Raw genomic sequence first — 131,126 nt, 5'->3', positions numbered from 1 at the left:
GAACAAGGAGCATCACATGTTAAACTGTGAGTCTCAATTCTTATAACAAAGTAACTGTTCACATTTGGATTGAAACCAACACTGAATACCGTCTTATGACCACAACACAAAGAATATGGACAGCGATCTCTCGTGGGAAACTCCATGTAATCTCCTGTAGTAGGATTCCAGAGGCAAAGAACCTTGCGTTGAAACTCTTTGCAATAAGTTAGACATAGTAGTCCATCACAAGAATTCCAAGCTTCGAAATCACCAGTATAACTATGTATATCAGGCATCGTAGAATTAACTTCCACGACTTTGTGAGATTCACCATAGTCTACAGAGGAAACCATGAAGCCCTCTGTAATATGCTTTGATCTAGCCTGGTAACTAACATCTGGGATGTATCTACTTAGAAGTTTAGGGCGCTTCTTTGTGCAATTCATAACAAAAGAATCTGTGAGTTTGTCTAGCCATGGTTTAGAAACGCACCTTAAAATCACAATAGACTTTATTGGAATTCTTGATAGGATATCAAAGAGGATATCGCTTGGAAAGTTGAGGAGATCATCCATTATTTGAAGAGTGCCGCTGTCGCAGTAGAAAAGGGTCTCTAATAATAAAAAGCCTTGAGCACGTATGGAAGTTCACCGGTTTCCTGAAAAATTACAAGTGTATGGCTTTATTTGTTTGGGTTTGGCATCTTGTTCAGTAGTTCAAAGTATGTGAACTTCTTTCTGTACTATGAGACTAGGTTTGGATCCTACACACAAATATCTAAAATTTCTATTTCTATTTTTTTATTTTTTTATTTTTTTAGAGATTAAAATTTCCAAATTCCCGACATAGTAAAAACCGGAAATTCTCACCTAGATATTTTCGAGAAATCCTCTGTTTATTTCGTGCCGATAGTTGGTTACTTGGTTTAATAAAAGTCTAAAAACAAAGAACCCAAATAAAAGGTCAGAACTCAGGATGGAGGTGTGTAGGGGAGTGATATCCTCATAAAGTTATCATGCACGCGTGGAGCATAAGCGATCTCAGGACATCGACCTCCAAGACCGACCTGTGAGCAGCTCCCTTGTGAACACACATGTGCGCAGCATAAGCGAACTCAGGACATCAACCTCCAAGACCGACCTGTGAGCAGCTCCCTTGTGAACACACATGTGCGAAAGATAAGCGAACTTCGGGACATCGACCTCCAAGATCGATCGTGAGCGGCTCATTTCGTGTAGGGTGCGAACAAAGATGTCTCCGATGCGACGCATGGCCGAGACAACGCCGGGATAAGATCACCACCGGGGTAATCATTACCAAAATCTTACTTATACTTCCCACCACCGAAATAGGCGACCGCGCCAACTCCCCAATCAGCACATGACTTATAATATAACCCGCCCAACACTTATTCACGATCTCCACCTTACACGTGTGCAAGAGACACACGTGTCCCCCGGATTGACATTTCCTCAAGCCTATAAATACCACCTATTTAAACTACGTCGGACCTGATTCCTCTCTCCCCTAGAAAGAAAAACCAAAAAAAGGATACGTAGGCAGCTCGCTCATAAGCGAACTCGGTCCCTCCAGAAAATCTCAACCCTCTTCCCTCTCCCATCGCAAACACTAAGGAAAACCAAAACACTCCTTTACATTGGCGCCGTCTGTGGTTTCTATTACTTGAGAAATCACGTTTCCCTAACTCAAAAATCTACAATTCTCAAGCCCACGAAGCATGGTCAGCCTCGAAGCTCAGGTTCAAAACCTTGCAGAACAACTAGGTGTAACAAACGAAAGCATTTCCTTGCTCAGGCAAGAAAATGCTACTTTACGAGCCCAAGTCGACGCTTATCAACAGCAACCAGTCGGTAATGTTGCTGAAAACGGCATCAATGAAGTTAATCAGCAGATTCACGAATTGTCACATAGAATAGGCCAGAGTGCAGTCAGAAAGGATGCAACCCAAATTGTTCAAAAGATGCTCAAGACATACCGCGCGTCCCCGTTCAGTGCTGACGTTCTCAGTAAACCCTCTCCTCAAGATTTTATCCAGCCACGCTTCCCCATGTATGATGGCAACACCTGCCCCGGTCAGCATGTGACTCGATACATTCAAAGTTTGGCCCTCTACAGTTTTTTCGAGTTTGATCATCTTCACTGTCGACTATTTCCGGCCAGTCTCAAGGATGGCGCACTTGATTGGTTCTTCTCTCTCGAACCTGATTCTATTAAAACCTTTGAGCAGCTTACTGACCTGTTTGCTAGCCAATACGTGCACAACAGACGAAAGAAGGCAGATCTTGATTCGCTGTTCCAGTTATCATTCTGCGAAGATGAGACCATTCGCCAATTCTTAGGGCGGTTCAAGGCTGAACTGTTGTGTATGGAAAGCGGACTGAAAGAATCTTTTGCCACACTGGCATTTTCTAACGCCTTTGTCGAGTCGTAATACCGACCTCCTCTCCGGATCATCGATAAAGGAACGCCGTAAACGCTTATCCGAATCAGCCCGGGTTGACAAGTATATCAAGTTGCAAGAAAGTTTGCAGTCCAGTGGTTTAGCCGAGAACCAAGAGGTAGCAGCGATCTCTGATCTTACCCCGCGTGCCAAAAAGCGATCCAGGTCGCTGGCACCAAAGACAGGAACCTGACAGGATAACAACAGAGAATTCGCTGTTTTGACATGCTCTCCTAGTTACATCCTCGACAAGATCCGGCGAGCCTCGTACTTCGGCCCAGATGTGAAGCAGCCAGCAGATCGACCTGACAAGCCATATTGCGCATTCCACAAAGCCAAATGTCATGAAACGAATGCGTGCTGGGGGCTTCAGCACTATCTTCAAGACCTTGTCGAAGCTAGTCACATTAAATAGTACACCAACATTCCTGACGGTGATTTGCGTCATAAGCTCATGGCTCGCCGTGTGCACAGCCGATCTCCACCTCGCCGAGTGCGCAGTCGATCTCCACCTCGCCGTCATCATCAAGACTTTCAAGCTCGCCCCCACCGTCGAGGACGTCCCCAATAGCGTTCTCGTCACGAGCGCAGACAACACTCCTCAGATCGGGACAATGCTCGCACAATTCACATGATTACTTTCCCCGATGATTCAGTTACCTCATCCAGAGAGAAAAGACGTCGTGTTGGCGCTCTTCAAGAAGTGTATCACTTTACTTCCCAAGCAGAACATGCTCCGCGTCGCTCAGGCCGTCATTCAGGAGATATCATTTTCACAGAGGCCGACCTCAACAAGGTCTGCCTTCCTCACAATGATGCACTAGTCGTCCACGTCAAGATCAGCGACTGGACAGTGAAGCGTGTCTTGATCGACCCGGGGAGTTCCTGCGACATTTTATTTTACCACACTCTCCAAGAAATGAGTTTACCCAAGTCAGTTCTGATAGATCCGATTGCCCCCCTTTATGGTTTCAATGGTTCCAAAGCCGACCCTGTCGGTGATATCATCCTTCCAGTATCAGTGGGATCTAAAGAGGACAAAGTCACCGCAATACGGCGCCGGCGTCTCGGACATCGATCGTCCCTATAATGCCATATTAGGACGACGATGGATCTACCAAATGCAAGCTGTGCCTTCGACATTGCATCAAGTTCTCCGTTTCCCGGGTCCCAAAGGACTGATGGAGCTGAGAAGCAATCAACTGGAAGCATATCATTGTAACCAAATCTTGTCAGCAGGAAAGATCGATAGTAGACCACTCCACACAAGTAGCGAACCCACCAGTTATACCATGGCCAAAGACCTGGTTGTAGAGGTCCGAGCCAACACATCAAAGCAGCACGCTGGGGGCTCCAATAAGAAGAGGAAGTCGTCCACTTACACTCCAGAAGTCAATCCAGCGGTTGCCGCCCTATCAGAACGGATTCCCAAGGACGCGTCAGTTGGTGTTTATACCGCAGTCACGCCCCCGGAAGACCTCTCTACTATTGTTATCCCACCAGTTGGCATCCCAATGGATTCACAGCCACGAGTCGCACAACAAGTTTCCATGCCGACAATCACGCCATCCCTTGCTCCTGTCCTCGTCACCACAAATACCGCCATTATCAGAGGGGATGCTTCCCTCATGTTTTCTTCTCCCCTCGTGTATGGACGACATCTTGCCATGATAAAACCTAGAAACCAAAGGTATTGTCACATGAGCTACAGTTTTATCTCAAGCTCTTCTCAGCGAAAGAACACTCACAGAGGCCATCTGCCCGTCATCATTATGTTCCTTGAACCGCTCGTCTCCTTACACGTGTCACGCACGCGAGGGAACACTGCCGTTAGCGGCACTGAACACAACATGATTCGACCTCTTTCACGAACCAGAATCCAACGACCTGGTGGCCTCGTTACAAGCACCACCTCACAGCTGCAAGCAATTTAACAACAAGACGCTCATGCAAGCTTACCAATCATGTGCAGGGAAGTTGTCACTGCAATGCACCCGCCATGCTTTGTTCTACGTAGTATAATCACACGCAACTATGGTTAAGCAAGCGATTCACACATAATAGGGGAACAAACAACAAGCGTGGTATACACACAAACAACGACCTGTCCTAATAAGCTGGGTTGCTGAGACTACTCAGGAAATCCAACCCGACTAAACAATATTCGTCCTCACATGAATACCCCAAAATAGAACGGGGTACCAGATCACTCACAGTGTTGGCACATACAAATAAAAAGACGAACTGCCCGGGTTACCCTAGGAAACCAACTCTATTGTATCACAGCTTATAAGCTGACAGCATAACTTAACAAACTTACAACTCGCCATCTCTGGGCTCAACAATTAATTCTCCGGGCACGAGTGATTCATCAATCTCAGCATCCCTCCCAGTCACCATAACAGATACTCCATCCAAGTCTAAACTCATAAGCACATCAGACGCAACAACATCAGTTCGCGGTATCGCAATCTCCGGCATGACCTCTGGAGCAGCAGGAGCGCCACTAATTCCTCCTGGCACCTGTTCTACCCCGATGTGAGATGTACAGCGTGCATAATCTGTCTTCAAAGCGTTGTAGTCCGCCTCCAGTTCAACGAAGTTTGCATCCAGAACGTCATAAGCTTTGGTAGCGTCTTGAGCAACCTTCTTGCAGTGTAAGACATACTCGTTCAGCCTACCAATTTCCACGGTCGCTGCCAGGACGTTCTCTTCAGCTCCCTATAGTTTTTGCCTCAGCTCTTCTACTTCAGTGTCTTTCAACATCTTGGCCAGACTCAGCGCTTGATGAGCTTTCTTCAGATCTTCCAGTTCCTCGCGTTCCATCTTCGAGACCTCCTGGACATTTTTCAGCTCATCAGACAACTTCACCACCGCTTCTCTATCTGCCTCCGCGAATTGGGCAATCTCCTTCAATTTCTGAAATCCACTTACCAGCTGCAAAAACACACCCATGGTTAATAGCCACAATATGACAGCGTGTATACGTACACAGTTACATCAAACGAAGATAAACACGCGTACCAAGCATTGCGCAATTTCCATTCGTCTCAGGTTGTCAGCTAGCCCTTTCTCATCTAGCTCCTTGCGGTTGCCATCCAGAGCTATCTGTTATAACAGGCAACCCGATATCTTACTCGATCTGAAGCTACAATCACTTCGCTTCACAGTTCGTTATGCCCCATGCTCGTCCAGATACACAAACTGTCCCTCTAGGTCGCCGCCAAACCACAACGCCCTTTCCACTTTCGCCTTACGGAGGAGCTTTCACTTCGCCCGGTGATCGGGTTCACGCCCCCGTCGAGGCGCACTAGACCCCGCCCCAAAAGTGGCCAAGTCCATGATCTGTTTAGGTCGCGCCCTACTCCGGTGCGAAACCACAGCCCCAGCCAGGCCACCATCAAAACCGCCCCCTGCGCTGGAGCTTTCGCTAAGAGCGTGTCGCGCTGCTTTTGTAACTCGGATAGCGTCTTGCTCAGAGGCATCGCACGGCCTCTTCTCCGACCTGCTACTTGCACGAGGGTTGAAAACCACCATTTCCAACTCCACAGGAGCATCGATCGAACCCCCTTTAGGGCGGACGCTCGATCCTCCAGCTCCTGAGGCACCACCTCTCATAGGTCGCCTCGCGCCGCCATGCGCCCGTTGCCTCTCTTCTCGCGTTACTAAGTCACTCGTTCGCGTCTCCATCACCTCTTCCCTTGTCTGACCTCGAGCTCGATCTTTTTACGCCTTCCTCTTTTCCCGGATCACAGGGTCACCCTTCTCCACAAAGAAATGTGCAACTTCAGGCAACTTCGCTTGTTTTTCTTCACGAGTCAGCCGCGCGAACCTCTCTATCTCCCCACAATCAGTTCGCTTCTTCACATAAAACTCTGCAGCCAAAGCCAAACAAAGGCCTATTAGAACAACTATCAGTCGTTAAGTAAAGCAACAACAGAAAAATATTCCTACCCACCGGATATGTTACAAATCCTAGTTTGCAATCTACACCCGTTCGCACAGTAGTTGCCAACTAGCAACAACGGCCTCTTTGTCCAGGCCTCATTGCTTACACCATCGATCACAGCAGAACGCGTCGTCATGGTTTGCAAACTAAAGTTCAAATTCCCAGATCGCCTTACCACATAGTGCTCCACTATGTCGGATACCCCTATGTCGTATTCCCCACTCGCATTCAACAGGTCAAACACCTTAAACAATCGCCAGGTGTTGCCAACGAACTGACAAGGAGACTTCTAACAATGGGCCAAGAAGTCACATACCAGTTTCGAGAACGGTATTTGCATATGCGCTCTCAGCTGGCCCTCACAGATTATTATTCCACCATTCGGCGGGTTGTACTACTCACTACGAACATTTTCACTCAACCGTAGTTCGTATATCTCCAGGTCGGGGACATTAATCCCATACGCTGCCCTCAGTTCGGGGAATGAGTCTGCAGCACGACGGTTTACACTTCTAAGGGGCACATCACTTGATGACGACATCTCCCCTCGACCTGACGTACTGGCCACGCCACCTTCTGACCTAGATCGGGTATTACCCTCATCTACCCTAGCTTCCTCATCCAACTCAGCCTCAACACCAGCACTTACTGCTTCTTCGTCCTCATACTCTCCGCAACTTAATGATATCTCCCGAACTTCCTCTGATCGAGTATCATCAGAATCAGACATTCTAACGAGTCTTTTTTATCAATTACTCAAGCTTAAACCCTACAACCTTACAATGACCTACGTATTTAACAAATCACACTTCAAAGAGAGGAATGCAAAGCGAAAATGGAAAGATAACAGCAGCAGAAGCACTCACCTGAGGAACCCTAGCTTGCGTTTTTGCGGAAGAAGCAAACACAACATACCTTTTTTGATTCTCCCAAATTTGATTTGTATAAACCGCCCGTTCAGTTACCAAGAAGTTATGATTACAGCCTATGCTCTAGCCCGCATTAATATTCCAAGATCTCGCTCTTTTTCAGCGGTTTAGATAACGCTACCGACGTTTCTTCCTCAATCAAGTACGATTCTCATCGCGTGCAAATCACGCCACAACTTCCCTTTCCGGCCAAATTGTCAGGCCACATGATTCAAAAGTTACGCCATCCCAGTCGGATCGTCCACCACAGGTCGCTCATGTTCCACACGTTCTTCCATTTTTTCTCTCGTGAGCGTTTCCGTGACATAAACACTCTACCGAGGGGCTGTGTAGGGGAGTGATATCCTCATAAAGTTATCATGCATGCCGTGGAGCATAAGCGAACTTCGGGACATCGACCTCCAAGACCGACTGCGGAGCGGCTCCTTGTGAACACACAATGCGCGCAGCATAAGCGAACTCAAGACATCGACCTCCAAGACCGACTGTGAGCGGCTCCCTTGTGAACACACATGTGCGCGAGATAAAGCGAACTTCGGGACATCAACCTCCAAGACCGATGCGGAGCAGCTCCTTTCGTAGGTAGGTGCGCGAACAAAGATGTCTCGATGCATGAACGCATGGCCGAGATTTAATACCGGATAAGATCACCACCAGGGGTAATCATTACCAAAATCTTACTTGTACTTCCCACCACCGGGAAATAGGGGCGACCGCGCCAACTCCCAATCAGCACATGACTTATAATATAACCAGCCCAACACTTATTCACGATCTCCACCTTACACGTGTGCAAGAGACACACGTGTCCCCCGGATTGACATTTCCTCAAGCCTATAAATACCACCTATTTGAACTACGTCGGACCTGATTCCTCTCTCCCCTAGAAAGAAAAACCAAAAAGAGGATACGTAGGCAGCTCGCTCATAAGCGAACTCGGTCCCTCCGGAAAATCTCAACTCTCTTCCCTCTCCCATCGCAAACACTAAGGAAAACCAAAACACTCCTTTACAAGGTGCAAAGGATTAAACTGACTTCTATTTTTATTTTTCCGTTGTAATTATTTTGAGTTGGAAAACAAAGGTGAGAAAAAGGTTTGCCTATACTAAATGAAATTCATATTGAATGGGTTGATTGAATATTGTGGTACCATAACATTGTGAGTTTACATTTGTAATAGACTTAAATTTTAAAACTTAAAACTGATGCTGGTGGTACACTGCTAAGAAAAACAGAGAATATAAAATCTGAAAATATAGTTGCACAAAGAGTCCAGGAGGGCACATCCGCACATTATGGCATATCATAACTTTATTTGCCCAAATTTTCAAGCAGAGATCGAAGGTTTAAATTGGATCTAAGGAGTAAACCTACCTAGCTAAAGGAGTCAAATACCCTGCTCTTGTTATTATCCAAAGGGATTTCCTTTCCAGTTGGTTTGCATTCAAATTTTACCAGGCTCTCGACGTACGTTGTGATTGCTTGAAGGGATTCCAGAATGCCTTCAAACTTGAGAGGAATTATATAACACTCTTATTTTTATTAATTATATATAAAGTTAAATAATAATAAAAATAAAGGATAAAAATAAAGATAAAGATAGAAACATAAAAACGTGGGAAGTGGGATGAGTAGTTGCTGGAAATAAGGGATGAGGGTTTCGGATGTTTTGGTTTTACCAAACCCTCGTTCTTGTTTTTGGGGGAGTTTGTTTAAAAGAAAAAAAAAACAAAAAGAGAAGAGACGTGCTCTAAAAGAGAGAGAGAGAGAGAGAGCTTACGGTTGTGAGAGAGATAAAAGCCGGAAGGAGAAGACAACCTTCATATATGCGCAACGGTGTGACTTTCGGTTTCGTTTTTTTTCACTGGTTTTCGCTTTTCTTATCAATTCGCAAGTGAGTAGTCTAAACCTTATTTTTATATAATTGATTTATTACTGGGATTTAGATTAGTTGTGTATTTAATTATCTATTAGTGGAACTTTGAGATTAAACAAAAGAATATTAATTTGATCGACACAAATAGCACTGTGTTATTAGGCTGCTGGCACCACAATTTAGTTTTGATATATATATATATATATATATATATATATATATATATATATATATATATATATGTACATATATATATATGTACATATATATATATATACATATATATATATATATATGTGTGTGTTTTGAGGAGTATGGTTGTTGGTAAACATACACGTACAAAGATTTATACATTGAAGTTTTAATTAACAGTAATAGTTTTAAGGGCTAATGCTTGATTGCTTTGCATGTGATTTTTCTCTGTGCACTACAAGAAAAATGGGCTTTAGCCACGGATGACCCGGAGCATTAGCCACGGACCAAAGCTGTAGAATTATTAGCCACGGTCACCAACTGTTGACATAGTTATAGTTGTCGTAGCAGGGAGTGACACTATTTTGCAACCTTTTGCGACGGTAACAGCGCGTGGGTGTTCCCTCGGCTTCGACCGTTGGATCAGATCTTGGCACAGTATGTTTTCACCCACAGTTATCTTTCCTCGGTATAGATCCAACATTGCTCCAAAGTTTTGGGCGCGGAGCACCAAAATTTCCCTCCCACAAAAATTAGATACCCACAGAGAAGTTAGAACTAATCTCACCACCTCTAGCTTCCACCGCCTTTGTAGCAAAAAAAAAAAAAAAAAATCCACGGCCTCTCTCACCATCTCTCTCATCTTCTTCCCTTACAGTTCATCACTATTATCGGTTCTCTCTCCATCTCTCTCATCAAACACCAAAGTAAAGCTTAAAGGTATCTTTTTTAAGTTTTTAGTTTATTAAAAGTTGCGTTTTTTTTTGTTTTGGATGGAAATTGAGTAAAAGGTGTTCTTTTTATTGTTGTTACACACAAAGGACGTCTGACTATACACAAAATCAAACTCTTGGTCTTCATTGCCTTCAACTTTATCTTTGTTTTGGATGGAAATTGAGTAAAAGGTGTTCTTTTTATTGTTGTTACACACAAAGGACGTCTGACTATACACAAAATCAAACTCTTGGTCTTCATTGCCTTCAACTTTATCTTCAAACTATCGGTAATCAAAACTCCTCTTTTCCATCTCAACTTACATACGATTTTCACTTTGGAATTAAGTGTGTTGTACGTATCACCAACAAACTGATTGAAGTTGTAGTTTGATATTTGACGTACGTTAGATTAAAGTTAGTATTTTTTTTTTAAGTTGAGGTTTTGTTTTTTCACTATTAGTTAATTGGGTTTCATTTATTTGATTTATTTATATGTGGATGTTGCTGTTCTCACTGGTTTAGTTCAGTTTGAGATTTGAGTGCTTGATTTTGTTTGCTTATTTTAACTTGTATGATTGATGATTTGCTGATAATTGAAGATGGTACTGTTAGTTTTTGATGAAAATAAGGTTGAAGTTTGTTAAGTTTTGATCATGTTACTGCTATGTTACTATGTTACTGCTTTTGAGTGTTTTCCTTGACTGTTTGTTTCATAGATGTTTTTTCATAGAACAATTTTTTTTTTCTAACTATATATAGTATTAATATATAACTATTAAATTACTAATTCTTTGTTGGTTTGAAACATATAGATAGAAACATATTTAATTGTTACGCATTTTTTTCAGCTCAAGAAGGTACGCCTCAGTACTCACAGGGTTCTCTTATAGCGTTTTACTTACTACAGAGATGAGATGTCAAACTATTAAATGTATTTTGTTATTGGTTGTATGAGTGAAATGGGTTTATTTAATTTTCAATTTAGCTCATTTGGATATGCTCTCTTAATATATATTTTTTTCTAATCAATGTGACCTCCCTAGATGGCCGAGTTTTAGTTTTCTTAGTTTGAGCATATTGCACACATTTATTTATTTCAAAAATGGATTTACATTGATATTTGTTTGGTTACTGTCTCTTTTGCTTTATCTGTTACAATTTTTTTTTTCATTACGAATTGCTTAGGTTTTAAGTACATATTTATGTGATTTTTGCTAGTCCGGTAAAAATAATTCATTTTTAGAGATTTTGTTAATTTGGTTAGACATTTTTTGCTTGAGATGGGGGTTTGGGATAAGTGTATTCATGAATGGATCATGATATTTATCTTGTATATAGTTTGAAGTTTTGAACTTGTGTGATTCTTGTTTATTTGTAGATACGTCATGGAGGGTTTTTCTCCAACTGATAGAAGTAGTTGGGTCAATTTAGACTGCCATGACACCCGCTTTATAAATGGGGTAAACTATTTTATGGACTTTGTGGTAAAAAAACTACCGTAACAAGCTCTTAATGCCGTGTCCTTGTCGTGTGTGTAAAAATGAAGGGAAAGCAAAAACCTATGAACTCGTGAGGTATCACATCTATAAAAACCGATTCGACCCAACATATTTACACTGGATATTTCATGGTGAAGAAAGACATAATCCGAATGTGGAGTCCCATGGGAACTCTAATCTGCATGAGATGAATATAAATGATGCATTTACTACCGTTATTGAAAAATTTGGTGGTGAAGAGTTAGATTCATTTCTTGGAGGTCTCGGAGTTGATAATGGAGAGGCACCGGGCATTGATGATGCTGAATCAATATTGTCAGATAAGAACTTTGAAGAGGCCATGAGTGCTTTGTATCCTAGTTGCAAGAATTTCACTGTCTTAAGGTTTGTCATAAAGCTGTTTAGAATCAAAGTTACACGTGGGTGGTCTGACATAAGTTTTACTGAGTTGCTTCAGTTACTTAAGGCAGCGTTGCCGACAGATAATAAAGTTCTGAAAGACACGTATCGATCTGAAAAATTAGTTAAGGAGTTGGGGCTAACTTATGAGAAGATCGATGCATGCCCAAATGATTGTATTTTATATTGGGGGAAGAAAAATGAATTTTTGCAAGAATGTCCTACTTGTAAGGTGTCGAGATATAAAATTGCAACAATTGAGGAGAGAAAAAAATCGTGTAAGACTACTACGCGAAGCGATTCGCGGTACTTTCCAATTGGGGATAGGTTGAAGAGAATGTACGGTGTTGGTTGGGTAGCCAAAGCTATGTGTTGGCACTCCACAAATAGATTGGGGGATGGTGAGTTGGGTTACCCAGTTGACTCATCATCTTGGAAACACATTGATAGGACATACCCAAGCTTTTCTTCCGAGCCACGTAATGTTCGATTGGGCCTTGCCACTGATGGGTTCAACCCCTTTGGAATGCAAAGCACATCGTATAGTTCTTGGCCAGTGATGTGTGTCACATATAGCCTCCCTCCTTGGTTATGTATGAAACCACAATTCACTATGCTACCACTGCTCATTGAGGGACGACGACAACCTGGTAATGATATAGATATTTATTTACAGTCGTTGGTCCATGAATTGCAATCCTCGTGGGATAAATGAGTGCTAGTCAAAGATGCTAATAGGGGTGATGTCTTCAATATGCGTGCAGTTCTCTTATGGACAATTCACGACTTCCCAGCTTTTGGGAACATCTATGGATGTAGGACTAAGGGGAGATATGCTTGTCCCCCTTGTGGTCTAAATACATCTACTGTGAGACTTGTTCATGGGAGAAAAAAAATTTTACCTTGGTCATAGACTCCATTTTGCCGCAATTAGATCCAAATAGACTTGATGTGAGAGAATCTACTTTCAACAAGGAAGAAGAGCTTAGGTCATAACCCCTGCGTCTGTCTGGGGAGAAGGTTAAAGAGTTAACTCATAATCTCAAAGTGAAATGGGGAAAGTTAAAGAAAAGGAAATGGGGAGGTGGTGACTCTGAGGATGAGGAAGATGTGGTTGGGGAAGATGTGGACAGTGATTCTAGTTTTTTGAAGCAGTCAATATTTTCTAAACTTCTTTCATATTGGGAAGAACTCCCCGTTCCTCATAACATTGATGTGATGCACACTGAGAAGAATGTATGTGAAATTCGTATTGCTTTGATGTTGGACACGAAAAAAACCAAAGATGATCTCAATGCATGCAAAGACTTGAAACTTTTGGGGATAAAGAAGAAGTATTGGGTGATAGACAATAATCGTAAAAAGCGTGGAGTTCTTACGTCTTACACCCGCCGAAAATCTTTGTTTTACCACCTTAAGAAACATCTTGCATTCTGTTGGTTTTAATAGCAATTGGAGGATTATTGTCAAGGAGGGGTCCAAGGAACTCAAAGGGATGAAGTCTCATGACTATCACATTCTAATGCAACATCCTGCTTCTGTATTGATCCAACATGCATATAAAAAGATCGGAAGGAGGGCCGGGCTGTTATATTGAGTTTTTGTACTTTTTTCCGCTTTTATGCTCGAGGAGAATTGATGTTGATTCTTTGGTTATACTTGAGATGGGTATGGCCAGAACCTTATATGAGCTTGAGAAGATGTGTCCTCCGTCCGCTTTTTGTCATAATGATGCATCTTCCTATTCATTTAGCCTATGAGGCCAGCGTGTTAGGACCAGGTGTTCTATCGATGGATGTATGTCTTTGAAAGGTATACTTAGATCAAAAACTTTTCACATGATTATTTGGTTTTATTTCTCGTACTTTCTATTTAAGTTTTGTTATTTAAAGGTTAATGAAGCAGTACAAGGATTATGTTACGAATAAAGCACGCCCAGAAGGTTGCATTCTGAGCGATACTTGAATGAGGGAGACAATGATATCTTGGAGGATCTGAAGGAGGGGGTGGCCTCCTTCAAAAAGCTAGAAAAGTGCACTAAGGGTTTTGAGGTAACAATGCCTCCTGGTTTGCTCGATGAAGTTGATGAAGTAGGTCCTCTTGGTCCAAGTAAACGTTACCTTTTAGAAGGTGTTGAGTGGGAGCAAGCACGTAAGTGGATATTGAAAAGTCATCCAAAGTATGAAATGTGGGAGAAGTAAGTCTATTGTAGTTTACGTGTATGTATTTTTCAATTACCAAATAGACATTTTTATATTATTTATTGTGCTTTTATTAATGATATTGAACAAAGAGTACAATAACTTCCTCGAGGTCTGCAAGAGAAACACAGGAAGAAAGTCTGGCCAATTCAAAGTACCTGAAAAAGACGAGTTCATGCCATGGTTAAGGAGACAACTTGATGTTCAAAACCTGAAAGATGACGAGCTTATAGAAATAGCAAAAGGGGACCAAAGACGTTTTGCTATAACATATGAGAAGTATGCAGTCAATGGTTTTTTATTTGTCACCAAAGATTATGAGTTGACTAGAAGAAACCAAAACAGTGGAGTTTGTATCAAGTGGCCAACTACCTTTCGCTCGAGTGCTAAGGATAAAAATCCTATAGAAGCATCTGCTGAATACTATGGTGTTCGTAGGAAAATTGTTCAATTGGAGTACCCAAATACTGATTACAAACCAGTGTTATTCAAGTGCGATTGGATTAAGCTCCCAAACGGTGTAAAGGTGGATAACGAGTCAAAACTGTTGTTGGTCAATCTATCCAATATGCTTGGTTCATCTCAAATGAATGACGAGCCATTCATTCTTACTGAGCATGTATCCCAGGCAGTGTTTAGAAAACCGGACCGGACCGGTGGTTGAACCGGGGTCCGACCAGAACCGGTAAATTTTCGGTTCGGTTTAGTTAAAACTTGAGTTTATGGTTGGACCCTCGGTCTAAGCTTAAACCGTGGTTGAACCGGCAAACCGGTTGAACCGGTTCAGTTCTAAACCGGATCATCCTTATATAATTTTTTTTTTCTTTTTTTGAAAAATGTTGAACCGGCAAACCGGTTGAACCGGTTCAGTTCTAAACCGGATCATCCTTATATAATTTTTTTTTTCTTTTTTTGAAAAATTGATAATGTGGGGAGTTGAACCTAACACCTAAACAAGATAATCCAAACTCCAAACCAACATACTACTATGTATTTCTTGTATAAGAAATTTATTTTGATATATAATACCAATTAATATTGAACTAAAACATGTATTTATTCATTTTATTATTGTAATTATTAAAAAATTTGCTAAATAAACATAAATCGGTTCGACCGAGTCGAACCATGGTTGAACCTGGTTGAACCATTTTAACAAAAAATCGGTTCGATTACCGGTTCGGTTTTCAAAACATTGATCCCAGGTCTTTTACTCTAAAGACCCAGTCAATCTTGATTGGCATGTGGTTATTGAGGTTCCAAGAAAGGTTTACTCTGATATGGACTCAACAAGAGTAGTGTCTGAAAATATAGTTGTGGATGAATCGTTCGCGAGGCCTATCATTCCAGAACGTATGGAGGATGAGTTGATCTTTAATGAAGAGAATATGGTTGTTGCTGTTGAGGTTATCAACCGAAGAAAAAGACCTAGAAAGAAATGATATGTTATTTTATTATATGAAGTCTTTTGTTCCGAGAATTACATATTTAAACTTTGTTTTCTTTGTTTTTTGAATTCATATTTAAATTAGTGGTTCACGTTTTTAAATTAGTGTTTCACATTTTGACTAATTTCTGAATTCATTTTTTGTTATTTGTACATTGATCCTTATTGTATTGATTATTAACTTAACTGTATATGCAAGTGCTTGTTTAATTTGCAAAGTTTAGTTAGCGCTTTGTACTATGGCTAGTAGCAGCTCACCCACTAGAGGACTCCCCCAACACTAACACTGGTAATTAGTTAATAATTCATGATTATCTGATTAAGTTAATTATTTCCATTTCATCCTTGTATAACATCATCAGTTTTTGCATTATCAGGTGGGTCTGCTACTTCATGACCGCGCTCAGATAACACTAGAGGTCCTACTCTACCTATATCCGATCATTTGGAAGAGGGGCAAAGAATTGAACTTTGGCTTAATATCTATAACCAAATTTCGATTTTCTGAAGAAGGTGTCGTGAAAGCTATCTAGTGAAGCCGCCGCCTTAAGGGACCGTGAGATCCCATGCTTCTATAAGGATTGGCCAACTATGATGAAACTTAGTAAAGGAACTCACTATAACAGAATCATTAAAAGCTTGAACGACACTTTTGTATTTGTTAATGGTGATGAAGACAAGGGGGTAGACTGTAAGTATGTTCGGGATAAAGTCATGGCCGCATGGAGGAGCCACAAGGGTGAACTGAAAAAGAAATATGTTGCTGGTAAGGATCCATAAATTGTGAAAATGAAGGCACCAGACGGAATCCCTTTGGAGAATTGGAAAGCTTTTGTGAATCATTGTCATTCAGATGAATTTAAGGTATTGTCTTAGACATTCTAATGATATATTATACGATATGCACAGTCCTTACTAGCTTACAAGATACAAAGCAAACCAGAACTTAATTTGTGTATGTTATGTAGGCATTAAGTCGCGAGAAATATTCGAACCGTGCAATGCAAATTGAACCAAACTGTGGGGGAGGACACCAAAGACAAGTTTATCGCCGTAAAATTGCAAAGGAACAAGGTGTGTCGATGGAAGAAGTTGATCGGGTGATATGTAATGAGAAATGCACACACTTAAAAAAAGCTGGTACACCCCAACGACGAGTTTGGCGATGAAGTCTTTATTTTATATGTTTTTTCTTGGATGCTTAGTCAATGCATCACTTATATATATATATATATATATATATATATATATATATATATATATATATATATATAAAAAAGTGTATGCTTAGTCGATTGATACATCTCGTGTTATCTATATGATTTTAGATTTTTTTATGTTTTCCATTGAATAGGATAAGATTTCTCAACGTTCCCCTTTGAACTCTAACACGACCTCCAACTCCGACTTTGAAGCATGCGACAATGATGTTGTGACAGAGGTATGAATTTATACTTTGCTCAATTTTATTTTTATTCCTCGAATTAAAATCTCCAAGTACAAAAGGTTGTGGTAAAGACCCCAGGAGGGCGATGCGGGTCATGGGTTCTAGTGTCTCTAAGTCTTCATTTAAGCATTCGGCTCCTTATAGGAAGAGATATCATAAACAAATTAAGGTCACTGAGGAGTTAAAAAATCAGTTTGAAAAGAAAATTGATGAGCTGAGGGACTCATTTGATAGAAAAGTAAATCGATTAATGAAACGGTCGCGAGAATCTTGTCCGCCAAATGATGCCACCCACATGTAATTCCCATTTGGACCCTCTTCTTCTTGATCACATGATATATTCTCTCCAGTGCAATCACGTGATGACTTTATTTTATTCTCATAGTAATAGTAAAATTTAATGGTTTGTGTATTTGAAATTTTAACTAATGTTATTTTATTTTATTTTTTATTTATTTTTGAAGGGACCTGATTACATGAATGCTGAAGTCAATGTGAGAGTCTTTTGGCCCTTGAGAAAGGTTGCATCTGGGAGGGTAAAAAAAATTGATCCAACATTTAAGATTGGAAATAGAACTTTGGGGGATGGAAAATTCTTGGTTTACATTGAGGCGATTACTATAGGTTCTTGCGAATTGCCTGAGCCCTATAATCACTTTCGTACCCTTGGTCAAGTTGGGCAGGGACATGTTATTTGGCCTAAGGAATTTTTGCAGTTTCTCCCCCCTCGTTGTTAAAGGCCATTTTCCCTTTTTTAGTAGACACATAGTGTCATTTTCATCTTGGACTTGGAAGTATTTTATTTTGTATTAGTCAAGTCAGGATTTTGGACATGTTACTTTGCTTTCTGGATACGTTGTTTTGTTATGGATACTTTCGATGTGTTATTTTGTTTTATGGATATTTTGGTTGTGTTATATGTTGGATGAGCTTGTTTTATAGATATTTTGGTTGTGCTATATGTGGTACTTGCAATTGTGTGGTTGTTTGTTTACTTTTTCAGGTGGCGGGATTCTTTGTACTAATCTAACCCTTTTTTAGCTCATGAATGCAAACTAGATATTTGTGTTCTTCGGTCCCAATCCCAGATAAAGGAGGAGGAAAAAAGGTGGAACTGATTGGTTTTGCAGGTTATGAAGTGAAAGCAACCTCACTTGTCCCTTGAAGCACAAGAATATGCAGATTTAGTTCCCGAGTTGAATAAGATAGTGTCTACAATTCAAGTGTTTGGTAAGTATTGCGTATAGCCTTGTTACTTTGATAATTATCCATTTTTTTTCTTCCAACGAACACTGAATCACTTGATAGTTTCTTGAAGGTGAGAATTTTTTGTAGCCTGAGAGGTTTGAGTTTTCTGGAGGTTTTTCTTGGAATCCAGAAAATTCCAACCAGTCCGTGATGTGGAGATGGGAATTTTCTGCAGGCCAGTCACTATAAGTACATCTACATTGATAGTGCATTAGTGCCTGCTTACGTCATTGACAATAATTTTTTCTCATTCAACCTCTTTTGTTCGCTTACATCATGATTATTTTGTCTAGTGCATGCATTTTTCTAATCAAATTTCAGAACTATACAAAAAGATAAAATGTATAGGAAACTGTTCTCTAGGAATTACATTGTGAAACTTAATTGTACTTGTATCTTATTGTGTGCTAGGATGATGGAGGATCTGACAATGATGAAGAATGGAATTCCTGTAAGGATTCAAGCTCTAATAAGGACAAAGACTTGGACTTAGAGAAAGAAGACCTGAAGGGATCATTTGCTGGGCGACTGCCTACTCATCAATTGGCTGCAGTGCGTTCACTTATCTCTTTTATTGTATTCTTGCGTCCTTAATTTGAGGGGTACCAAAATGTTAATGCTTATTATGTTGTCTTTGCATGCAGAACTCACGGAAAGGCTAGATCTATGGACTTCAAAAAATAGGGTCAAAAAAGATACCAGAGCATGTGAGATTTCGCAAGCAATCTGTGCTGGAAAAAGCACAAGCAACATTGTTGTGGGCTACCCTACCTAAACATCTGCCTTGCAGAAATAAGTATGTAGCAGGTGTTAGATAATATAGGTTGCTATTTTGTGCTTTTAGATTTAATAACGAGTTTGTTTGTATATGCCAGAGAAATGGATGATATAACTGCATTTCTCAAAGGCACAATCCGTGATGATCAATGCTTAGGGCGCTGCCTTTATATCCATGGTGTTCCTGGAACTGGCAAGGTAGGTTCAAGACCATTTTCTCTGTGTTTTATTCTTTAAGTAGCCGGGAGATTAATTATTGTTTTAGTCTCTCAAGCTTGTGATCACGAGTATTTACTTTCTTTTCGGTTTCCCTCATGGAGTGAAAACCATGGTTGTGCAACCCCTTACCATAATCTGAATGTGTGCTAATTTGCATTCTATCTGCTTTCTATTGCAGACCATGAGTGTCCTTTCAGTGATGAGGAATCTAAGATCTAAAGTTGATGCAGGAAGTATTAAACCATATTGCTTCATTGAAATTAATGGTCTAAGATTGGCATCTCCTGAGAATATTTACAAGGTAATGGAATTATGAATGTAATATGACTTTTGCTGTTTTTTGTATTGTTGTCTTCATTTTTAGTAATGGCTTGGTTTCACAGGTTATATATGAAGCACTAAGTGGACATAGAGTTGGTTGGAAAAAGGCTCTCCAGTTACTAAATGAGAGGTTTTCAGATGACACTAGAGTTGGCAAAGAGGATAACCAGCCTTGTGTTCTACTCATTGATGAACTTGATCTCTTTGTGACTAGGAACCAATCGGTAATTTTTACTCTGCATTTCTGTATTTTTTTTTGTTGTCACCATCATAGGACTTCCAATTCTTAACCATCTCTGTGACTGCAGGTCTTATACAACATTCTTGATTGGCCTACAAAGCCAAATTCCAAGCTAGTTGTAATAGGCACCATTTATTCTCATTGTACTTGCTTTGATCCCTTGTTATGCGGCCACTGAGCCACTCTAGTTTCTTTTAAATCAACTGCTGATACTTTTTTTTTGCAGGGATTGCAAATACCATGGACCTTCCAGAGAAGTTGCTTCCTCGTATTTCGAGTCGAATGGGGATACAAAGGCTGTCTTTTGGCCCTTACAACTATCAATAGCTTCAAGAAATCATATCAAGTCGTCTTAAAGGCATTGACGCATTTGAAAAACAAGCCGTAGAGTTTGCTTCGAGAAAGGTGAGTCCATTCATTCTGTTGGCTTTGTTATTTACTGTAAAATCAACTTTCTCAATTTATGATTCGTTGTAAATGTATACATGATCATAATGAGTTGCAAAGTTGTAATAAATTGCCTATCCATTTCAATATCTCGCAATGGCACTTCAGGTGGCAGCTATTTCAGGAGATGCACGTCGTGCCCTGGAAATATGTAGGCGTGCAGCGGAACTTGCAGACTACCAACTAAAGAAGTTGTTGTGTTATCAGTTACCGACTCTTGTTTTGGAGGGAATAAATTTGGTTGTGAGTCCACTTTTAGCTTTGATGGTTGATCAGTTAAGGCAACTCCCTCCAATGATTCAAGGCGTTGTTCTTAGTAGTACAGTTCTGTTTCTGTTTCTGACCGAGTGAATGGATGCCTGCAGTTTGCATTTCTTAAGGTTCCTATGTTATATTGGTTTTTAAATGCTTGTATTAGTAGTACATTTGCGAATACTGTAACTAAGGTTTGCTGGCATCTTCCTTTTTAAATAGATTTATCTGTTCGGCCCACTTTTCTCTTGTTAAATACAAACTTCTTGGGTTTCTTATGCCATGTTTTTCTATTTCTGGTAGGTTTTAAAATATATTGAAGGAATGTGCTGGGTTATGCACTACTATTACGAAGGGGTATGCTCCTGACAATGGTAAGAGAAACTTTGATTGGCTTTGATCTGTGCAAAACTAATTCTCATTTCTTTGACTTTCTCAGATATATTGTTGAATGATTGTATTGTTAATGGGTGTACCACTTTAGAACAAAACCACATATGGTACTGGGTCTAATTAGGAAAAGGAGGTGGGCTGATGGTGATAGAAAGAAGAGGTGTATGTTTACATAAGAAGGAATTAGAAATTGGGATGAAGAAGACAAGGGTAAAATTGGCGTAAGTGAGAATTTCACATATTTCTATTTTCTCCAGGTTTTATCCATATCATTATGCGCCATTTTCTTCTGATTTTCTTAATATTGAGCATTGTGAAATTCATTTCATACCTGGGACACCGTTCAAGCCATTTGATCAGTTAATGGGTGTATTGCCTGCTGCAAGGTTTGCATTTAAGACTATCCTTTTTGCTATTGGTACTTGGTTGTCAACATAATATGTGATTAGAGTTGTGTTTCTAGTGCGCATGCACTTCCCTTGTGTTACAGGGAATCGATGACTGATTCTTCATCGCCAATTTTAGATTTTTATCCCACTGGTAAGGTTCATTTGGTTTTTCAGATACAACCTTGACTTCCTTCCTTACTGTAGTTATAAATATGAATTGTGAAGCCACGTGTTATAAATATGAGTTGTGAAGAATAAGCAGAGAGAAAGACGAGTACGTGCTAACATGGAGAGTCAAACAAGTAGAAATGAAGCAGCAGCTGAAAAGCTTCGATCGGATTTTCTTCATGCTCTTCATAGTAGACGTTTTGATCAAGGTAGACACATTCATTTACAATATCTTTTAATATGTTTTCGTTTCTTGCACTTTAAAATCTTGATACGTCCTTGAAATGTATTTGTCCTTAGAAATCTTCTAGTCACTTACGTTCTACATATGTGCAACATCGTGATATTTTCTCATTATTTCAAGGCATACGCTTCTAGGGGATATATTGCTATTATTGCAATTGATTCTTGCATGGTGAACGAGCTGCACATATAACCACATACCGAGATGTACGTATATCCTTTCATTTTCCTGATTTGACAAAAAACTGTTTATATGCATAATATGTACTGGATGTTTTCCTGATGTATCTGATTATATGTTTTCTATTGGTGTTTCTGTACAATGGCATTTTCCAACGGAGTAATGGAGTGTCTGCTTAATTTTTGAACTAAAGACACATGTTTCTGAATTTCAGATGACGTCCATTATTGAGATGGAAATGGCCACTTTGCAGTTTGTTAACTTTATACTTGATCAAGTCTAATTCCTCTTCCTTTTTTTGGATATACATATTTGTTTTTAATTCAAGTGCAGGCGCTTATACAATCCTGGAAAATTGGTGATACAATGCCTTTCATTTTTGATACGGTAATATGCATGTCCTGTTTAAATTTGTGATGCCTTACCTGTACTTGTTGTAGTTATGTCATTTTTGGAGGTGCAAATTACACTGTCAGATCATATTGGCCAGTGTCCTGCTATTGTGGTTTATGAAGAGCTCTCTATTAAAGAAATAGTTGTGGCAGGTATGGGATCTGATAAAACTGGTTGATTACCTTACAGAAAGAGAGGATATAGACCATTCTAAGATCGGGATTACTGGTGAATCCCTTGGAGGTTAGTTAAATAAGACTTGTACTAATGGAAATCCCTTGTGCAACCTATCTCAAAATTTTCCAGCTTTGTCATTTTTCACCATGTAACTGTGATGAAAATGACGAGCCCTACTTTTGAGCAGGTTTGGGATAGGATAGCTCCTGGTCTAGCATCCCAGCCATTGCACCACGCCCTCTTCTAATTTTGAATGGTATACTAGATTTTATACAGCGCTTGTGGTATACTAGTTGGTGTGGTCGGCGGGCTCCTTGGTCTTGGTGGTGGATTCATATTGGGTCCTCTATTCTTGGAACTTGGCATTCCTCCCCAGGTGTGTATCGGCCACCATTCTTACATTAGCTAGAACTTGTACGAGAGATAGAGAGGGCATAATATTAATTGGAACTATGGATCACCCCTACTTCTTTCCCGTCTTTAGTTTGCCTCCACAATTGCTGCCAATATCTACATTTGCTGGGTTTGGGAGAATAGATCACCCTATCACCATCTCAAGATGTTCTCGTCAGTTCAGTGCACATCCAGGAAATAAAATTGTTGACCCTTCGTAAAACCCAACTTGTTGTTCATAAAATAAATCAATAAATGATTGCAGTTACGTGTTTACTTATTTTTGCTAGACTTAATGTGAGGGTCTAATTGCAGGTCTCAAGTGCTACAACAACTTTTGCCATGACGTTCTCTTCATCGATGTCAATCGTGGAATACAACCTTCTAAAACGTTTTTCAGTTCCCTATGGTACAGAAATTATGTTATTTGCTTTTGTCATTTTTATATTTATTATATATGTATATCGTAGACCGACCGTAAGGCTCGTTGAGCGTCGAAGTAGCGCCGCAGGCACGTCGACGCCTCGCGGGCCGTAGGCATGGGCATACCTTAGTATTTACATAAAAGAGGAAATAGAGTTAAGGTTAGTAACGAACTTATACTTTCAGAAATTTTCTAATCGGCCTTATGGCGAACTTCCTTATATTTATGGTTGTGTATATGTGTTTTGTCTTATCTGGTTAATCTCTTTACTATCAGGTAATTGAGATATGTCTTATTTTCGTGATTACCTCGGTTATTTCCTTTGGGTTGCCACTTCTTAGAAAATGCAGTCCTTGCCCGGAAGCAAACGCTAATTCTGATATAGAGTGCCCGCGTCCTCCAGGAATGTATGGGAATTATGTCAATTTCAACAGATCGATCATATAGTGTAACCATTCAATCGTAATCAATATGATCACGACATACAATAAGATGGTCTCTGTATAATTTGGATAGTACAATTAGTGATTTTTATTTACACAAATATAACTTTCTGTAGGTGGACGACAAGTACCAAAATTCCTTCAATACTGAAGTTTAGGAGGGCCTTAGAAGTAGCAACTCACCTCTCATGCTGGTCCAACCACTCTCTCAGTAAGAATCTCCATCATCTCATCTTTTTACGTACATTAGTAGAACATGTGGCATTTTTTCTCTGGAGTTTCTGTACATAGCTTATAGAAATTAGAAATATATGTTACGCACTTACACATGATGAATGCGACTTGATTGGATACAATTAGGCAATGTAGAGCAGCCCAAGTTCAACGAGTTATGCAGAGTAGATGTCAAGCCTAAGTTAGTGGAAACCACTGTCCATTGATTAATTTAATTTCCTTTAGATGGTATTTTTTTAGAGCAAGTAAAAGCAAAGTGAGATGCTAATTTAAGTTTTAATTGTAGCACATAGAAATGCTCTTGCTATGTGCTACGACTTTTCTCCATTCATCTAGGTTCCGACTTTTAGACTTATGGGATTTTGACTTTAATATCATTTCCTTGTGATTCATTTGTATGTAGGTATTTGTATGCAGGTGGATGCTCATGAAAAGGTTATTAAGGCTAGGGTTCTATGAAGCTAGGACTTCAAATCATTTTCGAAAGTATTCAAGTGCAAGGGAATGATAAAACGTAACGGAAAAACATGTGCGAGGTGAACTAAGGCATTATTACTTGTACGGGGTGATGAAATATATTGAAAAATATTTGGAAATTTATATTATATTGAGTTTGTGGTAATAAATGCTACATACTTTTTTTTTTTACTTGTATGAATATTCGTCTCTTTATCTATTTTTCGGCAAAGGAATTTTGATTAGGAATGTGGTTTCTTTGTAATATTGTTATTAAGATGGATGGGTTATTAGTTGGATTGAAAGGCAAAAGTGGATAAAACTAGTATATATATATATATATATATTTTTTTTTAATTCTAAAACTTTTTAGCCACGGCCAATGTCCGTAGATAACGCAAAAAGATGTGTGTTGCAGAGGTACTTTTACCACGGATTATGCCACAACTTTTATCTCTCACAAAAATAATTGCAACGGATTATGCCACAGTTATTATCTATGGCACTTGCCACGGTCGAGTGCTGTGATAGTTGCTACGACTATTCCCACGGTCATTATCTATGGCACTTGCGGCGTTTGCCACGGTCATTCACAGTGGCAAGTTCCTACGGCTTGAGCTGTTGCATGGACCGTCGCAGTTACCCACGGTCATTCGCTTTAGCTAACATTTTCCCGACAGGTCAAAACCCCATGGACTTGCGACATCCGATAGCCGTGGCTAAAGCCCTTTACCCACAGTTTTGGTCCGTGGCTAAAAGTCAACTTTCTTATAGTGGTGTTCCATGAATCTATTCAATGTTATCTTAAATTTGACTTGATCTACCAGATGGTAGTATGGCACTAGTGAAGTTGTGATACTGTGTTAGCACCTAAGAGTTTATTCTTGTGGAAATCATTGTCATGTGGATTGACAAGGTATGGTTAGAATAGATACTACGGGTATTGTTTAGTATGGTTTTATGGGTAGCAACTAGTATGAATATATTGACGTTAGCTTCATGTTGTTTAAATTCATGTGTGTTAATATACTAGATTGATGGTGGATTCTCTTTATATAGATCAAACCTACAGATTATGCCATACTAGTAATTTATTTCTTTTTGTCTAAGGTTTGGTCCCTAAATTTAAGGATGTAGGAACTTGTGGTCACAAATATTTCTAAGATAAGAAGACATGAATATATGGTTTTTGATCGAGTACATAGTAGGTACTCACATCCTTGAATTTTTGATCACTTAATAATTATATAAGGCTAAGGCTAAGGCTAAGTCAGACTTTAATGGGCATGTGCCTCACTTGTATATTAGTTTAGAACTTATCTATTAATTTTTGTACTGATCCTACTTGAGCAAGAACCCTTCCTTCTATTAATCATATTTATAAGTACTGACATGGGCGTACACTTTGTTCCAATATTGGTGTTGTTTTGTTCATGTTCGAGTCAGCAATTTTGTCTGATTTGGAAACGAATTTCAGTGTGTTTAGAGATTGATTTTGGTTTTCTTTAAAGTATTTTAAGTAAGTGTTATCTGCCCTCTTTGAAACTCAAAAATCCCCATAGCATTTTGGTTTATGTAGGAGGAGTTACACCCTTCGGAAGTTAGCATGTCAAAATTTTCTGACTGCAGAAATCCGATCTGTGTCTGGTTTGGAATCGAGTTTTCACATAGTTAGAGTCAGATTCAAACTTTTGCCAAAACATGAAAAAATAAGTTTTATGTGTCTGCTTTCTAACCCAATTGGCCTCGTCACATTCCGAGGTCTGTCGTGGTAGATATGATGTCTGGAAGTTTTGTTGACAGAAAACAGTGCGTCAGAATTCAGTTTCTGCGCATTGTGTTCAAGTCCAGTTTTAATTTAGTTAGAGTTTGAACTAGACTTTATGAAAACATGAAAAAGTAAGATTTGGAAGTCTTCTTTCTATTACAATTGGCCTCATTGCATTCCGAGCCCTGTGGAATTAATTATAGTATATGAAAGTTTGACTGGCAGAAAATAGTGCGTCAGAAATCAGTTTCTGCGCACTGTGTTCGAGCCTAGGTTTGGCACATTTAGAATGAGATTGAGTATTTTTGTAAAACATGATAAATTAAGTTCTGTGTATCAGATTTGCAACACAAAAAGCCTCGATGCGTTTGGATACCTGTGAAAAGAGTTGTGTCATTTGGAAGATAGTCCGTTAGAAATCGAGTTTGCTAAAATTAGGATTTTTACCGTTTTCAACCTAAGTTTTCTTCTAGATGGGATGAGGTTGGGACTTCGAGTTCTACATGAAAAAGTATATCTACATACCTTAGTTTCTAAATAATTAAGTTACATGTCATTTAGATGAATGTAGGAAAAACTATAGCATTGACTATGTGGCTGATAAGAACTACGAAGGCTTGATTCCAATCTTGAAATATTTGGATACGTAGGCAGCTTTGAGGAAAAGCGCCGTCACTACACTACACAATATTATATATTAGTTATTAGTTATTCGTTATTGTGATAACTATATGTGAACAATGTTAGTACTTAATTGTGTACGTGATTGTGGTTGTTTAAAATGTATTCACAAGACATTTAACTAATGTGTTATTCCTGATTGAATTTTTTGATATCTAAGATTTATATAATTGATAATGAGGTGAGTTCATTAGTTATTGTATTTGGAATATTTAGTAATGAATTATTGTTTGAGACGATGTTTGTTTTGTAATGAAAATATTATAATAACTGAGAACTCTTGAGTGTTAAAATCCGGTGTAAAAATGTCCGGTGAAAATTTAATGTGTCGCTCACATCTTTAGATCTCTCCACGCCTCTTTGATGAAAATAAATGTTTATGACTAATGATGTCATGTGACCTCTCTAAGGTATTCGCCGTGCGGGTTGGCTATATTCCTTGAATGTACAGGAATGTAGGTGGGTATTCCTTGAATGTGGCAGGAATGACCCAAGATATTCATTGAATGTGTCATGAATGACATGTTAGTGTTACGATGGGTATTCTTTGAATGTAGCAGGAATGACCCAAGGTATTCATTGAATGTGACATGAATGACCTATTAGTGTTATGATGGGTATTCCTTGAATGTGGCGGGAATGACCCAAGGTATTCATTGAATGTGCCATGAATGACCTGATATTTTGTTATGCCCAAAAGAGGCTTTGTGATTGTGTATATGGGAAGCCCAGAGATGGCTGTGACTCACAAGTTACGAGTTTACAAGATGAAAGTATGTTTCCTGGAGGCGATATCCCGCTTGGGACATATGTCTTGTAGTGGTACTCGGTGTGAGTGAGGCACACGGATATGTGTGATTTGGCAAATGTGTGTAGTGCAAATCGTGGAGTAGGAACTAAAGGTTGGGCTGTGTCTTTTAATAAATGAGTCAATGAGATAATTAATAAGCAAAGTAAAATATTGATTTTACGTGTGATGGAGCTATTGCATATGATATATATGATTTCTTATGAGAAATGTTTATGTGGTTTGTGTGAGTTGATACTCACGAGGGATGAATGTACTCCCTGGTTGTGACTTTTTCCTTGTCCTCATAAGTAGACGAGTGATATTAAAGTAAAACATTGATTTTACATGTGACTGAGTTATTGTATATGAATATTTATGTATTATGATGTACATTATTTCTTACAAGGAAATGTATACGTGGTTTGTGTAAGTTGATACTCACGAGGGATAAATGTACTCCCTAGTTGTGATATAGTTCCTCGTTCTCATCAATAGACGAGTGGTTTTTAAGAAAAATATTAGTTTTAAGTATGAGCGAGTTGTTGGATACGATTGGTGATATATTATGATATGATGCATATAATTTCTTACGAAAAAATATGAATATGGTTAACGTGATATGATGGATATGGTGGTGTGATATGAATGTTAGTTAATATTGGCGATATATTATGCCAGATTATATATATCCATGATGGTTGCAGTGAGAGTGAAATAGATGTATACTATAAATATGATTACATTTGGAAAATCTAACTTTGTTTTGCAAGAGGGTAGGACTTATTAACTTTTTATGCAAAGACGTTGTCCTACCCTTAGACGACGTGCTGGCTTAAAGGTAAAGTGTATCACACTTATATTTAAATAAGTTATCATGTGTATGTAATAAGTTGAATGTAAGTGGAAATTATATTGTGAGTTATTTTGGAAAGTGAGCATGATGAATATTGTTATCTGAGATTTCTTGGAAATGTATATTGGGGGTTGAAATTTGATTGGGGAAGAAACTGCATGCCGTTTTGAGAATACGGAACTAACTTGTCTTCCAAGTTGAAATGATTGAATAGTATATTTCTTTATTCGAAATATATGAACGTATTGCTATTTTATTTTTTGTCTTACTCATACCAGCAAATTCAATTTGCTAACCCATGTTTGCTTTGTTTTGCAACGTGGGTGTGTTATTGGAAACATAGATGGTGGAGTGCAGTGGATGAGGACACGTGATTTGGAGTTGCTCTTGGAGTCTTCTGGTTTATGTTTTTCTGAAGTGTACGGTTTTGTTTTGAGACAAGTGTAATAGAGTTGGTTAGTTTCTTTAGAGTTTAATAATGTGATGAAGAGTTGTTTCTTTTAGTTTTCTTTTGATTTCAGTTTTTTTATATCGTGTTTGATAACAGGGTATTGGGTTTTGTTTCACCCCGGGTTTCCAGATGATTGAATATCATTGTTTTAAATATTGTCTGGAAATTTGGGGCGTGACAAATTAATCCTTGAACTTTTGGTTCATACAACACAAGTTTTCTTCCATCGTTTTTATTAGAGTATGTAGCATGTTTAGCTAATACCATCTAAGGGTAGTCTAGGTATTTCATCTGTAAGGCTTTATAAGCCACATCTAAACTGTTCCCTGTTTTTTATTCTGGATTCTGAGAGAAGCCTTAGTTTTCTCCTTCGTAAGTTCACTTGTTCATATTGTAATAAGTAATATGTTATCATGGTATCGGAGCATACAGGTTGATGTGGGAGTTTTTTTTTTTGATAAGTTAAATTTTATTGGGTGAGAGAGTTGCTCACACCAATACATAACATGACAAAAACATACAAGTCATCAGGACACTCTAAAAAGTGAATCCTAGTGTACCATTAAGTCTTCAAACTGATACTCTTAATTTCTGATCGCTTCGCCAACCCAGTACCATGCCAAAGCCTTTACATTAGTGCACATGCGATCCCTCCTAACCTATTTCTGCCTGAAAACCACCTCATTTCTAGTAGTCCATATGATCCAAGTAGTTGCGTACGCCAAAATTCTCCAAAGCTTCTTCCCAAAGTTCCCCCCTCTCACGTGAGGCCACTGTTGAAGTAAGTTTTCTAAAGAATATGTGTTTGACAGTACCTCAATGATATCAAAGATGTTGCCCACTAGATTGGTCCAAACAAATTTCACCGTGTCGCAAACGAGAAATAAGTGAGAAGTTGTTTCCTCAAAGTTACCACATAAAGGACATTCAGTTGACACGTCCATACCTCGTGAGGTGAGCTGCTCTCTAGTTTGAATCTTGTTGAGTAAGGCACACCAAAAGAAGAATTTAACTTTAGAAGGTATTGGGGTTGACCAAACTAAAGTGTGAGGGAATGGCTGAATTGTATCCTGTCTTTCTTGCCTTCTACTCGCTTCTAAATGCTCATAGAAACTGCTAATGCTAAAAAAACGATTTGGCGACCATCTCCATGCCCACTCGTCTTCCTCGTTTAAAAATGTTACCCCATGGATCATACTAAATAGTTCGGCAATGACAGGCAACTCCCAGTCACGAGGAGCCCTTCGTAGGTGGAGGTTCCAAACTACTTGTAAGTTTGCTGGACTGTAGTGGTATGAAATCACACCTATTTTCTTGGAAGCAAATCTGAAAATAGTAGGAAATCTTGTGCAAAGAGAGGAGTCACCGCACCAGGCATCATGCTAGAACTGAATTCTTTTTCCGGTACCCGACCTTTGTACTTTATCTTCGCCTCAATTATTGCGGCAAAGAGGCCAAAATACCTTTCCATAGGCTACATCCATGTGGTTGAGAAATTGGTTTAGGCCACCATCCCGACTCATCTGCCCCATATTTCGCTTCAATAATTGTTCTCCAAAGACCACCAATTTCCATGCCATATCTCCATATCCATTTACCCAGGAGAGCTTTATTAAAGATCGTCAAAGAGCGAATGCCAAGACCCCCATACGGTTTAAGAAAACATAGTTGTTCCCAAGAGACCAGATGAATTTTGCACCTATTTTCCGTCGTCCCCCAAAGAAAATTTCGGACTAGTATTTCTAATAATTTTGCGACACTCACCGGGATAGTGAGAAGTGAAAGTTGGTACACCGGAAGGTTGGATAAAGTACTTTTTACAAGTGTAAGTCTTCCGCCCTTAGACAAGTAATTACATTGCCACCCATCTAGCCTTTTATGAAAGTGCTCTATCACTGAGTCCCATGATTCCTTCTTCTTATAAGAAGCGGCAAGAGGAAGGCCCAGGTATTTGCAAGGTAGCGAATTAGTTTTACAGTCCAAAATAGAAGCCAAATATTCCATATTATCCACCTGTCCCACTTTCAGCAATGACGATTTTGCCAAATTAGTTCTTAGACCAGAAACTGCTTCAAACATTAACAAAATAGCTTTGAGCACGAAGAGTTGAGAACTAGACAGTTCAAGAAGGAATAGAGTATCATCGACATATTGTAGAATACCAACTTCATGAGAGTTCTGTGCCACTTGAAAGCCTTTGATATACCCCAAGGACATGGCTCTATGGAACAGCCTAGTGAGAGCTTCCATGACAATAGTGAATAAAAGAGGTGAAAGAGGGTCACCTTGTCGAAGTCCCCTCTTGCTTCTAAAGAAACCAGCTAGTGTACCATTCAATATGATTGAAAAAAAGGCTGTTGATATGCAGGTATGAATCCACATTCTCCACACAATACCAAAACCCATTCTTTCCAACAAGTAGTCCAAAAACGTCCAATTGACGTGGTCAAAAGCTTTGGTGATATCCAGCTTGCATATTACACCCGGTGCCTTAGATGTCAATCTTGAATCAATAAGTTCATTTGCAATGAGTGAGCTATCTAGTATTTGTCTTCCATCTACCGAGGCGCCTTGAGAAATGGAGATGATCTCTGGGAGCACCAATTTCAGTCTTCTAAAAAGTACTTTTGCGATGATCTTGTAGATTCCATCAATAAGGCTAATAGGCCTGTAATCTAATAATGTTAGACACCCATCTTTTTTGGTATCAGGGTTAAGAAGGTGAAATTATTTCTACTGTCCAAAAATCCTGTATCCTGAAAATCTTTGATGACTGCCATAATGTCGTCCTTTAAAATGTGCCAACATTTCTTGAACACCGCCATATAAAACCCATCTAGACCCGGGGACTTTTCACCTCCCAGGTTGTCGAGAGCAAGCTTGGCCTCCTCCTCAGTGAAACTTCTTTCAAGATGTGTCCTTGTGTCCTCCGAAATGCAGCCAAATTCTAGTGCATCTAACTTCGGTCTACCCTCCATCGTTTCTGTGAACATGTTTTCATAGAATTGAATCACATGATCTTTGATAGCTTACGGATCACTAACCTCCACCCTTTCTATGACCATCCTCTTGAGGCTTTTGACTTTATTTCTTGCATTTGCTACGCCATGAAAGAACTTAGTGCATTCATCCCCTTCAAAGCGCCACTTGCTTTTGGACTTGACTCTCCAATTAATTTCTTCCTTCTTGAGTAAACTTTTAAGTGATTGCTTCAAAATAATTTTGTTACAGAATTCCTCTTGTGAGAGTGGCATGGTTTCTTCCTTAGTTTCAAGGACCTCGATGCGACATAGCAGATCATCAATTTGCACATCCACCTGGCCAAAGACCTCTTTATTCCATGTCTTAAGCCTTTCTTTAAGTGCCTTCATTTTACGCCACCAAATAGTATTAGGCCTTCCTTCAAAGTGAAAAGAATTCCACCATTCCTCGATCTTAGTCACAAGAGTTTAGTCTTCAAACCACATTAATTCTAACCGAAAGGGAATAGGACCACTTAATCGATCTTCGCACAGTAACATAATTGTCTGATGATCCGAGGAGTATTTTGAAAGTGGTCTTTGGGAAGCGTGGTGGTAGTGTTCATCCCAAGCAGTTGAAGTTAAGAATTGGTCAACCCTTGACATTCGGGGTTCTTCTCGTCCATTTGACCATGTGGAAAGGGCGCCATTCAGAGGATAGTCTATAAGAGCATGGCTATTAATAAACTCACCGAATTCACGCATGCCTGTATCGAACCTTCCACCCCTTTTTCTTTCGTGAGGGAACCGAATAACGTTAAAATCGCCACCAAGACACCAAGGAAGTTGGGACCATGCTCTAAAATTCTCCAGCTCCTCCCAAAAATGATCCCTCCACCTAACTTGTGGAGGACCATAAACACCAGTAAACAGCCATTTAAAACTATCATTAGAGTTTGTACACACTACCGAAACTGAATATGTTCCGCATAGCGTGTCCTCCACGGTAATTTTGCTTGAGTTCCATGTAAGAGCAATCCCACCAGAAAAACCCAAAGAAGGAACCAAAACAAGCCGCCAAGGGTGTCTCCAAAGGGCATGAAACTTAGTGATGTTTCCATCTTGTAACCTAGTTTCTTGAATAACAATAATATCCGGCTTGTGTTTTTATCTCAACCTCCGAATGTTGTTACAAGCTGTCAGGTTTCCCACTCCCCTTGCATTCCACAAAGCAATTTTAATCTTCATTAAGAACGTCGTCAACCCAACATCACTATTGGTAAGCCTCTCCGAATCTGAGCTTTCCTGAATAAAAGCCAGTGTAGCATCTGTAACATGATTTGCTCTGTTTGTTTTATCAAGGGCCATGAAAGAATTAAAAAGAGCCTGTCTCCCTCGTTCCTCAGTTAAACCAAGCTGCTCAACTAAAGGAATTGCCAGCCATTGAATCCAATTACTAATGTCCTCTTCATTCTCATTTCTATGAATACTACCGGCAATATGTGATAAAGACACCTCATGTGAGCATAATGGAGAAGGCACGTATCTACCTCGACTAGAAGAATAAGGAGCAGAAAAGACCTCATGATTGTTGTCATCACTTGAATTGAAAGCCAGAGCAGGGGTTGAAGTACTAGAGAACTCTAACATGTTTGCCTGTTGAGAAAGAGGAGCATTCCCATATACCTGAGCCAGTCTGGACTTGGGTTTGAGCATTCCCATATACCTGAGATGAATATGTTCCTCTCTAGAACTTGGATTTGACATGGGCCAACGATGGTGCCTTCTTTTCGGTTTAGGCCTATGTGCTTGTCTTGCCATGTGAGCCCACCTTAAAGCAATATTCGACCAAGGAAATAGGCCCATAGGTCCTGCCTCGTTCCTCTTTTTACTATTGGGCCTCCCATTTGTCATTTGCGTCTGTCGTGGGCTATTGGGCCCTATATACCGCTCATTTTCCGTATGTAAATGGGGTGCTGGGTTTGAGGATCCTGGGATCGGACTTGATGACATACCCACTTCAGTGCACTCTTCTATTGGTTCCAGTGCTTGAAAAGAATTATGAAGAAATACAGCTGGATTGTCCACAAAAATGTTACTGTCATTTTGACCATCTGACTGTTGAACCTGCAACGTAGCCATTTCTTGTATGTTATCAAAACCAGGTGGCAGTGAAGTAGATGATGGTGATGTCACATTATCCACCATTTGAGCAACAGAAGCAGGAGAAACGTGATATGGTGATCCACCTGGATCCGGACATGCCGAGTCACACTGAGATGTGGCCGAATTCCGGTCAGAGTTGTCCCTCTTGACGACTTCGATTCTGATCGGAAAATTGTACCCCTTCTCTTCCAATATGATCAACCTAGGGATATGAGAGAGTTTCACATTGGTTAAACTTGATTGAAGACCCAACGGCAAGAGTATGCTCGTCAATCTGAAAATCTTGTTCAAATTGCTTAACAACTTTCTCTGCAGTGTGCTTCGCCATCAGATGAGGGGGAATTCCAATTAAAGAAACCATCCAATTCTTCTTCTCTAGTAAAGACGCATCCAAAGATAGCCAATCTGGCCTCCATGTTTTAAACTTCACTAAGGTCTGGCTATACCACAAAGTGCCTAACTTAATAAGTTTATAAACTTTCTCTTCCGACTGAAAAAAAAAACAACTGCTCTTTTCTTGTCCACGATTCTAAGCTCAGAAGAACCAAGGTGGTCTTTGATCTTGTTGCCAACCCACCCCGAATCCACGTCTCCGGAAGACGCATGACATGTAGCTGCATTGATCCACCAACTGGCATTGGTAACCATACCTGTTGATCTAATTGACACCTTCACATTATGTGAGACAACATCTTCTAGTAGGTTGGGGAACTCCAAAGGATTGTTTATAGCAAGGTTGGGATTATGGGATCGAAAGAACTTTTCAACATCTTGAGCTCTTCCGCCAAACTTCACCCCTGGGAAGAAAAAATCAAGCAGTGAGAGACCACATCCTGCCCAGCCTTGACTATCTTCGCTGGCCAGAAAGATTAGAACTTTATGATTTGAAACTCTTCTCTTAGGGGAGACCATCAGTTGGATGTAATCACCCCAAATGTTCTTCTTCCTTGTAGCTTTAAGCGTAAAATACGAATCATTATACCATCTCAAATCTCCACTGGCATAACAACTTCCCAAACCATAGTCCACCTGCTTCAGAGATTGAGGATTTGAATACCCTACTTCTACTTCTTTCAGTGATCCAAAAAGTAGCTTCTCTATCATTTACACCCACCTTCTCAAACTCGAAAGACTTCTTATCCACTCTAGCGAACTGTCTTAGTCGTCGCGCCATCTAAACTCAGTTTGATAAATGATCAAGGAAATTGATCAAGGAAATGATCAAGGAAATTGATCTTAAACATTAATCCTTTTGTTTGTGGGAGTAGTTAATCACATCTTCAACAAACACTTAACATACATGTATAGTGAGTTAGTGATATCCTTGTAAAGCTAAGTCCAATAATGGCTCCCTATCCCCATAAAAAATAGACAAAAATGAGTTTGTGGGAGTTTCTTATTTCTCGTTCATTGATAGTGAAACCCGTCGAATATCTCGTAATTGGTTGAGTTTGATATCAAAGTTTGTCTCTTTGAGTTTGCTTTGGGCAACATCTTCAGTAAAGCTTATACCTTTGTACTCTGTTGAGTTAGGTTGTTTTTCATATTTTCTTTCTCTGGAAGCATACGTACAATAGCTTTGCATCCTTGGTTCCATATTGCAATATTGACATTTCAAGTGTTGATTGTTGAGTTTGGCATAATAGTATAGTTCTTTGCTTACATTTGGTATATGTTAAGAATGGCAAGAGAAGACTCACTTCGTATCGTTCCTAACATGTGGCAAAAATCCTCCCCACCCCACCCCCCCCCCCCCCGCAAACTAGATTCTTTATCTCACCAGTTTATCTACGTACAAACATATTCTGAGGTACTAACCATTAGCAACTTCTAATCCTGGTCAATTTTACAAAGGGTGGGACTTCAAAACATTTTGGCTATTTAAATTTGAATAAGAATTTTTTTTAAATATTGAACAATGGACAAGCTGTAACTGAGTTGGGTGGGAACAATGGTGAAATATGGCACTGAGATGCTAGTTACTACTTCTTAACTTCAGTATGTGTTATTAAATGCTACACTTTTGTTTTATTTGATATTAGATAAACTTATCAAAGTTAACTTTTGTTTAACTTGTTATTGGATAATACTATTTTGTACATAAGTTATAGGTGTATATTAAAGTCAACCTGATAGTTTTAATTGTGTTCTTGTTTATGGCTTCAGTTGCTGATGTATCATACATTATAGGTTGTCAGTTATCTCAGTTTAGAATGGCACGTCCAGCCCAGTTTTGTGAATGCTAAATACATCTTTTCTTATTGAGTTTCCATACAGTTTTCTCTCTCATTTATCTCCTTATAAACAACAACACTGATATAAGGGTACCCCTGATATAATCACAAACAAAACATGTGAACATTAACAGTTACTGTGCTGACACTCAAGCACACTGAACCGACCGCTTCACAAACCACAAAATACCATTACATTGATTCATTCCCAAACTTATATAGTGAAACGTGCTTCCAAAACTCCATAAGGTGATCTGTGAAGTGGAAATGGGATTTCCAAAAAAACCAAGTTGCTGACTGATAAGTATTAAATTGGACGTTACTCCAACTCACACTTATATCAATTACCTTACTCTCGATTCATGTTGAAATATAGTTCGAGTAAAGGAATCGTCTCATGCCTAACATTGAAGCACTTTTGGTTCACAACTTAGCTAGCTAGACTACTCAAGAGAAATCTTAAATGAGAGAAGGCTTTAGGTGGAAGTTTTTACACTATACTTTACTTTTTTTAATTATAAGTTACAAAATTTACTAATAACAAATTTATTCTAAAATGACTAAAGAAGATAGAATAGAGAGAAGTGTGGAGGATTGATTTACCATGTAATTCAAACTACTATTAATGAAAGGCATATTTCAATTGTTAGTTTTCATATTCACTTTGATTCATAGACAAATCAAAGTGAATAATTAAACTAATTTGATCCCTAATAGAATTTCTAAATCTCTAAAGAGATTCTACTAGTATGAGAGATTAAATTAGCACCCTATCTTTAGAGCACTTCTTCAACCTCTAGTTTGTTTTCCACTTCTAACTATTTTGTAATTGAAGCAAAAATCAAACTTGTTAAATTTTAAGCAATTGAGTTACATCTTCAATAGTAGAGTTATCCTCACATGGGTTTATCTAACCCTCCACAAGGGATGAGTTAGTCCATGGTGAGATAGCTACAACTAATAAAAATAAAAAAGAAGAAGAAGAAGAGAGTGAAAGGATACAAGGCCACAAATCAAAAGTAAATTGGCAAGTTTATTTAGAGCACCACCCCTCCTATTTATAGTTTCAAAGGAGTGAAATGGGGGGCCAAGATTACATCTTACATTTTCAATCCAAAGGTTACAAATTAATCTATTTTTATAATAGAATTTATTTAATCTAAGTGGAGAAAGTGGGTGAATAGTAATTCCTATTACAAGATAAATAATTATGAGTGGTTTGTGCAAATATTAAGTGGAGAAAGTGGGTGATTACATAAGCTTCCACTTAATGATATCATGATGAATAGTAATTGGATTTTTACTTTGTCTTAGTTTGGATCTGTTTTAATTTCTAGCCCAGTAAATTGATAGAACCTATATACCATTATGTAGAGCTTGTCGCGCTGATCGTTTTGACAGGTCACACGTCCAAAACGGAGTTCGGAGTCAAAATATATGATTTTCTGAAGTTATGTTAATTTTCTGCAAGACTTGACCAGGGTTGACCCGGAATTGACTATTTTGACCAGGCTTCATGAGCTTGATTTAAGCTTCCAATGGGCTTCTTTTGGACTTGATAAAAAAGCTTTGTTTCCAATTAGCATATTCACCTTGTTTCCATACTAAATGCCAATTTTGTTGAAATTTCATCGTTTACGTGTCGAAACCTGCAAAAAGTATGAAAATACAATTAATTTGCATTTATTACATACATAATTAACCAATATGTAATGTCTCTACAGGGTTTATATTACAGTTTTGGGTGCTTATCACTGACGGTATATGTAAATGTAGCTGATGGTGGCATCCACACAGTCTAGCTTTATTGCTAAAACCTGGTGAAACCGCAGCTGAAAAGGCAATCCAAGCTCACCACAATGACTGCACAGTTGTCTTCTTCTACTTTTGAATCATATTCAAGTAGTCAATTTTTTCATCAATCTACAAAGAGACTTGTTCATCAAGTACATCACACAAAAACTCAATTTCATGCGCTTGGACAAACCTTCCACAAGACACATGAATCCTTCTAAGGAAATATACACATCAAACACTCTCAATTTCATCTCACCTATTACATACTTCTTCACTCAATGCAACAATAATAAAATCAACATGGAAATAGTAAATACAACTATGGAAACCTTAAAAAACTCTATACACTACTACATAAAAACAAACCCAAGACGACCTAGAAACAAACCAATACTAAATACAACAAATCAAAGTTCAAAACATATCAATAAACAATGAGAACCGTAGAAGGAGAGGATAATCAAGAAGATGAACATTAGAAAAATTCTATATCAAGATTTATGTTCTTTCCTCCATGAAAAACCTTACCAAAATCACGAAGGAGAGGATAATCAAGAAGATTAAGTAAAAAAAACTGGAAGTTTTGGAGGTTTGTAAAAACTTTTATAGTTTGGCACAAAAATCGAGGTTAATGTTGTTTCATGTCCGTACAACAAAACTACGAAACAGTTGTTGATAATAGAGCAAGAAATTGCTACTCCCTCATTCCCACAATAAGTAATTCTATTGGTTTAAATGACTACTAGGTTTTCATTTTTGTTGGGTTGAATCTAATGGTAAAAAATTGTCAGAACGTATCGCGAAGAGAATCTAACGGGCAACTATCAATGTGCTTGTCAACATCAGAAATACAAGAGGAGAGAGAGTATGGCCGGAGGAAAGAGAGTGTTGTAAGGAAAAGCAAAAAGGTCAAAAACCCATTGAAAATGTCAAAATTAAAAGGCACCACCGGTTGGAGCACAAGGTGCTTTTATCATGGCCAAATTAGGCAATTACCCTTTTACTTTGGAATGACCATCTTGAGAATAATATTAATTCGAAATTTCATAATATAATACAGGAGAGACTCTTTTTTTTTTTTTCGATAATGAATACAGGAGACTCTCAGTATAGTTAAAAATTGGTATCAAATAAAATTTACCCAACCTTGAAATTATTATGATCTAAGCAATATATCATTTCCTGATCCAATTCCAGCATTCCCTTTTTAAGGGAGAAGAGCATTGTACAAAATTTGGTTCCAAGTATCAGGAACCCCAGCTAGACACCAGTGGCTACAATCCATTCCCCTTTGTCCACCAAGACCATATATCGATGGATGTCCATCTTTCCTCAACTGCGACAATGTCGTTACGTCCAGTAGGTAGACTGGTTTAGATACTGTTCTCAATACATTCTTAAGCACTGCTAATGCTGGTGGTGAACCTCCAGGATACGTCGAGCCCTTCACTGGCTGCTTCTCTATCAAACAATTCTTGATATTCGGCTCGTCCCATTCACTTCCACTGGAATAGTAATCGAAATTAAGCATGAACACACGAACAAATCGAGAATAAAAACGTAATTACATGGCCCCAAAGGAATTTTTGCCATTTTTTTTCCTAGGGACATCTCCAATCTGTTAAAACATGTTTATTCAAATTTTTTTTATCTACACATATACAAGAAACAACACGTCAAGTCCTTACAGCCTATGCACATGGTACCTACATTTCCACTTTTAACATTAATTATATAAGCTATGTGCTATTCAATTTCATATTGCTATGGTAGAATTTCACATTTTATAGGATAACTGAATAGGAAATTAGGATTAAAGTTAGTCTTAAAAACAAACAGTGTGTAGCGAAGCTTACTTGTAATGAGATGGAGAAATCCCTTGAAAGAATACTTTGGTTTTTGTAGGATCAACATTTGTATCTACCCATTTGGCCCAAGTTATCAAAGCTTTCTCGAAGGCAACCACACGATTCATGTCTTTGTAAATCTTTGTTCCTTCTTCAATGTAGTCCCATCTGCAGCAAAAAATATAAATTGTTCGGTTGTAAGTCGAGCAACATATACTTGTAACTTCTACGATGTCCATAAAAAGGAAATTAATATCGTTCAAAATCATCGATCACGTGTTAGGAATTCGTACGGTTGTGTAGTGCCTCTGCGGTTCCACCAATGCCATGTGTTGAAGACCAGTGTGTCAATGCCTCTCCATGCATTGCCGCCCTCTATTGAGTTAAGTTTAAGAACGCGGCCAATTTTTTCACTCACCACATCCACTAAATACACGTTGCGGAGGAGGATCACTGATATGGCGTAATCCTAGAAACCATTTTCAAGCTTTGTTATGATTAGTCCCGAGTAACAAATAATTTTACACAACTGAAATAGTGCTAACTTTACTCATATCAGGAGCACATCTTATATGCATATAACTCAATTGTTAGGCAGCATTTCTCCAAAAGTTTCAATGAATTGAAGATGCAACTCAATTTCGCAGACTGGACATGGTGCAGAGGACTATTCGTGCACTTTGCTTTGCACAAAAGTGGCTAGTGAATTTTGTTCACAACAGTTTCTTTTAAGGCGGTTAGGGCTGGCACCTAATTTGTTCATAACAGTTGCCACCTCTATGTGTTTAAAGCATGCATCAAAACTCACACAACTTCCGTTAATTCAGACAGTTCTAATTCTTAATTCCAAAATAAGCTTATATGAAGGTATGTTAGAGAAACCAACCTGAATATTAGTTCATCTAGTTAAATTTAACAATGTATATGCATCCTTTAATTCAGTTGAAGAGGATATTGGCGGTAGAAATACAGTGTTTCAAACACATACTAATTAGAAAGTAGAAACTGAAGAAAGAGGATTCATGATGCCTGGAAGTTCTCGCGACTTTTTGTTCCCAATTTTTTAGTAGATTGGGCTTTTGTAATGAATTTCTATTGGATTTTTAACATTATAGTAGGCTTTTGTAAATAGAACGGGACCTTGTTTTTTTGCTTATTTTTGGGGGCCCTATGGGCTTAGATAGCATAGGCCCAGGGTCGGCACTGCTAAGTGTCGTAATACGTCCGATTCTTAGTGTTGTAAGAATTTGGTTTTGGTTTTTTACGGTTCTTAAAATTGTGGGAGTGTGGGACTATACCCATAACCATCGGTTTCTAGTGGATATTCTCAGTTCCGGTTCTTAAGAGATTCACTATTTATACATTTTTTTATTAATTTTATTAAAAAAATGTGTACTATAAACACAAAATACTGCATTTTTTTTTTTTCGATAATAACAAAATACTGCATGAACGAGTCACTTTTTAAATATTGATCATATAAGTAATTATGCCATTCGATAATAAGTTAAATAAAATCATATATTTAAGGTTATAAACTATATTTTTGTATTATTTATAACATTAAATATAAATGCTATGAAAACTATATATTATACTAATAAATAAATTTTAATAATATATAAATGAATGTTTTCAGTTTTTATATTTTTTATTTCGATATTTTTTATGTTAAAAGTATGAACTTCCGGTTCCAATTTTGATATGATTTTTTTGTTTAAAAACCCATTTGATTCCAATTCTATATAGTTCGGTTTTTTAAGTACCTATTTTTAAACAGTTCCTAAAAATAAGAATCGGAACTATGATTTTTTTTTCTTGGTTTAGAATTCGGGTCAAACAGTACCATCAACAATAATACTAATGGAGACATTTTTTTGTCTTATTCGAGTCATGACAAAAAATTGTTGTCATGAGACAATATTTAACACCTACCGTGATTGTGAATGTGGAAAGAGGGTCTCCTCTCTTCATGGTGTAGTTCGCTTGGGGCACGGCATTGTGAAGCAAACATATCAAGGATAGCCATTGGTTTAAGCTAAGTGAGTCCCCCACGAACATGATGCTTTTCCCCTTGAATCTCCTCAAAAAATCTACACCATCGAACCTACATTGATGGATGCAATTAGCCAAAAAGAAAAATAAAAAAGAGACAAGAAAACACATCAAAATATGCTAAAAGCTACACAGGGTTTCCTTTAACGAAAGAGTGTAAAAAGATGGCCGGACCCGAATCCAATAGCAGCTAGTGTTGACTGTGTTCACAAATCAGAACTTCACATTTTTAAATTCTTCAGTGCAACTTTTGCTTAGATTTCTTAACAAGAACATAAAGAATCTTTGTCACGTGAGAACCAAAAGTAGCATACAAACTTTTGGTTGATTTGTAATCATACATTATTTGATTATTGGTTACTTTCCTGCACCAAATAGGCTCCACACTTTGTCAGCTGGCATGTCTGTTTGGTTGATCACCATAACTAGTCATCACTGATCATGTGTTTACTGTACTGCGTTTTCATATTAAAATTCTCGTGTGAAATAATGCGACAGAGGTTGGGATTGTCCACATAACGATCAAGATTCAGAGGGTGGGTGTTGGGGATGAGTCCAGCTCTAAATAGATCCGATGAACCGGGTGCACGCCCTACATACCTAACAAGGATGATTTGTTAAGTTAGCCAAGTATAGTTGCCAGTGCTTTTATCACTTCTACATCCCACAACCATTTCCAGCAGGTCTTGTGATAAGGTCTGCGCCCACATCATTGCAAGTTGCAACGATAATTAATTGCATAACAAATGTCGGCAGTTTCTCAAGATGTTTGGTCTGGAAACACATACATCACTACTGGTTCATACAGTTTATTACAAGACCTTATCAATTACACAGAGACATGCACATGGTTCACACTGGCTCATAAGCAAAATACTTACTATACATCACTACGACACTACTATAGCAGGTACTGCATCATGTATAAGATGAGCAGAACCTTCAAAGAAGATGAGAAGTACCTGGCCAAGTCACAACCATTAGGCTTCCATTTGTACTTGAGGTACAAATTATCTGGTCGACCGTTCTTCTGGCAATTGAATTCCCGCTCAACGAATGGACACTTTGTTGAATCGTAAAGAGGGTATGCTCTATCAAAGATCCAACTACCATCGAAAACATTACAACTACTTGTTTGTAACCTTCCTGGTTTGTTGAGGTGCATCAGATTGGCATTTGCTTGTTGGATAAATATTATAAGGACAGCAATAGCTGAGAAACAATGGTAAGATGATGAGAATTCCATCTTTTGATCTGTTTAGATAGAAGAAGGAAAACGATGGGGTACGGTGGAAGTTAAAAGAAAATTTTGCATTCAGGACTTGATTTCATGAATAAATGCATATCCTATATCTAAGTATATATAGGATGTGAAATCTGAAAGGAACAACACTAACTGTGACAGATTTCATTAATAGAAGTTCCAGTTATAATAAGTCATAACTCATAAGTCATAGGTGTCATTCTAGTCCCAGCTAGACCGAGTCGACTCGCACCTCTGGGAAATTAGGATGAAGTTTTCTCTTGTGGTGACCTATTAATGAGCTTGACAAGGAGTTCGAACTGCAGATACTGGTAAGTATCGTTTAAAAGAGCGGTGATCATAATTAAGGAGTCCGAAACTTGGAATATTTTGGATGTGAAAGATGATTCATGTAGTTTATTCCAGTTACCATTATACGACCCATGACACTGAATATATGTTCATGCACCTGTGACCAATCTGCATAGTGCATATTACAATAACCGACACATATAATCACTAGTAATCAGGAGTTTCAAATTAATTCGATATCTCAACCAGTCTCCCATGGACCTTATTTTCTTCCTCCTTTGGTACAGTAACTGTGAGTACACCATTCTCCAACCCGGCTGTCACTTGATCAACACTAGCATTCTCTGGCAGCCTATATTTTCGTATGAACTTCCCACTGCTTCTCTCAACACGGTGCCACTTGTCATTCTTTTCTCCGACCTCCTCCTCCTTGTTTCGTTGTCCACTTATTTGAAGGACTTTCTGATGGTCGATTTCAACTTTCACCTCATTCTTGTTGAAACCTGGAAGATCGACCTTGAAAATATGCGCATTCGGTGTTTCCTTCCAATCAGTGTGACTGTCAGTGAACTTCGATCTCTCTTTAGGAATAATTCCTTCCAAGGGGAAGTTATGAAAAGGATCCCAGGAGTCCAAACCGAATGGGTCATGGATATTGATCCTAGGACCAGAGAATGAGGGAATGATGGACATTTTGCCAAAGAAACAGTCTGCTAGTAACTACGAACTTCTTTCTCCTGTGGATGAGTTGAAGAGAGTTGCATACTTGCATGACTATTTATAGGAGGAACTAGAAGTGGGCAAAGTGACTGTGTGTTACGTTTATGCGCTCCAAGAAACATCTAAAGGTTCCTACTGGAGAAAAGAAGAATGGGATGTGTGTGGTGGTTTTATGTTAGTGGGAAATGAGAAAAGCTAGAGGAACTGGGGAACCTTATCAAGTTATCAAAATGGAATAACTAAAATTCCTAATTGATAGAACACTGAAACTAAAATATAGAATATTCATAGTGGAAGGGCAGAGAAAAGGCAGGCATATGAGGATTTGGATTATAGCAACCAAATGGTGGTATCGGTCCCAACTCCCAACCCGCCCTTACGGTGACTAAATATTTATTTGGATCGGGAGCCTGATCAATGCAGACCTACAAATGCTCCTCCATTATATAGAAACTAGTGTATGAAAAACAATCATTTCTTTAAGGATTTAGAGCTCTATATTGTTTTTCCAACACCTTAACTGGACAACCAGACATACATCTCGACATACTGAACATAAAATTTAGACAATCAAAAATGCATTTTGCTGGCATAGAGCTAAATGCTGCTGCAAAAAATAAAACTAAAAAAAAATAATAATAAATAAACGAACCCTGACCAATCACCAACTGCTTAGTTGAATTTCTTTTCTTTTTTCTGGTTCTACTAAATACCACCAATATGACATCTTATAGATGGGATACATCTCAATAATCAGACTGCAATCACCGGTTTAATTATACTTCACGAATACAATGGAATATTTCTTATTAATTTCATTTTATACGATCACTGTGCTGTGAAAGTTACAAAATATAAAAAATATCCTGTAAATACTAAATAGTCACTTATTTTCTAGCCATACCTAGCATAAGTTGCAGACCTCTTGTATCAAAATCTACCAGATCAGATTCATTGCATCTAAAATCAATTGTATCATTGAAGTAATGACAAGTGAGCCCCCAAAATACCTCTTGGTGACCATACAAGAATCCTTGGAAAGACTGATTTTACACCTCATGAGAATCCTTGGGAAGACCAGGTGAGGAGTACAAGCACGTATTCACATCTTTCAGAAGTATCCCAGCTTCTCTATGACAGTGGGGTAATGGGTGAGCTTGATCTTCTCATTGACTCAGTAACTTGGTGAATAAAAGATTTAATAGCAATTAAATCTATCACAGCTTCTTTGTAATTTCTTCATTTATGCGGTGGTAGTATGTCATTCGCTGGATCGAAGAGATGGCATCTTCGTATTTCCTATCCTTAAAAGCATTGTCAAACAATTTAGACCAAGTTTTCATCTTCTCTTGTACCTTGAAAAAAGAAAATACAATATAATCATGTGTACATAGTTGGTCATATGACAACGCAGCAAGGACACCTATTTTCCACTAGCTTCTGCCAATAGCAGACGCATCCAAACTCAAATCGATGCACATCAGGTTTATGAGGTCAGTGTGTATATGCATTTGTTATACAGAGACAACCAAAGGTTCAAATCTGCAAGCTTCCAGGTTGTCTTACCTGATACTCAATTTCCTTAAGTGCTTGAGGACTAGTAGCCTCTTCAACAGCTTCCCTGAATTCCATCATCTGTATCAGAAATTACAAGAAGTAAAATGTCACATTAGTAAAAAAATATTTTTACCCAAAGAAAATAAAAAATTCAGATACTTTGTAATACACAACCAGGTTTGCTGCACAGTGGTAACATAACAACAATAGACCTATTCGATCATGGATTGCTAGGGCTTACCAGAACCCCAGGCCTACAAGAAAAAAAGGTTAATCATACGGAACAGTGTGGAAATTCATCTCTTGACCTCGTCAATGAGAACTCATTGAGATTTTCCACAAGAGTTGATCCTAACAGTTGTACACGTTGTTGCAGGGATTCTTCCAAACTGATGCTAGGGTCATGTTGAGAACACGGCAGACCAGCATACTATACTGGACTTCACCACCTCTCTTTCCTTGTGTAGTTTTTACCTTATTTGAACATCAAGGTATAGTACAAGGTAAATGAGTACTGTAATAGAAGAGGTAAATTTTGGTTTGGAAGACTCTGACAATCATCCAAGATAGTAACTTTGTAGAATATTGGTCTCGACTACCCAGGCTACCATCAATATGGCTGTATGTATTCTATTATTTCTATATAGTAGATAAATGCAGATGTCACTCAAAATGTACAGCACTACTCAGTGACAATATCTACGGCTCTCTTTGATTTAATTCAGCCGTCCATACCAGTTGTGGCACATGTATGATGTATGCACACCCCATGCCCCCATCAAATGTCTTGTTTATCTCTGGGACACAAAAAAAAAAACTATAAGAGGGATGGCTTGGTGCTTCTCTCCAAGTGTTATCTCCTTAGAACTCCTCCATATACAAAAGTGCACTTTATAAAATTCTCACATGTCTAGATGTATAATGGATCCGACTACAATTTTCTGATGGCTAAATTTGATCATATTAACTAGCAAGAGATTGCAAAAAGCATTCTCGTAAAGTCATAATTGTATTTGTCCACGGTACAGAAGTTCACACGAAATTGTGAACTTGCACAAATATTTCGGTTTTTGGTCATACAAGATAAGGGATTTCCAGCGGGACTATTGTAACATGATGAAGCACTTTGAATAAAAGTTTTGACACAACATGTATTTTGGTTGATTCCATCCTGTAACAATTCACATTTATTGCACACTTCCAAAGCTAACACTAAAAGCTTTTGATAAGATCTGGGCTGGTTCGGCCTGCTTGGTTGCATGAGAAACGATTTGAACATCAATCAAAGAGAAAGGAATTGATGAGATGATCCAATTTATAGGAGATGCCGTAAGCTCGCCCCTTTCTTCTTCGTATTGGGACTGCGCACTCACTTGAGGTTCCATTTCTTATCTATTACTTTCACTTTATTCATTCTTTGGCTTCGGATTCAGCACAATCAGAGCTTCTAGAGGTATGTCTCCTTTCAAGAACAATAAGTAGCCTAAAGGGTAGGTAACCAGTCTGATGGCCTTACTCGATCGATAGGTTTCTGTAGTATAGTAGCTTGTTTCATGTAGGACGGCTGCTTCCTCGATCCTTATGTATCAAATTCTGAATCTCAACGATGTATGAGCGAGCCGTCATTGAAGAGGTCAGCCAGGATATATTTCACCAATAGAAAAGGAAGAGTGAGACCTTCGGATCGAAGCCGCTGACTGATTGTCAAGCCCGCTCTTCTTCACAGGAGGGAAATAAGCGAATACGGGCAGCTGCATTGCCTTCTTGTGAGATCGTAGGATCAAAGAAGCAAGAAGTTTATTCAACCCGGGACATCCACTTTCTTTGCTGAATGGACCGCTGTTTCGAAAGCACCTATGTTTATCAAACCCCCATCTTTTTGTGGGTAGAAAGCAATTTGACTTATTAGCGCAGCTGGTATGAAACAAATCTCAGTGATCTGATGTCTCAATGCCCAATTCCGCCCGTACACCAGAGCATCGATTTGTCAAAACAGATCTTAGAGAAAAAGCAGTCAATGGGATCCATACTTGAAGTGGAATCAAGATAGAGCTGTCCAGCAGAAAGGGAAGTCGGAAAGTCAAAAGCAAGGTGTTCTCCTTTGTTCGTCCTTACCTGGTCTTATCCCTTCTAGCCGGAACAGGCAAAGCAAGTATGAAGTTATAAGGAAAAGAAGGCTACCTTAACTGGCTATTAACTGGCTATGCTAATGATACCCTTCCACTCGCCTTACATGAAAGTCAAACACTTGAAGAAAGCCTTATCTTTCTCTTTTCTTTAGCAAGGTCAGATTGGAAACAGACCCCCGTCCGCCCTACCCCCTCGTTCCCTTTCTTTTGCTTTCTCTCTTTAGCGTTCGAAGGGCTTCAAAAACGAACTCTTTCCCTCTGCTCTTGTAAAATGCTGAATTAGAGAAAACCAATGACAGAGAGGACTAAGCTGACAGCAGTGCCAGAAGGAGCCCAGCTCTGCATCTACTGCACTTCTACTTGATTTATTCACTTTCGGAGATTGCTACGCTCTCATAAGTTGATGTAGATGATGACGGCCCGTTGGAGAAGGCAGTTGGAGTTGGTGCAGCATGAGCTTCGGCAGTAGAGTACGACTGTACGAGTCCCAGGTGCAGGAGAGGGAAATGTAGCAAGATCTCAGCAAACAAAATTGACATAGGAGTGATTGAAGCGATTGGACAGCTTTCCTTGGCCTTAATCATATCCCTTCCTCTAAGGAGTGAAGTGTGAAGGAGAGAAAATAATTTTATCAAATAGGCTAGCTTCACTAAAGAAATTGACTATCAGAACAGAAACCATACTACCCGAAAGCATACCACCCAAACAAAGGATACCATCTCAGGCATAGCAGAAAGCAAGGTCAACCAAACCAATCTACCCCAGCCACCCAAGCTAATATCGCCGGAAGGAAAGGCTACTGCCTTGGCTACTAAAGAAAGGAGTGTTTAGGGCTTCGCCCTTTTAATCTTTTTTATTGTCTTTCCGGCTATTTCTCAAGAAAAAGATTCGTTCGGGTCCTCGTCCTTGAACAAACCTATTTACTATAAGAAAGCATACTATTCCCGGCAGAGGAGAAAACCTACCATACACAGCATCCCAAGAAGCCATCCAAAGCATACCATCGACAGAGTCCGGAAAGGGCAGGAAGAAAGAAAACTAAGTAAATCCTATCTTGAAGCAATAGGTTCACCTGAGAGCCACTCGAAAGGAGCAACCACGACTCTTCCAACTAGAAAGAATCTGAAGAAGGTGGTGAAGCCAGAGCTGGAATCAAAAAGTGCGGGAGACAGATCATGCACCTGTGTTACATCTTGGAGTTCTATCTTAGGGCTAGAGAGGGCTTTCATCTCATATTTGTTTTTAACCTTCTGATAACAACTTAAAGTCACTAGTACCCATGAGGAGAGGAAGGCACTCCTCGAGTCCACTACCCCGGAGGGAGCTCAGTAGTGCCATCCCCTAGGAAGAAAGCTATCTTTGAAAGAAGCGGCTGGCTTGGCTGTACCGAGTCGAGTCCTGAACAGCTCACATCTTGAAGAGGAGTAACAGGACGGGCGGCCCTCCCTCTGCTCGGGAGTGCCTTTCTCTCCGTAGGTAATAAGTTACACAAACTTTAACCAGACTATAAGCCAGGCCCGGCTTATAGTCTGGAGACTTGAATCTTGTGCCAGACTACTTACTATAGTCGCAGATGAATAGCGCTCGAATGAATATGCCAGCCAGTAGGTTTCTTTAATAAGCAAAATATAAGAAGAAGAATAACCTACTATCAGTCACCGGATTAGTAAGCTCCACAGTGGGGCCTAATAAGGCCGGACTCACCCACTTAATAGTAAAGCCCAGCTCTATATATAGATTCTTGCTGGCTTAATAAGTCCTCCAGCAGGCTATAATCATCAATAGATAGCACCAGGTTTCCTCAGTCTGGAACCATGCCAACTATCACAAGATTGGTTTGCAATTCTGAATATGGATCACGCCAACTATTCAATAAGAGGAGCCTGAGCCTCTGGCTCTAGTCGCTCATCTATCTACTGAATCCGGCAATAGCCGCTAGATTCAAGTAAGTGTGGCATTCCTCTTATAGCCCCACTATCCATTACCACTACCAATGAAGTTAGCGTGCTCAAGCAATAGTGGCCGTTTTGACTCTTCTTTTTGGGCTTTCTTAAGATTGATCAATGGAGGGGCCAACTCACACGAGATTGGAAGCACTATTAAGAAGCACTTATTAGGGTCCGGTCTGGCCCACTCAACTACGTCTCTGGTTTCAGCCGAACTAGTAGTTTGGACACCGCGTGGATTCATCTATTCATCTCCTGCTTTTGATAGCAAAGGCTCTATAAGCCAGACTGATTTAGGCAGTCTAAGTCACGAGCACGCGCTCCGTTCAGTTCAGTCTTGAATCTCTGACAATAGCGTTAGCAAGAGCTTTCCAGTTACAGGCTTTTGCATTCTTGACTTCGATCTGTCACTAGGCTCCCCAGAGAATCATTAGATTCATGATTTCGTACGAATGGGTAGTTATTAAGTGCAACTTCTGTAGTGCCTGGGAATAACTAAGACTGCTTGAGTCCTTGAAATGAGCTCTGCCAGCTGCCATTAATTATAACGGGTAGGTATGCCAGGTACTATCTTCTACTCGTATGATCTTACCTAAGAAGGTGTTCTGTAAGATTTTCTTCTATCTTGCCTTCATTCCCTAACTTGTAGTTGAATAAGGAATTCTTAACCGGAAGGAAAAGCTGTATCTCCTTGCTCTGGTAGCTCAAAGCCCACCGGTCGACCTGCTGCTTACTTACCTAAGAAAAAAGGGCAGGATTTGATTCATTAACTAAGCTCGCAGGCTAGCATAGTTGAGTATAGCCCCCAGAAGGAAATGAAATCCACAAATTAGAGCTTCCACTTCCTTGTAAAGAGGCTTTCTTGCCAGCCTTTTAGAGCAGTCCAAATGCTTGTCTCAGGTCCTATTCTTCCGAACCTTGCATTACCAGAGACAAATGAATAGAATTTCGCTAACACCCTTGGCTTATGTGATTGAGGACAGCACCTTCTTACTTTGCTTTCTCTCTTTAGCGTTCTGTCCCCTGTGCTTTGCTCACTTAATAAGCTACACACATTATTGAACTCAATGCCTATTAGTTTATGGTAGTTTATGGCCTAGAACACGGTTTTATACCTTCAAGGTCCTTAACCCTAGGAGTGTCCTTGAAATTCGTTTTCTAGGACTTCAAAAAGCCAATGTGTTAGTCCCACTAGTCAAACTAAAGAGAAAGCCGAAGGAGAAGCTTTACGAGCTAATGCATAGTTCCGGAATAGGAAAACGAATGTTAGTGCATACTATCTATGAAGATAGGAAAAGGCATTAGGAAACTTAAAACAGACTGGTAAGCTCATCTTAAACCCAGAATACTTCAGGAAGGAAACACAAATTCTTATTGCGTAGAGTGAAGAATGAAACCGAGTGTTCATTTCAGGCTAAGCAATGTATTCACTGAGACAAGCATGTCTGTCTCAAAGATAGCTGCATGATGAGCTCCTGACCTAAAACAGTAGCTTGCCTAGGAGGACTGGTATTCCCAAGAGCATGAATCGAACTACTGGACTCGAGGACAAGAAGGCATTGATTGGAGCGTGGCCCGTAGACATGTGGTAACCTGACTCCGTGAACTCTTGGCTATAGCCTGCGGAAACGGTGGCACTCCTCGACCAGCATCGAAGCCAAGATATCACTGCTGTGTACTGTGATGTTAAACCCATACCCCTAGACTGGCAAGTTAAGATAGAATTTCCCTTAGGGGTTGACTTATCCTTTTCTTGCCCTAACCTAGGCTTGTGTGGAACTCTTACTCAAAACACATGCCTATTTGTCCAACAGGACAGACAGTCCGGAGAGAACAAGAACAATCCGGAGCTACATACATTATTTCACTCGCTCACTTACTCTCAATGTATACCTCCCATAGCCCCAAAAAGGCGAAGGGAGGTATACATTGAGAGGCAGTGACTGAAAGAAACAATGAGTGTTGACTTCAAAAAGTATGCATTAGTGCTTTTAAGATTATCTTACAGTTTGTTTTAAGTTTCCTAATTCCAGACTTTACATTGAGAGTTTCTGATTCTCTAGTTACAAAGTCCTTTCGATGTAGCTGCTGCCTTCACTTCTGCTGCCTTAGCCTCTACCTTTGCTTCCAGTGCTTATGCCGTATGTTTCTGTCTTCTCTCTAGCGGATGGGTAAACCAAAGAAAATAGAAAGAATAAACCTATCCCACAAAAAGAGATATTAACTCTGATAAAAAGGATTTCATTCCAAGATTTTCTCTGATTTAGAAAATTTTAAATAAAGAGGATTAGGGAAATATGTTGACCCTAATAGGTGCATTCCTCCCTGGAAATATGAACCTCAAAGCCGGTTCTTTCTAGAAACCAATATAATCAATCAATCATTCCTTGTTTTAGAAAGAGGGATATTTCTTTATCCAGGGTATGGCAACGGGAGGATGTTGAATCTTTAGTCTTATATTGATTCTAAAAAAAGCCTAAACATAACAGCCATAAGTAACAATAGCGCAAAAGCAAGCGGAGGTGTTCCGCAAAAGGATACCAGATGCCTGGGGCTTCGGACTAGGAGCGTGCCGAAGTCTCTTAAGTAAGGTGAAATAATAAATAGAGAAATTGCCAATGACCCCGACGACTCCTACCGTAGCATTTAAAAATGCTAGATCTTATTCAACTAATGTTACTTGTACTGGTATTTATGGAAATTTGATTTCTACTGGTATTTCTAAGATGTTGAATTTAGGATCGAACGTCACTAATGGAAGGAGTCTCAATTTGTGTGGGTTGAATATTCATTGTATTAGGTGTTATAGTAGTATTTCTTTTAGTAGTATTAGGTTAAATAGTCGTATTTCTTTTAGTAGTATTAGGTGTTATAGTCGTATTTATTTGAATAGTATTAGGTGTTATAGTAGTTTTTCTGATAGTGATAGTTCTGATAATGAACGTAAAGATGAGATTTCACCAATTATTAATTTAAATAATCAACAAATTCTTGATCGATTTTGGAAGAACATAATTCACAAAATTGATGAAAAAAGAAAAATTTCTGAAAAAAAGAAAAAAGAATCTAGTGTGAGTCAATATCACAATATATTATTTCAAAGAATGTCCGAAAATGATCAAATTTTACAAAAGGATGGTTCCAAATACACTGAGCAAGAAAAAATAGACTTACAGTTGAAAATAGAAAGACTAACTATGATATTTGAAGAGGAAAGTATTTATAAGAATCATAAAAATATAATGGATTATGTAATAAATGATAATAAGATTACAGCTAAAGAGTATCTAAAGCAGCAAAAATTAACTGATGAGGATCACCATTGTATTAATGTCTTAGATTCATATACACTGGAAGCTGTAATGATTTATGTACTTGGGACTGTGTTCCACAATATTGCTTTCTCACCCATGGTTAGGGTATCTACTTTAATTGACCAGCTTGTATCTTTAGTACGATTTCAAGTTTCGATTTCAAGTTTCTTCGAAAAATAAAGATGAGAAAAAAGACAATTCCAATAAGGATATAAATAAAGATGAGAAAAAAGACAATTCCAACAAGGAAATAAATAAAGATGAGAAAACCAAAGAAAAAAAGAAAAAGAAAAAAAGTACAACAAAAGATTATAATATCGGTATCTACTTGGTAGAGTTCTTGTGTGACAGAAAATTGATCAATATAATTACAATTTCTGATAAAAAGTCAAAGAAAAATGTTTCTATTTACAGGAAATGTGTCGCTACTTTGACTATTGACTTAAAAGCGTTGCCGATGAAACTGAATCTTCCCAAGGTTTGTAAGCCAATGGATTGGGTATCTAAAAAGGCTGGAATTGCAAAAACATTAAATGATATAACAGGTGGTTATTTATGCAGACTAACAGGAGAAATTTATAATCGATTTAATCTATTTACTTCTAAGGATTATGACAATTTCTATATCAAGTTGAATAACAAAAAGAATGTTTGTGAAGTTTTGAATAAACTTCAGTCTCAAGTCTTTAGGATTGATAAAGAAGTCTTGAATCTACTTAAAAATCATCGTATTGATTTAGAAGCAGCTGGTATTCTTATAGATGGAAGACTGGCAGATGTCCCTATACAAGAAGCATTGGACGTATGTCGGTTGTGTTACATCAATGACTCAGAAGTGAAGGAGTATAAATTATCAGCTTTGTTAGACGAATTAGTAAAGTGGGTGCAGCGAGCTAGCTATGAATCATTCGTAATCAATCTTGCTACAGCATACCAAAACCATCCATTTTATCTGCCAGCGTTCATGGACTTCCATGGTAGAATCTACCGCGCAGGTATATTACATTTTCATGAGTGTGATATAGCAAGAAGTTTAATATTACTCTACAAAGAAGATGAAGAAATCAATTATAAAATGGAAGAAGAAGAAATAGTTCTTCTAAGAACTGAAACAGCATGTGCAGCAGCCTTTAAGTATAAACCTAGATCCGAAAACCTAGGTCAATAATCTTCATCAACCACTTCATAATCAGAATCAGGTTCAGATAAATTAATTTCATATCTAGATCCTATGAGAGATCCCTAAATAGAGCTTATAATGGAAGAAAGCAGCCAGCCCTATCACTGAACACAAACTATAGACTGAAGTTCCGTATCTTTTAGGCCTACTGGGATTAATAGCTCAAGTTTATTTGCCCCATCTCCTTTCTCTTTGGGAGCATAGTGAGCGGCCGAGCATCAGTTGAAGCTGTTGACTAAGTCGCATATATAGATCCCTATCGAGCTTATGCTTCTCATGATCGTGGTCGCCTTTATAGATCGTTATCGACGAATTAGGACCTTCGTGATTGAGACCTAGAAGCGTACCCCTCATCAAGGGCTGCTCTTCCAACTTCTGGTACATAGGCATAGACAGATCCATCCATTAAAGCAAGGGCTTTAGCATCATAAGTTTGAGCACCAGCTCACCTTCGCTGGCTTTCTTCTATCTGTTTAAGCACCACACACACCACCGGGCCTTCTTGTACCCTTGAATCCACAAGTACCGGCAGAGGACCCTCTGCAGTTCCTTTTTAGTTTTTTAGTGGAGAAGCTTCAGTAATTTCTCGTATATATCAATCGGGCGGATCTTTACCCTTTTTCTTCTTCTTAGCCTTCCCTATCGCTTCGCTACGCTCAGTCGGACTCCTTTTAGGAAGAAGTCCTCCTTCACTACACTACGTTCTCTTGAACTACTTTCTTTTCTTGTTGCTTCTCTTGCCTTTTGTGCCTGCTTTCTTTCCTATTGCTTGTGTTGTGCCAGTTGAAGGGGACAGTTGCTTGCTACTCCAACACCAGTAAGATTAGATAAATAGAAAAAGTAAGTAGAGGAGAATGACAGAGGTAACAGGACGGAGGGTTGGGGAGTCGAGAAGGTAAGGTGACGGTAAAGGTCTTACAGAACCTTTGCTTGCTTTCCTACTGGCAGACTTTTGCTAATACGAGGAGCAGGAGGGTTTTAGAACTAAAGCATTCCTACTGGCAGGCTTTTGCTAATACGAGGAGCAGGAGGGTTTTAGAACTACTATGACAATTTCTTGCTTTCCTGCCTGCTTGACTATTGCTTGTGTGCCTGTTCAATACCATAATGAAAACTAGTAGAGCGAGGAGAAGAGGAGATTGTTAACCAGAGGAGATAGTTACCAGTGCCTTTTCGATTGCTTGACTATTCCTGCTTGTGTGCTTTCCCGTGGCGAGTTAGTCCAATGCTATTGAATTCGCTCTGAGGGAGGGAAGGGATAATTTCTCTTTCTCTTTCTCGCTTTAATCCCAGTAGGCCTAAAAGATACGGAACTTCAGTTTATAGTTTGTGTTCAGTGATAGGGCTGGCTGCTTTCTTCCATTATAAGCTCTATTTAGGGATCTCTCGTAGGATCTAGATATGAAATTAATTTATCTGAACCTGATTCTGATACAAAGATTATCGATCTGGGTTTTCAGATCTTGTTTTTGGGGAAAGATGATGGGAACAGAGAGGATGTTGGTTTTCTTCTTTCTTGCTTGTGAGTGTGAGATCTAGGATCTCGATCTCGATCCACGAGACTAGCAAAAACTGCTACACGGCCGGTAGAGCGCGGTTTAACAGCAGTTTCACATCCCTCCGCGATAATCTATCGTCAGAGTCTGAAAATGATAGATTGAACTAAGGAGAAATGGGCTTCTAGCTCGTTTCATGGGCAGCATTGAGTATCGTTAGAGTCTTCAAACTACAGATTAGTCTAGGGAGAAATGGGCTTATAAAGAGAAGTAGCATCTCTAGCCAACGGATTCAGAAGACAGAGCTACTACAGAGGGGCCCAGAGAATCATTACTAATCCTAAGATCAACAAGAAGCATTCAGATACGGATGCATTACTGAACAGGAAAGAAGCTATAGAACTCACCTCAGCCAACAATTCCGGTTCTGACACTGTTTTTTCTTCATCCATGTGAACACCTTCCAGTTGCAACTGTCAATGACCAAATCATCAGAACTAGCATTCTGGACACTATTAAAGCCTTAAATGACAATAACAACTAGAAGAAAGAAAATGAAAACACGTAAACAAGGGACAACAGAGAGGAGGTGTAGCCATGAAGTCAGCAGCACCACTATCACAATCATCTATCAAAAGAAAGGAGGCAATAAAGGAAAAAAAGGAAAAATGTAGGAAAGAAGTGCGTGTACTGGCATGGATCCAATCAATCTTTGCCCTTTATATGCCAAAAAAGGTAAACCTAAAATCACTCTTCAATAAAGGCCTAACTAGTAGAATCCATTAGCCAATAAGTTCTTGTGCTCTTCTTCATTAAGTGGATGAATATAATAGGAAAACAAGGGAAACACAAAAATCATTTTTGCAGTGATAACCCCAGGATATTCGCAGTATATACCAACCGGAGGCTCCCCTAAAACATCTTAGTTCAGCAAAGGGTATTGTATACATATATAGTCATACAATATGCAACCAATATTTGAACTAGTATCCTTTCTTCACCCAAATGTAGACAGTATAGACAATAACAGAGAAAAGAAACTACAAAAGCCTAGCATTCATGTTCAACAAGAAGACCTAAAAAGCTAAGGTACAACAACTAACACCTGGAGATAACAATTCCTAGAAAAGAGAAACCGTAAATTAAAAAGTATATGTATATTCTTACAAGGTATATTGCCCTTAACAACGGCTTCCGCAGTGTTTGGTAGGCGTCAATGACAAGAGACGATTGTTTAGCAGCATATTCTCTTTCTTTCTAAGGGAAATACAATAACAATAATAATAAAAAAAAAAAAAAAAAGTCAGTTGAACTAAGAAAAACAAAAAAAATGAGAGAAACACACCAAAATAAAACAAACCTCAGATTTTGTATGAACCAAATCAGGATGCAGTTTCTTTTGCCAGTTTTTGTACTTGCTTTCAAGATGACTATCGTCTATGCCATAAATTTTCTCCCTGTTTCAATCAAAGTAAGCTTATAAAGTTATCAAAACATTAAAGAAAACACAATTGGAAATAAATAAATACAAAAAAAAAAAACTGAACACTCACAGGTGAAATATCTGGAAGTAATCAACAGAAGGATCAACCGGCTGAATGCTTCTACAAGACTGACAAGCAAGAAAAGGCTTCAACGTCGCAACAGCATTACAGTTCCAACATCTACTGCTACTTACATTGGAAGAGAAATTCTTTCTGGAATAGCTACAGTTTTCCAAAAAGTTATTTCCACAGCCCTTGGATTCTCTCAAGTTATAAGAAGAGTAATACAAAACTCTGCAAAACTTTTGCTTTGGAACCAAAATAGATGAAAAACTACCCCGGGTACGTAGAATTGAGATCAACAGTTTCTTGCTCCACATTTTTATTTTCCAATTTTACTTCCCTGCAATGGGCAAAAAAAAAAAAATTATGTGACAAAAAATTATCAAATTATGAACATGTATAAACAAAACAAAAGAGTACATGATTGAAGTAGCAATACCTGCTTGAAGAGGTTCCAATCCACTGCCACCTGTATAGAAAAAGGAACAAAACTAAACTCCGTGAGTTACTTCTGTTTTTCTAGTTCAAATCTAGACAATCTACACTAACAGATTACACAACAAATTAGATAAGTTTCAACATAGATTCAGTCATAAAGAAACCAACCAAATTCCTTTTTCCAATAACACATTTGTTTCCGACAATATTTTCATACTCAAAACGGTAACGAACAGATACAATTATATTCGCCGTCAAACTATTTCTCCTCTCTTGATATTGGTCCACCTAAGAATTTTGCAAGTTCAAAGTAGTGCCATGTGAAACTACACATTGAATGACCAATTTTACAGAGCACTTTAGTTAAGTAGTTTACCTGTATTTCGTGACACCACAGACATTTGCAGCTTTGTGTACTCTTCTTAGCCAGCGCATAATCTCATTCCTCCACCAAAAGGCATGAAATTGTTTGATCCTTGTCCCTTTTGAAGGCAACAAACAAGTATTAACGAAAATTGGAAATAGAAAATATTTAAAACCAGATTTGTATTAGTACTACTGCTATTGCTTATACAACAGATACACTTGAAAATGTTACACCACACCACCACGGACACAAAATATATACCAGCCCCCAAACCATTCAAAACTCGAAGAGGCAGTCAAAGAAAAAATATATACAAATCCAAAAACGGAAGAAAAAAAAAACCTTATGGTGTGGAAAAACTTTAGCTTGGTGAAGCAAAACAAGAGATGAGACTTGAGAGGAAGATGGAGAGGGGGCTTTTTTTTTTTCTCGTTCTTCTCTTTTCCTTTCCGTAAAAAATTTTGGATATATTTTCCATCAAAACAAACAGGCCCTAAAACGCACACTAAAGAGTCCATAAAAGAAGGCCCATAAGTCCTTGTTTTTTTTCTCCTTCCTGCTCAAGCCCATTTAGTTGCTCATACAAAGATTGTGTATTTGTGTAAATAGAGTGGGTGATCAGTCATGTGATTTTTCCATGAGTTAGTTTGATACATTGATGCTTGGTGTCTTAATATAGTGGAGAAGTTGATATGGATAGGACTACTTATTTAAGGTTAGAGACTTATAATTTACTTAGGATTTAGATATGTGATTTAGTTTGAAGGGATGTGTAATTGTGTAAGTTTGCATCAAATCATCCATGAGATCTTGCTAAAAAGAAAGAGAGTCTATGAATGGGTGGAATCGGAACATTTTAGTGGTAAAATGACTTTAAGTGTTTACTCCTTAATTTGGGTAGGGAACAAATTTTGCAGGACTTATGGGGAGGAAAGATATACGAGGCTATAGATATCACTTCCTAATTATTATTATTATCCACTTCCTAATTATTATTATTATCTACAATAAGTAATCTGACAGCAGTTAAGTAACTCTTAGGTTTTGGGAGTATTTGAAGTTGTTGAGTCCAAATTGAAGTAAACTTAGTAGTGGGAGATTTAGTCTTCTAGAAGTGAACGTTGTAACTTCTTTTGAGTACGTTAGATATTGTAATCAAGTGCCTCTATATAAAAAGTCATGTTATCATCTAATATATTTAGTATTTGTTATTGAGACCCTATATTGTGTTAGGCAGACCCAAAAAAAAAACAATTATTACAATTGTGTCATTGGTTTCAAAAAGTCAAAAAAAAAACAAATATTACAAGTGTGTCATTGGTCTCAAAAAGTTGAATTCGAAAACCCCAAATTTAAACGACTCAGCTAGGTTGTTTATTGTGCAAATCCAACGATATGGCCACATCGTTTGGACTAAGTCCCCAACGATATGGCCACACCGGTCAAGAGACCAAGAAACAGAACTTTATATTTTTTCAAAGTTCAAATCCCAAACGGTATGGCCACACCGTTTGGACTAAGTCTCCAACGATATGGTCACACCATTTGGACTAAGTCCCTAACGATATGGCCACACCGTTTGCGATTTGAACTTTAAAAAAATATAAAGTTCGCTTTTTGCTCTTGACGGCTACATCGTTTTACTAAGTCCCTAACGGCCATATCATTGGAGACTTAGTCCAAACGGTGTGGCCATACCATTTGGGATTTGAACTTCAAAAAATATAAAGTTACGTTTATTGGCTCTTGACCGTGTGGCACACCGCTTAGATAAGTCCCCCAAACGGTGTGTCCACACCGTTTAGACTAAATCCCCAACGGTGTGGCCACACCGTTTGAGAAGTCCCTAACGATATGGTCACACCGTTTGGACTAAGTTCCCAATGATATGGCCACACCGTTTGGAATTTAAACTTTGAAAAAATATAAAATTATGTTTTTTGGCATCTTGACCGGTGTGGCCACACCGTTTGGACTAAGTCTCAAACGATGTGGCCAAGTCATTTGGGACTTAGTCCAAACGGTGTGGCCATATCGTTGGGTTTGCACAATGAATGACCTAAGATGTCATTTAAGCTTGGGGTTTTCGAATTCAACTTTTTGGGACCAATGACACACTTGTAATATTTATTTATTTTTTGGACTTTTTGGAACCAATAGCACACTTGTAATAATTTTTTTTTTTTTTTGGGTCTGCCCAACACAATATGGAGTCAGTCATAACTGGAGGTCAAGGCTCCTCAATAATCCTCTATCTATTTTCTATCTAATTTTTTTTTTTTTTTTTGGTAAAGTATCTAATTTTTTTTATTACACTATAGGTAGTTTAGGTACTATCAAAAACAATAATAACAACCCTCACTACATACCAAAAGACTTAATGATATTTATTGATAATTTTGATTTCCATTGTTGCGTGCCTATATATTGAAGTGAAAAACTAAAATATATGTGCAATTACTTGGGAAAGAACATGAATAGTAAAAAAAAGATGTTAACTGCCACAAATCTTGAATAAAATGGTTATTGAATTTCAAGCACGACCACATTTTATTCATATGGGCGTACAATCCGTACATCCAGAGAATCCAACAGACCTGTTATTTACTGGTCAACAAAGTTGAAAATAATTTTTTTTCCACCACATGTAAAACTGAACTAGTTGATAGTTATACTTATACTTAGAAAAGGATAAAGCCCAGAATTGTACTAGCTTAAAATGCAAGAGACAGCCAATGTACAAATGAATAGATGATATATTCTTGCATACCCTGGCAGGGTTAAGTTTTATTTTAAGGATTTGTTGGTTATTAATTCAGGATTAACAGTAGAAAGCAAAAACTCCTGGTGCCATCCTAACGTTAAATTTGACACCCTATTTCGACTCCCTAATGCCCCTACAATTATGACACTCGAAATAGCAAGTATAAATTTTTTTGCATATTCCGACTGCAAGCATCCCATGTCTGCTTTCTAACGAGCAGATAACTCAAATTTCCTCTCAAGACTAACAACCACTACACCAGAAAAAGCGTTTACTAACGGTTATATCCGTTACTTATATTTTTACTAACGGTTATATCCGTTAGCTCTGGGGCGTCACTCTCACTTAGGCCAAATTTAGTAACAGATATAACCGTTACTGATAATACTTTTAGTAACGGTTATATCCGTTACTAAAATTCTTTGTAACAGATAGCCAATTGTTGATGGCCCGATTAAATTTGTCATTTCTAACGGATATATCCGTTAGTAATGGATATGCTAGTTACTAACTATTGTTTGTAACGGAAATATCCATTAGTAAACTGTAGCCACTAAAATAATAATAATAAATCCTAGGTCAAATAATGTCCACCATGCACATCTAGTTTTAGCAAATATGATATAAAGAACACATTCCCCAAACTTAATCAACAAATGAATAACAAAAAAGGTTTCTTTTCAACACAAAAAAAGAAAGTTGGAAACAAGACTTGTTCTAATCAAGCAAAAATTGAAAGCAAGTAAACAAAAATGAAGTAAGCCAAAATAACAAAATATAATTCATAAGACCAAATAAGAACATACGAGTTCCATAAAATGCACAAGTACACCATCATTCTCATTCAAGAATATAACACTCATTCTATCAATCAAGTAAAGTTCTCTAGTCACTAGCAAACACAAACACAAAATACTTAAGTACCAAAGGCTTTTGATACTTAGCCCTTCACGAAGAACTAAACACCAAGGGCACCAAAGGTGACACCACCACCACCACACCACCAAAGCACCGCGGCCAGGTCCATGGCGGCGGCAAGCAGCGGCAAAGACGGTGTACCCAACAACAAAGACCCAAAGACACACTCCACCCAAAGAAGAAGTAGCAACCACCGCCAGATAGCAACCACCACCAAGAGTCCATGGCAACAAGCAAAAGGCGCCAACATGACAAACAACACCCGCCAGCTGTGCTCCACCCAACACACAGCACCACACGCACACACTAATGGTGCAGATGGAATACTTCAAACATAAAAGATTATGCTTAAATGTTATAGATCAAGTTGGGACAAAAATATATCCCTGACAGATTAGACAATGAATTGATAAACAAATTGAATAGTTGAACTTAGTTTTCTTTCGCTTGAATGAAACAGTTGGGAAAAGCATTGTAAGTTTTCAATAATGATGGTTTTTATTAGTATGATGACTTCAGTAAGCTTACCTCGGTGACCAAGATGTCCGAGTAATCAGAGGTTTTGCTCATGTTATTCTGTCTTCTAGTAACAATCTCTATCAGAAGCACCCCATAGCTATAAACATCGACCTTCTCTGTTAATTGACCATGTGATAGATACTCGGGAGCCATATATCCTCTGCAGATATAAAAAAAAAGTTAATATGTTCTCATTATAAACATAAATTTGTTCATAAATTCTCTCGTAGTAAACATATATGAAAGGAGATGTGCTAATCTTTGCTTCTTCATGTAATGCATATATATGGAATTATGTATGATCTTTATATGGAGAGTGTAAGTAAGAGGTGGTACAACACGATTCTATGGAAACTAACTCATTTTGTAGGCTGATCATGACATATATATATCTTTAAATTATTTTGAATTGAAAAAGTGAATGCCACTTACAATGTGCCTGCAATGGCGGTGCTGATATGGCTTTTGTCATCTTGGAAAGATCTTGCCAACCCAAAATCAGCAATTTCAGCTCGGTGCTTAGAATCCAAAAGGAGATTGCTAGCCTTTATATCTCTGTGAATGATTATAATCTTCGAGTTCTCATGCAGGTAAATCATCCCTTCAGCTGTGCCTTTAATAATCTTGGATCTCTTCTTCCAGTTCAATGTTTTTCCTCTGGATCGATGTATCTGTTGTTTATGTGATTCAAAATTGAAACTTAGTTTCATTTTAAGAATATTTATCAAAAGTGAGGCAACAAGAGTAGTTTCATTGGTAATCTAGTTTGTTGGTAAGTGTAAAAAGCATTGAATCACGCTTCTGTATGGTCCTATGCACAGTTATCTCAGACTTTAACAATTTGCAGTCAGGCCAATCTATTGAATATACCATAGTTAAACTATTGAATTTTGACATCTTTGTTCACATGCATATAATTAAAAGTAGGCAGGTGAAGTTTAAGAAAGTACCAAATAGGAACCCGATCTAAGCTCCCCGTTTGGGAGGAACTCATATACTGAAGACTTTCGTGTCCCGAACAAGCGCAACCCAACAACCCCACGGGTTTTGTGCCCTAAACCGCTGGCGATTAGGTTGACTTAGTTATAGAAATCTCCAGCTATGTCTGTTGTTAACAAAAGCCTCTTAACAAAGCAACCTCTTTCCATCGGCCTAAAACTCCCGTCAAGCAAAAGGAGGTTGATCACCAACAGTAAAAGTGGTTTTCATGATATGTCGAAAGTCTCCGTTATTTCAAATTTTATGAATGTTTTTTGGCCATTGCAAGTTGCAATAACAATGTTTATATCTGCATAGTTTTGCAACTTACCTTGTATACTGTCCCGAATCCTCCCTGACCAATCTTGTTGGCAATGTTAAATGATCCAGTGGCATATTGTAGTGTCGAATACTTGAAGTTCTAAGAAACAAGGGAGATTGTCGTACTAGCATTTCTCCCTCTAATGGGGCTTCAATAACTTCAAACTCAGCACCCTGAAAAGTGAAAAGGAAAAAAAAATCAACACCTTCAACACAATATTCATTTTGTCTACAAATTGTTATCCTTATAATCACCCAGATCAATCTCATGGTGCCTCTCACAGTCTGTAAAAAAAAAAAAAAAAAAGTTAAACGACCAACACCACCGCATCCTTTGTTCACAAAATCTACGGTAACTTTGATGAGCAAAACTCAAACTCAAAGTCAGGTTATATATATTCAAGCAAGCACAGTAATCACATCCCTAACTATTCATCATTTTCAGAAATAGGATAAAAATTTAAAAGACTTGATTACTTTATAAAACTAAAGCAACAAATTACAGTACTGAAAAAAAAAAAACCATCTACATCTTCATTACCCTAATTTGTTTTCAAAGCCTGGTAATCAAAAAGAAACTAGAGGCAAATTATATACAATTATTAGAGTCGATATCCTACCAATTGAAAGAGCAAGACCGAAGACCTCCCCATTATGCCCTTAAAGTAGTGTCAATGAACACAACGCCGTAATACTTAATTCTTTGCCGTAATACTCTTGGAGATTGAAAAGGAATTCAAATTGAGAATTTTTTAGGAAACCCCATTGAATAGATTGGTGCTCCAAGCGCATGGCGGTAAGTTGAATAGCTGGAACTTAATAGAAGTGAAATTAAAAAAAAAAATAGATTTAGACAAATGAGAGAAAACAGATCGAGCGAGAGCTTACCTTGTCTCCACCATTAAAGCTATATAAAAGAAACGCCTTTTACCTAAAAAATCCCTAAAATCTATGAACACTATTTTAAGAAAACCGCATGGGATTAAATCTAAGAACAATAAGGAAATCAGAGGGTAGAGTACCTCTGTTCTTCTTAACAGATGACGAGCCCAGTGCCGGCTCGTCCTTTATAGAAAAAAGGCGACCGCCTAAGGCCTCACTTTGAAAAAGGCCTCGTAAGTTGCATGGTTTGTTGGAAAATCCCCAAAGTTCACCTTAAAAATAGGCCTTAATTTCGCTTATATCATAAAACCCAAAAGAAATTTCTAAAACTAAGAATCTAACATGTAAATTCCTTCCTGAAAATTAGGCCTCCACACATAATACGTGGGAAAAAAACTTCCCAAAATTTATAGGCCTCAATTCTTAGTTTCTTACTACTTATATACCATTTTTCTTTATTAAATTGTTGAGAAAAAAAGGCCTCAATATAACAATATTATGAAATCCGCCTTAGGCCACACTTTGGTTTGAGCCGGCCCTGGACGAGCCTTTCCTCTTCGAGTGATAGATCAAAAGGAAAACATTGTCTTCCTCGTTAAACTTTACTTTCTTTCTTTTTTGGTTGCGGGCAAAAACTTTACCATTTAGATGCTCCACTTTTTTTGTTCTTTTGTTTTATTTTCTTTTTCTCGCTTAAACATATATTAAAAAATAATTAAAATATCTTATTTGGAATATATCCTAACGAAAAACTTGATAAGTAACGGATATATTCGTAAGAAGGTTGGTAACGGATATATCCGTTAGAAATTAAAAAAGTGGTCTGTTAGGAATTGACCATTCTGGTGTAGTGAACAATCTTACCGTATAAAATTTCCGCCAATTTTTTTTGTAGTTTTGAAGGGATGGTAGCATTCACAGCCAGATAATCAAGGTCAAAATTGGGAAGACATAGACGCAATGCACTGGTAGCATCATCAAAGATCTCACCCATAGGCACTGAACCACAACTCCTAAGAATGTGGTTCTGAAGCTCTAAAGTCTGAAAACGGGAGGCCACAAAAGCAAAAGCATAAACATTAAATGCACAATAGATACCTAACCCGCCAAGGCGTAATGGAAGCGTCGCTAAACGTCACTGCAAATCCCCGAAGCCAGAACCATCAGAAACTATAATGCCCTGCAGAGCCATACGAAGGTGTTGATCAAAAGTCTTAGCTGCATTCCTAAAAACCATGCTAATCAAGTTTCCATTTTTTTTTCCAAACCGGATGTTTCATTCCGTCTCTCGTATTTTTTCAATATTTTTTCGTTTTTTTTCCTTACCGACGGGATGTTTCATTCCGTCTCAGTGTAAAATATAGTCAGACCAAATAAAACATCCCGTCCGAAGTTTAAAATTACATTTGCATTAACGCCTGATAGCTTTTCACCAACAAGATAGCTATAAGGGGAAATAGTCTTATGTGGCGCCTATGTAGAGATAACAAGTTGTTGTTTGCATTGAGAATGCTTTTAGAGGGTATCGCTCTTGATTTTTGAAACAGGGGGATATCTACAAAAAAACATTTCAAACAGGTGGTTACTTTTATTATTAGTTCAGATTTAATATTACTTTGCATATTCTAAGAGTGTTCCTTTCTTCCAATAAGTTCTCGCCAAAAGTGATTCAATACTTTTTTCTTGATTAACCTTCTTGTAAACCAACATAGAAACAGTTTCTACCACTGAATAAAGGAACGTTAATAACTTTAATACAAGATTGAGATAGAGAAAGCTTGAGTCCATAGGTAGAGAAAGCTACCTTATGTAGACATATAGTGGTCGGTTATCCCCGATAGTAGTTTATCCAGTAGTATTAGTATGACCCTTTAAGTTTTTCACTTCAACCCATTGTTTTAAAAGGCGCTTATGCACTGGAAGCGTATGTCCGCCTTTCCAGATGATTTATCAACAAGGATAATGACTCCAGAAGCCAGTTAAACGCCTTTCTGGACGATTTATCTCAACTCATGCTTTAATTACGACGTTCTTGCATCGGAATCAAATATTAACTTTGTTGGAGGTTGCATCAAGTAAGGTGCCCATACTCACTTTGCTCAATTGTCCATCTTTGATACCTACCCGAGCCTGTTCTAACACCCCTGCTTTTCCCTCCCACACTCTTTACTATTACAATAATAAGATCTATGTATAACACCCCGTCTTTTATTTTGCTTTTTCTATAATAATATTAATAGTAATAATAATAATAATGTAAACAGATAAAACAGAAATAGGATATCCAGTAGTTCGGATAAAAGCCCGTAAGTAAGTAGATAGGTTTAAAACCCTTGTTTTACGGGGAGGTTTTAAAAACTAGAAAATAGGGGTTTCTCACGTAGAGTTTTTAGAAAAAAACAAAAAAACAAAAAAAATGACAGTTTTACAGAAAGGAAGAAAAAAAGGGTTTGAACAAGAAAGATCGTCCAGTTTCACGCGACAGTAGACGTTGGGTTTTCGAGGTTTAGCTCTCGGGAAGCTGTCCGGTTTTAAATGGTGAGTAGTCATATTTTTTTTCTATTTCACCTCACATTGAGTTTTACAGTTTTATGGGTACGAAGAAAAACTTAGTTTTCCACTTAGTATTTTTGTTCTGTATATTCTTCCGTTGTTGTTTTCTGTCGAATTGATAAACATGTTAATCATATTGATTTGCGAGACTATGAAATGGTATTGGTAAAGTTTTGTGTGCTGTTAATGGCGGCGTATGCCCAACAGTAGAAATCGTCTAGGATTTCGTTTGAACTCTTTTATTGTGGTATTGAATTTATATGGTGGCGGTTTTGGGTTGGATTAGGATTCGTGGGTTGCCGGGGAAGGATGGTTAGTGAATGATTGTTGTTTGAGTGTTGTGAAGCTCTGACATAGCATTACTGGCCATCAAAAAACGCGATGGTGAGGAGTGGGGGAAAAAGCAAGTTTGATTACATACTATTGTTGGGGTTTTAGTTGGGCATTGAAACCGAGTGGTTTCGGCATGGTTGGCTAGTGTTTGAGTGATGGTGAAGCTGTCGCAGGAGCATTAATGGCGGGGGATGCGTTTTTTTTAAGTGTTAGAGAATCGAGATTGGAGGGTATCGGCATATGGGGTTTTCTGTGAGGGTTAAAAGCGAGTGGTTTTCTAGTGGTGGCAAGTGGTGGTTGTGGTGCCTCGGTGGTGGAGGCGTTGGTTGAAATTGGAGAGGAAGGAGATGAACAGTAACAAAATCGATTTGGGCTTGGGCCAAATCGTGATGGGCTTATGTTTTAACTTTTGGACTTTTAGTTTTTGGGCTTAAGTTAGACTATGGGCTTTAGACTTTGGGCCTTTGGGTTAGAAAGAGTTTGTGGACTCGACTTTGACTGTTGACGAGTGGACTCGACTTTGACTTGTTGACCGAGTTGACTTTGACTTTGACCAGGGGTTGACTTTGACTAGTTGACCCGAAAATTTGACTTTTTCCTAAAATTATGATTCGGTCTATTAAGATAAGTCTAGGACTATTAGCATGTTTGACTTAGGCTAGGACCTTTATAAATATACTTTGTGTAATGCGTGTATTTACTACTTTGTGATTTTTCGGTCTTTTCATGATACACAACGTATATGACACTTATACATTCATGAAATTAATAACGCGTAAACCAAAATTAATTGAATCAAGATATTCCTACGTTCTCCGAAATAATTATACAATAAAGTACAATAATCGTAAACAAAACTTACCGCACCCTTTTAGAACTCTCCACCAAGTTTTGAATCGAGTTTTATGACCGATGATGTCATATGTAGGTGGGCATTTATTGAATGTGCCATAAATAGCCCGTTAGTGTTATATAAAGGTATTCATTGAATGTGTCATGAATGACCCGGTATTCATTGAATGTGCCATGAATGACCGATTGTAGTGGATCCGCCCTAAAGAGGAACTAAGGTATTCGCCTTGTTAGTTGTATTCCTTGAATGTACGGAATGTAGGATTGGGTATTCCTTGAATGTGGCGGGAATGACCCGGGCATTCATCGAATGTGCCATGATGGCCCGTTAGTGATATGATAGGTATTCCTTGAATGTGGCGGAATGACCTAAGGTATTCATTGAATGTGCCATGAATGACTGAAGTTTTGTGCCCAAAGAGGTCGTGAAATATGTGTATGAAAGCCCGAGATGACTATGATATTGTGGTATTGGGAGGGAGAGGCACACAGAATGTGTGATTTGGCAAATGTGTGGAGTGCAAATCGTGGAGTAGGTACTAAAAGGGTAGGTGTATAAGATAAAGTAATTGATTAATTGATAAGAGAAATGGATTTGTTTATACGAGAGTGTGCTTGGGTTTACCTTTGAATACATATAGAATATCTACATCCGTTATATATACAAGTTCTAACTTTCTTTACGGGGAGGGTAGAACTTAATAATATTTTGTTTTCAGGCCAGGACGGTCATACCCTTATACCATGGCCGGATATCGGTAAAGTGTAATTCAATTATTTAGATATTAAAAGGGTTATTAGAATGAGTTAATAAAATGGAAGTTAATAAAATGGAAGTTTTGCTTGGGAAGAAACTATGCGGTTGAGATGACGGAACTACCATCCTTCCAAGTGAGAATGATTAGGTTATGATAGATTTAAAGTGTTAGTTGGATAAGTAAAGTTTGAAATGTTTATATGTATTTAGTCTACTCATACCAGCAAATTCAATTTGCTGACCCATGTTTGCTTTGTTTTGGCAACGTGGGTGTGTTCTTGGGAACATAGGTGGAAGGCAGTGGAACCGCGGCGTGTGATTGGGATCCGTGCCTGGAGCAGTTCGTTAGTTTTCTTTTAGGTCTGATTCTTTATTGGAAGAATGTAATAACGTAGTTTATCTTTTTCATGGCATGAGAACATGGTAGTGAGGAATTTTATTCTGAGAGTTTGTTTGATATTTTATTTGGAAGGATGTTATCTTAATAAAGAAGTTGCGGATAATTATTGGGATTATGTTATTTTAAGTTGTTTCTTTTAGGACATGGCTATTAGGGTTTGTATGTGTAGTATCCTCCGTCATAGTCTGGGTTTTTAAACAAGTGAACCTAGTGATGTTTGAGATATTTATATTTCAAATATTCACTTTGTTATTGTTTAGAAATTCGGGTCGTGACATTTTGCATCGTCGAGCCCTAGTTAGCTTAATGTTGAAAAGTCTAAGTGATCCTCGGATGTGGAATATGGGTTATAGTGTTGAGAGTTTTGGATATATGTGAATATTAATGGGAGTTTTGTTTGAACTGTAGATCATGGTTGAGACACGAAATGGTAATACCACTAGACCTGCAGTGAACACCCAAAGATGCATGTGTCGAGTACAGTTGAATCAGTTGTTGCAGGCTATGCAGAATAACCATCCGGGCCAGGGAGATCCTTTGCTAAAGCTTGATAAGGAGTTTGGTACTCTTGGTGGGCAGCGATTTCTTGGTGTTGGGAATGCGATTGCAGCCGGACTCTTGGATTCAAAGTTGTGAAAATGTATTTGAGCATATCAACTTTACCGAGATTCGGGAGAGGAGTTGGCACTCACCAACTTGATGACGCCGCTAGGTTTTGGTGGCGAAGCTCTCACCCCTAGTCCGACACTAGAACTTTGACTTGGGAAGACTTCAAGGTTAGATTTGAGAGTAAGTTTATTCCCCGAGGCGAAGAAAGAGCAATTGGCTCAACAGGTTCTCGAAGTTGACTCAAGACGGGAAGTCGGTAACTGGGGTATGTGACCAAGTTTAATGAGTTGTCGAGGTTTGCTCCCTATCTTGTGGATACCGACAAGAAGAAAACCAAAAGTTCATACGTGGGTTAGAGAGTCACTTGTCCCAAAAGTTGATTCCTTTGATGGGGACACTTTTGATCGTGTGTTGGACTTGGCCTCGAGATATGAGGAGGCGAGAATGCAGCCCCAAGAGAGTCGAGGGGAAGAGGAAGTTTGGTGAGATACCAATTGTTGGTCCTAGGCCTTTTGAGAGCAAAGACCCGAATAGGTTTAGGCCTTTATGATATACCCCGAGGGTCCGTTTCAGAGACCACCATCCCAGGGGTTTCAGGGAGGATTTCATCAGCAGGGTGTATTCCGACCCCAGGGAGGATTTCATCAGCAGGGTGGTTATAGGCCACCGGGGCATGGAGGCTTTAGACCTCAGGGGAATCGATGGCAGGCGGGGGTCCCTACTTCGTGGTCGAAGCCCCGCTCTTCCGTATCGACCAGCAGCATTACTTTTACCTGCACCAGCACCAATGCTCAGAACCATAGTTCCTGTTGAAAGGGCTTGCTGGGAGTGTAAGCAGGTGGGGCATTTATCTCGTTATTGCCCTACCAAGCAGGGTAATCAGCAGAACCGAGCACCAGCACCAGCCACTCGTGCTAGAGCCTATGCAGCTATGCCAGGACCTGGGAATGTTGAAGGTACCTTTAGTTCATCTCAGTTTACATTCAGAGTTTTGTTTGATTCGGGTGCTTCACATTCCTTTATATCTCGTCAGTATGTTGAGAAAGAAAGTTTTAAAACTACCCTTTTATCTAAGCCCTTGTGTGTTGAGACACCGTTAGGAGGTTCTGTTACCTTATATGACGAGTGCAAAGGTTTTAAGTTGTGTTTCTTAGACCGTGTCTTTATGGTAGACTTGATCGTGTTGGGGTTTGAGGGTTTCCATTTCATACTTGGTATGGACCGTTGACGCGCTATCATGTTACCTTGGATTGTGCAAGGAGGGAGGTTATAGTGAATACACCGGCATGCCAAGGTTGATTCACACCCGTGTTAGTAAGGAGGACTTCGGTGATGTCTAGCTTCCTCGTTTTCCTATAGAGATACCCACGAGAGATATCATGTGGAAGTAGTGAGAGACTTCAAGATGCTTTTCAGAGATTCCGTGGTTGCCACCCAAGAGGGAGGTGGAGTTTCAGATAGACTTATTCTACGGGACTGCACCAGTTTCAAAGTCGGGCTTACGTGTTGGCACCTAAGCTATTGGATCTAAATGAAAGTGCAAGTCGAGGAATTACTCGAAGAAGGGTAAAGAGTTTAATGTTTAATGATTTTGTTTTGGCTTAACCATATCTTTTTTGGTATATGGGTTTGAATCTTTTAAGGTGTGTATGACCGTGTTCATACGACCGAAAAACTCACCATGGGGTGCTTTACTATCTATCTTTGTTTCCAAGAAGGATGGTACCTTGAGGATGTGTATTGACTTCGTGGATTTGAACCGTGACTATAAAAATAAGTATCCGCTTCCTAGGATTGATGACTTGTTGGATCAGTTGAAAGGGGGCTAAGATATTTTTTAAGTTTGATTTAAGGACCGGTTATTATCGGATGGGAGTTGAAGAGAAGAGTATTCCTTTGGTCGCATTTAGGACTCCGGTATGGGTTGTATGAGTTTTCTCGTGATGCCTTTTGGGTTGGCGAATGCACTGCATTCTTTATGGACTGATGAATCGTATATTCAGCCCTATTTGGATAAATTTGTGATTGTTTTCATTGATGATATTTTAGTGTATTCACAAAACACGTAAGAACATAAGATGCATTTGAAGATAGTGATCTGCAGACGCGTTAGGGAACATAAGTTGTATGCTAAGTTTAGCAAGTGCCATTTTGGGAAGAAGAAATTCGTTTCTTGGGACATGTGGTATCTAGTGAAGGGATTTTCGTAGACCACGAAAAGGTTCTTTGCAAGAAAAGAATGGAAACAAAACAACCAACCATTCTGAGAGATTAGAAGTTTCTTGGGGTTAAATGGATATTATCGGAGATTTATTGAGAAGTTCTCACTTATGCAGCTCCTCTCACCAAGTTAACTAGGAAAGATGTGAAGTTTATGTGGACTAATGATTGTGGAGAAAGCTTTCCTAGAATTGAAACAGAGGTTGACTACGACTCAATTCTAGTAATCCCGACTAGAGGCTGAAAAGCTAGTGGTTTTACGATGCTAGTGGAACCGGTTTGGGTTGTGTGTTAATGCAAGACCCGAAAGGTGGTGTCGTATGCTTCACGACAAGTTGAAGATACACGAGACGCGTTCCTACTCATGATCCGGAGTTAGCGGCGGTGGTTTTGCTTTGAAGGTGTGGAGACATTATTTATATGGTGAGAAGTTCGAGCTTTTACACGATCACAAGAGTTTGAAGTATCTTTATTCACGTAAGAGTTGAATATGAGACAGCGAGAGATGGATGGAGTTCATAAGTAGTTATGACTTCGAGATTCAAGATATCACCCGTGCAAGAACAATGTAGTGGCGGATGCACTTAGTCGATTGCACAGTGTTTTGACCACTCTTATGGTGCAAGAGTGGAAGAGTTTAGAGACTATAGCAGCTTATGACGTCCAGACTACACCAGATATAGATGAGGGGTATATATGCAGTTTGGAGGTTAGGCCGGTGATATTCAGGAGAGTGATTGCCATGCAGCATAGAGACTGATTTCTTTTGAGTCGGTTGGATGATCTGGTCATTGATATTTTAGATGATTGTCCGTCCGATTGCGTGGAGATTCTCGATGGAGGATTGAGATTTCATGAGAGATTATGTGTACCAGATGATGCAGAGTTAAAGAAGGAAATATTATATGAAGCTCATCGTTCTCGATTTACAATTCATCCTGGAGGAACGAAGATGTACCAAGACTTGAAGAGGACCTTTTGGTGGGAAGGAATGAAAAGAGATGTCGGAGAATATATTTCTCGGTGTTTAACTTGTCGGCCCGAGGTTAAAGGCGAGCATCGAGGCCTTACGGATTATTGCGACCATTAGAGATACCGATGTGGAAATGGGAGCACATTTCTATGGATTTCATTGATGGCTTGCCTAAGTCTCGGAGGTAATGAATCTATTTGGGTTATTGTTGATCGCCTAACGAAATCTGCTCATTTCATTCCTATTGACGATATCGTAGAAATACGAGATAAGTTGGTTTCCTTGTACATTCGGAAGTGGTCGTTACATGGGATTCCAGTGAGTATTGTTTTTCGGATCGAGATCCTTTGTTCACTTAGAAGTTTTGGAAGAGTTTTTCAACGTGCTATGGGCACTAGTTTGGCGATGAGTAATCGCTTATCATCCCCGCATGCATGGATGCATCGGAGAGGGTGAATCGGATATTAGAAGATATGTTACGGTCTTGTGTAATGGATTTTGGTGGAGGATGGGAGGAACATTTACCTTTGGTAGAGTTTGCATATAATAACAGTTTCGAGTCGAGCATTGGTATGACACCCTTTGAGGCTTTGTATGGGCGTCCATGTCGATCACCTGCTTGTTGAAGGCGATGTGGGAGACCGAAAGTATTGCTTGGGCCCGAGATAGTGAGAGAGACATCCGAAACAGATTAAAGTCATTAGAGAAAGGATTAAGACAGCAGTAGGCAGAAAAGTTATGCAGATTTGAAGAGGAAACGGGTAGAGTTTTCTGTAGGCGATTTTGTGTTTTTAAAGGTTTCCCCTATGAGAGGAGTTATGAGGTTTGGCATGAAAGGAAAGTTGAGTCCACGATATATTGGACCATATGAGATAGTAGCCTCCATTGGTAGTTTGGCGTACCGTCTTGCCTTGCCGCCTAACTTGGCGATGATTCATGATGTATTCCACGGTCTATGCTACTGGAAATGTGTGAAAGATCCTATCGAGGTTGTCCAAATTGCCAGAGCTAGAGTTGAACGATGATGTAACTTTTATAGTGAGGCCTATCATGATAGTAGATAGGGATGTGAAACACCTTAGGAGGAGGATTGTAAACTTGGTAAAAGTGCAGTGGAGTGAAAGGGAAAATGACGTGACCTGGGAACTTGAAGATAAGATAAGACAGATGCACCCTGAGCTCTTCTCTGACACGCTACCTTGAATCTCGGGACGAGATCCTTTTAAGGTGTGTATATTATAACACCCCGTCTTTTATTTTGCTTTTTCTATAATAATATTAATAGTAATAATAATAATAATGTAAACAGATAAAACAGAAATAGGATATCCAGTAGTTCGGATAAAAGCCCGTAAGTAAGTAGATAGGTTTAAAACCCTTGTTTTCGGGGAGGTTTTAAAAACTAGAAAATAGGGTTTCTCGCAGAGTTTTAGAAAAAAAAAAAAAAAAAAGGACAGTTTTACAGAAAGGAAGAAAAAAAGGGTTTGAACAAGAAAGATCGTCCAGTTTCACGCGACAGTAGACGTTGGGTTTTCGGGGTTTAGCTCTCGGGAAGCTGTTCGGTTTTAAACGGTGAGTAGTCATATTTTTTTTTCTATTTCACCTCACATTGAGTTTTACAGTTTTATGGGTACGAAGAAAAACTTAGTTTTCCACTTAATATTTTTGTTCTGTATATTCTTCCGTTGTTGTTTTCTGTCGAATTGATAAACATGTTAATCATATTGATTTGCGAGACTATGAAATGGTATTGGTAAAGTTTTGTGTGCTGTTAATGGCGGCGTATGCCCAACAGTAGAAATCGTCTAGGATTTCGTTTGAACTCTTTTATTGTGGTATTGAATTTATATGGTGGCGGTTTTGGGTTGGATTAGGATTCGTGGGTTGCCGGGGAAGGATGGTTAGTGAATGATTGTTGTTTGAGTGTTGTGAAGCTCTGACAGAGCATTACTGGCCATCAAAAAACGCGATGGTGAGGAGTGGGGGAAAAAGCAAGTTTGATTACATACTATTGTTGGGGTTTTAGTTGGGCATTGAAACCGAGTGGTTTCGGCGTGGTTGGCTAGTGTTTGAGTGATGGTGAAGCTGTCGCAGGAGCATTAATGGCGGGGGATGCGTTTTTTTTAAGTGTTAGAGAATCGAGATTGGAGGGTATCGGCATATGGGGTTTTCTGTGAGGGTTAAAACCGAGTGGTTTTCTAGTGGTGGCGAGTGGTGGTTGTGGTGCCTCGGTGGTGGAGGCGTTGGTTGAAATTGGAGAGGAAGGAGATGAACAGTAACAAAATCGATTTGGGCTTGGGCCAAATCGTGATGGGCTTATGTTTTAACTTTTGGACTTTTAGTTTTTGGGCTTAAGTTAGACTATGGGCTTTAGACTTTGGGCCTTTGGGTTAGAAGAGTTTGTGGACTCTGACTTTGACTGTTGACCAGAGTGGACTCTGACTTTGACCGGCGACGACCGAGAGTTGACTTTGACTTTGACCAGGGTTGACTTTGACTAGTTGACCCGAAAATTTGACTTTTTCCTAAAATTATGATTCGGTCTATTAGGATAAGTCTAGGACTATTAGCATGTTTGACTTAGGCTAGGACCTTTATAAATATACTTGTGTACGTGTATTTACTGCTTTGTGATTTTTCTGTCTTTTGCGATACACAACGTTATGACACTTATACATTCATGAAATTAATAACGCCAAACCAAAATTAATTGAATCAAGATATTCCTACGTTCTCTCCAAATAATTATACAATAAAGTACAATAATCGTAAACAAAACTTACCGCACCCTTTTAGAACTCTCCACTTCAAAGTTTTGGAATTGAGTTTTATGACCCGATGATGTCATATGTAGGTGGGCATTTATTGAATGTGCCATAAATGGCCCGTTAGTGTTATATAAAATTATTCATTGAATGTGCCATGAATGACCCGGTATTCATCGAATGTGCCATGAATGACCGATTGTAGTGGATACGCCCTAAAGAGGAACTAAGGTATTAAGCCATGGGTTAGTTGTATTCCTTGAATGTATGCGGAATGTAGGATTGGGTATTCCTTGAATGTGGCGAGAATGACCGGGGCATTCATTGAATGTGCCATGAATGGCCCGTTAGTGATATGATAGGTATTCCTTGAATGTGGCGGGAATGACCTAAGGTATTCATTGAATGTGCCATGAATGACTGAGTTTTGTGCCCAAAGAGGTGTGAAATATATGTATGAAAGCCCGAGAGATGGCTATGATATTGTGGTATTCGGTGGGAGAGAGGCACACAGGAATGTGTGATTTGGCAAATGTGTGGAGTGCAAATCGTGGAGTAGGTACTAAAGGGTAGGTGTATAAGATAAAATAATTGATTAATTGATAAGAGAAATGGATTTGTTTATAATGAAGGTGCTTGGGTTTACCTTTGAATACATATAGAATATCTGCATCCGTTATATATACAAGTTCTAACTTTCTTTTTCGGGAGGGTAGGACTTAATAATATTTTATCTGAGGGGCGCGGTCCTACCCTTATACCGCGGCGGATATCGGTAAGTGTAATTCAATTATTTAGATATTAAAAGGAGTTATTAGAATGAGTTAATAAAATGGAAGTTTTGCTTGGGAAGAAACTATGCGGTTGAGATGACGGAACTACACCGCCTTCCAAGTGAGAATGATTAGGTTATGATAGATTTAAAGTGTTAGTTGGATAAGTAAAGTTTGAAATGTTTATATGTATTTAGTCTACTCATACCAAAGAATTCAATTTGTCGACCCATGTTTGCTTTGTTTTGGCAACGTGGGTGTGTTCTTAGGAACATAGGTGGAAAGCGATGGAACCGCGCGTGTGATTGGGATCCGTGCCTGGAGCAGTTCGTTAGTTTTCTTTTAGGTCTGATTATTTATTGGAAGAATGTAATAACGTAGTTTATCTTTTTCATGGCATGAGAACATGGTAGTGAGGAATTTTATTCTGAGAGTTTGTTTGATATTTTATTTGGAAGGATGTTATCTTAATAAAGAAGTTGCGGATAATTATTGGGATTATGTTATTTTAAGTTGTTTCTTTTAGGACATGGCTATTAGGGTTTGTATGTGTAGTATCCTCCGTCATAGTCTGGGTTTTTAAACAAGTGAACCTAGTGTTGTTTGAGATATTTATATTTCAAATATTCACTTTGTTATTGTTTAGAAATTCGGGCTGTGACACTATGCCTTGGGACTTGTTTGGGATGAGTCCATCCCGACTATGACGATCTAGCGCCCTCTGTATTGTACTCTATTACGCCTACCCTAATATTACATTGAGCATAACTCTGAAGGCATGCACGATAACGGAATGATCTTGTAAAGCTACTATACCTTTTTTTTTTTATATAATTGTACATACAACTACTATACTAGAATGAGCAAAGTAGATAAATGAATACAAATGAGCGTGCACAACAAACATATTTTACAAGATAATCTTTCACTTTAGCATGCATAAAGAACTTGATTACAACTATCATAAATTTTCCCTAAAACTTAGGGATGGAAGAAGCATTTTACAGTCATCAAATGATCAAAGGAGCATTTCATTGAATATGCTGAAAATCCACTATTCAAGAATTTTTTATGTGCCATACCGATGTACTAGTGAACTAAGAAGTTGATAACCATGTCATTTAGTAGTAAACAAATATGTGGTAGCCAACTTTAATATGCAGAGGGGCAAATGTTTGTCATGTTTGTCCTATCTTTTCACCCAATTCTACTGTTGGCGATTAGATTCCTGCTTGCCAAAAATAAGTGGAAACTAATCAAACTGTTGTGAAATCCCACACTCCTCGCCAAAATCATCACACATATCTACACATAATCTTGTAACACAAATAAGAAACAAAGTCACGTCATATTATAATTTGAAGAGAGAGAGAATTTGTCTTCTAGTGAGAATGGTATAAAAGTAATTTTTTCGTTAAATTGGTCAAAATTGACATTTTTGCCTAAATTCTGAATTGAGAAGAAATAGTACATTTCTTGCCTTGTTTAGGATATTACCTAATTCATTTCAATGCAACCTAGAATGCATCTATTGTATTAATTCTGAAACAGGACAGATTGCCTATTATTTACTTCCACTGAATGCCAATGCCACTTTGCCCTTATTGCACCCCAACAATCACTAAAATCTCCTTCTCGAACTAATTATAGATACGATCTCGAACTAATTATAGATGTATCGCATCGAGTATAACAGATCCTACTACTGGCTTCTGCCCCATTGACAAGTCAGTACAGGTTTCATTTAGTAATCAACCAACCCCCAGGTTCTAAAACATAAGCAAGCTGCCTTCGAATATGTTGCTTTATGCGCCGAGCAATACTTGTTCAAACTTCAAACAGTTTTAGCAGATCTCAGTTTCTAATTTTCCTTTGAACCTTCTTGCATTCCTGTCTATATATCTAGATGGTACGACGTACTGTACAGTGTACACAGTAGAAAGCACATTTACTTTTATTAGTTCAGCTTTAATGTTTCTACCTTGCATATTCTAAGAATAATGCTCATTTCTTGCATTGAGTTCTCTCCAAAAGTGATTCAATACCTTTCTCAGTTTTTCTTGATTAACCTATATGTAAGCAACATCAGAATAAGGAATATTAAGAACTTTAATACAAAATTAACGTAAAGAAAGCACCGCGTCCATAGGGGATATATCCGGTAGACCGAAAAATTTAGTATGTGGGGCATGTGGGTCCAATAGTAGATTGTCATGCGTCTATACATAATAACCTTAGTTAACCCATAGGTAGTGAGAGATTTAGCTATAATGGAAAAGTAAATATGGTGAGTTTTAATTCCAAAATTTTAGGGATATCCCGACAAAAAAGGAAACAAAGATAAATGGGAGGCAAAAAATTAGTACGTGAGATTTTTTTCCCTCTTTTTTGTTCTCTCGATCTTTTCCCGTCCCTATTTTCCCTCCTTTTATCTTAACAAAATCTAGTCACTTGAACTTCTATGATAAGGTTTATTTATTGGCAAAAAAATAATGTAATGACAAACAAACTAAATAATTGATCTATTATTAAAGATTGAATGCTAAACATGATAACTATCATGCATGCCCAAAAATCGTGAGATGTAGTTCTTGTCGCTTGATCAAAATCACGTTTGTCTAAATGTGGAGTACATCACGTTGTTCTTCCCGATATCCCATTGTTCTTTCCAATTTATTGTATCACATTGGTCGCTAGAGTATGGTTTTGAAAAGTACAAGTGCCTTGCAGGACCCCTCAATGGATTTGGTTGTGCCACTATGTTTGATGGGTGCTGCGATAGAAGTTCAACAAATCCCTGCATACACAATATTATTATCACTTTGAAAGGGAAAAAAAAATGGGATGTATAATACTCAATTATTGTTCAAGACTAACCTGGGGAAAAAGATATGAGTCAGTAAAAGGGAGCAATGAAGTGTTTGAAGGATCACTGTGACCATAACTATTAGAAAGTCCATAAAAGTTAGATTGATTGGTACATTACTGTAGCTTTCTTCGACTTCTCTATCTATCTTAACACTAATACGAAAGAGTGAGATTTTTTTTTCCTTGAGTCAAGAATATTGATGAAAAAAGACGAAGGAGAAAGAGGGGAAATAAGGCGCTAATACTAAAATCTCACGTACTCATTTTTTTCCTCCTATTTATTTTTGTTTTCTTTTTTGTTTTGTTGAGATATTCTTAAAATTTTGGAATTAAAACTCACCATATTTACTTTCCCATTATAACTAAGTCTCTCACTAACTATGGATTAACTAAGGTTAATATGTGTGGACACATAGCAATCTACTATTGGACCACATGCCCCACGTACTAAATTTTTCGCCTAGTAGACGGTAGTAGTTATTCACTTCAACTTATGCCTCAAAATTGTGTCATCATGATGACATAACTAAAAAGTTTAGTCATGATGTCATCACAGGCAACAAATGAGAATACTTAACATAAAACCTACAAAATCCAAATCACCAAAGGCACGAATGGGCAAAAAAATAAAATGACACATATAATTTATGTGACAAAAAATTATCAAATTATGAACATGTATAAACAAAACAAAGTAGCAATACCTGATTGAAGAGGTTCCAATCCACTGCCACCTGTATAGCAAACGGAACCAAACTAAACTTTGTGAGTTATTTCTTTTATCTAAAACCCACACTAAAAATTAATTAACACACAAGATAGTGGGCTTGTGGTCAAGAGTTCATAAAAGAAGGCCTATAAGTCCTTGTTTTTTTTCTCCTTCCTGCTCAAGCCCATTTAGTTGCTCATACAAGGATTATGTAAACAGAGTGGGTGATCAGTCATGTGATTTTTCCATGAGTTAGTTTGATACATTGATGTTTGGTGTCTTAATATAGTAGAGAAGTTGATATGGATATGGACTACTTATTTAAGGTTAGAGACTTATAATTTACTTAGGCTATGTTTGGCATCGTGAAATCCTGTAGTACCTAACCATGTTTAGGCTATGTATAATTTGTGGTGGATATCCCAAAAGTAATCAGTTTGGTCTCTCAGATTTGTCCGGTATTGTTCTTCATTTTTTTTTCTCTTTTTTTTTTTATCAATTCTCCAAATTGAATGAAAATAACATCAAATTTTCCAGAAAAAATAACCACAAATCAACCGAAAGATAACCTGGATTAGTAATTTTAAAATGACAACCAAACTTCAATTCAACATAATTTCAACATAATCTCCCTATTACTTGAAGTCCAACAAAAAAAAAATTGATAATTCAAAAACACTACACTAGATTGTGAAGATAGAGAGAAGATTGAAAGTATAAAAAGGAGAAAATTGTGAAGATGGTTCTTCTTTGAATACCCAAATTCTATTTGTGGGTAATGGATGCTTTGATTTTTAGTTTTTTCAAATACACAAAAGAAAATATAGTGGGAGTTAGAACTTAAAACGGAAAAAGAGACAAATATTTGCGGTGGTCGGTCAAGATCGGAATAGAGACGGTGGAGAAGAAAAAGCCATAGAGTGAGTGAAGAAGAAGGTTTTCTTCTGCAAGTTCTCGGTTTTTTTTTCCTCGCGTGATTAAGTTGAATGAATATCGTTATCTTACATTTCCCAAGAGATAACATAATCTTTTTTATCGGGTCATTTATGTTATCCTTATTCATAAGTTGTGGCCCATATTCTGAAAATGGACTGGACCAAACAACTAAACACTTTATAAAGGGTCTTATACATTATACAGACTACCCAAATCATGCTGCCAAACAAACCCTTAGCGGCTTTTGGATTTAGATATGTGATTTAGTTTGAAGGGATGTGTAATTGTGTAAGTTTGCATCAAATCATCCATGAGATATTGGCTCGAAAAAGGGAAAAAAAAATCTAAGAAGGGGTGGAATCGGAACATTTTAGTGGTAAATTAACTTCAACAGTTTACTCCTTAATTTGGACTGAACAAATTTTACAGAGTAACTATTTCTTACGTTATTGTACCAAAGAGGGTCAAACTTCAAATTTCCCCAGCCCGTTGAACCCATATTTTGTTCAACCCTCACTCCTATTGTTTTGCAAACCTTGTATTCATAAACCATTTATTAGATTTTTGCTATTGTTTTGCAAAGGCGAGTCTGCGAGTTGCCTTGTATTTATAAACCAGTATGCGAACCGTGCTACGCATTGGTGTTGTTTTAAGTCTTTAAACATGTCGCTCTAACATCTCTCAGGTAGTATGATTTTATGAATTCTAGTTATAATCTAAAAAACAATATAAAAACATTAGGAGGGGTTAAATATAATTTCAGTGTAATATGAAGTTAATTCTAATTTCAGTAAAGTGAGAGAGTTTTTTGTAAATTGTTTAAAAAGGAGGGACCTGATTAGAATAATTAAGGGAGGTGGTTCTAAAATCTTAAAATAGAGAGATTTGAAATACACTGTTCGGTTGAGAAGTGTGACCTCCTAAAGACCCGGCTATCATATAGTGTAGAGATTTTTTTTTTTTTTTGCTATCATCTCCAATGGAGAGTGTAAAAACCCACCTCCACATAAACTCCACATAGGTGTCATTAGGATTATATACTCTATCTACCTCCCAAGTAAATAAGGTCTATATTTACACCTTGTGGCTCTTCCAATGGTAGGTGGAAGAAAATGTGTAAAAACAAATAGCAACAGACTTAAATTGTCGTTCATTTAAAAGTAAAGAAGAATAACAAACTTGGCCCGTCGAAATGATATTTAATAAATGTTGAAACGTGTGTTGAAGTGACGTCCGTGAGTTCCATTTTCACTTAAATCCATAGCGACGGACCGGATCCGCGGGCAAAGCCATTAAATAATCTCGAGGCGTGATTTCAAGTGACGTCCTAATTGTTTTTCTTTGGGGCGTGTGTTGGAGTGTCGCCCGAGCTATTTTATCAACTAATAGCGGGATGAAAAATTCCCCCCCCACGGTTTAGCACCCCATTGGATAGAGTTTTTTGACACTTGGGGTGTAAATTTTCCACTCTATACGGTTTACACCCCCCATTGGAGATGCCCTAAATATTTAATGATATTTATTGACAATTTTGATTTCCATTGTTGCGTGTCTATATTGAAATGAAAAACTAAATTAGATGCAATTACTTCTATCAAAAAGGAAGAACATGAAAAGTCAAAAAAACTGTTAATTGCACAAATCTTGTATAAAATGGTTATCGAATTTTAAGCACGACCACGCGTACATCTAGAGAATCCAACACACCTGTTTGTTCCGGCCACCACAAATGTGGCCCAATAAAAGCCCAATTCAATACAAGCCCACGCTCAGAGGTTATCTATAAAAAAACCCACGCTCAGAGCCCATGCTCAGAGCTTATCTACAAAAAAACCTACGCTCAGAGCCCATGCTCAGAGCTTATCTACAAAAAAGCCCACGCTCAGAGCTTATCTACAAAAAAAGCCCACGCTCAAAGCCTACATACCTACACGTAAAATCAATATCAATTGCGCATTATGTTTTTGCAAAGTCAAACAACTTCCACATCGTCCACAACTTTGTCCACATTCAAGATTCACTTCCACCAACTTCATCCCACGATTAGATAGTTCTCCCACTTCATCCCACGATTGGACAGTTCTCCCGCCAGTTCTTCAACTTCATCCCACAATTTGACAGTTCTCCCGCCAGTTCACCAACTTCATCCCACGATTAGACAGTTATCCCACTTCATCCCACGATTAGACAGTTCTCTCGCCAGTTCTCCAACTTCATCCCACGATTAGACAGTTCTCCGCTTCTCCCGCCAGTTCTCCAACTTCATCCCACAATTGGACAGTTCTCCAACTTCATCCCACGATTGGAATATTGGAGAACGAGGAAGTAACTATCACCAATCCAACCTTCGTCATTTTTCCATAACTACGCATCGAGACTTGATCCCAAGACAATACGATATTTGGGTACGTAGGCAACTTCAAACCGAAGTCCAGTCTCAACTCTCACCAACAACTATCTCCTTCACAATCTCTTTCGAAAAGATCACTTCCAACCCAACCGGTGTGTTTTGGCAAATCTTGTCAAAACATATTTGGCGCCATCTGTGCTCCTACCCTCAACCACAAAACAAAAGTTACATCAATGGCTTCTCGAAAAAGAAGATACGGTGAAAGTTTTTCTCTTGTCGCACAAGTTCTGCACTCACCTTATGCTGGGAATTCATTTTCCAAGTCCGGTGGTCCTCGGCCATCTGCGATTGAAAGAGTGGGTATTCATGTAGCCGGTCCAACAACTCAAGTTGACCGTTGTCTTCGACAATTGGAGGGTAAGAATACAAATTTGAAGAAACAGCTGCGTCAACTTCAAGAAGATGATTCAGGGTCTACGACAAAAAGTGTTTGGGATCGTTTGAACTCTGAAGCATTTCTGTCAAAGACTCCAAGCACAAACTCCCGCACCAAGAGAAATGCGGCGAAAACTAAAGGCTTTGTGCAAACCGAATGTGCAACGCTGAAAGCCAACACTTTCCAGTGTAATCGTAAGCGAATCCACAAACTTCTCTACCGACCTTGATGTCGACCACCCTGTGAGGCATCACCAACTCACGAAAGATAACGAGTCTAAACGTGAAGTAAATCTTCTACTAACTTTGCACGTTAACTTTGCAGCCAATCACTCAACGGAGTGGTTGACAACTCATTGAAGATATGAAGAAAAATAATGTTGGTGTAGCCGATCATAGCCGAAAGGCTATAAGAGGTTGGCTCTCTCTTAGGAAAAAAATTCTGGACTCATCGAAGATATGAAGAAAAATAATGTTAGTGTAACTGATCATAACCGAAAGGTTATAAGAGGTCGGCTTTCTCCTAGAAAAAATTATCTGGACTCATCGAAGATATGAAGAAAAATAATGTTGGTGTAGCCGATCATAGCTGAAAGGCTATAAGAGGTCGACTCTCTTCTAGAAAAAATTATCTGGACTCATCGAAGATATGAAAAACAATAATGTTGGTGTAGCCGATCATAGCCGAAAAGCTATAAAAGGTCGGCTCTCTCCTAGAAGAAATTATCTGGACTTCTGGACCACTATATCATGTAGGCATGACAGACCACAAATGGAGGGTCGACATGTAGTTTATTGCCAGGATGCCGATTTCAGTTACCACGCATTAGTATTTAGTAGTTCAATGTCTCTGGAGGGTCTCTTTGCAAATAGTAGTTCCAACCTTTGAGCTCTCTAGTTGACTAAGGCATGCTCTACATAACATGTCAATTGACGGTAGTAGCTTTGTATAAGATGAATCACTTACATAGGACCACGAAAAGAGTGATTGGATTTCAACCTTCCGTCTATATTCTTTAGATGTTCACCCTATATACGGAAGAACCGATCTCCATAGTTGGCTCTCCTCTTCATTGACAATTTGCAGATACTGATTTTGCCTACCTTAACACAAAAGAAAATAAAAATGCCAATCTAAAATTGGTTTTCACTTTGCCCGATCCAAATGGTCGGCAAGAAGATTTTTGTCTTAATTGATTTTTCAATTTTGACACTCCAACCAATTTTACTTCGAAAAAGTTTATTCAACTTAATTGGTCGGCAAGCAAAAAGAATATTGATTAGATCTCATTTTTATTCTGATCATCTTATATTGAGTAGATCAGAATCTAATATTGAGCATATCAATCATTTTGAGTAGCTTGATGATAGAGATGAAAACTTCAACTTCTGAGAAATCGGCATATAACAAGGAGTGTTTGACCTCATAATGGAACTCGCACAGTTGATAGTAGCCCAAACCTTAAGACTCATCGACATGATGATATGTGATAAGCACCCAAAACTGTATTATAAAAACCTGTAGAGACATAACATTTCGGTCAATTTTGTGCTTAATAATCATGAAATAATCGCATCTTCGTGCTTTTGCAGGTGGAGCAACTAATGTAAAATTACGATAAAGCCGAAGATTTAAGCGGAATAGGGAGTATACACATGCCTTCCGATCAAGCCCATGTGAAGCCCAACAAATTCGACTAAAGCCCAAAGACTCAAATAGTACGTAATCCAATCGAAACGGGATTACATGCACGAAGCATCAAACTTCCGAAGCTCATATCTCTTGAACCAGGGACTCAATCGCGACGAGTGAAATTTCTCCGACGATCGATCGTCGCGATGAACTCTACAAATAGGCGGAAGTTGTAAAATGCCAAAAGACCGGACTGCAATTGGACATCATGACGTGGACCCACTAGGCGGGCCCATAAGATTTGATGAGTCATCATGCAAGTCAAGACAAAGGTGCAAATAATTGGTGCAGCAATTTTGACACCTTGCATGAAGTTAATGAGTTAGTTGGATTTAGCTGATGATTATCTAAAAAAATGAAAGGTGTCAAATGGGAGTTAGTTGTGGATAAGTGAAAAATAAATGAGAGGAGAGTGTTTCACGTGGGAGAAGAGAAAAAGGCTCTCTTATGTAAAGGGGGGCTGATTTTGGGAGTTGGAAGCTTTTACTTCTTTGACTTTTACTTTTCATTTACATCCATGTCTTTAATTTTGTTTTTTTAGTTCTTAGTTTTTTTTGAAAAAGCTTGTAACTTGTTAATGGGGAACTCTCTAGTTTTGAATAAAACTCTTCTTCATTTAGGTAAACAGGTTGTAGTTTTCTTGGTTTCATTCTCTTTCTTTTTCATTTCACATATCTTCTTGTAGTTTAATTCAATCCTAGGATCATGAGCTAAAACTCTCCCAAGGGGAGGGTTAATGATGCTCATGTGAGGATCATGCTACAAATTTAGGATTCCAAAATCACTACTTAAAAGACTTAGGTTCTATTTTTCATCCTGTCCCAAAATGACAGAGATTGACAATTATCTGATCAATTGTTGTAAAGTAGAACTAGGAGTTGGAATGATATTTCAGAGATGAAATATCATTTCAATTCTACATGCTAGCATGATATGTTTAGAGATAGGTATATTATGTTAGGGATTTGAGATGGTAGTGACTGCTTTTTAAAAGACTTGTAGCTAGGCCTTGCATGAGTAGGATTAATCCTTCCCTCTCTCTCTATTTCATTTAACTATAAACAAACTTACAAATTTTAGATAACTTGTGTAAAAAAAATCTATCTATAAAATCCTTCTCACTTAGTTCTCCAAAGTGTAGATTCCAGTTGTGATCATTTAAATTCTTGTCTTAGAAGTTGGAACGAAATCCCTACTTGAACTAGACTGACATTCTCAAAGAAAAAAAATAGTGAGTAAGGAATTATTGAGTTTTAGCACGTAGTAAGTCAACTTCTAAAAACACTGAAAAGTGCAAAGATCAATATGTCCATATGATAATGTCGATAACTTTCTATTTGTTGCCTCACTAAAGAAAGGATCAACATATAACAAAGAGTGTTTTACCTCATAATAGAACTCGCACAGTTGATAGTAGCCCAAACCTTAGGGCTCATCGACATGCTGATATGTCTATATGATGATGTCGATAACTTTCTATTTGTTGCCTCACTAAAGAAGGGATCGACATATAACAAGGAGTGTTTGACCTCATAATGGAACTCACAAAGTCGATAGTAGCCCAAACCTTAGGGCTCATCGACATGCTGATATGTCCATATGATAATGTCGATAACTGTATATTTGTTGCCTCACTGAAGAATGGATTAGCCATACGATAAGAAGCGCTTTACCAACTACTGATACTTACAATCATTCTGCCTCAAAGTCATATTGATTCACTATAAAAAAAAATAATAATAATAAATAAATAAATAATAATAATAATAAATAAATCCTTGCAATAACGACTATCACTTTGTCATCAAATAAAAGACCTTCCATTCATACATGGGGATTCTTAAATATTTTTTACATTTATAATTCATTTGTCATTCGTACATACATGCATACATTTAAATTAGCATTCATAACATTTCATTATATTCATACATTTTAATCATTAAATTAAATCATTATATTATCATTACACTTTGGGGGCGTCGACACCCCAAATTTCATTACGTTATCATTACACTTTGGGGGCGACAATACTCCAAATTTCATTACGTTATCATTACACTATGGGTGCGGCGACACTCCAAACTTTATTACATTATCATTACACTACAGGGGCGGCTATTGTACTATGGGGGTGACCCTAAACTTTATTACGTTATCATTATACTTTGGCGGCGGCGACACCCTAAATTTCATTACGTTATTATTACACTTTGGGGGTGGCGACACTCCAAATATCATATTATTATCATTATACTGGGGGCGGCGATACTCCAAATTTCATTACATTATTACTACACAGTGGGGGTGGTGACACCCTGTATTTAATTTCGTTATCAATGCACTATGGGGGCGGCGACATCCCAAATTTTAATACGTTATTTTTTTTTATTATTGGGGTGGCAACACCACAAATTTAATTACGTTATCAGTACATTATGGGGGCAGCGACAACCAAGTTTCATTGCACTATCTTTACACACTACATGGGAGAGTGACACCCTACTTGAAATTCATTAACACTACCTACCGTATACAAACTTATAATTCAAATTAATTTTGAGTTTGGGTCTCTTTAACAATTAGATCTTCCTATTAGCCTAGGAAGATCTCTTCGTTGGAAAAATTAATCGTTTCGAAAACTTCTTCTTTTGATTCTGAAATATTTTTTGATCGATCATTATTGGTCAGGTCACAAAAAAATCACTTCTTTTGATAACAGATCCTTGATTGATTACCATTTTTGAAATATTTTTCAATATTCAAAATTGAGCACCCGACCCTTTTTTAATCTGTTGGAAGTTTTATTTATTAATCCATATTGATTTGAATACCCAACGAACTACCAATTTATTTCATTTTAATTACCTATCAAACCAATTCAATTGCATGTTGAATTAAATTACTTATCAAGTTACCGATTTGTGCAAAGTTCGAACTTACAATTGAACTTGCCGATCAATTCAAATAACTGTTGCTCACCCAAACCGATCAGCCATACTGATCAAACTAAAAATTCTATCAAGTTGCCAATCATTGCACCCAAAACCGATCAATTCTTTTTTAAATAATTGCCGGTCAAACAATCAAAATTTTCAATAACTATACAATCAAAATTGAGTATATAACACAACTCCAGACTTTGCAACATGAGTTATCCCTTTTTGATAACCAATCTCCACATAATGTGAACAGTCTAGTAGACCAACCTCTCTTTTTGCCGATCCGATTTGTCCAGTTTGCTGATCCTCTGTATCCAGCAAAAACCAATCTTTCAATCTATTTTGGGTAACCCGATTATTTATTTATTTAAAACTTAGCAAAAGCCCACTTAAAATGCCGACCTATCCCATCTACATAGTCATTAGCCATTTAGCCCTCCCGATTCTTCTAACTGCCAATTAGAATTTATATAACCCAATTTTGATTTTTGCCTACACAAGTCCCAACTTCTAAATTGCCGATCATTTCATCTAATATCTCATTATACCAAACTATCATTGTATTTTAAAAACTGACTCTTATATCTTTCGGCCGGCCTCTTATATTTCAATCTATTCAATCTATTTCGAATGGTGCAATTTAAGCCGATCACCTTTGGTCTTCTTACAAAATAAGTTTCACCAAACTTATACAAATTCCTCAAATAATATATCTAGCCAATCTATTATTTGCCTACCAATTTCTTTCTTTTTAATTACCTATCACACTAATTTCATTGCCTATCAAATTACCAATTTGTTTGAGGTTGGTGATTGAACTTGTGATTGATCTTGCCGATTAGTTTTATAACTATTTGTTAAACCGATCAGCTTGTCAGTCCATTTCAATTACTCAAACAGAAGAACTTGCAGATCAACAAATCAACCAATTAAGCGATCAGTTTTTCGAATTTTTTTTCGAAAATGAATCTTTGCAATCAAGTTGCCGACCAATTACCAATTCAAAATTTATCTTTTTGAAGGATGCTCAGTCATAGTACAAAATATCAGGATATGGGTATTTATCGATCTCTGATTTATGGATATGTATCGTGGATATATCTCTCTCTTTGGGGATATTTGACATTGTTTCACATGCAAATATCGTGGATATATTCAAAATATCGACAAATATCGTGAATATTGTGGATATTTCTTAATATATCATGATACATTATTTATATTTATTTGAAATATAATGGTAAATATTAAATAAAATTGTTACATATACAAAATATCGCCAAATATCTCCAAATATCCCCAAATATCGCAAATATCAAAAATATCGTTGAAATATCACCGATATTTATAGTCGTATATATCTCTGAACATATCGGGATATTTATATATCTTTCTCTGAAATCTGGATAGATATCGACAAATATCGGGATATATCGGGATATTTTGTACTATGTGCTTAGTAACCCAACAATACACTCCAATATCATACTAGTTCTTTTATTTTTATTAGCAATTAATTTTTATTCCCGATCGATTTGCGGTTTGCCAATCCCTTTGAATTGAATTGCGGCTGGTATTGCCGACCCTATTCAACAATAAAAAACAAGAAAATCTATTCTAGCCTTTGAATTACCACTGGAAGGAATTGGCGCTCGAAGAAGTGCCGATCAAGTTGATAGGTAGAAACCTTTTGGTTTTTGCCGATCCTTTGAGATGACCGACGAGTCAATCTTCTCAGAATTGCCGCTGAAAAAGTTCTAACGATCTGCTATTTTTTCGAATGCGTCTTCAGCCAATCTTCTCAGAATTGCCGCTGGTTTTGAATTTGCTATTTTTTCAAACAATCCGCTATTTTTTCGAACCCCGGTTTTAAATTATGGGATTGAATTGCCGCTGGTTTCAAAACAATCTACTCAGAACTTGTGCGCCAAAGATATGCTTTGGAAACCATGATGACTCTTGGCAGTGGCTGGGCTACATCCACCCCTCATGCTTACATTGGCCGAGCTTCTGAAATTTGTGCTTTTTGCAAACTTTTCTGTTGTTGGAATGAATGTGAGTTTGATATGGAATTCTGTTGGATTTTATCAGATAGCAAAGCTAAGTGTGATCCCGGTGTGTTGCTCTCTGAAGGTTGTCTTGGATAAGGTATGGTACTCAAGAGACACAAAACTTAGTATAGCACTGGTTCTCCTGGGTGTTGGCATATGCACTGTTACCGATGTCTGTGTCAATGGAAAAGGATTCCTTTCAGTGTTTTTGGTCTCTGAGTGAGAAGAAGAGTGAACATGATTGTTGGCCACTTTGCTAGAAATGAAGATGTATCAGCCACTCACCTCCTCCCTTTGAATTGCAGCAGCATAAACTCTGTGATCCAAAGGTGTGATAATAGGACGCTTTTTGCACGACAAGGGTCTATCTCACAAGCTTCTTTCATGATACAAGTTTCAATAAAAGAGGCATAGAGTTATCGCCCAGTTGTGATGTTTCAGAGTCTGGTCGCTGTTATGTCATGAGTATAGAGTTCCCTGGTGTCAGTCTTTTGGAACCTACATCAACATGCATTGCCGAGCCCATCTGTACTTCTATCGTCTTTTTGCTGATCTGTACTTCGACAAGTGCCGCTCACATTGCTGAGCCATAAATGTCGCTAGCATCGCTCACATTGTCGATCCCATAAATGCCGCTCACATTGCCGATCCAAATGAATTGCCAATCCAATTGTCATTCAAACATGATTTGCCGATCCAATTGTCGTACAAATATGATTTGCCGATCCTATTGTTGTTCAAATATGATTTGCCGATCCTTCAGTATATTGACAAACCCGCATCAAATACGCCCAACTAAAAAGCCAAGCCAATACCCAATTCTAATTCTTAGCCCAGCCCTTTATATTTAAGACTAAATAGGTTCATCTAAAAAGCCCATGAACTCCTTTTTATGGTCTTTTAACTATAGTTTCAATTCTTAACTGCCGGCCATATATTTATTTTGTTCTGTTTCTTTCCTAAAATTTTATTTACCAAACTATCTTCACTCACCAATATTGAAACTGTCAAACCTTTAATCTTTTATTCTTACCCACAATTTATCAAATTGCCATTACATTTTATCAAATAACTTTGATTTTTTACATGCCAATTTAATATTTTCTGTTCATGATATTTGCCTACCCCTACTACTTTTATTTTACCAATCAATATAATAGTTTACAAACCTATAAAAAATCTTTGCCACACAGGCTTTGCCCATGTAATAAAGAGAGGGCGATGCTCCGGCCACCACAAATGTGGCCCAATAAAAGCCCAATTCAATACAAGCTCACACTTAGAGCTTATCTATAAAAAAAAACCCACGCCCAGAGCCCATGCTCAGAGCTTATCTATAAAAAAGCCTACGCTCAGAGTCCATGCTCAGAGCTTATCTACAAAAAAGCTCACGCTCAGAGCTTATCTATAAAAAAACCCACACTCAAAGCCCATGCTCAGAGCTTATCTACAAAAAAACCCACGCTCAGAGCCCATGCTAAAAACCTACATACCTACACGTAAAATTAATATCAATTGCGCACATGTTTTGCAAGTCAAACAACTTCCACATCGTCCACAACTTTGTCCACATTCAAGATTCACTTCCACCAACTTCATCCCACGATTAGACAGTCCTCCCACTTCATCCCACGATTGGACAGTTCTCCCGCCAGTTCTTCAACTTCATCCCACGATTTGACAGTTCTCCCGCCAGTTCACCAACTTCATCCCACGATTAGACAGTTCTCCCGCCCGGTTCTCCCACCCATGATTGGACCGATTCTCCCGGCCAGCCCAACTTCATCCCACAATTGGACAGTTCTCCCGCCAGTTCTCCAACTTCATCCCACGATTGGAATATTAGAGAACGAGGAAGTAACTATCACCAATCCAACTTTCGTCATTTTTCCAGAACTACGCATTGAGACTTGATCCCAAGACAATACAATATTTGGGTACGTAGGCAACTTCAAACCGAAGTCCAGTCTCAACTCTCACCAACAACCATCCCCTTCACAATCTCTTTCGAAAAGATCACTTCCAACCCAACCGGTGTGTTTTGGCAAATCTTGTCGAAATTGCATCGCTGTCAACAAAGTTGAAAATAATCTTTTTTCCACCACTTGATGTAAAACTGAACTAGTTGATAGTTGATACTTAGAAGAGGATAAAGTCCAAGAATTGTACTGGCTTAAAATGCAAGAGAGAGCCGATGTACAAATGAATAGATGATATATACTCGCATACCCCTGGCAGGGTTAGGTTTTATTTTAAGGATTTGTTATTAATTCAGGATTAAAAGTAGAAGGCAAAAACTCCTAGGTGCCATCCTAACGTTAAATCTGACACCCTATTTGGACTCCCTAATGCCCCTACAATCATGAGTAAGCAAATACTTGTGGTCGGCTGGTTGCGTACCTTTATACAGATCTATGGTGGTTAGTCCTTATTTAGGAATTAGGAATGCCAATAATGAAATATATGAGTTTCACATATTAGGTCAGTGAACTTTCAAAAAGTGCATTTAGCAATTGTCATCATGAGTTTGGTGTCCTGCAAAAGAAAAAAAAATGGAAAACGAAGTTGATATCAAGCACTATGTATCTCCTTATTCTTCTTTTTCAGGTTTGCTCTTTTAGGTATTTGTCATGCTCCTCTGGAAGCTAACTCAATGGCTCTTAATTGTGTTGCGTAAGTAAGAAACTAAGAATAGAACACACTATATATATTGTAATATTGGCCTTATATATCAGCCATCCAGGATCTGTTGTCTTAGAACACATTAAGAATATTCAGACGATTCCGTCAAAAATTACATCTAGCTGGGCCACTTTCCAACGCCAAGTTTCAGCTTCCTTGGCACATTGGGATCCAAGTACAGCTTTGAGTGAGGTATTTTTGTTAGATATGTGGGGCGAATTTTCCTAAGGTATGAAGTTCGATTCTCTTTCAGTTGGAGCCACTACTTGTTGAATTTCTGAGAAAAGAGCCATTATTTGTCCTGATGGATGGAGTACTTGGTACGAGTGGCATTATAGGCCCAAGCACCAAAAATAGCCCCAAGAATTGGGCCGACGAAATATACCCATAGCCCCTCATAACGACCATATACTAGTGCTGCCCCCAAGCTCCTTGCCGGATTCATGGATGAGCCAGAAATCAGTCTGTCAAGATTTTGGAAATCACAGTGAAAAATAATTAGAGGACAAGCATCATCAATTGATATGTGTTCAGCATGCCTGACATTTGGGATTAATGTATAATGCATATATTTTACCTAATATAATAAAGTTGAATGAATACAGAATAAGTTATAGAGATGAATACCCTGCGATAAGCACGTTCAATAATATGGTTGCTCCCGCTGCAATCCCTCCAAGTTCTTTTTACCTTTACCATCCAAACGTAAAAGTGTAAGAACAACATAAACGACAATAACCTCGTTGTAATTACTATATGTTTTTTTTTTCAAAACATTTTCGCTGAATTCAATTGTCCTTTAGAATACACTTTCATGTATTATTGCTATGCATATATTATAAAATAAAAAATGTAAAAATTTAGGTGTAGAAGATTATACCGCACGATTATCTGTGGAAACACCAGAGATTACAAACAGGAGGATGAAGGTGATTATGAACTCAAGAATTAGAGATTGGAAGTCTGATTCTGCTGGCATTGATCCTGGGAATTCTGAATGTTTCGCACCAAATAGTAATCTTACGGTTCCACTTGCAAGCGTAGATCCAAAAATCTGAACAATAATATAGGCTGGCACCTAAGGAAGATCATGCAAATAAAAATAGTGATGACTACTGAAGGTAAAAAAAAGGATATTGAGGTATAAACTCGCATTTTGAGCTCAAAATTTTTTATTTACAAAACTTTTTTAAAAAACACTTTGAACTGTTTTAAGATTATCGATCAAAATTATGATCTTACCCGCCTACAAATCCTACGATAAAAAACGGAGCAAAGAAAAGAACGGCGGTGTGATAACTAAGTTACAATTAAATTAAAATTATATACTGATCAAATTTCAACTCACTTGCTTCAGTGGAAATCTCTTGCAAGTAGCCTGGGCGATTGTAACTGCGGGATTAAAATGGGCCTGGGAAATGTGTCCGAGGGTGTACACCATGACAGTCACAGCTAGCCCCCATGTCATGGCCACCCCAGGATGTGTTATCAAGTTGTCTTTGCGTAGGTTGGTTACGATTGCAGTAGTCCCAGCAAATACCACAATATATGTCCCGAGTAACTCCGCAAACAACTGCAATCAATTTATTCTAAGTTTGCACTCAAAATAAAAATAAAAATAAAAATATTGATTTGTTTGAAAACCAATCAGTTAATCAGTAAGTGGAGAATTGAAGCTAAGCGCTGATAAACACATTTTTCAAAGTGGAGACCTCTTTGAAGACTCCTTTGGGAGAATTTTCATCAAGTTAATTACTGACATTTTTCACAGTCCCATTGTAGTCAGAAGCATATGAAATTACAAAGAGTCCGCTTGGAGGACTTGAGGACCACCAATGTCCTTGGTCATTGGAGCTCACAATAATTAAGCAGCAAGTCGCCCATGAGGCAGTGATCACCATAAAAAGTTTCCACAGTATTATGATATATAAACCACCTAACCAAGTGTTGGACAAGGTTTGCAGGGATTAGCTCTCCACCTAGTTGGCTACATGATCCTGTAACTCCTCTGTTTAAAGTTAAAGTCTGAATGATAGTTTCCTATAATAAAAAAAAGTATTGGACAAGGAACTACTGTTTAAAGGAAGTTGTTTCCCCAATGACCATTTGAGGGTATCGGACAAGGAACTACAAATAAAATATATGAAGAAAAAAATTAAACAATGGGCCAAATGACTCTACCTTCTGTAAGAATAATTTAGAGGTAAGCGAATCTGAGCTTCTTTCATTTGGAGATATTACTCTACCTTCTCCGTCAATTGCAATTGCAATACTGGAGAGGTTAGTGCTAGATGTGGTAGCCATATATAGCTAGACCTTGAACTTCTTGTAGCTCAAGTAATTATGCCTTATGGGTGTCTAATAAGTGTGATAGTGATAAGAATGTATATATATGATAATAATAACTCAATCCAAAAAATTAGCTCAACTCGTCTGGCATGGAATAGGAGTCGTCTTTTTTGGGGGAAACCCAGAAAAGCATGGAATAGGACTCAAGAGTCTTTCAAGTTTCACCAACCTTTTATTTCAATTCCCATTTTCTTTCTTTCAACCTTTTCTTATTTTTGTAAATCTAGATTAACTTTGATTTCCTTAGAGAGCGCATCCCAGTATTTCACCAGTAATGACGGCAGTGACATTTGTGTGCCTTGATAAATATGAAACAAAGGGCCGTAACGGGGCGCTCTTGGCAAGCTTAATTTTTCACTGATATTTTGTGTGATGAACACCTGCTCTAATGATGCCACCATACCAAATCATGGTGAGGGATAACCCCAGCAAATTAAAGGTAGTACACCTGCTTGCTGGAAGAATGTGACGTTATTTGATGCATTTCCCCGTGACAACCTTACTTTTACTATACATATTTGTTATTCTGTTAACATACCAATTTGTGGGATGGTTCAGCGAAAAAAAAAACCAACATTTAGTATTACATAATTGACATAGGCGCAAGGAAGAGTACAGAACTACAGACACGTACTATTGGCCTTATCAGCCATATCCAGGATATGTTTTCTTAAATTATTACGTGCATACTCTTGCTAAATATGAAGACGATCTCCTTCAAAAATAACATCTAAGATAGAAAAACTTGTGAGCCACTTTCGATGGAAGTTCCAATGCCAAAGCTTCATCAGCTTGAATCATTTGGATTGCGTCGAGTTCCTGGTCCGAGTGGCATTATAGGCCCAGGCACCACAAACAGCCCCAAGAGTTGGGCCCACAATATACACCCACAACCCCTCATAACGACCGTATAGGAGTGCCGGCCCCAAGCTCCTTGCTGGATTTAACGATCCACCCGAAATAGGTCTGTCAGGATCACTTGTCATCATTTCATTAATTTGATTTTGGAAAGAGTAATGAAAACAGTAAATATATTCGTAGAAATGCATGATCAAATAATGGTATGTGTTCAAGAGCTCAACGTACATGTCGGTATAGTATTCATTATTAGACAAGGTCGATCAAATAATGGTTACGTATTGCATTATTTTCCCTTAAACTCAGAATACGAAAAAATTATTATAATTTTAAATATGAGAGATTTGAACCAAAGCAAGTAGACTAAATAATATAGATGATCAATGAGACTATACCCTGCGATGAGCACGCCAAATAATATGGTTGCCCCCACTGCAAGCCCTCCAAGTTCTTTTATCTGTACCACATTTCACAATAATGTTTATTATTTGCTAATCAGTCAGGTTTTGCATTGGATAAATGATAAATCTGGATTTACTGATATTCTCTAAAGCTCATTCCAATTACATTTCATAGAAAAACATGGGATTTCAGACAATCAACCTCAACATTTTTTAAAAACAAAAAAAAAAAAAAACTCAATTTAGTTGTCTTTTCGAATAGAGGTTCATATATATTGTTATTGGTACTTACGTACTTAACATAAAAAAGAGTGACACATTTAGCTATGGAGAATCATACCGCACGATCATCAGTGAAAACACCAGAGATTACAAACAAGAGAACGAAAGTGATGATCATCTCAACAATCAGAGACTGGAAGTGTGATCCTGATGGTATTGTTCCCGGGAATTCTGAATGTTTCGATCCAAAGAGTATTCTTACTGTTCCACTAGCAAGCGTCGATCCAAGAATCTGAGCAATGATATATGCTGGCACCTAGGAAAGGTCATACAAATTAAGATAATGATGATTACTGAACGTAGAATAGATATTTAAGAGAATGTAAGCTCACACTTTGAGCTTAAATAAGATTATTACTTAAGAGAATATAACTGAAGTATATATATGTGATATTTACAAGAGACCATAATTTGATCCAAGAATATACCTTACTAATCAAAATTTTAATTTAACCTGTTTCAGTGGAAATCGACCTAAGAGTGCAATGTGATAACTGCAGTAAAATCATTGATCATCAGATTGGAACTCACTTGCTTCAGCGGAAATCTCATGCAAGTAGCTTGGGCGATTGTAACAGCGGGATTAAAATGGGCCCCAGATATATGTGCAAGGGTATACACCATCACCATCACGACTAGTCCAAATGTTGCGGCGACCCCAGGAAGTGTTATCACATTGTCTTTGCTGATATTGGTAACAACTGCACTACACCCAGCATATACCAGAATATATGTCCCCAGTAGCTCAGCCAACAACTGCAAAAAAATTCAGTTTGGTTCATAGTTATTCAAGTTTGTACTCAACATTAAAATGTTGATTAGGCTTTTAAGTGGAGAAGTGTGCTGATAAACACTTTTTTAAACATTCCCTTTAGAGTCAGAAGAGTATGAGATTACATAGAGTCCGCTTGTTTGCAAGCACAATCTCAGGCTAATTAACCACGCACTGTCCTTGGAGTTCATGGTAAGTCCATTTTCCTTAATTAATTAAAGCAGTCATCAACAACTTATGAATTTGACAAGGAACTACTGTCTGAAAGAAGTTGTTAATTTCCACAATGACCATTGTTTTGCAGGTGCGGCGGCAAACTCTCTCATACACAGTTTAACTCTCTTCCTGACCGAGGTTCTGAGAGAATGACCGACGACCAACTACGTCTGGTTGACGGTTGTATATGTATTGTTTCGCAATGGAGTACCATAAAAATCAAAAGATCAAATGCAGTGGTTCTGGCTAGAATTAATATTTTTGAAAATGGTGTATGTTAGCATATTAATCATAAATCTTCTCGACTTCAAAAATGGTTGTGCATCAGGAAATCTTTTCCATCACAAAACACGATTGGTAAAAGGAGATAGTACGATAATGGGCCAAAGGAAAGACTATACCTTCTGTAAGAACACTTTAGAGGTACACGAATCTGAGCTCCTTTCCTTAGGAGATAGTACTCTACCTTCTCCTTCCATTGCAATTGCAATACTGGATTTGTTAGTGCTAGATATGGTAGCCGTATATTGCTTTACTTTAAACTTCTTGAAGACACAGGAAATGTGCAGTGGGAACAAACATTTGGAAACCAGGTTGCCTTTGGAGTTATGGCTGCCTAACTTTGATATTTATAGCAGTGCACATATGATAGTAAAAATAAAAAATAAACTCAACGTACTCTTCTTGCATGGTAGTATGGAGCAGGTCAACAGGAATCTTGTCCTTTTTCGGTAAACCCAGAAAAGCTTGGAATTGATTAGGACTTGGGGTCTTTCAAGTTTCACCATCCTTCTGTGATCCAATAATTCTCAGTTCTTAATCGATTAACAACACTTCAAAACATACATTTTCCATCCAATCAGTGAAGTGAATTCGAGTCCTTGATGTATATATTGCAAAGACATAGGTGACCTTAATACAATTGTATGACTTGCTTTTATTGAAGGCTACCGACTTCGATAGTTCTTATTCGTAGTAAGTGCCTCCATGAGAGACTTCGCCGTCTTCTCAGTCTTAATATTGAAGGCTACCGACTTCGAAAGACTCAATCGGATTGTGGCCAAGGCCTTTCTATCTTGCAAATCCCATTTATCTTGCGGAATCTCCTCAGGCTTCTCACTTATCAACGTTTCCATCAAATCCTTTTGATAGAGAACATCCTCAATTTGCATCTTCCAATAGCCGAAGTTTGTTCCGTCAAACTTCTCTATCTTGTAGCTTTCTTTGTCGGTCATCATGACTTTACTGAATCAAAAAACCTACGGTGGAGTACCTCTCAAAGGAATTTCCTCAAACACCCTGTAGCTCTGACACAGTCCTGATGCTCTGATACCACTTGTTGGGAGATTTCACTAGAAGGTCACACCTCAATCTAGCTACTTTATATCCCAAATGATTTCAACTTGGAGATCACACCAAGGAAATCACCCACCCAAGACTTTGGTAGTTATCACAACAACCTCAACAAAGCAAAACCACTCATCAGATCATCACAATTCATAGCAACAATAATAATGGAAGTAAATATGCAAAGAGACACAAAGATTTAGGTGGTTCGGTAAATGTTACCTACATCCACACACAAGAGCCGAGTTTCCTTTATAACAAAGATTGGAGAGTTTACAAGAGATCAAGAATCAATAAGAAGAGGCCTCACTCAAACCCTAGCTCAATAGAGCTCCCACAATACCCTAGAAATGAATCTCTCAAAGTTCTAGCTCAAAACCCTAATCTATTACCTTTATATAGGTGTACATAGACAAAGGGGAGAAAAAATGGGCACGGGCGCGCACTTGAGCATGATGAGCGCCTTGCGCGCCTCTCTTCATCGAACATGGCTGAAAGTGCGCTATGGATGAAGCGGCGGCCTCTTTCATCGAGCATGAGCGCTGAGCGCTTTTATGGACGAATGGCCTTGCTTGATCGCCCTCTTTATCGAGTTCGAGTAGAGAGTGGCATACGGACACCGGAGCAAAGCTCGACGGTTCCAACAACCCAACAAACTCCCACTTGGAACCTTCGAGATTCTTCATGCACATCACATCTCAATTTGTAACCACTCAATCCAAATCCAATATACTAAAGAAAACACTCGGCTCGTCCATCATGGTCTTCAAGCAAGAAGACCCACCGAAGTTGAACACAACTTCAACTTCTCAGTAGGCACGGTCTTGGTCAACATATCCGCCGGATTCTCACTCCGCGATCTTCTCGAGTGCCAAAACCTCATCCTCCAACAGATCGGATAAAATGATACCCAGAGACCAATGTGTGTTTGGTCCTAGAATGAAAGGCGGAATTCTTGGCAAGATGTATAGCACTCGATCACACCGTGTAACACATTTCTCTCTTGCTTCATCCCAAGCTCTTCCATCAATCCACGTAACGGATCATCTCTTTGCTTGCCTCCTCAGAACGCCACATACTCGCCTACGTGGTAGACAAAACAACAATCTTCTGTAATTGAGAAATCCAACTCGGCTGCGGTAGCACCCATCAGAAAGACATAACCGAGAGTGCTTCTTCTCACGATCTACTTCTCTGCCAAAATCGGCATCCACATACCGCTTGCGGTTCACAACACCCCTTCCATAACATAGGCATTTCTCTCAGTAGTACCTCCTCGATATCTCAATATCCACTTCATGGCTTCCCAATGTTGCTTGCCGATTAGACATAAATCTATCGACAAATTCTCAATCGCTTGGCTATATCCTGACGTGTGAAAACCATGGCATACATAAGACTTCCAATGGCGAGGCGATGGTACCTTAGCCATGAAGTTTCTTTCCTCAACAAATCTTGGGAGAGTGTTCCTTGGACAACTTGAAGTGGACTGCCAAAGGTGTGCAAACCGGTTTCGCGACTACCCATGTTGAACCTCTTCAATACCTTCTCAATATACTCGGCTGGGACAACTCCGGAATACCTTTACGCCTATCTCTTCGATCCTCATCCCTAGAATCTGTTTCACAGCCCCAAATCCTTCATAGAGAACTCACTTGCTAACTTCTCTTTCAATCTCCCAATTTTTGACATATCGAACTTCGCTACTAACATATCATCAACATATAGCAACAGGATGATGTAGTGAAGAGTCGAACCTCTTGAAGTAGCAACAATGGTCACACAGACTTATAGTAGCCATTTCCTTGCATGAAGTTATCAAACTTCTACCACCCATCGGAGGGGGCTTGTTTCAAACCATACAAGCTCTTTTCGAGCCCGCATACCATATTCTCTTTACCGCTTCTTGATGAAACCCTCCGGTTTCTTTGCATATAAATTTCCTCAACTAGGTCACCATGGAGGAAGGCGGTTTAACATCCAACCGCTCAAGATACAAATCTTCCGGCCGCAACAATACTCAACACCGATCGAATAGTATTCGGTTTCACCACCGGGAGAATATCTCTCTCGGAAGTCAACGCCGCTTCTCTTTGAAAACCCTTGACTACTAGCCTCGCTTTGTATCTCTGGGAACCATCATGTTCCTCTTTGACTCTAAACACCCATTTGTTCTCAGAGCCTTCTTGCCCATGGGTAGTTTGGCTAACTCCCCGCGCGCCACAAGAGATGAGGGACTTCATCTCATCTTGCATAGCAAGCTCCCACTTGTTGCATCACTCACCTCCAATGCTTCATTATAGCATTGGGCTCGCCACCATCGATGAAGTAGCAAGTAATTCACATAGGTGGAGGGCGGATATCTCGAACTTCGGTACATGTGGCCGGATGTCTTCCTTGGGGCACGAGGTGGAGATGGACTCGGTGGTGTAGTATCATCATTATTCTCTCGAAATCACTACTACCGCCATCCTCCTCGATTTGGGGCTCCCACTATACCACCTACTTACATCGAAGTCTTCCAACTCAACATACTGCGTGCCTTCTCTGCGTACCCGATTCCTTTGGTTTGTGCTTCATCTCGTCGCCCTTGTACATCACCTTCTCATTAAACACAACATCTCTACTACGAATGATTTTCCCGATTTTGATCATCCCAAAAACGATACCCAAAATCATCACCGCCGCCATAATGAATGAAGGTGCACTTTAGTGACTTAGCATCAAGCTTGCTTCTAGCTTGGTCACTAATGTGGACATAGGACACACAACCAAACACCTTCAAATGGGAAAGGTTCACATCCTTCCCCTCCCACACTTCCTCGGAATCTTAAAATCCAAAAGCACCGATGGTCCTCTATTGATCGGGTAAGGCTGGCGTGCTAACACTTTTTCGCCGCTGGCTTGGCAAGCCCGCTGGTGTCGCATACACCTAGCTCTCTCTCTGTCGGTGTTCTATTCATCCGCTTCTGCAACCCCCATTTCTGGCGGGTGTCCCCGGCAAAGTCTTTTCCATCTTGATGCCATTGTCAAAGACCTGATTTACTTAAAACCTGAATCTTCATACTTCCACCGTTGTCGGATCTCGGCTTCTTTACTTTCAAGCTTGTCTCATTCTCAACCATGGCCTTCCAAGTCTTGAACACTTCAAATACTTCGACTTGGTCTCAAGAAATAGACCCACACCTTCCTAGTATGGTCATCAATGAAAGTCACAAAATATGACTTTCCGCCAAGTGAAGAGACATTAAGGCCCCCCGGACATCGTATGTGTATCAACTCAAGCCTTCTAGCTTTGAGTCCGACCCGTTCTCTCAAAACTCACCCGCTTACGCTTTCCAAATACAGTTCTCCACGTAAGTCAATTTCGGATCGAACTTTGGGAGTTTACCGGAAGAGTGAAGGATTTTCATTCCTTTCTCACTCGTGTGACCAAGTCTGCGGTGCCAAACATTTGGATCCTCTTTGCCATGTGCCCGCGGCAATCGACTCACAACCATGTGCGGTCATGTAGAGTACCATCTTTCTTACCATTTGCAACAATCAATGAACCCTTCGAGACCTTCCAAGTATCACCGGAAAGATCAGAACAAATCCTTCACTTGCCAATTGCCCCACGTAAATCAAATTCTTCCTCAAATCCGGGCGGTCCGACGTCCCTCAATAACCATGACGAGCCATTCATCTTGATATGCACGCCACCCTTTGCCTACAATGTCACAAGGTTGGTCATCACCGAAAAGACCGTTCCAAGGTCACCTTCGGTGTAGTTCTCAAGAACTCTCGATGTGAGGTAGCATGGAAAGATCTTGGCGGAATCAAGTACCCAAGACTCTTTCTTGTGCTCCATCGAACATATCAAAGCGTCATCTACCATCTCAACAACATTAGCTTCTTGATTCTTTTCTTGTTCTTATTTATGTTGTTGTTGTTTCTTGTGTGCGGGCAATTGGGGCTATAGTGGCGGGCCTACCACAATTATAGCACACCACTTCACTTATGTCTCGGGGTTTGTGTTCAACGCTTTGCAATTGGGAGGCTTGAGATTCGATCTCCCTCCACTTCTTCTTACTACTCTCTCGTTTGACTTTCTTCCCTACTTTCGCTTGCTCAATGCCGACCACGAAGTTGATCCCAAGATGACGGACAATCCTCGTCTCCGGATTTCCTCGGTTAGTACCATACTAACAACGTGCTCAAACTTCAACTTGGTCATTCCCCGAGAGCCACTAATAAGCGCCATAGTAAGCCTTCCAACTTGGAGGCAATTGTCCAAGTATCGCCAAAAGCTAGCACCTCATCACTAAATGTAATCTCAACCCATCTCCAATTGGTCCTTAGTTTGGTTGAATTCATTTAGGTGATCCTGAAGGAGGTCCCCTCCAACATTTTCATACTAAATAGCTTGGTGATCAAATAGACTTTGTTCATGTCGGTCGAGGGTTGTTCATACATCGTAGTAAGTGCCTCCATGAGACTTCGTCTTCTCGGTCTTAATATTGAAGGCTACCGACTTGAAAGACTCAATCGGATTGTGGCCAAGGCCTTTCTATCTTGCAAATCCCATTTATCTTGCGGAATCTCCTCAAAGCTTCTCACTTATCAACGTTTCCATCAAATCCTTTTGATAGAGAACATCCTCAATTTGCATCTTCCAATAGCGAAAGTTTGTTCCACAAACTTCTATCTTGTAGCTTTCTTTGTCGGTCATCATGACTTTTTGAATCAAAACCTCACGGTGGAGTACCTCTCAAAGGAATTTCTCAAACACCCACAGAAGCTCGACCGCTGTCCTCGATGCTCGATACCACTTGTTGGGAGATTTCACTAGAAGGTCACACCTCAATCTAGCTACTTTATATCCCAAATGATTTCAACTTGGAGATCACACCAAGGAAATCACCCACCCAAGACTTTGGTAGTTATCACAACAACCTCAACAAAGCAAAACCACTACTGTATCATCACAATTCATAGCAACAATAATAATGGAAGTAAATATGCAAAGAGACACAAAGATTTAGGTGGTTCGGTAAATGTTACCTACATCCACACACAAGAGCCGAGTTTCCTTTATAACAAAGATTGGAGAGTTTACAAGAGATCAAGAATCAATAAGAAGAGGCCTCACTCAAACCCTAGCTCGATCAATAGAGCTCCCACAATACCCTAGAAATGAATCTCTCAAAATTCTAGCTCAAAACCCTAATCTATTACCTTTATATAGGTGTACATAGACAAAGGGGAGAAAAAATGGGCCTGGGCCGCAATTCTGGAGCATGAGCTGCCAGCTTTATGGGTGAGCCATGAGCCCTCTTCATCGAAACATGAGCGAAAGTGCTATGGATGGCCTTGGCGCCCTTCTTCATCGAGCATGAACGCTGAAAGTGCGCTATGGACGAAGCGATCGCCCTCTTCATCGTGGTTCGTATAGAGAGTGGCATACGGACACCGGAGCAAAGCTCGACGGTTCCAACAACCCAACAAAAGTAAGCAACTCGCTCTCTCGGCTCGGCCTAAGCTCGCTTGCGTAACAAATCAATTATGAGCATACGTTACACTTCGAGCTCAAGTCGCTCGTGACCTACTCGATCAGCTGTTTTTCTTTTACAGAGTTACGTTATCATTTAGCTACTTCTATAATATTGGAATAATGTAATAGCTTATCAGATGTTGAATTATAAGTTTTTATATATTGGTTAAATTGTGATTTTTGGATTGTAATTACACGCTTCTAGATTGGATTCGATCTACTAATAGTTTTTGCATGTTACATTGAGTACATTATTGAGTACTCTACATTATTTGCACAACTTAATTTGAGTTTGCAGGCAAAACAAGTTCTGGAGCCAGAGCTCTAAAATGAGCTCGTCTCGCACAATGAACCGGATCAAGTTGAGTTTGAGCTACACGATAATGAGCACAACGTAAAGCTTGAAATACAAATGGGATCCACTCACAAAGTATATGAGGCTATGAGCTGATCGAGCTTTAGCATACTAAAACTCACTCTGTTCGATTACAAGCCATACAATGATACAAAGTGGGTGTAACGAGTTTGAGCAGGACTGTAGGAGTGTAGGACTCCTAGGTGGAAACTTGTACTTCTCATAAAGTGTGGCCGTAAAGAGTGATACCATACAACTCAATATATAGGTCCACTTTGTCTGTTGCTCACAATCAATAAAGTACTGCATTGTATGCAGTATCTTGTGAGTTGTGACATATAGCCATGTTCCTCGAATTTTGTCGAAAACTGTAACAATTTGTATATGTTTCATCCAATCATCTATATCTGAGGGTGATTTTGATAAATTTCTGTGAATTTTGAACCCAATTCTGAGATTTTTATGTTTCCAACTTACATTCTTTTACCTAATTGTTTATAGTTTAAACTAAATTACGGCTGAGTCTTCAAAGTTCACCTCAACTCATGTGCTTTAGTATGTCGATAGTCCATAATTAGGTGCTCCCTCCTGCTTGTGTAAAAATGTGCTTACGCTCCACGCCTACAACTGCTGCACCTAAAACTACCATGCTATATAAGATTTTAAACGATTCGCATGGGACCCCAATTTTTCCTGATTTGACCATACTATATACTAAGTGTCAAAATATTGAAGAGAGAAGACTACCATACGGCTAGAAGCCAAGAAGAATAGCCTATATCAGTAACCAGCAAGAAAAACTGTCTGGATGGTAAGAAAATTATAGCCTGTAGTAATGGACTTTTTACCAAAATTTGTGTGTTGTGGGGGGTTGGGGTGGTTCGGTCGCAGCCCACCTGTATACCGGCCCCTGCATTGAGGATTTAAATTGCTCTTTGGAGTTACTGCAAAAGCCCCACTTGCGGTCATTGTAGTCTCTCGGGCAGCAGTGCCGCCCACTTGCAGCTCCGCCCCTGCACTGAGGGTTTAAATTGCACTATTGGAGTTAGGGATCTATTAGGGGCCCCTGTTGCTAATTAATGTGTGCGGTCTTTGTAGCCTATTCGGGCAGGGGTGCCTAGTTCGCCAAGGCAGAGACCTTGTTCCAGCCAAAACGTACCAATTCAAAAAATAGAGAAGGCATGTAAATTATCTGTTCAAATGTAAAATATCATGGTATATAATGGTTGATTCTAATTAATAGCTTGTTATTCCTGACGAACATACTATTACAGATTTTGGGACATCTCCACACATAGAAAAGAAATTTTCATCACCATGGATGAAGTCAATAATCGAGCTAAATAGAATATGCATGGGAGCTGAGATATGTCATTTAGATTCTCATCAATACAATACTATAATTATAATTATAATTATTAGTATTTTCGCTATAATTATTCTTTGAAGGTACATTCCCTGTCGAAGTTATAGTGTCTTAAACTCACAACACTAAGCAACTCAAACTCTTCAATTTAAATCAATCCATATTGTCGACAAATTTCAATTATCAATAATGATGGATCGCAGTTCTAATTTAGCAATCTTGCAACCATATAGCATAGAACTGAAGTACTGCTCATAGGATAGCCGAAGGCAAATAAAACAACACACGTGCCTGCTTTTGTGAATGATCACCAGAGCCAAAACGTTTACATCCATTCAATACACTCTCAGCACAGCCTAGCTGACAGAGTTGTAATACAGCCTTACACATACGCGCATAAGATTCGAGCTTTTGAAGTCGGCATGTAATATGTTGCATAACTCATAGTGCTTCTTTTCAATTTTCCTGAAGCAGGACACCAATTCTAACCACATTACCACCCAGACTTCAAACTCAAGAAGTCCCCCGGGGAAGATACTTCCATCATTGATACTTTGTTACGTTTGTGTCAACGCCACTAGTGGCCGGACTGCCTAAATTGCATTTTAAGTTGTAGTGATCCACTGATATGATCCTTAGGCTTCAGAGTGAAAAATATTGTTCCATGACACATTTTAATCACCGACTTTTGGATAGTATTCATATTAACCAAGTGTTAGAATAGTTGTATGAACACAAAGAAACTAAAAGTAGAAACGTAGGAATATTAGCAATGAAGAAACAAGGGCAAAGAATGGCGGAATAACCAAGCGCTGGATTAGGGTCAGTCTTTAAGGAAAGATTTCACCCTTCCAATGGTGCGAAAGGCAACAATGACGTCTTCCTCACAGCGATTCAATGGTTAATGCAAGCTGACTTTTTGCACTTTTAAAACGTACTACCCCTGTAGAACAAAGAATATAACTCTCTCTCGGGCCGATAGGAAGAAGAGAAGAAGAAAAAGGACTGGTTTTAGTTTTCTGTTTCTCGAAGTTGAGTTTCGATCAAGTCTATTTTCTCTATGGACTCACAAATCCTATTTATAGAGGGTTAGGAGGAAGAGAGACCAACTCCTAATAGAACACCAAACTTGCCGCTCAAGAAAAAAATGCAAAACAAGTTTAAAGCTTGAATTGAACCACTACCCACAACAGTAAGCCCAAGCCCAGGCCCGAACCCTACCCGATGTGGTGGATAACCAATGTGGGACTATCTACTATGCACTAAAGTGGCGAGAACACCATTTGTTCATCTCCTCCACTTTGCACACACACACTAGTATTTAGAAATACACAAGAGATTCCAACAATCCCCCACTATTTCAAAATACTAATAGTCCCCCACTATTTTGGAATAGGATATTACAAAAGAAATGGGTTAACGAAATGCCAGAGAGAATCGAAAAAACAATGCATAAGATACTGGTGCTTTACGAGCTTGAACCAGTCATAGGGTAACATATCTTATAATATTGGAAAGTGGTGGATTAAAAAAAATCTTTGAACCAACATTCCTCAGTAGTAAAATAGAGGACATGCACCCACATTGCTCTTTCATTATATGCACGTTTCAAGGTGGTGTTTAAGCTTTTTTGCCCTTACGCTGTGTTATGTGAATGCTTTAGAGTACTTGCACGAATACTCATAAGAACCGACCCAGTTCTACATTCACGTAGGTGGATATCCATCAAGTGTACATAGCAGTTAAAATACACTATCTCATAAAAATAATGGACTATGGATTCCATTAAGAGTAAAATAACTCATCCTTTTCTCATTGCTATTCAAGTTATACAAAGTATACAATAATGCTATCTAGTCATAGGGTGGGGGGCCTCAAAGAAAGACAATAGCATACCGAGGCGGCGAGGTGACTTGTTTTTCTCTTTGAACCTACTTCATAGGATCTCCAATCACATAGGTGGGGTTGCCGTCAGTGTCGCCCTCTATCTAAGGCAAAAGTTCCATCCCCCTCGACGTATAACCACTTGCCTCCAAAGAAGTGGTGTGGTTAGACATGTGGCCAAACTAAGTCCAACCTAACATAATCTCTAGCATTTGCTTGATTAAGTTATATCTCAACTTACATGTATTCTTTTCCCATTGCACACATAAGTTAACATGTCTTAGTTATTATTGAATGAGACATTCTAAAAGCATATACACATCGAGGTCACTTTTAGAGCCAATGGGAAGATTTGCCAAGAGGTTGCTAACCCACTCAAAGATCATCACATGCATTTTCTAAAGGCGATTAGTTTGGATGATATCCAAGACACTCAATTTCCACCAAAGGTAAACACATAAACATTCTTGGATCCAGTTTTATAACATATTACCCTTCTAACAATGATGGAAATCTACTAAATATCACCATAATCAATTGCTTTACTATAGAGTACTTGGATAATCGACAATATACATCAAAGTTCCTTATAATGACACAATGGGTTATCATTTCGAGATGCCATTAATGTAGGCAATGTCATGTCTCACATACATTATCCATCAAGTACAATTGGCTACCAATGATATTGACATATTTAGTATGAGAAAACACAATGAGATTATTTTTCATAAGATGGATATTTGCAACAAAAGGTGTTAACACATGCTTACTATCATAATATCCATACTTTTCAATGAAAAATATTTCTACTAAGTGTTATAACAATATAATGAGACCAACATGAGTTTTAATTCCTATATTCACCAGTCATTCAATTCTGTAGTGCCCGAAATTCCCCTATACCATCCGGCCGGTTTGGTTTAAGGTACGCTGTGGCCTTCAACCATATTCAAACGTCAACATCTTGACAACCTGAATATAGCGATTCTGAAATGAGTTTAACAACATAATAAACTATCATTTTCAATGACGGTTTATGATGTGTTTCAAATAGGAATTTCTCTGTCTCATACACATTCTCAATGCTAGCACTCATGATATTAAATCATCTAAACAAAGAGAGATTAACACATATGTCTTGCTTTGCTCTAAAGAAAGTACACATTTTTTATCAACAACGGTGCTTTGACATCCATATGACACTAATATGTTGTTGAATTGCTCATGCCATTTATAGGCGCTTGAATCAACTCATACAAAGATTTAACTAAATTGTATACCTTCAGCTCATCACCTGGTACTACTTGGTATTGTAGTTCCAAGACAACTACTCAACTAGAGTCTTTAGAATTCTGCTAAGAAGAAATTCTAGTTATATGAGCAAGGTTTCAAAATAGTATAAATCTTGTCTCTGATTGAAACCCCTTGGCTATTATTATTAGCATTGTATTTTGCAATACAACTATCACGTTTTAGTTTTCTCTTGAAGATCCAATTCAACTTATAGATTCCCCAATAAATCAAGAGTCCAGTTTAGAGAAGTTGTATCCTTCAAAAAGGACACTTCTTATGTATTTACAACTTCCTTATAGGTTAATGAATCTTCCTCAAGAAACATATAAACATCATCACCGTGAATGGTGGATATACTCACTGATAGTCTTCCAAATTTCTTGCTCAGAAATTATGGGATCCTCTTATGTAGTTCATTATGAACATTCAACCACTTTATGCCAATTTCTCAGAAAGCACAACCTCAAATAAAATTAGCATATAAGACATTCAATAATAGTGTGGTATCTACAAAATTGTTATCACTCATGACAACTGAAAACAAACATCACTATTATGAGTCTCACCAATGAACATCTACTAGATAATTCTAGGTCTCAAAAAGACTTCTTTTATATTCATTCACAATAGCCTTGGCAAGACACCCCCCACATTTTGAAGCATTTTTGGATAGGCCCAAGACCTTTCCATACTTTGTAGTTCAATATCTTTCCAATTATCTTGTGAGATGAACTATGGTAAAACAAGAAAGCATGCATATGGGTCACCACCCCCACAGTTAAATAGTTACTCAACCTAATCAAACTTACATGCAAAACACATTATACCGCTACAAACACTAAAAAAGAAACAACAACAATAAAATGCACTCTTATGACAAGAATATACTTTACTCAAGTCTATGATTCTGGATCATATTAAACATAGTCATATTATGTTCATGTTATCTATATGAAAGGAAATCCACAAAAGATTCTAATGAATCTTTAAGAATAGAAGAATTAGATGAAAAAGGTTTTACCCTAGATAATATCATTATCATCCTTCTTTTCATCATTCAACATTCCAACTGTCATAGGGAGACAATCCACGCACTTATACATCACCTTGGCTATTTATTCATAGTCATGGGAGGATAATGCCTAATAAGACAATCTACAAGCGTTACATCTCCTTGTCTAAAATAGTCACTGGAGGATATTGTCTAAGAAGACAATCCATTACCTTACATCTCCTTGACTAAATTAGGTTTAAGAGGATATTGATTGTTTCCCATATTGTTTCCTCTCGTAGACAACGATGCTCATTACTTAATAATATATGACATGGTTAAACTTCATGTCAATGTTAAATAATGCATTCATTCCAAACATGGTAAATATCATATCATAGGTTCAGGAAAAGTAAACTTTAACTGTACCCCTCACAATAAAAAGTATACGATATTTAAGCAAATCTAGCCACTGAATATGCAAAACAACTGAGGACTCTACCTCCTCTTTTTACATGAGTTCAAGTAAGATAGAATACCCTATCAACAAGACCTCAAGCACTACCATCACATCTAATGGCTCAACCCATTAATGTCTTCAACTAGAAAAATTTACCAATAAACTATTATCAAGTTTAAAGTAAATCCACGATGATTAATATCCAAAACTAGCATGCTACACAACTTTAACATATGCTATATTGGATATAAGCTACAAGTTACTTCATCTAACATATATTTTCACAACAGTACAATTATACCCATCGTCTAACAACACGTTCACTCAATAAAGGTAAGCAATTATGCATTGAATACATTATAATTACTATCCAAGATTTGAGTGTGGTTGATATTAACTATCTTAAGGTCTCTCTTAGACCATCTACATACATCTACAAAGAAAATTAATATTAAACTACTTCTAGTCAAACCAATTAATTCCTCAGTGATAAACACATATAATTTGTTGACTAGGTTATTAAAGAAGTTTAAGTTTAGGGATTTCTCTCCTAAGAAAACTAGCATGCAACTCAAGGCAAGAATATCACCATATAATTAAACCAAAAGAATTGCAAAGAGTGAAAGAATACGATACATAACCGATTGAAAAACCGGATTACCATATTTTCCTCCTTATAGAAAAACAGTTCAAAAAAACTGTAATTCTGAACCAGCTCGCGAAGAATTGGGTATCAAGCCTTATACCACTGGAAAGCTCTTTGAATCAGCTATCCAACACAAAAAGCGGATTGCAAAACCGAGCTCTGAGCTGAAAGTTATAGCAGTTTCCGTAACGAGTGACGCAGCTGTCAAAAAGACGAACTTTGACGTTTTTCTTTATAGAAATCTCATATTTGACTCCCACAAACGTAGGAGAAAGGTCTACAACCATATAGGGTTTGATAAACCACAAAAGATCAATAAATATTCAATCTTTAATTGGTTTCCCTATCAAAAACGAAATTATTAGAAAATTTCTAAAGTCATAACCCAATAACACAAACAATAACTCAAAGTAAAATACTTATCTTTTGATTGTCATATTAAAGCACTCTCCTTTGTTCTACTACAAAAATCTTTCCTTAAGATTGTTAGAATAGTTGTATGAACACAAAGAACTAAAAGTAGAAACGTAAGGAATATTAGCAATGAAGAAACAAGGACAAAGAATGGCGGGAATAACCAAGGCGGATTAATTAGTCATCTTAAAAGAAAGATTTCCTTCCAATGGTGCGAAAAGGTAACAATGGCGTCTTCCTCTCACAGGGATTCAATGGTTAATGCAACTGACTTTGCACTAGAACGCAATTTACCCTCTGTAACGGCAATATAACTATAACTCTCTGCGGCCGATAGGAATAAGAGAAGAAGAAAAGGACCGGTTTTTAGTTTTACGTTTCTCCGAGTTGAGTTTCGATCAAGTCTATTTTCTCTATGGACTCACAGTCCTATTTATAGAGGTTAGGAGGAAGAGAGACCAACTCCTAATAGAACACTGAAACTTGCTGCTCAAGAAAAATGCAAAACAAGTTTAGGCTATTGGTCAAACCACTACCCACAACAGTAAGCCCAAGCCCAGGCCTGAACCCTACCCGATGTGGTGGATAACCAATGTGGGACTATCTACTATGCACTAAAGTGGCGAGAACACCATTTGTTCATCTCTTCCACTTTGCACACACACACTAGTATTTAGAAATACACAAGAGATTCCAACACCAAGTGTTAACGGTAATACATCGAGTAGATTGCGTATGGATCATGTCATCTTGATCCAATGTTCTACAGTTCAATAACACAAAAATGAATAATGAACAACAAAAAGATTCACGTACAGTCGGAGGACTTTTTTTTCTGGTAACCTACAATCATATCATAATCCATATTAGCTAGGGAATCTTGCATAATATGTGATAATGTTTCTCATTTTTATTAGTGAATAACAAATATTTTAATTTAAATTACATAGTGAGTATGAGGAAAGTTAGTTTTTCTAGAACTGGAAACAAGAACACTGATTTAATTTGCTAGGAATAATATTAGTGGCTTAGTGCTACTAATAGTGGTTGGGGTTAGGATACATATTTATGTTAATTGGCCTATTTAACAACACTAATGTGTATTTGTTGCACTCAATACGCATGTACTCTATAATGAGAGTAGGTTGGGTTGTTTGCACTTCAATCCAAGATTGGCTATTGGTGAAGAACGTGGGAACTGTGTTGTAGTAGTTGGCAAGTCTTTCGGAATCAGGAAGAGCCCCAGAGCCCCTAGGCTGTTTGCCCTGTTGCCTATACTGTTTGAATCGTTCCATTTTCAAAAGCACAAAGAAAAGAATAGGAAACAAAATAAAGAAATTAAAGTTGAAGAGGAAGTAGAAAGACTAGAAGCTGGTGTGGAAAACTCTAAGAATGGGTGGAATCAGAAAATTTTCATTGGTAAGCCGTGGAAAACTCTAAGAATGGGTGGAATCAGAAAATTTTCATGGGTAAGCCGTCTGACATTCTCCTTATCTTAAGAGTTACTTACAGTTAAACATGTTCTGGAACCTCCCATTTGGTTATTCTCCTTATCTTAAGAGTTACTTACAGTTAAACATGTTCTGGAACTTCCCATTTGGTTATTCATGGGGGTTTTACACTAAAAATATAATTTGTACTTTTCCAATTGATTTGCTGTGAAATTGGCTTCTCTCTGCCCTAAATATTCAGCTATGAAATTCGTCTGATGTCCAATATTCCTGCAAAGAAACTCTAAAAACACACGTTCATAATTCCTAAAGCACACACCATTGCCCTCATAAAGCACACACCATTGCCCGAAGGGCAGGATTACGACAACTGTCAAACTTTTTGCTAAGAGTTTCAATGTTAGGATTACGACAACTGTCAAACTTTTTGGGCAGGATCACCAGACTACCCTCCACCATTGCAGCATGTTCATCATATCCAAAAGGAATATCAAGTTCTTGAGGTTCAAGAGAACATTCTAATCCAAAATCTTGAGGTTCAAGAGCATTCTACGAAAGCCATTTGATTCTGTCACATATAGACCACCATTACCTCGACTAAAATTCCAAATCAACTCACTGTCAATAGTTTCAAAAACCAATTGTATCGACCCGAAAAAAAAAACTTTGGAAAGTTCTCAATATTCACAAATTAAAACAAATTTGGAAAGTTATAAAAAAAAACCAATTGTCTATGAATTATGAATTAACTACTTAAAAAATTGTAAAGTGTACGTATCAAAATGTAAAAACAATAAGTAGTTTTTTTTTCTTTAAAAGAAAGCTCCTCAACCCAATTTCCAACAAGAAGTAACCAAGGCAAGGAGCATTTCTATGAGACATTTCATGTCGAGCTTTTGAGGAAAGAGGCACTGCTAGTGACCTCAAGCACGGGATCCTTATTACGGATGACAATATAGGCCCAAGCACCTAGAACAGCCCCACAAATTGGGCCCAGGAAATACACCCATAACCCTTCATAACGTCCATACACCAATGCCGGCCCCAAGCTTCTCGCCGGATTCATTGACGCACCCGAAATTGGTCTGTCAGGAGGATATACATTGGTCATGATTTCATTTAAGTAGTATCGGATTCGCATAAGCAGTTACTATTCGAAACTAGAAATAGTTGAACTAATTATTGTGTAGTTAAATACCCTGCGACAATCACATTTAGCAATATGACCGCTCCCACTGCAATTCCTCCAAGTTCTTTAATCTGCACCATCCGAAAACATAAATTATGATCACAGTAAAAGTTGTATAACCCTAATGCATTAGATAGTAAAATGTGAAACGTTTAGGTGTAGAAGATCATACCGCACGATCATCAGTGCAAACACCAGATATTACAAACAAAAGGAAGAATGTGATGATGATCTCTAAGATCAGAGATTGCAAGTTTGATCCTACTGGGATTGTTCCTGGGTATTCCGCATGTTTCGCACCAAACAACAACCTTAATGTTCCACTAGCAAGTGTCGATCCAAGAATCTGAGCAATGATATATGGTGGCACCTAAGAGAGATCATACAAATAATAGGATGATTACTGAAAGCAAACAAGAACTTCAGGAAGTATAAAGTAATACTGCTGTGGGCAAGTATGACTACTGAATTGCTACTATGTGTGTTTGCTACCAACAATTTGTCCATGAATTAAAAGGGCCATCAAAAAAAAAAGAAAAAGAAATCCGGATACTTTTCTTTAAGTAGAATTGAGATATTTGTTAAGGACACTAAGCTAGACACCGTAACAACTCTGCTTTTTTTTTAGTACTTTCGGTTCATGAAATTCAAATTTTTAGATTGAGTATAATTTCTTTTACTATGGACTAGAGATGCAATGATCGCATAAATGATAAATAAAGTAGAATTCTTGATCAAGTTACAACTCACTTGTTTCCATGGAAATCGCTTGCACGTCGCATGGGCGATAGTAACAGCTGGATTAAAATGCGCTTCTGAGATATGTCCAAGTGAGTACACCATGACCATCACTACTAGTCCCCATGTTATGGACACACCAGCATGTGTTATGACCTTGTCTTTGCTTAAATCGATCACCACCGCACCACACCCAGCAAATATCACAAAAAAAGTTCCCAGTACCTCAGCAAGCAACTGGGAAAACTTACAATATATCAGCTCATGCTAGTGACTCGAATTTTGTACTTAGTATTCATTGATTTCAAAATCTAAAAGGAAAAGTAGCAAGACCAAAAATAAATGACAACCTTTTGCAAGAAGAGTTTACTGACACAATTTTGTGCTATTTGTTCACATGAAGATTTCAATCCACGGCTTTCTTCAATCGAAATTGCACAACTAGCTGCCATAGCTAGTCTTCACAAGAAAAAAAAATAACGAAACAGTAAAACAGTCTTTCTTTCTCGCTAAATGTGGAAACGAAGTTACTGAGTGTTTAGTACCCCTCATTTTTATACATAAAAGAATCCTATTATACTCAACTTTCCTACATTATCGGGAAAAAAAACTTTCCTAGATAGATAGATATATCCAAATTTGCTCCTTAAAGTTCGCAAATTTTATCCATATATTTTATTAACCGGATAGCTTTTTTCGATATTTCCTCAAAACACATTAATAACATGGACAATTAAAGACACACCCATAAAACCACTCCCATACCCCAATAACCCCCCATAACTAACTAAAGGTTTTGTCATACTCCAATAACCGCTTCAATCCAATAATATCTCCCAAATTCATTCGGAGTATTTCCTATAAGGGCAAAAAAAAAAAAACACACAAACAAACAGGAGCAACAACACATGGCCTTGTAATCTTGCACTTTAGAATTCAAAATAATTAGTTATTGATTTGTAATCATGCTTATTGATGAGAGAAATGTTGTAAGAGAGCGAGGTAAATTATTGGAGAAGAACTCAAAAACATTCTTTATTTTTTTTTAAAGAAAGAAGAATAAGTAAATGACTTGTTTTGTCTTGGTCTCTTGCGTAGGCCTAATAAAAAAAAAGATAATTTAGGAACCTAAATATGTCTTAAATAATTTTATTTATTTATTTTAAAGTTAGAGTCCGAGAGTGTTTTGATGGGTGTGTCCAAGATAACCCCAATTAAATGTTAAAATTTGATTTGAGTGATTTATGACAAATTCAAATGAAAATGGGCATTTCCTTTTTTTTCTTAGAAACTCAGAAAATCATGGATTAGGTTAGGAGCCACGAGGCAGGGGTGTAAATAAGGTTGGACTGGGTCACTGGGATTTAGATGTTTTAAAACACTTATATAGTGAAACACAACAATTATGTTTATTTTTTATTTTTAACTTTACATGAAGACACATTTTATCTTACCATATTAGAAAAATATGGGGTATGATGAATAGTGTTTTGATGTACGTTCTAAAGACATTTTAGACAGTGTCGGCTCAACCCTTAGGCGGCTCCTAAGACCTCAAATTTGGAAGGCCTCATATTTCCTAATTTATCCACATATTTGTTTATTATTATCTAATTTTATAAAGAAAAAAACTCCAAAAAAGACATATTTGTTTATTATTACCAAATTTTATAAAGAAAAAAAATACCAAAAAAGATATGATAGTCAATTTCTTCACAAATGAGTTTTCTATCCACGCACTAAATTTGGGAATGAATTAATTTGGAGTGTATACAATCCAATAGTTTTTTTATTTTTTTATTTATTTTTCGATAATGAATAGTCCACCGCACAAATGACATCTTGAAATATTAATATAAATCCAATGGCTACAAGCCCATAGTAATTTCAGTTTTTGTAGGAGTGTGCTCATTTCAAATTGTTTCATTAGAAGAATAAAAATAAATGGGGGAAATCCCACGTTCTATGCATTTTCTTCTTCTCTCTTAATTAAAGAAATTGCCATTACACTTCTCTTATTAAATCTTTTTCTCTCACTTGTTCTATTTCACCAATTTCAAGTTTAACCATTTGTCAATTCCACTCTTTGAGTTCTAAACGATTAATCATTTATTCATCATCTAATACTCACAGTTCTTGTGAAATTTGATTTTTTTTTTTTTTTTTTTTTTTAATTTCAATATGAATCTATTATTTTATTTATTTATAGTTTTGATGTTTATTTGGTTACGTTATTGTCATTTTCGTTGATATTAGATTTTGGCTATTAATTTATAATAAAATTGTGAATATATAGTGATTTTTTTTTGGTGATTATAGATGGCCTAGGAAATAAAGGTCTCGCAAATAAAGGCATTGCCTAAGGCCACATCTTGACTTGAGCTGGCCCTGATTTTAGACATTTCATAGTTTTTTTATTTTTTATTTTTACTTTTTGAGGGGCAAAATAGTAATGTAACGTTAATAAATTTTAATAAAAAAAAAAAACAAAAAACGGTAGAGTCCACGTGGATACCGCATGAACAATGGCTAGTGTTTTTTTGATGATGCATAGGTGAGTTTGATTGCCTCAAATGAACAATTTTCGTGGAGTGACAACTCACCAATACATAGGGGTGTCAAAATGGCCTTCAAACCCTCAGCCTGCCCGCTCCGCCCGGGCCCATAGGCCGAAAAAGCCCTCAAAATAAGGCCCTCACACATTCGTGGGGCTGGGCCTACCCGGCCCTCAAGCCTTTGAGGGGAGGGTAAGGGCATTGACTTTGAAACTTAAGCCCGACCTTCATTAGGCCCTCAACATTTATTACACATACTTTAATAAATTTTTTTACAATATATTTCATTTTAGCATTACTATGCTAAAAATCACTTAAAAGAACGTTTATCTATTAAGTTTGCCAATCTTATAATTCCATTATAATATTTTATAAAATAAATTTAATTAATCTTAATTGACTAATACAACTTTAACAAAAAAAATTTAGTAGTTTGAAAGTTTAATTGTGAAGTGCATTCGATTTTATCATTTTTAACTAATGTTTCTAAATTTATTTTGTAAATCAAATGTATAACATAAGATTCTATTCGCCCACGTTTGGCCCCTCAAGCCCTTTCAAAGGGTTGAGAGGCGGGTAAAGGCTTCGAGATTTAAGCATTGGCCCGACCTGACCCGCCCTCGAGATAAATGAGAGTAGGGCTGGCCCGACCCAACCCGCCCTCAAAGAATGACGGCGCTTCATTGAGGGCCCGCCCGGCCCATTTGCCACCAGTACCAGCACATTGTTCCGAACTTCCGAAGACAACCAATTAGCTAAATTGCGCCGACTTGTCCAGCCCATTTCAGAATTTGTTTTCTTATCCTTAAACCAGAATGGGGCAGAAGCCCAATAAAGCCACATCTTCATATATTCCCTCTTTTTAAGCTTTTAACAGCTTTGCCTCGTCAACTAACTTCCCTCCTTTCTTTCTTCCTCGAATGTTAATTTACCAAAACCCCCACTCCTTCAATTCTCCTCAATGGAAGAAAAACAACCAAATTCCACAACTACCCTCAATGAAGAAGATGATCAGTATTTCGACTCATTCGAAGACTTCCCATTCCTTGACTGCACCTCAAATCCCGAATCCCCAGAAGAAGAAAATTCCACCGAAATATCAAACATTTCTCAGCTCAGTTCCTCAATGCAAGAACGAGCTGATATATTAATCGAACGTCAAATCACCACTCAATCTGATGAAATTTCCTCAAATGAGAAAAATGGTATGCTTAAAAGTGATGTAGAATCAACTGAGACATCAAAAGAAGAGATTTTTACGGAGAATTCGTTGGCGTCATCGAGTTTTCTGGTGTATTTAGCAGGTTTAGTGATTAAAGCTATTGGTTTTCAAGTTAGTTTATTGATTAGTTTTATTAGTTTACCTATTTGGATTTCATATTGTTTTGTTATGTTAATAATTGACCCATGTAAGACATTAAAACAAGTTAAAAGAAAAATGTTGAAGAAGTCATATAGAGTATGGGGTTTGTTTAGTGAGACAGTTGCTCCTTTTTTGTTTGAAAAGGTTAAGGGGCAGAAGTCGATTGCCAAACTAGTGATGAAATTTGGTTGGGGATTCGTTTGGTCGATTTATATATGTGTTGTGTTGTTTGGGTTACTTGTGAGTGGGTTTTTGGTAGGGGGGTTTGTTATGCGGTGTTTAGTCGAGGAGCCAATGCAGTTGGTAGAGAGTTTGAATTTTGATTATACTAGAACTAGTCCGGTGGCGTTGGTTCCGATTATATCTTGTCCAAGTGTTTATACTGGTGTGAAGTATCAAGATGGCATTGCGAAGAATGTAGCGGGGTTTCGTGTTTTGCCACCTAATCACAAGTTGCAGCTTACGGTGTTGTTAACAATGCCTGAATCTGATTATAACCGGAAACTTGGTATTTTCCAGGTAATTCTTTGCGTCACTTTGGGTCATGGTTAAGTTGCGATTTGTGCTGGTGTACATTTACTTGTTGTTAATATTTGTATGACGCAATATATCTTTGGATTACATTTTGAAGTTATTGAACTAGAGACTGCAATTAGGAAAGCATAAGAATGTCATACTCTACACATCAATAAGCTTGCTGTTCACAGAAATTATTTTGTATCTGCATCATGTTCAACAATTGGGAATTTCAACAGTTCTTCTAGAGACTTTTTTCCTCATTTTGTATCTGCATCATGTTCAACAATTAGGAATTTCAACACTTCTTTGGAATCTTCTTGAGACTTTTTTCCTCTTGACAATAGTGAAATCAGTTATGGTGACCAATGACAACAACATAATGAAACCGATAGAATTTTTCAGAAATCTTACATATTAAGGAAGAATTGAATTTGAAAGTCACTAATTTGAGGTTCATTGGGTTAGAAAGTGTGTCTGGGGTGAGGCGGAACGCTTAAGCCGTGGAGGCATAGTCAGCAAAGATCGTTAATATATCTTCTACAATGTAAACCTTACTGTCATAATGTCTTTAAAGTGGTGAGTGTCATATATTTCCATGGATCATAGTGAGTTGTTAATAGTTCCACATATGTTTGTTGCTTAATAGTCACTTAATGAACTAAAAGATGGGAAACAATTGTTTATGCTTATATAATTTAGATTTCACTCACTTAGGTTTAGAATTGCAGATCAGGGATCTATATATCTTATTGGTGTTAATGTACAAATACTTTCTTAATTGTATGTCTTTTCAGTTTTGTTGTTTTTTCTTGTATTTTTGTGATGGGAATCACTTTTGACTCTAATATTTTTTGCCTGAAGGTAAGGGTAGACTTCCTGTCTGAAAATGGTCAAGTCACTGCAAGTTCAAGGCATCCCTGCATGCTGCAGTTTAAAAGTCATCTTATTCGTTACCTGGAGATCTTCCTCAAGAGTGTACCTCTCCTGGCTGGCTACTCATCTGAAGCTCAAGTTCTGAAAATTAGGATGAGAGGCTTTAGTGAAGGATATAAGCCAACTTCTTGCATAAGGGTGATCCTTGAACAACGAGCTGAATACAGGTCTGGTGCTGGTTTACCTGAAATATATGGTGCATCCATTCTTCTTGAATCTGAACTCCCTCTGTTGAAAAGGATTCTTTGGTACTGGAAGAGAACAATATTTATCTGGATCAGTATGGTGTCATTTACGATGGAGTTGATGCTAGTACTACTTTGTTGTAGACCAATTCTTATTCCAACACTAAGACCAGGCCGTTCTTCTACTAGCAATGCTCCTCAAACCTCTGTTTCCCCAGTGGTAAGCAGCTGAAACCAGAGTTTTCAGAGCATGGTCGCTGCTGAAACCAGAGGTGGATGAGACTTGTTCCCGAGAAGTAATTGACATTCTCTAACACGTTAACTTGTACATGTTAGTTCTGAAAATTAGGATGAGAGGCTTTAGTGAAGGATATAAGCCAACTTCTTGCATAAGGGTGATCCTTGAACAACGAGCTGAATACAGGTCTGGTGCTGGTTTACCTGAAATATATGGTGCATCCATTCTTCTTGAATCTGAACTCCCTCTGTTGAAAAGGATTCTTTGGTACTGGAAGAGAACAATATTTATCTGGATCAGTATGGTGTCATTTACGATGGAGTTGATGCTAGTACTACTTTGTTGTAGACCAATTCTTATTCCAACACTAAGACCAGGCCGTTCTTCTACTAGCAATGCTCCTCAAACCTCTGTTTCCCCAGTGGTAAGCAGCTGAAACCAGAGTTTTCAGAGCATGGTCGCTGCTGAAACCAGAGGTGGATGAGACTTGTTCCCGAGAAGTAATTGACATTCTCTAACACGTTAACTTGTACATGTGAGACTGACTTTGTACATACTCGCAGTTTTCAATCACCAAGATAAAACTGTTACTGTGTCAAAACGGATTATATACCCATCAACACAATATGAAAGTTAGGGGAGGGGGGGTGCAGTCTCCATCCAATTAGAATTCTATGCAGGTTTAGATTTATACTGTATGTACTTTTAGATTTTTATACAACTGCGATTTCTAGCCGGTTTGATAAGTTTTTGTTTCTGAAATTTTTAGTATGAGTAAGCATGTTGTTGGATTGGGCTTGGATTATATCAGTGGATTTTCAATCTTGTGAGTTTGTTGCTGTTGTAGTACTAATGCTCGATGGTGATATGCAGCAGTTTATATTAGCATATTATTCAGCAGTTGTTAAAGTGAAGGATAATAGCACTCAAAATTAACAAATGCTACTCAAAAGATTAAATATCGACTTGAAAATATACTATACAGTGGACAAGAAAACGTCGAACTACTTTCGCTTGCCTAACTATACTGCACATAAAGATAAGAATATCAAATCAAAAGTAATTTTATTGAGCTCACGGCTTGAGTCGAACTGCACTTTGAGTGTAGCAGGTTATGGTATCAAAGTTATCAGACAGCCAAATGCCTGGAATATGGGAAAACCATAATCCTACGATGTTTGGGTCATACACAACCAAATATCTGTAATCCAAACGTAGTAGAAGCGCACCATCCTTGGTAAAACATAAGGGTATTAATTCTTTGATATATACTCCACCTATAAATTCTTTGATGTTAAACAATCTAGTCCAAGACTCTTTCACACCGTAGTCCTTCATCAGCCATGCCTCAACACTGGTTTTATAATAGCAAACAAAACAAAGTTCCCCAGCTAACTCCGCGACATCCATGTTGAATTCGTTATAATACTTAAAATTAGGCAGTGGTACCTCGTGAGCTGTTTCCCTCGCAATGTTGAATGCAATCACTAAGTTAAAAGTGTCGGAGCTAGTCCAGCTACTCACCGCTAACCAATGAAGTGCACCACTGACAAGTACCCCGGGTTTTGGCTGAACTCTATAAGGAATGTCTATGATCCATCTCCATAAATTAGTAGCTAGAGAGAATCCACTAACTCTTGAAAAGCCACGGCAATTGATTGTAGTATGCCTCTCGATGCTTAAAACAATGTAATCATTTACACTAGGCTTGTAACCTACTCCAAGTGCCATCGAAAATTTATAATTAGGCAACTCGAAGAATTCTCCAGTCCATGGATTCCATAAGTAACACACCTTCTTAAGATTCCCTAGTTCATATGTTATACACAATAGGCCATTGCAAGAACCCAAAACAACTAAAGAAGACTGATCTTCACGAGACATCGCAATTGTAATACCGACCTTGCCCGATGATTCGAAACCTAAGATGTGAAAGAGATTGGAGATTCTAAGCATGATTTTAAGATTCTCAGAGTAACTGACATGCTTACTGAAAACATAAGATTCTGAAATGAAGTTATTCCAGAATTTAGATAGGCACCTGAAACGCGCAAGAGTCTTGATTGGTAAACTTGGGATGATATCAAAGAATAGTTCGCTTGGAATGTGGGGAAGACGTGACATTGGAGAATAGGAAGAAAAGGGACTCTGGACACAATATGAGAATTTATATTTAAGTACGTATCTTATGAATCTTTTTAGCATCTAGTTTGGTAAGTTTCTACTAATTCCCTTGGTTTTCTTAAATTAGTAGGTTTGTTAATGGACTGGGTTTATCATCTTTGAGTCATATTGTGGGAGCGCTCTAGGCCCAATGGTTTTAATAAAAAAATATAGTTTGAGAAATTTCCTTGCGACGAACGTGCTATATTCTGGATTTGGTGATCCTGAAACTCTTAAAGAGACTCTATTTCACTCAAGGGATATGATACGAGTAGTACAATATGGCTGTTGGCATTTGATTTCACAAAAAGGAACACTCGGGTGTCAGGACTAGAGGCAAGGTGCTATGTCCATGAATGTACTAGTATCATAAGAAATGTGAGAGCATGACACAAATATGGTATGTTGTATGTACTTTATATATGCAGATTATAAGTAATCCCACATCCTAATCATGTTAGAGAGAAACTATGAATTTCAAGATCAAATTACATTTATCTAACTTTCATTCTCATTGCCAAGCATAAACTGATTTTGGAAATTATGAAGCTCTTCCTTAATACAGGAATGTCACAGTACTCAATGGAAGTATCGGTATCAACGACCATTTTGCAACTGAAACAGACCATAGAACAAACCTTGGACATTCCACTTTCTCAGCAAAAACTCTATTACAATTTATTGGAGCTAGCAGACAATAACGATATTCAATCGTACGAATTTGTTGAAGGGATATCAATCAGTCTAGAATCTGATGCCGGTGGAAAATATAACATTGCAGCTAGGACGTCTACAAGAATTCAATGTAGAGGTTGAACTTACTACTATATGAGAAAGTTTAAAGAGCAAATGGGAATGAGTAATTGTTGAATTTCCTGCTGATGAACGGATGAATCTATTTTACTTCAGTCTACAATTCGAGTTAGTAATTACTAGTAAACGGGCACGTACGTTGTACGTGCTACGTGCTAGGAAAGAAAATTGGGGTGAAGAAAATCAAAAGAATAAATGCATGTAAATTAGAATAGTAAATTTAAAACTTCAATAAGAAAAAAACACTTAAATACGCTAGTTGTATTCTTTGTTCGATTTGATTTTTGATGCTCTGCCATGTTGTGAATGCCACAAACTAATTTAAATTGTTTAGTATGGGAGGAGTATGCAAGGATTGCAAATGAAACTTTACATATAATTGTTGTAGTGAGCTGTGAGGCATTGTAGATGGGTAGCTACCAATCCATGCCATTTATTTTAATTAGCTACCAATTTGAGTGTTGTAAAACTTGTTTACTCAATTATGAGTTCATAAATTCTATAATGACATGGTGGTTTTGTTTTAGCAATGTCAGAGTCTGCTTCGACTTCAATATTTTTTTTTAGACAACGACTTGTGCAGCCCTTTCCCAAGCTCCTATGCTGTAGTAAGTATTTTTTAAGAATAAAATGTGCATAAATTCCCATAAACATTGGAAATGGATATTGTTATATGTTGTTGAGCATCCGATCTGCTGGGAAACTCCCAATCAAATTTTTGATAGTTGGAGAACTGAGATGAAACTAAGGCTAAGCAATATTTACTTAGTGTGCAAATGTTGGATTGATCAACTATAAGTCTCAAGAGCTAATAAATTGAAGGCTTTATATATGATGAGTTTCCATGCATGTAGAGTTTCAGACTGAGTTTTATATATGTTAATTGCAACGACAGTACGATTTGAATTACCCTTCTTGCAGTTATACAAATAGTCCTCCAACAAATTTAGTTAAATTCAGATAAAAAAAAAATCTCCAAAGGTTTGCAATATTATTTATACTAAACGTGGTGTGGAAACACCCAGAGTCTAAGTATAGGTTTTTTACAAAGGAAATCTGGCGGTCTACTATGCCAACACGGCAACACATATTTGTGGCTATTACAATACCATAAGAGGCTAGAATGTCCGCTGTAGAGTTGCTTTCTCTGTAGACGTGTATGAGAGATACATCTTCAAAGAAGGAAAAGAGATGCCTTATGTCGTCAATAATGTATGTCTTTGCCTCCCAAGGTCGGTTCTCGTCTTCTCCTCGATGCATTGTATCAATGCCTTTGATAACCTCAAGGAAGGTTCACCAAAAATTAACTCCATAGAAAATTGACAAGAGGGAATCAGCGGAAAACTAAAGGAAGTACCGAATTTTGACTTACAACAATGCCTATGTCATTTTTATCATTTCCATTCATCTCAAGGGTGTTCTCCAACACCAGATTCATAAACTGGTCGAATCCACGAAGAGTACCAACAACCAGCGATTTATGTCCCAAATTTTGATCACCAAGACATTTTACATAGTAATACAATTAAGATTATCAGTTGCTTTGCAAACAATGTTACATAAAACCAGTAAATAAAGGATCAGCCTACTATTAGATTTGCAAATGAAGCAAATATGAGAACCTTGATTCTGTCCACTTCTTCCCTTTTAAGCTCACTTTCTGCCAAGAGGTGAACTAATCCAGGCAGTATCTTTGGCCTTAATTTCAGCTGGTTCCACACGAAGAGTTGTATCTTTTCCAGAGGAAGCCTTCTGCCAATTCTCAAAAAGTTTAGAATAGATTCATGAGAACTTGAAATCTTTTTAAACTTCCACTTATTTCTAGCTTGCCATATAACATTCAACATATCAATGAAGTAAGTAACCATTTGGTGCGTCTAGAAAACTTCTCATTAGGCTCTCCATTATCACGGGCAGCATTGTCATTGTGGTGGTACTTCACCTCGCTCACGAGCAGCAGATGCTGATAGTATGCTAAGATAACGGTTCAATAAGTCAATACAGACTCGCACTCTGCAATAATTTTTGTGATGGATGAGGGCTTATCCTTAGGTGATTTAGATGATCCTGCTGACACAGCTGCATGTGAATATCTGATATTCCTCAAGGTCCAAAGGAACTGAAATTGAACACGAAACATTAAATGTCTTCAGAAATTATCTAACTCTAACTATATGAGTTGTAGCATTAGCTTCTAATACAGAAAAATGGTCTCTTTTCAAGGTCAAGAGCCCTGAATCCCCTGATGAATGATGTGAACAGTTCAGAGTTTGATGACCGGAAACAACCGAACCTTGAACATTGCCAATCATGGGAAGATGTTGTTCTTTTTTAAGCATAACAAATATGAGGCATTTAGCATTTGTAGGAGGCAAACTAAGGTCATCAGGATTTTCTTAGTACAATAGCATATCTAGAGAATGTGGCCTGGAGGCTCAAACAATGCCGAGAAAGTAACCTTACGTCTCTAGGTGACAATCCCACCATAAAAACACAGGATATGTGAAAGTGGCCCATGACGATATGGCTTAAGAAATTATATGGATGATCCATTGATTCCCTGATCCTCCTCATTCGACTCCTTACCCTCTCTTCGGTAAAAGATCTTAATCACCCTCAGCATGTCTATAACATTCCCGCGAGTCCGTATCCACCACTCCCAAAGGACATTTATCACCATGAGGGATAAAATACTAAGGCATTATTTATAGGATATTCAATATCAAAAAACTACTTAACCAAAACAACAGGTTTCAAAATCAAACCTTATTCACTGTCTCCAAATGGATTTGGTAAATAAGGTGATACTAATCAAAACTATAAAAAGGAAAAACACAAAAAACAATTAGTAAAAACTTACAAAACACAGGGAATAAAAATAAAAGTAAGCTTATAACTCTAAAACAAAGAAATGCAAATAACTTGCGTACAATTTCAAACTATTGGCGCTTTCTACACATTTATACCCCAGATAAAACTGTAACTAAGGGTTCAACTTTCTCCGCTTTTCGACAATATTGCTACATCCAGCAGTTCTTTTATATAAGAATCAAAGGAACTGAAATTGAACACGAAACATTAAATGTTTTCAGAAATTATCTAGCTCTAACTATATGAGTCGTAGCATTAGCTTCTAATACAGAAAAATGGTCTCTTTTCAAGGTCAAGAGCTCTGAATCCCCTGATGAATGGCATGAACAGTTCAAAGTTTGATGACCGGGAAATAGTCTGGAACCTTGAACATTGCCAATCATGGGAAGATGTTGTTCTTTTTTAAGCATAAAAAATCTGAGGCATTTAGCATTTGTAGGAGGCAAACTAATGTAATCAGGCTTTTCTAAGTACAATAGCATATCTAGAAAGAAATTGATGGGCAACGTAAAAATTGAAAATGTGTGTTAAGGACTCTGGTTGATTGTTTATTGGTAGCACGGTCAACACTTCATATTTGATAAAACAGAGATAAATTGTGTTCTTTACGTAAAATGAAAGAATGTTCACCAATGAAATACCTTCAAAAGCATTTTATAGGCCTCCAGCAAGCGATTAGCAATAGGCCCAAACCCATGCAATTGTGGTACCTCCATCATGTGAGTCCAGGGACGAATTGTCTCCACATCCAAAGTGCACTATCAGTTCCATCTCTGCAAGCATCTATGAACTCCTTTGCATCTCCTTCAAAGATTGTATATTTCCAAAGTCTACTTCTAGCTCTGTAGCCAACAATTCTGCCTCTGTGGAGGTACATGACTTCATCTTCTTTGTGCAAGCTCCTAGAAACCTTCCTTCATAATCCCTGCCAACCACCGCTAACGTAGCATGAGTGCCATCATTCACAAACCAATGTTTCTTACATTAATGGCTTACACCATAAAACTATTCCTACTTGGGATGCTATGGTCACAGCATTTCTAAGAAGATTCTTCTATAGAGATTTTTTAGAAGGGAACCACGGAAGAATTCAGATTAGAAATGTTGAATCCCTTCAATAAAACTACACTTTGTTTCATTGGTACTGGAGGCATTTTTACAACCATTCATGAGGCGCAAATAACGTTTTAAAAAGGTAGAGGAGAAACCAAAGACCTAATCACTACACTCTTTTACGAACCCCTTTGAAATAAGGTTCAATGGAAACTCGAACAAAATTGAAACCGTGGCTTAACTTTGAAACCTACCCAATGATATAACAATAATAAAAGAAGCAACAGAAACACTAAACAGAAATAGCATATGCCATTGAGCCTTACTGTTTAATAATCATTCATGGCCACAATAATCCTAGAAGTTTAATCACGACTATTGGATGTCTTGAACAATAAAAATGATTCTAATCAGATTAAAGAACATATTTAGCCATGAAAGATGAAAGAAACTGCATACCAAGTATTGGGTGTATTTATCCATATATATTACAAAGATCTTCAAGAACATATGATTTGTGCAGCCAATGCAAGACGTCGAACTATAAATGCAATAAAGGAAAGACAGTCGGAAAATCAATTAATCAATAGAAATTGAAATGCTAAACCTTTTTCAAAAAATGAAATATTTAATAAAACTTGTGTCGTTGCTGATGGAATAAGCGACAAAAGAGAGAATATGCAGAGATAGATAACATAACGGAGTTTATATCTTTACATCTCTACATCTTTATGTTTATATTTACTATCATAAAGAAATAACTGGAAAATTTACCTGATTATTGATCATCTTTCGAAGGGAGAAATCAATAGTTGATTGAGAATATGGAGAAAAAGATTGTTGTTGGTGGTGAAAAGAGAGATCAAAATAGAGGAGTTTAATTTTTTGTTGGGTTTTTCGTAAGGATTTAAAACATTTGGGTTTCACTGGGTTTTAATTCCAATCTTATAATGACACAATGGTACAGTACGTGAAAAATGTACTTACAGTTCGTAAGCAATATTTTGACCAAAAGACTCCCTAGTCCCTTTGATTAGCGTGATCGACAATGACGACGATTTGTCCCTTTGTCCCTGATCCTAGCACACCTTGAATGCTCTCCTTTCTAATATGATTGCTGTTTTTATCAGAAATCAATGATTTTAAATGGAATTGAATACCATGAAATGGTGTCTTGGAGACATCTTTCTTTTCTCTGCAGAAGATCGCAACGATCACACCCTTTAATATAATCGTATTCTTCATCATTCCAGAAGATATTCTTGTATATTTAAAACCAAGTGAGGAGTTGGTCATAAAACTTCCCTCCCCTTGTTCTTGTTATATTTATCGGAGAAGACGAACGAACGGTTTACCTTTTTTTTATTTGGGAAACTGCGAAACGGTGTCTTTGTCTCTGTTTTCTGAGAGGTTGAGTTTTATAGTCCTGGGAAATGATGTAAACTACCGATTTACCCTTTCCACGGAGCGGAAAAAAAAATGGCTGTCTAACTTTCCGGTACCCTTGGGATTTAAAACTTTAGTGTAAAACCGGAAATACGGGAACTAATTGGGAAATCTGGTATCCGCTTTATATATAAGATATGAATCTCTAAATCATCAAACTTCAAGAGGATATTACTAAAAATCAGAGTAAGTGGTATACAGAATAGCTCAATCATTAGCTGTACGTTTCATGAATTTGTATTACATTTTCAATGTGAAATTCAACTACTTAAGAGAAGCTGCTACTATACCACATTGAAAATAACTAGTAACAGCATGCCCCTAACGCTTTGGTATACCTAATAGAAAGAATTGGTACGTTAAACTTTGTCCAAATAGTAAAGTTAAGTTCAACTCTCTAGAAGCAATGTATATATGTGAAGAGTTCAGCAGGGTAGACTCTTTTATTCTCACAACAAAAACATATTGCCACACACACACACACACACGGGGACTAGATAGTAAGTATTGCATTTGAGAAACGATCAAAATTCTGAATCACAAGTCTCGTTATTTCATTCAAGTTATCCTCCACCATAGAGCCAATCTCAATAATCCACAGTGACTAAATCAAATGAATCTTACAAGTAAATCTAGGTATAGTAATCAAATATCTGGCTACTTGATTTGATTCTCACTGGGCTTTCAATGTATGTTGTAAATGCTTGAAAACGTTCTGGAATGCCTTCAATTTTGAGAGATACTAACTTTCCATCTTTCTGGTCATACAAAACTAAAGTACGAACTTTAATTAGTATAAGCGCCACTG

General features: G+C 38.0%; 8 protein-coding genes, 3 long non-coding RNA genes and 1 pseudogene across 22 annotated transcripts in view; 2 read left to right on the top strand and 10 right to left on the bottom strand.

Annotated features, from left to right (window-relative positions):
* Positions 1-557, bottom strand: part of LOC147478332 (F-box protein At3g07870-like) — a 1,137-nt gene extending 580 nt beyond the window's left edge. The window contains exon 1 of the mRNA XM_086586217.1: positions 1-557. This exon is cut by the window's left edge and continues 580 nt beyond it. Coding sequence (XP_086442343.1) covers positions 1-557 — 557 coding nt within the window.
* A 38,750-nt stretch (positions 558-39,307) lies between these two features.
* Positions 39,308-43,391, bottom strand: LOC147478331 (protein trichome birefringence-like 41). The gene is made up of 5 exons (XM_086582546.1): positions 43,062-43,391; positions 41,980-42,151; positions 40,338-40,513; positions 40,054-40,212; positions 39,308-39,702 (listed from the first exon to the last, which is right to left on the bottom strand). Exons 1-5 carry the CDS (start codon positions 43,343-43,345, stop codon positions 39,405-39,407), a joined length of 1,089 nt encoding a protein of 362 aa, XP_086438672.1. The 5' UTR covers positions 43,346-43,391; the 3' UTR covers positions 39,308-39,404.
* A 339-nt stretch (positions 43,392-43,730) lies between these two features.
* Positions 43,731-44,347, bottom strand: LOC147478330 (18.1 kDa class I heat shock protein-like). The gene has a single exon (XM_086582547.1). It carries the CDS (start codon positions 44,345-44,347, stop codon positions 43,883-43,885), a length of 465 nt encoding a protein of 154 aa, XP_086438673.1. The 3' UTR covers positions 43,731-43,882.
* Positions 44,348-45,145: 798 nt separating this feature from the next.
* Positions 45,146-80,576, bottom strand: LOC147478327 (iron-sulfur cluster co-chaperone protein HscB homolog). 10 transcript variants are annotated; one of them, XM_086585334.1, is made up of 10 exons: positions 58,691-58,728; positions 58,454-58,463; positions 58,358-58,393; positions 57,983-58,012; positions 57,550-57,883; positions 57,357-57,453; positions 57,164-57,253; positions 56,404-56,469; positions 45,941-46,009; positions 45,146-45,729 (listed from the first exon to the last, which is right to left on the bottom strand). In XM_086585334.1, the coding sequence occupies exons 5-10, from the start codon at positions 57,858-57,860 to the stop codon at positions 45,592-45,594; spliced, it is 771 nt and encodes a 256-aa protein (XP_086441460.1). In that variant the 5' UTR covers positions 57,861-57,883; positions 57,983-58,012; positions 58,358-58,393; positions 58,454-58,463; positions 58,691-58,728; the 3' UTR covers positions 45,146-45,591. The 10 variants fall into 10 exon arrangements, with proteins under 10 accessions (XP_086441460.1, XP_086441457.1, XP_086441465.1 ...); XM_086585331.1 differs by having other exon boundaries at positions 57,983-58,034; positions 58,358-58,463; positions 58,691-58,844; XM_086585339.1 differs by having other exon boundaries at positions 45,146-45,673; positions 58,358-58,463; positions 58,691-58,844.
* LOC147478329 (uncharacterized) lies at positions 62,390-65,265 on the bottom strand. Its single transcript, XR_015208356.1, has 6 exons — positions 64,871-65,265; positions 64,737-64,779; positions 64,469-64,657; positions 63,859-64,022; positions 62,982-63,220; positions 62,390-62,709 (listed from the first exon to the last, which is right to left on the bottom strand). It is a non-coding gene; the product is annotated as an uncharacterized LOC147478329 (long non-coding RNA).
* On the top strand, positions 69,368-77,471 carry LOC147478328 (uncharacterized). The gene is made up of 2 exons (XR_015209710.1): positions 69,368-69,676; positions 77,312-77,471. It is a non-coding gene; the product is annotated as an uncharacterized LOC147478328 (long non-coding RNA).
* An 8,135-nt stretch (positions 80,577-88,711) lies between the features above and the next one.
* On the bottom strand, positions 88,712-95,532 carry LOC147478326 (aquaporin NIP1-1-like; annotated as a pseudogene).
* A 956-nt stretch (positions 95,533-96,488) lies between these two features.
* LOC147478325 (aquaporin NIP1-1-like) lies at positions 96,489-99,097 on the bottom strand. Of its 2 annotated transcripts, none has more exons than XM_086582767.1 (5): positions 98,911-99,097; positions 98,053-98,277; positions 97,580-97,777; positions 97,234-97,295; positions 96,489-96,917 (listed from the first exon to the last, which is right to left on the bottom strand). In XM_086582767.1, exons 1-5 carry the CDS (start codon positions 98,986-98,988, stop codon positions 96,878-96,880), a joined length of 603 nt encoding a protein of 200 aa, XP_086438893.1. In that variant the 5' UTR covers positions 98,989-99,097; the 3' UTR covers positions 96,489-96,877. The 2 variants fall into 2 exon arrangements, with proteins under 2 accessions (XP_086438893.1, XP_086438892.1); XM_086582766.1 differs by having other exon boundaries at positions 96,507-96,946.
* A 15,882-nt stretch (positions 99,098-114,979) lies between these two features.
* LOC147478324 (aquaporin NIP1-1-like) lies at positions 114,980-116,871 on the bottom strand. Its single transcript, XM_086583864.1, has 5 exons — positions 116,530-116,871; positions 116,192-116,416; positions 115,614-115,811; positions 115,451-115,512; positions 114,980-115,337 (listed from the first exon to the last, which is right to left on the bottom strand). Exons 1-5 carry the CDS (start codon positions 116,629-116,631, stop codon positions 115,136-115,138), a joined length of 789 nt encoding a protein of 262 aa, XP_086439990.1. The 5' UTR covers positions 116,632-116,871; the 3' UTR covers positions 114,980-115,135.
* Positions 116,872-119,577: 2,706 nt separating this feature from the next.
* Positions 119,578-122,802, top strand: LOC147478323 (seipin-2-like). Its single transcript, XM_086583863.1, has 2 exons — positions 119,578-120,616; positions 121,478-122,802. The coding sequence occupies exons 1-2, from the start codon at positions 119,696-119,698 to the stop codon at positions 121,964-121,966; spliced, it is 1,410 nt and encodes a 469-aa protein (XP_086439989.1). The 5' UTR covers positions 119,578-119,695; the 3' UTR covers positions 121,967-122,802.
* A 244-nt stretch (positions 122,803-123,046) lies between these two features.
* LOC147478322 (F-box protein At3g07870-like) lies at positions 123,047-124,096 on the bottom strand. The gene has a single exon (XM_086586216.1). It carries the CDS (start codon positions 124,094-124,096, stop codon positions 123,047-123,049), a length of 1,050 nt encoding a protein of 349 aa, XP_086442342.1.
* A 1,782-nt stretch (positions 124,097-125,878) lies between these two features.
* On the bottom strand, positions 125,879-129,882 carry LOC147478321 (uncharacterized). Of its 2 annotated transcripts, none has more exons than XR_015209402.1 (4): positions 129,647-129,882; positions 127,714-128,744; positions 126,321-127,067; positions 125,879-126,229 (listed from the first exon to the last, which is right to left on the bottom strand). It is a non-coding gene; the product is annotated as an uncharacterized LOC147478321 (long non-coding RNA). The 2 variants fall into 2 exon arrangements; XR_015209401.1 differs by having other exon boundaries at positions 128,461-128,744; positions 129,647-129,873.
* Between the last annotated feature and the right edge of the window lie 1,244 nt (positions 129,883-131,126).

Source organism: Coptis chinensis, chromosome 9 (genome assembly GCF_015680905.1).
Source record: "Coptis chinensis isolate HL-2020 chromosome 9, ASM1568090v1, whole genome shotgun sequence".
Classification (NCBI taxonomy): domain Eukaryota; kingdom Viridiplantae; phylum Streptophyta; class Magnoliopsida; order Ranunculales; family Ranunculaceae; genus Coptis; species Coptis chinensis.
The sequence above is the reverse complement of the archived record's forward strand: the minus strand, read 5'-3'. Positions and strand labels throughout refer to the sequence as shown.

Bases quoted from the DNA above. Each gene is read 5' to 3' on its own strand.
- LOC147478331 (XM_086582546.1), bottom strand. From the start codon at position 43,345: ATGGAATTCTCATCATCTTACCATTGTTTCTCAGCTATTGCTGTCCTT. The intron at 42,152-43,061 runs GTACTTCTCATC...CCATCAATGTAG, and splicing joins AATGGTTGTGACTTGGCCAG to GTTCGATGGTGTAGATTTTT. The intron at 40,213-40,337 runs GTACGAATTCCT...TTTTTGCTGCAG, and splicing joins CGCAGAGGCACTACACAACC to ATGGGACTACATTGAAGAAG.
- LOC147478330 (XM_086582547.1), bottom strand. From the start codon at position 44,347: ATGTCCATCATTCCCTCATTCTCTGGTCCTAGGATCAATATCCATGAC.
- LOC147478327 (XM_086585338.1), bottom strand. From the start codon at position 57,860: ATGTGGAGCAAGAAACTGTTGATCTCAATTCTACGTACCCGGGGTAGT. The intron at 57,254-57,356 runs GTTTGTTTTATT...TATTTCCCTTAG, and splicing joins TGGTTCATACAAAATCTGAG to AAAGAAAGAGAATATGCTGC. The intron at 56,470-57,163 runs GTAAGAATATAC...GGTCATTGACAG, and splicing joins TGTTAAGGGCAATATACCTT to TTGCAACTGGAAGGTGTTCA.
- LOC147478325 (XM_086582766.1), bottom strand. From the start codon at position 98,988: ATGGAAGGAGAAGGTAGAGTACTATCTCCTAAGGAAAGGAGCTCAGAT. The intron at 98,278-98,910 runs GTATAGTCTTTC...ATTTTTTTGCAG, and splicing joins CTAAAGTGTTCTTACAGAAG to TTGTTGGCTGAGCTACTGGG. The intron at 97,778-98,052 runs GTGAGTTCCAAT...GACCTTTCCTAG, and splicing joins TGAGATTTCCGCTGAAGCAA to GTGCCAGCATATATCATTGC.
- LOC147478324 (XM_086583864.1), bottom strand. From the start codon at position 116,631: ATGGCAGCTAGTTGTGCAATTTCGATTGAAGAAAGCCGTGGATTGAAA. The intron at 116,417-116,529 runs GTTGTCATTTAT...AAGTTTTCCCAG, and splicing joins GTAAACTCTTCTTGCAAAAG to TTGCTTGCTGAGGTACTGGG. The intron at 115,812-116,191 runs GTGAGTTGTAAC...GATCTCTCTTAG, and splicing joins AGCGATTTCCATGGAAACAA to GTGCCACCATATATCATTGC.
- LOC147478323 (XM_086583863.1), top strand. From the start codon at position 119,696: ATGGAAGAAAAACAACCAAATTCCACAACTACCCTCAATGAAGAAGAT. The intron at 120,617-121,477 runs GTAATTCTTTGC...TTTTGCCTGAAG, and splicing joins GGAAACTTGGTATTTTCCAG to GTAAGGGTAGACTTCCTGTC.
- LOC147478322 (XM_086586216.1), bottom strand. From the start codon at position 124,096: ATGTCACGTCTTCCCCACATTCCAAGCGAACTATTCTTTGATATCATC.